General features: G+C 38.6%; 2 protein-coding genes across 5 annotated transcripts; one reads left to right on the forward strand and one right to left on the reverse strand.

Annotated features, from left to right (window-relative positions):
- The first annotated feature begins 1547 nt into the window (after positions 1-1547).
- ROCK2 (Rho associated coiled-coil containing protein kinase 2) lies at positions 1548-110000 on the forward strand. Of its 3 annotated transcripts, none has more exons than XM_032104181.1 (33): positions 1548-2179; positions 42983-43064; positions 53364-53464; positions 60598-60735; positions 63322-63582; positions 69222-69366; positions 71744-71882; positions 73570-73661; positions 74479-74638; positions 75221-75284; positions 76678-76743; positions 77038-77117; positions 77525-77573; positions 78307-78442; positions 78571-78662; positions 78907-79153; positions 79469-79575; positions 80232-80391; positions 81061-81221; positions 81618-81802; positions 82971-83040; positions 84381-84484; positions 84607-84793; positions 85115-85208; positions 85327-85421; positions 86445-86624; positions 86852-87020; positions 89978-90048; positions 91020-91108; positions 91862-91940; positions 92144-92405; positions 93038-93251; positions 96617-97941. In XM_032104181.1, exons 1-33 carry the CDS (start codon positions 2030-2032, stop codon positions 96711-96713), a joined length of 4326 nt encoding a protein of 1441 aa, XP_031960072.1. In that variant the 5' UTR covers positions 1548-2029; the 3' UTR covers positions 96714-97941. The 3 variants fall into 3 exon arrangements, with proteins under 3 accessions (XP_031960072.1, XP_031960070.1, XP_031960071.1); XM_032104179.1 differs by lacking the exon at positions 96617-97941 and adding an exon at positions 97948-110000 and having other exon boundaries at positions 1549-2179; XM_032104180.1 differs by lacking the exons at positions 76678-76743; positions 96617-97941 and adding an exon at positions 97948-110000 and having other exon boundaries at positions 2030-2179.
- Positions 108173-118353, reverse strand: SLC66A3 (solute carrier family 66 member 3). Of its 2 annotated transcripts, none has more exons than XM_032104183.1 (7): positions 117658-118353; positions 115423-115505; positions 114915-114984; positions 114235-114292; positions 112941-113061; positions 111808-111849; positions 108173-109370 (listed from the first exon to the last, which is right to left on the reverse strand). In XM_032104183.1, exons 1-7 carry the CDS (start codon positions 117798-117800, stop codon positions 109366-109368), a joined length of 522 nt encoding a protein of 173 aa, XP_031960074.1. In that variant the 5' UTR covers positions 117801-118353; the 3' UTR covers positions 108173-109365. The 2 variants fall into 2 exon arrangements, with proteins under 2 accessions (XP_031960074.1, XP_031960073.1); XM_032104182.1 differs by having other exon boundaries at positions 108173-109946; positions 117658-118352.
- Positions 118354-124863: the final 6510 nt, after the last annotated feature.

The following is a 124863-nucleotide window of genomic DNA, read 5'->3' on the forward strand; positions in this document are numbered from 1 at the left end:
TAGCCAGTGCCTCTCCCAAACAGATTTCACCAATTCCTTCAGAAAATGCACAAACTCAATGCGGTTCACTGCAAAGCGTGAGTCATAATGCCCAATTTGACTTCAAAATGTTCATGCGTGTGAGTGTTTCTGTCAGGCTTGAGGATTTTGACTCAGTGGACTGTAAAAACAGAATCCAGTTATGGGGTTTGGGTCGATATTCAGACCAGACCTTCCCTAAAATTGGGAATTGTTCAGCACCAGGGCCCTGACTCAGAATATCACTGAGAGTGATCTCGTTCAAAGCCATGCAAGTGACTCACATATTTACTTCTCTGACTCTCTCTCCTCTTCCTTTAAAGTTAAAATATTGGGCCACTTTTCTGACATCAGCTCACTGACGTCCAGCTATCAGCTGAAAGTCAACACAGTAAAACGTTAACCTTTCCTCCCTGAGGTCCCTCCACCTCCGCAAATGACATTTTCACAGTCTCTGTTGTTCTGCCCCATAACATCTGCCCAGCAGCCACATCTCAGGTCTGCTGGAATCATAGTTTGGCCAAAACTTCACATGCCATTCCATGGAGCATCCCTACCATCCAACTCCTCACCTCCATCCCTGCAGCCACAACTCGGGCATCAGTGACACCCTCCCTGCTGCAGCCTCTCTTGCCTGGGTCTGATAAACAGCACTCTGTCTCCTCAAAGTGCCCGCTGAGTGTGGCAAGGTGGCTGTACCCACCTCCAGCACAGTGTGGAGGCTCATTTTCCTCTGGGTGCATGAGGGTGGCCTGCACCCTTCCCCAGCACAGCTCCTCACTGCCTAGTTCTCCATCCTCCTTCTCATACATGTAGGATATACGCATAGGAGAGGGATGGAGTACCTCTCCTGTGATCAAAGTCTGAGAGAATCTGGGTTGTTCAGCCTGGAAAAGAGAAGGCTTTGGGGTGACCTTAGTGTGGCCTTTCAATACCTGAAGAGAATTTATAGAAAAGATGGGGCAAGACTGTTTACAAGAGCACATAGCAACAAGGGGAAATGGTTTCAAATTCAAGGAGTGTAGGCTTAGATTACATACTGGGGGAAAAATTCTTTACCATGAGGGTGGTGAGGCACTAGAATACGTTTCCCACGGAAGTTGTGGATGCCCCATCCCTGACGTGGTACGGACAGGTTGGATAGAGCTCTAAGCAATCTGACCTAGATGATCTTTAAGGTCCTTTCCAACCCAAACCATTCCACGATTCTGTGATTCACGCCGTGAGCACTGCTGCTCTATCTGAAACGCTGCTCGCCCACCTTCTCAAATATTTTTGGCTTCTTTTCCTGTGCGCTTTACGCCACGCGGGCAGGGTGAGGTCTCATGAGCCAGAACGCACACAGCCCGGCCTCTGAGGGGCTGCCCTGCCCAGGCCCGGCCCGGCCCCGCCGAGCCCAGCGCTGTAGCCGGGCACTGAGCGAGCGCCGCGCACAGCGCCGCTCGCAGCGGGGCCTTGTGGGTAGGGGAGGCGGCCCGCGCGCGGTCGGGGAGCGGGAGGCCGGGCCGGGCCGGGGGTGGGCGGAACGCGGAGAGAGCGGCGGGGCCGAGCCTGAGCGGCGAGGGAAAGCGAGGCCGGCATCGCCAGCAGGATCGCGGCTCCCGCCCCAGCAGCCGGCGAGCGCTGCAGAGAGAGCCGCACTCTGAGCCCGACCCCGCGGCAGCCGCTTCCCCTTAGCTCCCCGCCTCCACCCGCCCTCGGAGCGATGTCCCGGCGGAGCGGGCAGTGAGGCGGCGGCCGCCGAGGGACGCCCTGAGCAGGGAGAGGCGGGGGCACGGCGGGAAGCGCTCCGTCCCTCCCTTCCAGCTCTCTCTCCCCTCCCTCTCCCCGCGCCCGGGCGCAACAGCGGCCGTTTTCCCTCGCCCTTCATGCCCGGGCGGCGGCCACCGGCGGCGCTGCCCTCCGCTCCCGCCTCGCCGCCCCCGCCCTTCCCGGGCTCGCCGCCGCGCTAGGCCCGCCGGGCGGCCCCGCGCAGTGCCCTCCGCGGGCCCGGCACTAGGCGGGCCGGAGGATGAGCCAGCAGCCGGCGGGGAAGATGTCGGCGGCTCCCCTGGCGGCCGAGGCGCTGGAGCCGGCGGCGGGGATGCTCGAGGGCCGCCAGAGGAAGCTGGAGTCCATGATTCGCGACCCGCGCTCCCCGGTCAACGTGGAGAGCCTACTGGTGAGGGGCGACCGCGCCCGGGGGAAGCGCTGGGCGGGGGAACAAAGGGAGCGCTGCCCTCGCCTCAGGCGGGCGGGAGGGAACGGAAAGGAAGGAAAGGGCTCCCGCGTCCTGAAAGAGCTTTCCTGGGGGAGGACGAAGGATCCTCTCCACGCCCCCGGCCGGGCCACCGGTAGCGGGGAGGTGGCGGGAGCGGCCCTCGCCCCCAGGGCTGTGTTGAGCGAGGGGACGGGCACGGCGCTGTGAGAGGAGAGCGAACGCTCCCCGATTAGGTACATCTTACTTGGGGGAAAGTGAGAAACGTCCCTGGCAAGATCTGATCCGGGGAGAGGAAAGCGCCTTGTTTTCCCTCCCAGCATCGTTCGCACCGTTGGCTTTCGCGCCTCGTAATCACAGCGTGTCCGTCCTCAAAGTACCTGCCTTTGTGTGCGCTGCCGGGCACCCATCGCTCACCCCCTGTGGAACGTCCTCTGGTGAAGCTGAGGTTGCTGTGTGATGTGGAAATAATTCAGGAAAAGGGGACACGCCTAAGGGAGAAATGTAACTGGGGGGTCCAGTAGGGTCACGTTTATTTTTCATTGGGGCAAATTGATTCGTCTGTCTCCTGTTTCAGATTTTTTTTTTTTCCGTGTGAGTGTATGAAATACAATTTACTTTAGTGAGAAATCTATGCCCTCGGGAAGAAGTGTGAAAGGAGTTAGATTTCCCCATTTAAAACATCTGAACTCTACAAAGGCAGCAAAAGACAGTTTATTATCATTATTGTTATTACTATTTGTTATCATTGTCGTTATTTTCACTATTAGTATTACAACTGTTAGTATTTTAACTAGTATTTTAACTGAACTTTAGCGTCTTCAAATCTTGTATTTCCAGTCTGCCCCAAGATTTCCAATGTGCCCCAGTTATGAGGAGCTGAAAAAGGGGGAATAAATCCCAGTCCTTCCAAGAGCTGCTCAAGGCACTTACACTGTGTCCTTTTTTGTGCTTTCAAATGACTCAGTTCTGTTTGGCCAAAAATACAGGAACTGACTGAACAGAATGTATGTCTGTGCTGTGTGGAGAATATAGGAATTTCCTATAACATCTGAAAAATGTTCTTCCCGAGGCTGTAGTGCTGTGTTACTCTTCTCATAGATGTTCAGAGGCATAATGACAGCCACAGTCAGTGGAGGGGAGTGGGAAACAGTGCTACATATCTGACTGGATTCAGATAAGTTTTTGCCTAGGCCAAAGCAAAGAGAGCTGCCTCTGGGCTTCGCTCCCAGCATTTTCACTTTGGTATTTTGCTAGGAAAACTTTGACCTGTGGCCAAAAAAGAACAGTTAAAAATAGTACAGTCGTTCTGAAAAATGCATCAGGTTAATACTTAACCCCAGTAGACTTTTTCACACTCTGCTTTTATACTCAACGGCGTGATTCTTTTATTCTCTCACCTCCCATGCCTTGGACATAGATTGAATACACTAAAATATATTTCTGAAGAGTAATCCTAGCTACAAAATTTAGACTGGGCTGCTTAGAACTTGATTTTTTTTGTTTGTTTGTTTTATATGCTACCAGTGTAGACTGCTTCATGTAATATATTGAGAAAGCAAACCATGGGAGAGTGTTAGCTGGATTATAAATGGATTTTTTTTGCGGTAAAGGTCATCACTGTTCTCTGCACTCTGTCTGTAAGTATTGTTTAAAAAACTAGCAGCAAGTAAAATATAATGCTAATCAACCAAATTTCCTAGCTTGTGCATTCTACATATCTGTGTATGAAATAATAAACTATTTATTATTCTTATTTAGGAAATTTGCAACAGATTTCCTGTAAAAGCTTCTCTGGTATTGTTGCTTTATGCAATTTGACATTAATTTTGCATTGGTGTGCTGCTAAGTAGTCTGAGTATGAAAACATCATATTCATATTGAAAAATTTACTTGTGTACTTAACAGCTTACAATTCAGTGTAAATTATCAAAAGTGGAAATGTGTTTTCAGTTAAAAGTAGAAATACAGCAACACAAACTAAGAGTCAGGGAAAGCATCTTAAAAAGGCTAGCTGGAATGCCACTGTTTCGTCCTCCAAAAATAACATAACCAAAACTAAAAATGTGGAATGGAATTCAAAATGGAATTCATTTCCTTACAGTGTAAAAAGTCATAAACAGCTGCTATTCTGTATTTTGTGTGCATGCTTTATTTTTGGGAAGCCGTAAAAAGCAAAAAAGTAGCTGTTAATCTATAACACATGGCGTAATTTGAAAGATGTGAGAAGCTGAGGTAATAAACTGTCCTTCTCTAGATAGCAATTCCACTGTCATCAAGAGATGTTTTATTCAGTGGCTCTAAATGAAGAGACTTTCTTTGCGTACCTTCCTGACCACAGGATGGCTGACCACATCCATCTGTTAATTCAGCAGGAGAATCTATGAAGCCAAATACATTGATTGATTATGCTCCTCCCACCCCCTTTGGGGCTCAAGAAAAACTGTTAGATTTTCTAATGTGATTTTTGCTGTCTTGTGTGCCTTAACACTTGTTATGAATGCCTGTGTTGAGCATAATTATTTGTTTGATTAAAGCATATCTTCAAAAAGGACATGATGCATTCTCAATTCAGAGGCATTAAGAGATGGAGAACTTTGCATTTAGTTTGTTCTCACAGGCAGTTATGAAGGCAAAATAAAAAAATGCAAAAAACAAGCAACCAGCTGAAATATCTGGCACGGTTATTACCATCCTTTTTCTGCTAAATAAAAAAAAATCATGGAGGACTTTCTACCCATTAGCACAGGTGAGATGCGCAGCCAGCACTTGCTGGGGTTCTTCCGGTTTTGGTCTGATACCTGTCAGCAAAGACGTGCACAAAGGGAACTGGTTACTGCAACCTCTTTGAGGCATCGGCTGAGCGCTCCTTCTCTCACTGTGTCTTGTTGAAAGCCTGTTGTTAGGTTGCCTATGCTAAAATAAATAATTTTGTCATTGTCACAGCTTTCTGTGGTATACTCTTATTCTTTTTGGGCATGTAACGGTGCATTAGTGGTTATGAAAACCTGTTTTCTGTATTATATTTAGATCATGCAGATTACTTTGTAAAGCTACCATATTCTTATTATTTGTTTTTCTGCTAGTTGTGTCATCCACTAATTTAATGAAGTGACATTTTTATGCGTACTGCATGAACACATGGATGATAGCACTTAATGGTATTTGGCCTTGAGTGATCCATAAGAAACCCTTCTATAAATACGTTCCTACCAAATAGTTCCGAGTTGACAACTAAATTTAAGGAGAGCTTAATGGTACTCAAATACATTTGGGCATTTATGATTTCACTTATGACCTCTAACTACAGTTTGAACTGAGTTATTTTTGTTAGTATTTAATACACATTATCTAGGGGTGTGTTGGCAAGTGTTATCTGCTCTAGTTCTAGAGCAGATAGGTCACTGTAGGCTGTGTAAAACTAATCCAGACCTCCGCTTCCTTGCGGTGTGTAATTGTATCACTTCAGCACATGCTGAACTGAACTTTTGAGTTGTGTGGTGGTGACGAACAGCTCTGGTAAATCTTACCATCCTCCTCCCTGCAGTGCTCTGCCTGGGCTGGAGCTGCTTGAGTGCACTTGTCCAGAGAAAGGCTCTGGTGTCTGCCCTTGGACTCACTCGTTCAGTGCAAGCATCAGGATTTTAGCATAAAGCTTGAAGTTTGACATTGCACTGGAGGTGTAAAACGTTGGGTATATTCTGCCTGCTCTGCTATGGTTGTGTCAGCCTTTGAAAGAAGGAGCTCTTAAAACTGTTAATTAGGCAATGCAGCACTGAAATTGTGAGCACTGTGCTGGGCTATGCTGGAATGCAAGCATGGTGGACTGAGAAATGGACAGATAATTGGCAGGAGAGTGCTCAAGTGTCTCAGAATACACATGCCTTAGAACCTGAAAAACCCAAACCCACAAACCAAAACTGAACTAATTTGCCATTTATTTCTTTGTTAAATAAAGCTGACAGGTAAACTGTGTATTTACACTAGTTTGAACATGAATAGATGTTCATCTATGTGGATCGTTGCCATCAAGACCCTGGAATTTTACTCTTCTTGAAAAGTGGGTTGCAGATAGGCTGTGACTCTCATGTTTTCAATAGGTGCATCTGTCCATAGCGATCTCATCAATTGAGTAGATGCCAGCCTTATACCAAGAGTGCTAATTGAAGCAGATCACTAGGCTGAGCTCTGTTAATTCAGGGTCTCCAGGTCATCATGGCTGATACAATGTATCCCTTTGCAGGATTTTAGCCTTAGGAACTTTCTAAGTATTTAATATTTAATATGAAACTTGTTTCACTTTCCTGAATTTATTGCCACACATAATTTTGAATCAGCAAGAACAATCTGTTGTGTTAATTTGAGCCAGCAAGTACAGGGAAGAGATGCAAGTGTAGCAGTTAGCAAGATCTGATCTAAAATTCATTGCCCACTAAGAAAGGCCAGATGATTCTCTATTCTTGAAGAAATAATCTTTTCTTGTTTGTTACATTTCCTGTGCTGTTATTTCTCTCGTAGTTTCTAACTCTTTCTATAAATGTTCTATTTTTGAGCTGTAATTTTAGAGCATCTACTGTAGAGCTGAAAAAGATGATCTTTAAGGAAACAGAATTGTCTTTTGTTCATTGTTCCCCTTTGATGGATTTGTGGATAGCAGTATAGTTAGCTGGAAAAAGATAGTTCTATTTTTCTGAGAGTTTTACCTTTACCAGTTTTTTTAGTTCTGGTTTTTTGACAGTTTTTTTTTATATTCTGTCGTATTCCACACTAGGGTTAAAGTGTTTCACTTCTGGTTTAAGAAAGCAAAAAGAACATTTTGCTCAGCTTCACTCCTTTTACTGCCACACTAAATGCATGCAGATTTCATGTGTGTGTATTCACAATAGGAATGTTCACTCCCAGTATTTAATCTATGTTGGTCAGATTGCAGAGTGTGTCATTAGTATCCTTTAATTTTTCCATCTTTGTAACAAGAGAAACAAAATTACACCTACACTATAAAATTAGCAGAGTTTTTTTCTGCTTTATATGTGCAGGAATAAAAATTCAGGAACTGTTCACTTTTCCGAATATTACTAGTCTCAGTTTTGCTTGGAATGTGTGCAAATGCTCATCAGAACCTGTTTTTTAAAGTACGTTTTCAATTCTAACAAATGACAGAGCAGTGTCAAAGCATTTGGCTCCTTGTCTAGTAATGCAATCCATAACAAAAGCTGCCTAATTTAAAAAGAAAGAAAAGTGCTCCCTCAGTAGCCAATCTCCACAGCTATCAGTTGATGATTTCTTGCCAGTGTTTGATCTACAAAATATGACTTGAATTTTATCAGTGTTACAGAGGAGCTGATTTTGGATTTTAAAGATGAAAGTGATTGAAATTTGGTAGTAGAGTTTTACATAATGAAAGATATAAAAAAAATTGTGTATTTTTATAACCCATAAGCATGGGGAGTTTGGGGGGAAGAATGCTATATTGTGTCCAAGGATTCTTCTAAACTGTTACACTGAACAGCAGCGAATGTTTCTGGTAGCGAATTTATTTAAAATACTTTTTTCTTGGTACATCCCATTGGTTAAGAACAAGAATACTATGTTTATATTGGCAGACTCAGCTAGTAATAAACTTATTTTAATGAGCTGTTGGCAATGTAAACACAAGGTTGAATGTAGTGCTCAGTTCCCAAGGCATACCTGCCTTGTGTGAAGCTCCTGCTGCTGCAGCAGTGCAGTGACCGAACAGCCCCGCGTGTCCAGGAGAGCGCCCGTGTGCCCGGGCACGCGCCAGTTGCCTTAGTGCAGGTGAAGCGTCACGTGCATCCTTCATTGGCACCGTTGTATTCATTACCTGCTAATTTTAAGACTGTACGCTTAAACCGGTGACTGGGCCCCTAATGTGCAGAGGGGTTGGAATATTTGGAAGAATGTGATTCTGTACATTTTGTCCAGGTTTCACTAGGTTGGATAGTTTCAGTCTGTAACGGGTGCTTTATGTGGTATGGACTTAGCTTTTTCTCTGTGTTCATCTGCTACAGTTACAGCTATTGAGAGAGGGGCCTTTTTTCATCTGTGAAGTATCATGAAGTTTAATTGTTGGATGGACACAGATTTCTTCATTGTCATGTGAAACATGCCTCCTGTGCAGTCTCTGCTTCATTTGTTGTAGGGTGCAGAAGGTGATAGACATGAGAAGAAAAACAATCTGGGTGCCACATACAGTGGGATTTTGATTATGCTTGTCTTCCATTAATTTTATTTCATGTAGAATGACTTACCTAAGTCAAATCTTTTGCAAAAAGTAACCAATCACATACTTTGTGTTTTCTGTGTGCCCAGATAGAGACGAATGAGTTATGATGTTAGTGTGCAGCATTGTTACTTTAATTCCATAGTCATTTCATCATTCATTTTTGTTAGGATAGTGTTGTTCAGATGGTACAGGCAGAGAATAGAAAGAATGGTGTGCAGGAGGGTCTGAACCCTAATCTGCTGTCACTTTATGGCTTCAGACAAATCTTTCTTTATTTCCAACAATATTAAATGGAGATGATGAAGTTTTATTTTTAACACGTACTGGAGAATAATTTAATATTTAGAATGGATTTACGTGATTAAAAAAGATGATCACAAGTAAGCTATGCCAAAGTGTTTAATTCTGAATATTGAGGACTCAGGTAACCAAGTGATTGCTTTATTACCTTTTGACTTTTCTAAATCATGGGTACTGATTTTATTAGTCTGTATTTAAAGTACAGAATTACAGTATCCTACATAAAGCAAGATAAAGTTTGGGTGACTCATCCAGACACAAGAATTTTCTTGTACTTTTCTTCAGGAGGAAATGAAGAGGTCACATACAAGCATGAAAGTAGGTTTGAACAACTATGAAAGAAGAAAAGTTAAGCTTTAGCAAATACTCTAACTTTTTTTAATCTCAAAACACATAATGTTGACTGTTACTGTTGCCAAATAAATAAATAACTAGAAGAAAGAATGCTGGAATTCCACACTTTCTTCCAAATGCTATTTAAAGTTTAACTAAAATCTTGATTACTATTTAAAGGCTGTAACACTTCATTGTTCTTTGTCTGTGTCACTGCTGTTATAGGTACTTGTCCAAAGTCTGTACCTTAATTGTTGATTAAATATCAAACACTGCTATCTAAACAGCATAGATTTACTCTAGTATGGAATATATAGAGAGAAGGATCTTTGGGTGTTCCTTGGAAATTACTTTTTATTGAATGAGCTGTGAATTTGGAAATCTGCTTGTGTTTGTTGCTACTGTACAACTTGATTGACCCTCTTTATTTTTCCTTTGTTTGAAATGAAAAGTGCTGCAGTGATAAACTCACGGTAGTGTGCATGTGCATACTTTCAAAGAGATTATGCTCTAAAAACAATAGCACAGGTTTTGATTGAGGAGTGTATGAACGTTTGGCTTGTCTGTGCTATGAAAATGTTCTATTTCGTACAGAAAATAATTTTAAACTGGTTTTCCTTGTGGTTTCTGAAACTCGTTTATTCTAGTATCTGTTTTCAGTTTAGTGCTGATTATGTTAAGTGCGAGATTAGGGAAACAAACCTTGTCATTTGTTGCATGTTTAGGACATAGATTTTTGTAGGTTACTTTTAGCACCCTCTGCTATATACGGAAGACTATATTATGATAGACTTCTAGAATGTGCAGCTAAAGCCATTGGAAGCAAGCTGCAGTAAATAGATAAAAGATCTTATGGAGTTACTTAATATTGGTTCCACCCCTTCTTACACAATCATATAATTATGCTTGACTTCTGAATCATGAGTTTTTATGTGGAGTTTTAAACTTCTATGATAGAATAACCATGAAGTCTCTCAATTTAGGGATAGAATCATTCCTTCTAATAGTTCAGGAAAATGGAGGAGAGCAGGAAATAATACCGTATTGGAAGCTGTTGGTTTAGTGAGTGATGAAAACCTTTCTAATGCCAGGGGTATGCATGCACAATCTGTTTCCTTTAGTGAACATCTCAGGACTTCCTACTCCAACAGTAAAAGTTAGCCCACTTAGGCATTAAGGCATAGTTTTTATTTCTTGGCCTGTTCAATTTAATGACCTCAATTTAATGATTAAAAACCTGGATTATAAAATACCCTCCCTCTTTTTTTTTTTATATGCTTTTATATGAAAAGTGACTGAGAAGAACTACTTGAATTACTCATCTGGCAAGGAGGTACTGACAGTTTATTATTGTATTGCAGCTGCTGCTATTAATTTAAGCCTTATTCTACGTTAAATTTTTTTCTCTGTGAGCACAAAATAGTAATTCCGTTAAACTTAAGACTTGCATCCATGCTGGTATTACAGGCTCCTGAACCGAGCTATAGATCTGATAGGGAAAGCTAAAAATAGCTGCATTTTCAAAAAAAAAAAAATCCTGTTACTAAATTATGTTTTGTAAAGTCATTGTTTTTTAATCACTTTCAAGTTCATTTTTCAGTATTGGTTTAGTTACATGGAATGAGCTTCTTTTTAATTGCATTTTGAAGTTATTTTCCTTATTCCCCACTCGTCATCTTCCCAGAACTGAAGGATTTTTCTTGAATCTGCAAATGTGGCATTATTGCCAGCGAGGGTGGGAAGCAGCAGAACTCCGTTGTCAGAATTCTGCTGGTAAAACCTGAATGTAACAGCAAATGAAGCAGCATGAACCCTGTTTTGTATGCATGTAGTGTTCTGTGTCAGGAATATTTTAAGCTTAAATTAGAAGATAAATAATAAATACACCTAATATAAGCTACATCTCCTGAAAAAATACTATGTTGGCAATTCCTTTTAATCATAGACATCCAGCTAGTTCTCTGTTTTAGAAATGATTTCTGTTAGTGTTATGAAGAAAACCTCTAAATATGGATGCCATGATGAAGAATGGTTCATCTGCGTAGAAGCCTGAAACAGTAGCACCATGAGGTGTGAATCACTTCATCTATTTTAACGGTTGGCTGCCTCTGAAGAAAGGCAATTTAAGTGTCAAAATAAACTATTTCAGTGCTCTAATTTTTTTAGAAGAAATACCAGTATTTGTTCCCACATGTGCCTTGCAGTGTTTCTTAAGTGCCAGAAGTCCCCAGTGTCCCCTCTCTACCTGGGAAAACATCTTAGGCAAATTTTGATAGATATAAAATGGAAAATGTAACTTTAAAAATTTTGTAAGGTATGACATTGTTCATTATAAAAAAGCTCCTGGATTTATTTTATATGACTCTACTGCAGGACTTGACTGAATCAGAAAATCAGAGACAGCATTGAGCCCAGCTGTAGAGTTTATTTTATGTTTTCTACATTGAATGGACTGTTTTGCTTATGCCATATTGCTGAAAGTGTGTTTGGTATAGCCTGGATAACAGTAAATATGGTAATATGGTATTCATGTTTTGAAATCAAAATGTCTAAATTTATGAGGGAAGATGTGCAGTATGTCTTACAGACAGATGGGAATTAATAAAATTGCAGTATACTTGCAATCCAAATACTTTTTTATTAAATCAAAACCAAGTAAATATACACTGCAGTTATTTCTATTTATCAATGTGCTTCATCAAATGGATGCTGAATGTTACAGGGGAGAAGAATGGCTGTTTTGCCTTTTTGGAGTATGCAGGAAGCATGACTGAAGAAAATTCTTTGACATATTCTATTCCAAGGCAGAACTTTTTAGTTCCATTTTGGTTTCAAGCTTAATTTTTAGAGCATAACTATCAAAAGAGGCTGCCGTGTAATTGGACTCCTTTCTTGGCACACAGGAATTGTTCTTGGGTTTATACACAGACTAAATTTCTGAATTGTGGAACTTGTATTGTTTTTACTGCCATCATGCGTTGCTTTTTTTCTCATGTGTGAAATCTTAGCACTGTTGGGTCAGTTGTCCTCTAAAATGGAAGTGGGGGAGCAACAAATGTGCTTGAAGCTGTAATATCATAGGGTCACTGATGCTGAAAGCACATGGATCAGGAGAGAAGCATAACTTTTTTTTTTCTTTGTGTTTGAGTGCATGTAAAAAAGTAATGAAAAAGTCATTATTGTGGTAAAATATCACTGTAGTCTATAAGTTTGTATCTAATAACAGTAACTCAGACTGTGTCAGGGTTCTGCTCTGTAGCTGGTGTGGTATTGCCCTGTCTCTAGAGGGAAGTTCCTGGCCCAAGGCTGTCCAAAAGCATCGCTGTGGTCACCGCGAGGGGACTGGAGGTCTCACACAGAGGTTCAGGTGCTGCCGTTGTTTCACAGGATTCACAGGATACCCTTTGAACTCAGAATATTCTGTGAATCCTTCTGTGAATCTCTGATTGAAGTCAAAACCAGCAGAATAATCAGCAGTTTAGGCTTAATATGAATCTTGCCAGTGCTTGGGGTGAATGATGGTTTCCAAGGCCACATCTATAGCAGCAAGTGAAACAACAGCAGCACCAATTATCTCATATTGTTCCTGAGTTATTTCTGAAAATGCTGATCTTTAATGAATGTATCCCTATTCAATAACCAATTTTTTTGTATGTCTGAACTCCCTTTGACAGTGAGGTATGTGTAGCTAGTTGTATGCACATTTTCCATGTAATCAGGAATGACAAGAAACTCAAATCAGTTAGGGACACAATTTTGTCTAGAATGGCCTGAAATGCCAGGGTCATGCTCTTAACCTACTCAATGTTCAGTAAAGCTGTTAAACTGTTTTTTGTTGATACAAGGACTTTGTATCTCCAGATTTAAATTCTCCTTTAGTAGAGGGCTAGTCGTGATCTCTGCTTGCTGTTGGGTAGTGCCATGCTGTTGTGGCTGTCCTGTTTCTGGTTAGGTCATGGTTGTGTGCTCTCCACCTGTGTATATTCATGTAGGATGTGTGCAAAAATACTCTTACAAGAGACCTATGTAAATTTTTTTCTTCCCCACAACCTTTAGCCAAGTGCACAAACTTCTTCTGACCTTAATGGTCTTGATGCACCAAGTTTTTCCTTCAAATGTAAAAAATGTGATCCCTTGAGGAAGCAGCTGGCTTCCACAAGATGGCTCTTGTGGGGATTAATCTGCTCAGGTCTTAGGCAAGTATTTTCTTGCCTTTCCATATAAGAATCACCTGGTGCCAAAGCTGAAGGAAAATTTAGGAAACATTGGGTTACTGTCTGTGGGAAAACCATTTTCCACTTATAAAACCATGAGGAATTTGAAATCTATTTTCTGTTTCGCTTTGTTTTCCCAAGTAATTTAGGATATTCACCTAGCCCTGAATTTCTTGACATATTTTTATTTAACAGTTGTGGGTTTTTTAATTCTTTGTATTCCAAAGTTATATTTGCTCAAAAAAAGGAAAGTGATCAGGGTGGAATAAACACAAGCTAAATAAACTGAAAAAAGTTCTTCTATTTTAAAATTTCTTTTTTGCTACCATTTATTCTCAGCTGATATTTTTAGTATCAGTTTGTAAACAAATTCTGATAGAATTTTAATTTAGCTGTCTCAATGAAAACAGTCCTGGAGGTCGTCTGTTAAATTACAAGGTGAAAAGGCAGGATTTCATTGCCTGGATATATGAAGATAATACCACTACTGTGCACAGCTATTATCAATTTGAAAGAATATTTTTTATCTGGTTCAAGTTTTACAGTGCCCAGGAGCCTTTGCTGGTAATAACTTTACCTTGAAAAGGCTGTGAACTAGTCCTACCATTCTGAAGATACAAGATACTTCATCGTCAGATGGAGACCAAACTTCCTGAGGATGTCGGTTCCTTTGTGAAGACCTTTATCAGCCATAGACAAAGATGTTAGAATGTCCATGGGGGATGAGGGAGGCCTAAAAATGCTGTAGGATGCTGTACCTGTTTCTGAATTACTTACAGAAGTAGAAAGAAATGAGATTTTGCAGGCATGAACTTAGTAAATAGGCAAGTGCCATGCTTGGGTCAGACAACTCTGGTCTGCAATGTGGATGTAAATGCAGCAGTAATTAAGACAAGCTTAAGTATTTTCAGGTAGTCTGTAGTGCTCTGAAGGACGATACAACAGAGAGGGTAATCCTTTTATTTTGGAGAAGGTGGGCACAGTAGAGGACACGTGTTTTCAGATATATGTGCAATAATCATTATCAATGGCAGCTACTTAACTTCTCTGCCTTGGGACTAGCACACTTAGAAGAGGAATGGACATGGTCTGTTCTTTTGGTGATCTTGATAATTGGAATAAGGCTTTCTGGATTATTCTTTAATAGTCTAGATTTTGATTGGTTTTTTTATAAGGTATGTATATTTGTGTATTTAAGGGCTTCAGTCATTAAGGGTAGTACCAATCAAATTTTTATGTATTTAACAAAAATACATCTGTCTCAGAGGAATTTGTAAATGAACCAATAAAATTGTAGTGTTGGATGAAGATACCAAGCAGCTTTTAATATTAGAACAAGAAATGCTCAGAAATCTGAAGAACAGAGAAGTTTTTCAATATGAGAAACAGCCTCTGTGATCTCAGAAACTTTTTAACCCATGTCTTTCTCCCTCAGTAGTTATATTAAGCCATTTAAAAACAAATGGCTAACAGAAATAGTTTCACTATCAGTTAAAGCAGTAACTCCACCTGCTTCCCTGGGGCACCACCTTGGTGGTGACACAGTATTTGTGCTGGTGTGTTGTGAATTGCCTTGAGTACCTAACCTGGATTAAAACTAGCCTGAATCATTTTCTCCGTTAATCTTCGCAGATTTGCAGAACAATCACCAACTGTATTAAGTTTAACAAGGACGAGTGCTGGATTCTGTACCTGGGATGGGGCAATCCCAGTTGTGTGTATAGACTGGGGAATGAGAGGCTGGAGAGCAGTGCCGGTGAAAGGGACTTGGTGGTCCTGGTCGATGGCAAGTTGAACATCGGTCAGCAGTGCCCTGGCAGCCAGGAGGGCCAACCCTGTCCTGGGGGCATCAGGCACAGCATCGCCAGCTGGGGGGAGGGGATTGTCCCACTCTGCTCTGCCCTGGGGTGGCTTCACCTTGAGTGCTGGGGGCAGTTTTGGGTGCCACAATATAAGAAGGATATTAAACAATAAGTGTGTCCAAAGGAAGGCCACGAGGATGGTGAAGGGTGTTGAGGGGAGGCCATATGAGGAGCTGCTGAGGTCACTTGGTCTGTTCAACCTGGAGAACAGGAGATTGAGGGGAGACCTCATTGCAGTTACAACTTCCTCATGAGGGAAAGAGGAAGGACAGACACTGCTCTTTTCACTCTCATGGCCACTGAAAGGACTTTAGGAAACAGCATGAAACTGAGTCAGGGGAGGTTTAAGTTGGTATCAGGAAGTTTTTCATCCAGAGGGTGGTTGGACACTGGAATGGGCTCCGCAGGGAAGTGGTGGCAGCACTGGCCTGACAGCGCTCAAGAAGCATTTGAACAATGCTCTCAGGCACATGGTGGGTTTCTTAGGGTGCCCTGTGCAGGGCCCACAGTTGAACTCAGTATCTTTCTGGGTCCCTTCCAACTCAGCATATTCTCTGAGCATATGAACTATCACAATAACATAAAAAAAACTCCAAACAGCCCACAATCCTGAACCTGTCCAAAGCAAACTAAAAAACCCACAGCATATCTCCTTCCTTCAAAGAACTAGGTTCCAAGTGGATGGTGTGTTTATTGATTAAAATATGCAGCCTACTTTTTCTGAATGCAGGCCATCATCTACATGTCCTACCACAGTGTCGGTGATGAAACTTTGAAGAGAGCATGAGGCCAAGAAAACAATTTTGTGTACTGCTCTGGTAATACTGTAGCTACTTTCAGATTGCAAAGAACTTCAGTTCAGATGGAATATGCTAATATAAGCTTAGGAGAAAAGAGAATTCAGATAAAAGAATGAAATAAATTCTGCTATCACATTCGCGGGTAATATCACACTGTTTTACTAGTCTCTGTACAGAGAAAATTGTAGACACTGAAAAGGTTTTCTTTTCCAAAAAAACTAGTAAAAAATCAATTCCCATTAGTACTTGCCTGTGTTTGCATTTAGGTAACTTAAACGGGTTTTTTTGTGTTTTAGTCTATTGCTTCAATCTGTTCTTTTAGGGAAAAGCAAGATTCTGTGAGTAAACATATTTGTTTTGAGGATAAATACTGGCTCATATTTTCTTCTGGAAGTAGTGTAATCCATCAACATAAGAAATGCCAAAATGACTAATTTCAGTTGTTAGCTCCCAGTGATTAGCTAAAAGTTGTTCTTAGTGCCATGTTATTATTGCTCCATCTCCAATGTGTAGGTCCTGTTACACCAGCGCAAAGCACAGTGATACCACTGCAGCCTGCTTTGATACCTGACTGAACTAAATTATATAAATAGTAATTTGACCTTACATTTATGTAATGTTTTCTGATTTCATACTCTTACATCAGGGCAACATCATCAACTACATCAGTAGTGTTAGCATTGAGAAAAGGTTGTTAAAAGAAAAAGGGTTTAACTTCTAGGTTTTTGATGGAGAGATGGGTATATGTATAATAGATAAAATTATTCTGAAGGTTCCAAAGAAAATAAATGTTTAATTTTACAGTTGGTAAAAGAAAAAAAGTATTTTTAATGATAGGTACCATTTACAAATTAAGAAAATAGCTGATTATTGATGTATCATTTTCAGTACTGATTACAAAATCTTTCAGAATTACAGGACGGTTTGACTTGTAAGGGGCTTTTAAAATCATATAGTTCCAAGCCCCCTGCCAGGGGTGGGGATGTTGTCCACTAAACCAGATTGATCAAAGCCCATCCAAATTGACCTTTAACTTTTCTAGAGATGGGGCATTCGCAACCTCTCTGGACAACCAGTGTCTCAACACCCTCACTGGAAAGAATTTCTCCTTATGTCCATTATAAATCTACCATCTTTGAGTTTTAAAATGTTACCCATTGTCCTGTCACTACAGGCATTGCTAAAAGTTCTCTTAGTTTTTCAGTTATCTCCCTTTAAGTAAGTTTTTCAGTTATTCCCTTTAAGTATTAAAAGGTTGCACAGTAAGGTCTCCCTGAAGTCTCTTCTTCAGGCTGAACAAAACCAATTCTCAGTCTTTCCTCATGGGAGAAGTGCTCCATCCCTCTGACCATCTTGGTGCCCTTCCTCTGGACTTACTCCAACAGGTCCATGTCCTTCCTGTGCTGGGGACCCCAGAGCTGATGCAGCACTGCACGTGGGGTCTCACCAGAGCAGAGCAGAGGGGCAGAATTGCTTCCCTCACCTGCTGCCCTCACTGCTTTGGATGCAGCCCAGGACACATTTGGCCTTCTGGGCTGCAAAGGAACATGGCCGGGTCACGTCCAGCCTCTCATCCACCAGCGCCCCAAAGTTCTTCTGCTCTCAATTCCTTCATCCCCCAGCCTGTCTTGATAGTGGGGATTGCTCCAGCCCACATCCGTGACTTGGCACTTGGCCTTGTTGAACTTTATAAGGTTCACATGAAGCACCAGGCCAATAGTTTACTGCAGTAACTGGAATCAGTATTCTTGATTTTTTTGCCTGAAAATGTTAGAAAACTATGTCAAATACAATTTATGGAGAGAATAGCCACTTGTGGTGTCACCACAGTCAGTTTTACATTCGTTTCCTATTTGTAGCCCGATACTAAGCAATTCAGAGCTCTATTTTGGTAATGAAACAGATTGAGGGTGGTACAAAATAATACTTTTTCACCATTAGAGTGCAGGAACCATGACAGGATGAATTTCTGTAGATACTGGATCTCCTGGTTAGACATGCCAAAGGAAATTTTCTTTCAGAGAAGTGGGGGTCCCAGGGAATAGCCAGTTATTTTCATACAATTTCTTTTTTTTGACAACACTAATATGAAAAATCAAATACAGCTAATCAAAAATCTATATTGTTACACTTGTTCAGATGTTGTCAAAATGTGAATATATCATCTGTTCACAAAAAAAAAAAATTACAAATTTCTCTGTCATAGTGGGAAGCTTCTTCAGCTGTTTGAGTTCTTTCCCCCTTGATAAACAGATTCAATAGCCAGACATGGATTTTTAAAATTATTACTTAATAAATCATGAAAGTGAAATGGATCCTAGAGGGATGGATTCCTGAAAGTCTTTTGAATGATTCTTGGGGGCAGGGGGACTGTTTTTCAGAAATATTGTTAGACTGCAGTTTTGCAAGCCCTTACATGCATGTTTAGCTTAAAACATTTTTGTAAATACAATTAAGTGGGTAGGAGTACTTAGAGGCGCAGAATTAGACATAAGGTTGTTTCAGTCCACAGGGCCATGGATTGGGTGGTTGTTGCCAGGACTGTGTAATTTTTCCTTGTCATCTCCTTGATATGTAAGATACTTGTTGCACCCACTTCGTTCTAATCTCTCTACTCATCTTAGAGCAACATGGAGCCATTTCAGTTGAGCCTAACAAATGAAATCTGTTTCCTAATAAAAATATGCTCTGTGTAAGTGGATTCCTGACATCTGAGAGCTAATGTTGGAATGTGTGTTCTGTTAGCGTGTAGTTCTGTGAGCTTAGTCATTACTGCTTTGAAGCCAAACAGTTTACTTTATGTGAAATTTAGTAATGCATTCAGTTATTCAGTAATACATTCAACATATTTCCGTGGAATTCTGCCCCTTCTTTCTCAGGTATTTCATTGTGTTTTTGGAGTGAGTTTTGTATGCTTTATGGAGGAATAATTGGAGGAAGAGGAAAGCGCAGATGTCCCGGCTCCAGTGATGATTTTATTTTATTTTTCTCAGACTCCAGATGTTTTTTTCTGCTACTAGAATATCCAGGTGAAATTAGGAGCATAACTGGAATATTTGCACTGTGCCACTGTGATAAAAACACAGAATTAAAATTACTGATTTATCACGTCTTTAAATATGAATGGATTGAAAGAACCTTTTTATTATTTTTCTAAAAGACAACATCTGTAAAACATCAAATGTTTTCCATGGTGCTGTCAGCTTTTCTTTGAGATCAGTGATTGGAGTCTACAATATTTCTTGTTGCATATCTATATATATATATATATGTAATATATATAATATATATATGTGTGTGTACTTGGAAGACAGTATTTCTTTACATTACTGAAAGTGAGTTTTGGCCATGGATTTGTTTCATGTGCCTTACTTGAGTAGTTACAAAAGTGTGTTACTCTTCATTTCTGCTATGATTATCTAAGTGTTTATTTTCTGAGTTTTCAACCTTTTTGACAAACATGAATATGTTACACTGGAAATAATAATAAGTATTTTTCAATATTTTTAGTAAGGAAATATATATATAGTACCTGTCTTTTCTTTCCCCTGAGTGTTTCAGTAAGTTTAATCAGGTGATATTGGGTGACAGATGTTTTCTCATGTTCAGCTTATTTTGACAAGTGTTTAGTGAAATTTACATCGATTTTATACACACTTTGCTCATCTTGGTCCAAGCTGCACTACCTTTACTAGGCTAGTCTTTGAAAAGCAGTTTTGACCCAAACTGTCAAAAAATAACCAGCTGTCATCTTTTTCTCTCCTTTTTCTCCAAATGCAGATAGATCATCTTAAAAAGAATAAATATATTTCAAAATTTTGGGATAAACGGTAGTATTTCTTAACCACTAATTTTGTAAGTGATTGTGGTAACTGCTAACCTCTTTACTATTTGTACGAGAAATTTTCTGCAGCAAACTTCAAATGTTGTTGAAAGAACACACTTCAGTGTTATGAAATGCATTTAAAAAATGAGTTTGATAGAAGTGAAGAAAATTGCAGTCTGTCTCAGACCTGTGGCACTGGCTTCCCCCAGAGCTGCTCTTTGTGTTTAGAATTCGGGGAATTATATTCACTTTTCCCTAAGTTGTTATGCCAGCTTCCTCAACTGTGGTAGTTGGAGACAAATCCTAGGAAAAATGTGACACCTGACTAGGAAAGGCAGCTTGTGCTGGAAAAGATAGTGAGCTTTTCTGTGGTCCTTAGATCTGTGGAATTTCATGGCTTAATTTTGGACTAGTCTCTCAAAATCTTAGGCTTCCAAACAGAGATGTTAAAACTCACCTCTGTTTTGCAAAGCTTCTTTGCTCAAGAGGAACATAATTATACACCTCAGTCTTCAGGTGAGAGATTTCAGTGGTGTGGGGACACTGTAAGGGCCAGTCAATGAACTCTGTGTTCCTCAAGGAATGCTGAGATCGATTTGCAAAGTCTAAATCTACTCCAGGAGCCAAAGGCAAATGTTTTGAGACAGCTGCTCTGGCTGTGGAGTAACACTGCAGTGTTTGGTACAGCAGGACTAGGCTCCAGAAATCTTCATGTCCCTAAAATTGTATGGCAGCACTCCAGCAAGATTTAAGATAAGTGAATAAGTAAGGCTTATCTGCAGTATGGGATAGGAAGTCGAGGAGGAAAAACGTTCCAGATTTTTGCAGGGTGGTTTGTTGTTTTGGTTTTTTTTTAAGGGTAGGGAGGGAAGAGATTTTCAAGTTGACAGTATGGATACATGAAACTTGGGATAAACATTCTTTCAAACTACTTGATATAAATCCAAACAACACTTTTATGAGCGAGGTCATGACCATTGTCTTAAATAGAATGAGAAAGGAAAATTACTTGAAGAGGTGAAGTGATGTTACTGTTTCTCTGTAGAGGACAATAGTTTGTATTAATCTTTTCCCAAAATACATCCTTACTGATATATCTCTGTGTGTTTGCAGCTGAAGGGGACCCTTGCGCAGTATGTCATTGTGATTTTCTAAAAAATGACCTTCCACTTTTTCATTCTCTCTAAATTTATGGCTCTGTTTCCTAAGCAAAAAAAAGTACTATTTGCATGTGTGAAGAGTTTTTTTAATATAATTACATAAATATTCACTGTTTTGACATTTTGACTTTTTTTTTATGTTTGGCAGAAAGTGAAAAATGAACTTACTGGATTACTCTAAAATATGTAGGGAGTGTTTTGTTCTTGAGACATCTATCTGTCCATTTGGATGTGAACCATAACTTAGTGAAATAGAAAACATTTTCTGTGGATAAACTAATTGCTGTTGATAGTATGCTTAGCATATTTTTCTTACAGAATTATGGAAGTATTATCTAGTCTTAAAGTAGACTGATTAGTATGCCAAGAAACAGTCAGTTGTAAAGATTTGATACAGCTTCTTTTCAAGTGAAGTTATATTGGTAGACTAAAAGAAGCAAGTTATTCACAGTTTTTTGTTGTTTTGTTTGTGTTTTTCCCTCTCTCTGTTTTTCAGGTTTGAATGAAATGATATTTTCTCAGGAATAATTCCCCATGCATGGGACTGATCTGCCTTGGTTTTTATATTCTTTCCGCTGCCTTTTCACTGATAATTTTACTTCTCTGACCCTGCAGTGAGCAGGTTTAAGGAGCTAAATGGCCAAAAATGAAAACAGCAGAAGACCTGTCCAGTTTAGCTCCTTCAACTGGCTTGCTCAGGGTGAGAAAGACATCACTGCTGAGGCAAAGGAGGGGTGGGGATTTTTTGTTTAGGGGATAGGGAGACTGGTTTAGACTGTCCTGGAACTTCATCCTCAGACCTTGAATAGATCATTTCTGTATGCAAACATATGCTGCTTGACTGGTTAATCTGCAGCTCTGAAAATTACTGTGGCTTGCTGTAATTTATTTACTCATTGTTAGGTGCCTGCAGCACACACAGCTTTGGAAGCAAATGTTAGTGTTAACCTGCTTTCAAAGTTTGTTTTGAGAAGAGTTGGGTGGAGTAAGTTCTTGAGACATCCATCCTGACTGCTGTGGATATCACCGAGAGCATAGGCTTGAGCTTCCAATTTCTCTGTGGTTTTTATTCAACTGTTTCTTAATAGGGTCAACAATGTAATGACTGTCTTTTGAAGTCTGGGGCAAATGAAAAGAAACAAGCTTCAAAAGGTTCTTTTACACTTGTCCTTGATACAGCATCTGTATTAGAATGCCATATAATGATAATTATTTTATATAAAAATTATCAGTATTGGTCACTCTTAATGAAAAGTCCAAGCTATTCAGTAATTCTGTCTCGGAACCCCTCCCAAAGAGCTATTTTTGATTGCTTTTCTTCAGTGAATTGAAACAGAGCAATTACCGACATGTCCTACAATTTCAACATTTCAACACTTGTTATTTGTGGAAGTCCTTCAGGCTTTGTTAGCAAATGTAGCAAAAGATGTAGCAAATAACTACTTCATCCTGTATTCCAAGGGTCATTCACTACCACTAGGCTTTTTCTCATTTTACCTTTAAGACAATCCTGTTTAAATTATTTTAATTGACTATAGTATGTTTAGGCATGAGTTTCAGACTTATTAACTTTACTTTTTAAAACTGTCATTATGAAATACTTTTATACATTCTGTATAGTTAATGTTTGCAATACCTGGGACAATTTGTTTTGTGTAAGCCAGATATTTTGAGATGTTGAGACATGGAGATAGGCAATGTAGGAGGCATGGAGTGCATAGAGTTTATTTATAAATCTAGTAGGTGCATTATTGTTAATGTCATGGAAGGAATGTATTAATGCTCTCATTTACATAACCTTTCTAATGAAGGGCTTAATTGTCTGAAAATTATCTTGTTAAAGAGAAGAAATGACATCACAGAGCTAAAACTAAAAGATTGGGCAGATTTCTGTGTTAAACTATAAACTGCATTCCAAGAAATTACGTAAAATAAATACTATGAATGTAAAGCTCCAAATTCATATGGCCACCCAGGTGCTCTGTTGATGAAACCCCAGTCCTTTATGCAGTGGTGTGTGCCTCCTTAGGAGATAGTGCCAGGCTAGATCCTCTTCTGCTCCCCAGCCAAGTTTTTGAAGTGCTGTTAAATATTATTAATTATTAATACATAAACATTTGATAATTTACTGACAGCATTTGTCAGTACATTGGGTACTTCTGTCAAATTCCACTATGCAGTTGTGCTCACTCAAGAATTCTCTTTGAAGCATATGGAAGTTAATAGTTTATAACAGAGCTACAACTTGACTGAAATTGTGTGGTAAATGTAATACTTTCACAGAAAATGCTGAGATATTATCATTTCATGTGACAGATCTACGGAAGTTCTTTCTAAATGGTTATTGATAGTAGTTATTTGAATTTCTCTGGTTTTGTGAAGTTGTTGGAGTGCCATTGTTTAGCTGTGAAGTAGAACCGGAGTATTACTTTTTGCCATTGAGTAGACTGAAAACCAACAAACCTTCAGAGAGCAATGTAAAGAAGGCACTAAGTTCAAGGAAAAACTCCTGGTGTCCTCCCAAGGCCTGTAGGTGCATCTAGAGGAAAAATTGAACAGCTGAACTGTTGTAATCTAAAGGATTCTGAGAAGTATTATTTAAAAGCTTGACTTTGCTGGGAAAACGTCCATAATATTGAAAAGTTTGTGTTGTTTTCAATCTGAAGGTTTGAAAAGGTTTTTCACTGCATGATCTGATGAAAAAAGCAGCAAGCATTGTTGCAGATCTCTTCACATGTAAGGAAGAAAAATATATTAATTGTATGAAAAAATGACATGGCAACCTGGACTGTATAGGTAAGATGAGTTTAAAGAGCTGCAAATGTGCTGGCTGAGTAAGACACTGCAGCTCTGAAGAAGAGATATGACTGTGGTCAAACTCTCATATTGAGAGCAGTTAATGACAAATCATGGAAATAATGCAAGATCAGTTTTTAGACCATGAAATTCTCTCTGGGAATCCAGCTGATATGGAGCTATAGCAAGGAAAGAAACCCAAAGAAGAAAAAATCAGGAGATGAGAAGAACAGAGGAGCATGGCTTTGTTAAAAATCTACTTCTGACTTTGTATTACTGGCTCAGCTAAAGCACCACTTTTTAAAAAGCCTTAAAACAAGACAGTTCTGCTGACTTCTGTAGAAACAAAATGATTCTTGACTGAAGTGCTGTATTGCAGCAGAAAGTAGTAAGGAGCTTTAGCTTTCCTCCTTATTTCTGTAGCATAAAGAGTTGGTGCAGCTTGGTTTGCAAGTGGAAGTTGTGAAATCACTTACCTCCTGCCTGCTGCTACGAATGACTTACCTCTGCCTTTACAGAGGCAGGACTTCATGTTCCTCTGAGCTGCCCAAAAAATCACAGCATAAATTTCCATTGATCTTGGTTCCTCTGTCATGCTTTAAAATGTTCATTCAGTCCATTTCTGTCCAGGCAAGGACCTGGATCTTTTAGTGGAACATGACGTGTCAGTGGGAAGGTTGAGCAGCTGGAAGGCAGCTGTGTCATAGGACTTTTGGAGGGGTTGGTGAAGGTCTCTGAATGCTTCCTCCTTTTTGACTTGATGAGAAAATTTAAAAGGAGGGAGTTGGCTTACTAAGATCATGACTGGCTGGAAGAAAGTGCATAATTACAGCATGCCTTAGTTATGCAGTCAGTCAGAACGTGGGTTTTCATAGAGTGTCATGATTTACATTGTCACAGCTGCACTGCATGTTGCTTTAGTTTTTTCTATTGCGAATGTCAGTTTAGCAAAGTATGGTAGCACACGTGGAGTTTTGAGTTTGCCATACGTGTTGTTTGGATAAATTTCAAATCTTAATATTGTTAAAAATTAATGCTTTTCACAGAAACATTTACATGGTAGCTCATGCAGATGGTTCTGTGTTATGTAGCACCTTAAATTTGAGGCTGATCAGGAAATTAAATAACTTCCCATCTAATCACGTACTTACTAGAGGATAGTATTTGAGCAGCTGTTCCTAGGGGTGGGCAGGTGCTTTCTTTTTTTGCTTTTCCCTATCCTGCTTTCATTCAGCTACTTCCTGTGGTGAGTGAAAGATTTTTAAAATGAAGCAAAGTATGATGATAATTTCTTAAACATTTTTGAAGATGAAAATGTCATACTGTAAACTTTGCACATACAATCTTAATTGAGGTAACTGAGGGGGTTGGAATCAATATATAGCAAACGTGGTTGCAAGTGGCTTCAGAACTTGGGAGACTTTTGGAAATGTCAGCTCAGAATGATTTCTGATTACTTATTGCTACTTTTCCCACAGTAGATTTTTTCCTAGCACTTTTTTTAAATACAGAAAATCTAAAATTGTGCTAGTAAGAGGTTTCATATTTAAAATATTCCTGCTTGACAAAGGGAGTGAGTTAATATTTTCATTAGCATTCTTGTAAAATGAATATTACAACTGTAAATGTAAAATTGATCTCCACAACAGTACATCCTGGCAAACAACCCTGATTTCTGGTAAACTTCATTTTGGTTAAGAAGGGTAATGTTTGTACAGCTAGAATAGAATTCCATGTCTGAAATAAGGATAAGGCTGTTGCTCTGAGGGCAGCATTGGCTTTCATATGTAGCTGAAGGACAGTCTCCTAGTTTTGAGAATGTGGTATTGTCTTGGGGATGTAGTTTTTTTTTCTTCCCCTTTATATTTTTGAGACAAAGAGAGGTTGCTGTGATGTAGCAGGGAAGAGCCAGCAAATACTGGTGGGGAAGCAACTCTGAAGGCTTCTTGGTGCAGGGGGGGAATTCTGGTTCTTATTCCTGAATGTGTAAAGGGACGTAAAGCTCCTGCTCTCGACCATAGCTGTAAGTGTGGAGGACAGGACCAGAGTGGCTGTGTCCTGCCCTGGCCACCGTTACTGCTCTGCTCTCAGCAGTGCACTGTGGGCTGCATGGCCCTGGCTGCAGGGGACAGGGTGCCTAGTAGAGGGATGGTAAGGCAGCATTTTTGTTAAACTGATCCTATTTCCCAACAAAGCATGTTAGTTGCTTAGCTGAGTGTTGTGTTTGCAGAGTGGATGAGATGCGAGCTCTGATGTTGGTATAGAGTGAAAATTCATAAGCAGGAGGAGCAAGGAATTGCATCACTAATCTGGTGTGGTTGTGCACCAGAAGTCTCTGCCTAGAAATGTGTCTGTGTTTCAAGTTACAATGGGAAGTGCAAGTAACAGTTGTTGAGATCACCTACCTTTTGATTTGCAGTACAGGGGTAAGGCTGAGCTGGACTCTGGGCATGGTCTTCACTGGCTGTTCAGAAACAGCCACAGCTATAAAATACCGCTCTGTAGTCTGCATGGGGCTCAGCCACTGTTTTGGGTATCTGCGCAGGGAAGACTTCATTGGTTTGTTGTAGAATACCTTTCTCTGGGAACTCAGGGCACTTGTGATTTTGAAATCAGGGCTGTCCTCTTGGCAGAAGACTGTACTCTTAGAGTTGGGGATTTTTCTTTCACCTGTACCCATTTTTTTTGTTGTTATTGTTTGACCTGTACCCCACTCAGCCTGTGCTGTCTGAAAGACTCCCCATTTGTCTGTGCTGTCGCATTGGAGGTGCTGGCATCCCCCACTCTTGCTTTGTAAGCCTCCTGGATTGCTTTTCATAGAATCAATAAGGCTGGAAAAGACCCTTAAGATCATCAAGTCCAACCACTAACCTAACATTAAAAAAAAAATAAACTTCCATTTTCAGGTTATTTTCCCCCACGTTATTCCCATGGACATAATGTGGGGAATTCTGGAAACAATTTACAAATCATGAATCATATTCTGTGTTGATGTACATGTACTAGTGAATGACCTGAAATTCATCTATCTTGCTGGCTCAACAAGCAACTTCAAGGCACATAGTTTTTTCACTGGTTGATATTGGGAAGGACTCAGATAAGAGGTCATCAAATCTGATTAGATTTATGATGCTTTCGGGACTTTTTTTTTTACGTGTGCATGTAGGAGTACCTGCAAAAAACCTGCTTGGTCCTTTTACCAAAGAAATTTATGAACAAAGATTGTAAAAGTCTAGAACTAGTTCTAGAATTTTAATGCCAGTTCTAGAATTCTAGCACTAGTTTGTGTTAGTAGGATTTTAGAATTTTACAGGAAAAATATTTTTTGAAATAAGTGGCTTCAGTTTCTCCAATATTATCAATCAGTGGTGTAGCTAGGGACTTAAATTGCCATTTAATGAATTTGTTTTCTTTTTAAAGGAGTTTAATACCTAATTTATCATATAGTTTAGTATTAATGGAAGTTAAAGTCAATGCAGAAACATTGGTTTATAATTGGAATTAAGCCATTCAGATTGAAAAAGCCATAATAATTTTAGCTGCTCCTTTCTTCCTTTTGCCCAAGTCCAAGTGATAATATTTAGAATTCCTTTCAAAATGTGTTTGGAATGATCTTTGGCATTTCCCTCTGTAATCCTTTTCTGTCCTTTCATCTTTTTAACTGTTGACCACCTTTCTTGTTTGCGTTATGTCTGCTAAAACTCTGGTCTGTTTTTTCTGGTCATTTTACTGCTAACTTGGATTTTCAGTATCATGATTTACTGTAGAAACCTGTCTGTGGATTTTCATTCTTCCAAATCCTTTGCATGAGCAAATGTGACCTTGTTTTCATGCCAAACTTTCATCAATATTTCATGATTAAAGTTCAGGTCTTAAATACCTTCGAATTTGATGACCGCAGTACTTAGCCTAACACTTCTTTGCTGATCCTTTGTAGAAGAAGCTTTATGTTGCTGTTATTAGGCAAATACAATCATATGTACTTTTCAAACAGGTTTCCATGACAGGTTTGCTATTCAGATGTAATAAAGTCACGTGGGATCAGACAAAATAGTAGGGATTAGCTGCACGTTAATGAATTTTCAGACATAATTGTTGTTGTGGTAACTGTAATTCACTGTTTCTGAAAAGTACACATAAACATGGGTGATTTGAGCACATAATGAAGTTAGGTATATGCTTTCGAAGAACTGAAATTGTATTTTCAGATTAATGAGTCAGCATAAAGTATTACTGCTTCTAGGAGTTCTATTTTGGTATGTAACTGAAGTATTTCCACTAAGAGTGATGGCATTCTGAGTGAAGAGATGGATTAAATATAGAATTGCATAGTGTGTAGTATAGGGTGATATCAAATTTAGAAATAAGTATTAGAAGGTAAGCTGCATGGTGGGTCATTACACCTGTACGTGATGAAAATTAAAATGGGGATCTTCTTATCTCTCACCTGTGTACCTTCATCTTCCTGATTTGTGTACAGGAAGTTAGGAACCAGGAACTCTCTTGAAGAGTAAAAGACAGTGAAGGTGCATATTGACTTCAAAATGTGGTGGGTTTGGATGAGATTTTTTTCTTGAGAGCTTGGAAACTTGTATGTCCATCTGCAAATTACATTACTCACGGGTAAAAGGACAAGTGTGCATATGTAGAGCAAAACCTTTGATTTTACTTCATCCATAATGAACAGAAGAGTGAGTTTACAATAGCTCAGGAATATCATCTTTACTGTGAAAAGAAGTATATTTGCTCTAATTTCAGAATTTAAAAATAGTGCTTGTGTTAGTAGAGATAAGTCTTTTTTTGAATTGGATTTGAAAATTATGATTTCCTAGGTTGGAAAAATTGTGCAAGTAACACTAAATTCAGATACTAAGAATTGAGGTATCTGGGAAAAAAAAGACACTAGAGTTCTCTTAAAGATAAGTATATATAAAGTATGGCTATAACTTGAAATTATTTTCACTCTTAGCAGTAAAAGTCTAAGGAACTTCATTATGATTTTGAGTCTCTTCTAAAAGGACTACAGTTTCCTATGCCAATTTGATGTGATTCCTTTTCAGAAATGCAAACAAAAAGATCTTGTATACATAAGCACACCCAGTTGTTTGACTTGCACCTACAGCTGGAACACTGGGTAGAGGAATGTTCTGGGAGCTCGTTATGCAAGTGCCAGACCAAGTGTCCCACTTTATTTCAGAGTTACCATCTAGAGTATTACCACAACAAATGGCCTTTTTTAACTAGAATGAGGTTTAACCAGCTGTAAAATTGATAATCAGTCATGGTATTTCAGAAACTGCAGTGTGAGTGGTTTTTACATTGTCTGTGCAGTAATGAAAATCAAGGTACTAGAACATTGAATGTACCTGAAAGTAGTTTTTAAACTACCAAGAGAAATTTTATACACTGAATTATGTTTGTTTTGTTTTCACTGAGCAAGAGGTGAAGTTGCATCCAGGAAAGAGTACATAATGTAGTATTGCACAGCCACCCATTCCATGCTGGATTATCATGTCAAAGAGGAAGTGAAATAAGGTTGGGCAGTCAACCTTCGTTCTGTTTTATCTTCTAAGTTTTGAATTTTTTTTTCCTTCTAATATGTCTGTATGTGTATGCAGTTGTACTGCCACTCCCAAGATGTAAAAGTTACCTTAAAATAGATGCACTATGACTTTAAAATGTCACTAAATGGTAAATCGTTTTCTTGTTGTATCTTGCAAAGATTAGAAAAAGTGTTTTATTGCACAGGGCTGATGCTAAGTCCTTTCAAATGTTTTCTGCAAGCTCATAGCCTGCTTTGTAACAGTAGCACTTGATTTGGCTGTCGCAGAGCTGGCATTTGAATCCAGCCTCTGTTTTCTCACGTTTCACAGAATTATTTAGATTGGAAAGGACCTCCAAGATCATCGGAGTCCAACCTTTGACCAATCACCACCTCATGAACAAATTACTCCTCCAGCCCCAAATTTCAAGACTCCTCTTTCAGGTTGGGAGGATGACAGGCAAGATACAATGTACTGCTGATTTCAGAATGGTTTATCTTAGTCTCTGCTGTTGAAGCTGTTTTCTTTTTCTAGGTATACTTTTCAGTTTGGCACTTGATGTTCTCTTTTGTCCAGAGCATGTAATACTGAGGCTGAAAGAAACTTGTCTTATTTCCATGTAATTATTTGTTGGGATTAAAGCATCTTGTGTGAGCATGAAAAGACAGTTTTCCAAAGTAATAACATGAAAGTGGATCACTAGATAGAATTAGGAGTTTTTCTAGCCTAGCTATGCTGTTCCCAGCAATAGTCAATAGCTCAGAAGTGCTTGGGACAGAGTGCAGAAGAACAACTCTGCCTATTCAATTCCGCTCTCCCAGCCTGGGGAAGAGAGGGCAGCTCAGGGAGTCTCCAAGGTAGATGTGGTGGTTTTCAGTCTCACAGCCCTTGACAGCTTTATCTCCCTTGAATCGAATAGCCTTCAGCCCAATGTAAACTCCTTGGCAGCAGAAACATCCCGTGGCAATAAGTTCTATGATGTGAATAAAGCCTTCCTTTCTGTTTTAAGCGTCTTGCATGCTGCCTTCATTTGCCTTCCATCTTCCTATTAATGGGGATACAGCTAGCCAGGAAGTCTGAGTCACCACATATGTAGGAGGCCAGGTTCCAGTTGAATGCCTGTGATACTGTCTGATGTTGTCTCGGCTTATTTCAATTTGTGCTTATCCATCAGGCGTCTCTTATCTTAGATTTGACTGCAATACAAAACAAAACAGAGTCATGATCTTCCACAGACAGGCCCCGGTCCATGATCGATGACACTGTGATAATACAATTCACGATGAAATATTGTTTCACAAAATATCCTGTCAGCTCTTCTAACAGCAATGTCTAGCCAAATAATCTGTGGTATTTCTGGAGATGTACATGGCACCCTGTCAGTAATTGAGCTCTGGTTGAAGCTATTTTCAGAATTGAATACAAATACCCATCATAGAATAATTTAGGATGCAAGGGACCTGTGGAGGTCTTCTGGTCCAAACTGCTGATGTACTCATAATCAGCTTCAATTAGATGACATTTTAGAATTTAATTTGGAAAATGTCTAAATGTGGAGATGCCACATTTTGGCATCCTATTCCACCCGTTTGTTTGACAGTGGTGGAGAAAATGTTTCCATATAGCCAATTTCAGTTTCCCAAATGGCAACCTGTTTCTCTTGCCTCTCGTCATACTCATCTGCCGCAGGGCTTACTGCTGATCCGTGACCAGCTTTTTGTTCACTAGGACCCTTGGATCCTTTTCCTCAAAAGCACTGTGTAGCCAGCAAGTGCCAGCTTCTCCTGGTGTGTGGTGGTATTCCATCCCACATGTGGGAGTCTGTGTGTGTCACTGAACTGCATGAGGCTTCTCTCAGCCCATTTTCCCCAGCCCTTCCAGATCCCTCTGAATAGCTGCTCTGCCCTCCAGTGTATCAGCCTCTGCCCTGGTTGTGTTATCCGTGAGGTTGCTGAAGGTACACTGTGTCCTAGCTTTTGGGTCATTAGTAAAAACAAGCAGTGTTGGTCCTAGTATCGGTCCCATTACTAGTCCCTGGGGAATGCCAGTGGTCACCAGCTGCCAAGTTGGACTTGATTCTGCTGATCACAATGATTCTTTGAGTCAGATAGTCCAGCCAGGTTTTCACCCAGCCTATTATTTGCCTACGCAACTGGCCCATACAATTACTGTAGGAAACTGTGTTGAATACCTTGCTGAAGTCTAGATAAAAACACTGCTCAGTCCTTGGTCACTGAAACAGTCATCTCGTTAGAGAAGACAGGTTATGTACAATTTACTTCTGATCACTTTATTCAGTTATCTTATTCTCCATTTATTTGATAATGGTATCCAGGGGCCTGAACTTAACTGGAATTTTGGCCTGTTTTTCTGCAGGTTCTCCTTGTTGATCATGGGCAGAGCACTTGCCTTTTTCCATTTAACAGGAGACTCCCCCAGTTGCTGTGACCTCTCAGAGGAGGTAGAGAGCAGCCTGGTAATGGTTTTGACTGGCCCCTTCACGCCCCTCAGATGGATGCCAGGAGGATGCCTGGGGTGGAGCTCTGTCCCAGCCCCAGTCCCAGGGGACAACAGCAAAAAAGGCATGAAGTGCCTGTCTTCTGTCCTCAGGTCTCCCGCTCCACCAAGATAGTGTGCCCCCATTTACTTTCTTTTGCTGCTGATTTATTCATAGAAGCCTTTGTTCTTGTCCTTCATACCCTTTCAGTGCTGGGACCTGAGCCTGTCATTGTGTGTGAGGGTGCACATGTATGTGTCTATATTCTGGTTTTCTAGGGACAGAAATATTAAATACTTCCCAGTTTAAGAGAAAGATTTAATCACAGTCATTCTGTGTCATGCTCTAAGTCATGCTCTTTTATGCATGGCATAGGATGTAGGATGTCTTAGACTATCCGAAGTGACATAATATGTCTATTTTATTATGGTCTTACATGACATTTGAATATGTCACAGACACTGATAAGGTGATGTTTTTCCTGACTGAGGCAAACTGAAGTGCTGTGTACAGACACAAGTACTTATTGCTTATGTTTGTCTCTTCAAGCTGCAATAGTGTGGAGTTTTTTCTGAGGTGTCTTAATATTATGTAATGTTTATTTTTAAATATAGTTCCTTCTGATATAACTTGCAATTGGCATTAAAAGCTTCTGCAAACTGATTCATAAAGCAGAGGATATAACAACACCCACTGAGTGGAATTTATGGTTAGATAAACAGATCAGAAATCAAGAGCTGTTATTTTCCCTGGTTTGTGGTCAACTGTGATAGGAATTTTAAATTTTGTAATGAATTCACATGCTAGCAGCTTCTAAAACAAGGTTCTGCAGTTGCCTTGATGTCTTTTAAACTTTGCATTAACTGGATTTTAGTGACTAAAGAAATAGAAGTTCTTCCATGACTAAACTAATTTATTGATGAAGTAGTTGAAAAAATCCTTCAGAAGACATTTTCTGCTCTCTTCTGTGGCTCTTTGCAACACCTCCTCTTCAATGAAAGAAGGCCAAAGATCTTGTTAAAGGCTACCCACAGCTTCGGGTAGCAGTTGTTTGCAATGTGAAGGTCCTAACTAATCCTGTAGGAGAAATAGCTAATTTGTATAGATTTGTGCCCAGAACAAACTTCTTGCTCAGAGACTTGGAAAAGCAGTAGTTACAGCAGCAGTTTGCAATAGGCATTCACTTCACCAGAGTTGCTGAAGTAGGTCTTGCAAAATCTGCAGATAGCAAGTTCCTGTAAACACTTATTTTCTACTGCTTTGCTTCATACTTTTTTACAGTAAAGAAATTCCTTATTGAAGGACTGTCTTTATCTTCACAAGAACAGAAGTTTTTTGGACTCGTTGATACAAAACCTGATTTTAATGTTGCTGACCTGCCATATGCTCAGGTCAGAAGTAATTGTAGCATCGCAGAATAACTCAGCTTTGAAGATCTCCAGAGGTCATCTAGGTTCAACCCCTACTAAAAGTGGCTGCTTAATGTCTGTCCCGAGTGTGACTCTGGTCTCTTTTACACTGGACAAAAGTATTTTAGCCGGTTATGTGGCGGGACAGGGTTAGTTTTTCTCCCTATTTTGGGGGCGAGTTTTCAAACACTTTTAGTTGGGCTTGTCAGGAGAGACAAGCTCTGTTCCAGTCCTAGAGGCCAAGGCTATTGACCTCTTAAATATCTGCTTGTTACTGAAGTTGATGAGAAAACTTCAGGTTTTGATATTACCTCATCATCATGGATTTCACAAGTGATGGAACTATTACTTTAGTCAGTCCCTAGTGGAACATATATTGAGTTCCAGAGAAAACATCCAGAAAAATTCCTGTAATGCTTAAAATCTAGAATGTTCCATTAGGAGTCCTGACAGGAATTGGAACTGAAGTCTTATTTCTGTTATTTTATATGTTTAAACATTTTAAATGTTTATGTATTTTAATATATTTATATGTAGATTTTTCCATAGTGCATCCAAATTTTGTACTGCATAGTTAGATGTGATTTTGATTACTGCAGTTTTATTCATCACTTTAACTGGAAATCTGGACTCATGGAACTATGGTGGAGTACAGCACTTGAATTTCAAGAAGTATGTGGTGCAGCTGATCAGAATATGCTGCTGACATCAGATTTGAAGTTAGGCAGGAGATAACATGATCAGCAGGCCATTATTTATTTGACTAGAAGTGTTTTAAAGAGTGATTTTAAACAATTGCTGGTATTTTTAGTACAGGGAAATTTTATAATCATTTGTTCTGAATCAGTGACTACAAAAAAAAATAAGTTCTTTTATAACCTCTAATTAATCATGCTTTTAGGGGAGGAGGGTGCTAGGTTTTTGCTTGATTTTCTTTTCAAGTCATGTTATTTGCAGCTCCAGTTACTGTATTAGAGATAGTTAAAATTTTTGTTATTTACCCTAATAAACATCCTTTTTTAGTTATTAGATTGTGTACTTCCATCTTATTTTTCCATAACTGTTAAATAGATTAGTAAAAATAAATAATATAATACAACCATTTGCATTACATGAAGGAATATATAGGAAATACATTTATCCAAAAGCAAGTTTGCAGTGGTATTGAAGGGTGAGTGACTCTGATGGTGTAACATGCAATGGATAGTTGCTGACAGTAGCTTCACGGACTGAACTATCTGAGGTTACAAAAAAATAAATAGAATAATTTTCACGATGGAGAAGTAGGATTCATAGTTAATATGGAACAAGGATGACCTTGTGGTCAAAACACAATTTTAAGAATAGGCTGTACATCTCTCTCCTTCCTGAAGCACAGATGAGCCCCCTGACCTTTTATCTGTGTTCCTGATGTTACTTCTTAGTCCAGCAGCTGTAGCCTTTGGAAACCCTGTGTGGGAAAAGAGGAATGTATAAAAGGCATTTGTATGTATATGTATGTATACATATACAATGTATAAATGTTGCATTTGGATTTTCTTGAAACAGTAGGTTATTCCATTTTTTCAGGGTGGCAGAGAGACAATTCCAGGCATGGGTTTATTTTTTGTGCATTTTTAGATAGTCTTTTTGCAGTTCTAGTACTTATACTGTTCTGCTTGATTGCTTGGGCAAACTCCATCTGAGCTGGTGCATAAATGACTGTGGGAAAGTGACAGTCAAAATTACTAGCCTGTTCTTGCTCTCTTGTCAAGGAGCAAAGATTGCTAATAAAGGCCTTGGAAGTTTCCAATGAATAGGAAATGATCTCTAGTGTCATTTTAACAGGTTTGCTGTTCTCGAGCTTTGGTGCACATTAATGTTTTGAAAGCAGTGTGAATTCTAAAACCAAAAGTAGCTAAAGAACCTGCAAATGTACAGTGACTTCAGATGAAAGCAGATTATGCTGAACTAGTGAATTTTCCATGGCTACCGTGATAGTCAGCAACACATGCAAGACCAGTTTTATTTTATTAAAGCTTGAAGAGAAAATAGCAACAACGAATTTGGAGGAAAAAATGTGCATTTTTGTAATGGTTAAGTTTTGGGGTTTTTTTTTGAAGTGAGTAATGTTAAGCTGTATCTTCAGAGCTTCTGGTTTACTCCTGTTTTCAGTCCTCTTTTCTTTGGCTTAATTTACTGCCTTTGTTGTATTTCTTTCAGTAATTTGTGAAGAGATTTTAGGTAGGCTTGGAAGGAATTTTAGAGATCAGTGGTAAAGGATCCACAACTGGATCTACTGTAATAAATATTTCTCTAGCTTGTGAATCTCTTGTGAAGGTGATTTCTCAACTTCATTGAGGAGCTGTATTGTGTCAGTTTATCACTACTGCTATTTAGAACTTCTTTTCCTAATCTGCCACCTAACCTTCATGCCTAATTCAGCTAATTTTTTATGCTGTTTTAGGAAATATGAGGAATTGTCTATCATCAGCATCGCTCATAACAGCTTTTTATGTTCTGAGAGAACTTGTCCTGTCTCCTTAGGCCGACCTGTTTAAAGACTAATGTTTCTGGTCCTGACAGCCTATTTTTGCACAAATTGCTTATCATATCCCTGCTCTTGTTAACTTCCCTCCAGTTCCTTTCTGTCTTTTGCAGTCCTCTATATAGAGATTCACGAAACTGGACACAATATTCTGTCTTAGGCTGTACCAATATCAGCAAATGATCTCTGATCTTCATTTACAAAAGAGTCTTAGTTCTCTGTGAGGTCTTACACAGTGCACCTCCTGCTTGTGCATCCTAGACTGGACTTCTCGTCGGCCATAACCCCACATAATTTTCCATTATCTTCCCACTTGGTCATTATTCCAGTTTTTTATGTTCTGTGCATTTAACTTCTTTCAAAAGCACGTTAGTGAGGATTTCCCCCCTCTTTTTGTACTTGTCTTTGAGTTTCATCTGATTGGGTTTTTTTCCTTTTTTTTTTTGAGGTAATTTTGAATGCAGTAAAAAGCCTGTGCTCAAAACTCCCAAGCTTGGTAGCATTTGCTGAATTTATTTATTTTATTTTTACTTCTTAATAGGTCTGTTTCTAAGTCTGTTGCTTTATTGTGGCAATGAATATATTCTTTTTGACACACTTTTCCAAGTCCTGATGATTACCAAACTCCTAATAATTACCTTTTGGACCTTTTCTCCATGATTTCGTATACCATATTTTTTACCTTGCCAGTGCGAATGGCAAGTCTTGCATTTTATTCTTATGTTAAGATGCTTTGCTTTATTGATTACGCCCTATAATCTGCCAGAAATCTTTTACATGGCACTCTTTTATCTTTGAGAAGAATACAAAAAACCTTAAACCCTGGATCTCACATGTTAATCTTCTAGGTCTTTACAAGATGATTAATGTCTTGTTCTAACTCCCCATCCCCAAATATTCTGATCTGTAGTTTGGAAAACCCTATGCCTTTTAATGGGAGTGCTTTGATTTACCCTTTTCAGTCCTGCTGACCTCTTCTGTTCTCCTGAGTTTTCAATGTAAATTGATTAAGACAGTCTCCTTAAATACTGTGAGTGAATTTCAGTGGGTCTTGCTGTCCTCAGCACATTTCTTCATGTATATAATGACTTTCTTTAGGATTTGTTTTCATTTTTATCCCAGAAAGTATGGAAAATTTAAACCTGTGTATTCTTTGTTTTCTGTAACTCTTAATAGATTTTTTTTGATCATTCTTAATACAAAGTATCTTCCATTATTTTCTCGTCTCTTGTAAACTACAACTCATTATACCGCTTTGCCTTCCTGATCATTATGTACATGCTTTTACTGTTCCATAGTGGTGTTCCTTAACATCCTTCTTGTTGTATCTTGAACAGTTTTGTGAATATACTTTTGTAAATATTTAGGGGAAAGCTATTTTTGGGCTGTTACCATCCTATTGTTATCATTACACTTTCACACTGTGCCTTTCAAATAGCAGGGGAAAATGTATAAAACCATTAAAATACGCATGTAGGATGCAGCACATAAGAGGACATGTCTTGAGGAGTATTGCTTGTATGATGGAGAAAAACTTGCCTCTATTCAATAGTAGACAGCATTAAAACCATTTCAGTATTTGTTTACCTTCATGTACAGAAATCAGATTGTAAGTAAAGCCTGTTGTTAAGTATTTACATACTCATTTGTGGACAGTAGCTGCTTTTAGGTTTCTAAACTGTACATACTCAATACTGTTAAGAAAAAGATCTGTTAATTAATGTAAAACTGTTAAGGAACTAGAATAGCAAGACCTCCCAACAGTAAATGTTGGCTCCATTATCATGGCCCAGATTATTCCTTCACACACTAATTACTAATGTTTAAGTAAGAGAAAAGTGAATTGCAACATATCTTAGCGATCACTGAGTAGGACGAGCTTGGGAAAAGGCTGTATTTGCCTTGGATATTACCTTTCAGTTGTTTTTTGTGTTGTATGCTGTTACTGAGCTGTTTACCTTGCATCCAAACATAGCTTTCGTGGTATGGGAAGAAGTAATCGCTCAGGAAAAGACCAGAATTATTTAAGGGTCCCATTGGCGTATGGAAGAACATAGTGGAGGTTTAATCCTGGTGAAGAGTTGTTACAGCACGGAAACTGCAACACGTGTATCAAACAAGGAGGCCGTGGAAAAGAAATATATATGGACCTATTCTTGATAGCTGTTTCAGAGATGTTTATTTCTCCAGCCGCATGGCCGGGGCTCTGCCGAGGAACTGCTCAATCACAGGACCCGAGGGTCCTTGCCCGCGCAGGGGAACACAAAACAACCAATGGGAAGGAGGCTGAGCAGGGGCAGGGAAACGCGGTGCCTCCCCCCCAGGGCCCCTCTCCCAGGGCTACATGGCAGGGGGAAGGGACCCCAACAAAGAGTCATTAGATGCTCACTTCCTGTGTTCATAGATTTGGGAAGTTCTGCTTTTAAAAGCATTTAGGCCCAGTTAGAAAAGTGTAATGTGATATTACAAGACTTTTCTATCCTTACTTTTTGCTGCAGCATATTTTATTAAATTTTATTTGAGAATTTGGAAGACAGGAGTATTGTTTTGATTTTCTTGTAAGTAACGGTTTAGTGAAATTTTCATAAGATCTCATGGGTGTAGGTTGGAAGGGAACTTTCAAGGATCATCTAGTCCAACCCCTTGTCCGTGGGTAGGGACATCTTGCACTAGATCAGGCTTTTTATCTTTTCCCGTTATTGCAGGATTATGAATTGTTTTCTGAAGTAACTGAAGAACCTTTTCTGTTCAATCGTCTTACTTTTTGGCCTTGAGTTTTATTTTTTTCACACCATGAAAGTGAGGAATAAATCAAAATAGCCAAAGCTGCTTTTGACAGCCAGTGGAGTTTACATGTACATATCAATGTTAGACAGGTTCAAACAGTAACTTTAACATCAGAATCTCTTATCAGGACAGCCTGGTTTAATTTGGTGAGGGCTTCTATGGGATTCCCTGGAATTGATATTAAGCTCATTATTGAGAAGCTACTAGTATTTTTCCATCATACTGACCTTTTTGTCAGAGAAGAACATAAACATTTAGTTCCTGTATCTTGTGAACTTTTCTTGCCTGTTTTTTCCTTTGGTTCATTCAGGTTGATAAACAGTGCAAACTACTTGCAGGGAAAGCCAAGCTCCATGTTGTCCACAGAGGGTGACTCTCTCTGCTCCTCTTGTAGTAGGAGGGTATTGCAAAATTTATCAAGTTTGGTCTTTTCTCTTGGAAAACATTTTAGCATGTTTGCCATGAGGAAAAGGCTTTGATGGAGGCAGATCTGTCTTTGCCAGTGATGCATTTGTTTGGAAGCTGCTATTTTTGGCCTGCTAGCTTCTGAGTCTTTTGTAATAGCAGAAAGAGGAAGTGAACAGTGAAATCTCTTTAATAGCATATTTCCTGGTTGAAGTGACTTATCTGTGAGGCCTAGACAGAGGAGATGTCATTTCCTGGATTGCTTCTCTTCAGTCTCAACTGTCTGTTTTACTGTGTAATCTTTTGACCCAGCTTCTTAATTGTAGTGAATTTTTCTGTTAAGTGATAGAAACTAGGTCTTTCAATGAAAATGTTAAGCTTTAAGGAAACCACTTCTGACAAAATGCTAGTGTGCAAGGCAAGTCTTTTATAAACTACATGTTGATATGAACTTGAAATCTCTTACATTAAAATTTTGTTTAAAAGCTTAAAATTTTGTCTTTGAAAGAGTATCATAATGGGGTTTGTTCACAGGGATAAAAGAAATTTTATACACTTTCTGTTCCTTGTGATGATGATACTGATCACCTGTCTGACACCAGCTGTATCTGGCTGTGTTCTAGAGTTAGGACACTTTCAAAGAGCTAAAATAGTCAGTTGTGCTGTTCTCAAATTTTCTTTCATTAATAACTACTTGTGAAAATTGTTACCAGGAGTCCATGAAAAAGGGGCAGAAGAAGCTAATTAAAAATTAGCTCAAATATGCTTTTCAGTTTGTATAGCCCACAAAAAAAGCCATGGAATCAGAATGACATGGGGGGAAAAAAGTGACATCTAAAATTATAATATACAGTTCAGTTTAAATTGGAACTTATGGTTGGTTTGGACCTTATAATCCAACTTTACTAAAATTTTTGTTGGGGTGATAACTTTATTCTTTCCCCTGATGTTTTGTGTAAGATAGAAGTCAAGCACACTATATATGAGTTTCTTAGTCAACCACTAAAATAACTTCACATGAAAAGCATTAAGACATCAGGTGACCTCACCTTTCTTCCCCTCCATAATAGGAAGAACAAAAATAACACCTTTCCCCTCCATAATAGGAAGAACAAAAATAACACCTTGCTGATTTTTGTTAGCACAGACTGCTTTTACATCTCCCTTAAAATGCCTACCCAGTTGTTAGTGATCATGAGAATATTTTCTCAGTAGCAGTGAAAGAAGAATGTTGGGAGTTTGGTGGTGTGTGTAGACTGCCATCTGATTGAAATTGATACTTCATTGAGCTAGGTAAATTCTAAAAGGTGACTCAGCTGTTCCCATCAGGACATTCAGCATGGTCCTTCTCTACATGTTGCAGGGTAAGGATCCATATTTCTGCTGACACACTGTGCTGCAGAATGAGATACCCTTTTTTGAAGGTGGTGTTTGCCAAATAAAAAGTAGTATAGATTCTATTACTTTATTTTGCAGGAAGTAATCTCAAATTAGTACTTTCTGTTGTCCAGATTATTGGGCAATACCTGTGCAATTCATGTAGTGACTAATCCATAAGTATATAACAACTTTGTTACTTTGGTTTGGTTTTATAGTATCTTCTGTAAAAGTGTCATATAAATTAACAATAGGTAGTAAGTCTTCTGTCCCTCTGAAAGATGAGTAGGATGTCCTGGTGCATCATTCCTTTATCCTTAATGTCTTGCAGGAGCTGTTGTGGTCAAGGCTAAAATAATCCCTATATATACTGTTATTAAAGCAACTACTGTGCCTTCTTGACTGACTTCCCATTTATTTATTTATGCTTGTCCTATGCTGCTTTGTGTTAGGGAGTTCTAAAACTTGATGTGTAAGACCTTCATAACAGTTCAGGTTACGTAGAGTCAAGAGTAAAAGTGCAGCAGTGGAAATATTATTGGTTGTACATCACAGAATGTTAGAGGTTGGCAAGGACCTCTTGATCCCGTCTAGTCCAACACCCTGCTCATTGCAGGATCAGCCAAAGTAGGTTGCCCAGGACCATGTCCTGTTGGGTTTTGAGTATCTGCACTGGTGGAGACTCCACAACCTCTCTGGGCAATTTGTTCCAGTACTTGACCACTCTCACAGGAAAAAAAGCGTGGTGTTCAAATAGAATTTTGTGTGTTTTACCTTGTGTCCATCATCTCTTGTCCTGTCAATGAGCACTGCCTTTTCTTCAGTCCTTCCCACCAGGTACTTACAGACGGTGATGAGCTCCCCTGCCCTGAGTCTTCTCCTCTCAGGCTGCAGAGTCTCAGTTCTTTGAGCCTTTCCTCCTTTGAAAAATGCATTAGTGCATTAGTCTTACTGGCCCTTTGCTGGACTCACTCCAGTAGGTCCCTGCCTTTGGTGGTTTGGGAGCCCAGGAGTGATCACTGCACTACAAGTGTGACCTCATCAGTGCAGAGTAGAGAGGAACCTGTTGTTCACCAGGACCTTCAGGTGCTTCTTTGCAAAGCTTCTCTCCTGCTTGTCAGGCCACCGCCTATACCTGGTGCCTGGGGTTTTTCCTCTCCAGCAGCAGGACTTGGCTTTTCCCCTCCTTGAACTTTGTGAAAACTGTCTCTGTCCAGAGAAGTGCCAGTGCAGGGGTACACTGTTGGTGACTGGCTCCAACTGGACTTTGTGCCACTGATCAGTCTTCTGGGCCAAGTCTTTCAGCCAGCTTTTAATCATTTGTCTAACCTGTACTCCATCAGCATGTCTGTGACGCTTCCCAAGACACTTTCATTTGTTAGGAGGTAAAAATAAATAAATAAAATACCTTCATTTTGAAAATGGTCTTAACCATTAATTTGTTTTGTGGTGAAAAGTGACATCTCCACAGATGAGGTGGTCTTACTTTTGTATGTGCTTATTTAGGACAAAGTGGCATTCAAAATACATTTAATAATCTTAGGCCTTGCCTTTGAATCTCTCCAGATATGTTATTAAAATTACTATAATAATTTTAGTAATATTTGCAATAAATTATACCTTCCCAGATATATTAATAAAAAAATATAAAATCAGCAGGTTGTTAGCTATAGCCTCGGTTATTAAGAAGATTGAAAAGCTGTCTACTTCTGTTGGCTGCCTATTAATAAACATGATGTGGTCTCTGACTTAAATCTCTTGTCATGCCCTGTCAAGGCTCAAAAACCTGAAAAAGCAGTCTCAGGATTTTGTTCTTAGGGCAATGAATAAAGCTGCCAGTTCAGGCTGAACACTGGAGTTGCTGACAATGAATGGTGTCTCTGACTCCTCTTAGTATCTGAAACTAATTTTTAGTTTTATTTGTCCCTGTGTAACTGGAAAGGTCTCTGTGTTTGAAGAGTAATTTCTAAAGTTTTTCCAGGTTGCAGAAAGGTAGAACTAAGTTAAGTCTTGTAACAGGCATTTAAAATACTATTTTTAGTTTGGTTTTGGTGATCTCATCCCTTGCCATTTTAAGAGTCTCAATTGTTTTCTGCTGAGGCACTGATAATGGGTAGCAGAATGGCATGTAGGGTTCTGGCTTGTCTTCTGTAGAGTCACTTAGAAAAATTATTCTAGTCTTGTGAGCCTGAATTACATGGTGGATTGTCTTCTTAAGTTTAGGTCATGTCTTGCTTCCAAGGAAAATGTGTGGTTGGTTTTTGAATGTCCAGAATGAGAAGGTAGAGAGACTTTGATCAAAGCAATTATACAGATATACAAACATAAAGTCTTTGCAGGAAAGTGTAACAGAAGAAAAATGGATTGACTGAACTCAGTATCTTAAATCAATGTTTAATGAGTAAGATTACTTACTGATTAAGATTAAAACTACTACTCCAGTTTAAGTCCCAGTGCCACTAATCAGTGGTAATATAGCTGTACTGTTTATAGAACTTGGAGCCAGTCAGTGTGTGTTGGCTCCTCTGCTGGTTTATAAACATACTTGAGAGCTTGTTTGATTTGCCTACTAGGAATGTAATGCATGCTTGAATAATATATAATCAGTCTCAGTGCAGTAATTTTAGGAAAGTTGTTTATTAAGATTTGAACTCAATTAACTTTTTTTTTTTTTTTTTTTTTTTCAGGATGGCTTGAATTCTTTGGTCCTTGATCTGGATTATCCAGCACTGAGGAAGAACAAGAACATTGATAATTTTTTAAATAGATGTAAGTTGCAAGTGGCCCTTAAACTATGACATTGTTGTGATATCAATCATAAAAAGTTGAGTGGTCAGAAATGCATTGCCCATGGTTATTGTACTAATTTTTATAACTCTGAGCTTCAGAAGGCTTTGGAGGACCATTTATTACAGAGAGAAATTTCATTTTAGGGAGTTGTTATATTGTGAAAATGTTGGAAAATACCAGCTGTAGATTTTTATTTTCCTAAATACCATTGGAAGGATCCTTTTATGTTATTTTCTTACCTTACATATGTGTAGCTACATAACTTGCTAAGCATATCCTAGTTACTATTCTTCAGGAATTCATGACACTGAATGTCAACGTTGTTTATATAGTCATAGTTAATCTAAAAGAGAAGCCTTCTGTGGGTTTTTAAAACTAAATTGTTGTACCTTAAAATCTGTTGGTTCATTTTTGAACCTTTGCATAAATGTTTGTGATTCTCCTCAAATTAATTGTAGACAGGGTCTTGGAGTTTATTAAGCATATGATTCTACATCAGAGTTAGCTGTATTTTGTGGTTTTGAAGTGTTTTCTATCCATGTATATAAGCAGAATCTTTTTTCGTATAAGAATAGAAGATTATTTGTTTTAAAATGTAGTTTGGAGTGAGTAAGCCTTCCTGGAATAACTATGCTTTGTAGTGAGCTTATTTTGAGATATATGTTTTTTCAGAAAAACTTTTTCTGTTGCATATGTTGAGGTTATTGCAGATGCAGTCTTATCAGTAACTCCTTTTTAAATTCTTTACTGGTAAGAGCTGTGTGTGTCTGTCCTCTGTTTCCGTTGGACTCCTTGGAATATCCACTCACACTCCTCACTTAAATGGTGGCTAGTGTAGTAATTTGTGGTGAGTTCTTTGTTTGGAATTCAGTGCTTCTCCATGGGGTTTAGCAGAGCTGCTTAGATGGACATACAGCTTTTACAGTTGCCAGTAAAGTCTCATTTGGAGAAATCGCTTAAAATACAGTAAATAAGGAACAGCAGATTAGGATGTAGAGGCATACCTTGGGATTATTTTCAGTTTGAGTTCAAAGGAATTCAAGCAGATATTTGTGAAAGAAAGGGTCCGTAACAGACAGCATTTCAAGTATCTCTTTTACTTGCAACTGAGCATTGTATGTGTAGAGTGAGGGGAAAGCCCTACGAAAATGACATAAACAACATCTATCAGCAACTTCTATGAGCTGTTCATACTTGCTTTTACATTACTGTTTTTGCAGTAGAACAAAATTAGAAGCCTTTCTCTGATCAGAAGACCAGTGTCTTTTGACTATTAGAAATAGCAACTGTGGGAAAACAATTTAACCTCAGGAACAGGTTGGGGTTTTGTTTGCTATTTGATTGGTTGGTTTTTGTTTGTTTGCTTGTTTGTTTTCTGCAGCCCCTGAACATTCTTGCTGTCTATCTTCCCTTTTTTGAAGGCTGTTGCTTCTTCTCCTCCTTTACATTCTCTCTCATTGTTGTAGTAAATATTTTTAAGTATCTGATGTGACCTGGAGGCTACCAGCAATGTCAGAAACATGAAAACGTACTTTTGTTCACAATTTTATTACTGCCTTTTTATTGTTAAAACAACTGACAGTATACAGTTGAAATAGCTAGGTACTAGTTAAAAAATTTTTGAGATGTGTTACAAAAACATTCACAGTAGTTAATAAAGAGTTCAAGGGTGCTCTTCATCCTTACCTGTTGAACTTTAAAAAAAGCATGCAAGACCTGACTGTTTCGGCCAAGGTATTGTGTGACAGTGCATCTCTCTTAAGGATCATGCATGTAACTTCTCTCCTGTTTCTGTACTGACTGGGAGAGAACGAAAAATAGTGCTGCATATCTTCTGTGATTTACACTTTGGGAAAAAATAAATTGTGAAATGAGAATTTCGAAAACATTTGAGGCTGGTAATATTTTGATATTGCAAAGGAAAGAATCAGTCCTGCCACAGCAATTCATTTCAAAGTCCTTTCCACCACAGGTGTTGGTATGGTTTGTTATGTATCGCACAGAAGAACTGAGCAGAATTAATGCAAAGAGTGGGGAGCAGAACTAATGCAAAGAGTTTTTTCTTTTTGTTAAAACTAGTCAGGCAAAAGAAAAGCAAAGACCAGCTTCTGATTTTCATTTCACTTCACTGATACTTAGCTAGCACAAAATGAGCCACTCAGGTACCGGAAAAAAACAAGACAACAACTGCATTCTTATTGGCATTGCCATTTTATGCAGTTTAAAATTGCTGAACCCATAGCTCAGGTCTTCTTTGAAACTGTTCTGAGGGTAGCAAGTATCAGTGGAAAGAGTGTGGCATGTGCTTGCTGAAGCCTCTTGCCACCTTGGGCTTGGAAGAAAAGTTGGGAACTGTATTGAGAATTTATGGAGCTGTAAGTTGTTGCTTTCTTAGGGTGAGGAACGGGGAGTTCTTGTCTCTTGTGATTTTTCTCAGCATCTGAAGAGCTGTCGCAAATGCCTAGCTGAGAACTACTGTCAAAAGATTCTGACAGACTCTGATGAGCAGTCTATGCCGGGGGCCTGGAGCCTGCATCCCTCCTCAAGGCTTCCTGAGGCCACCACGGAGAGGTGGCAGGGGCCTCCTGTGAGTTACACTGTGCTGCACATTGAGGCAGCTGAGGCAGAGTCACTGCGATTGTTTTAATCTATATTACATGAGTCTTCAGAAATTGTGGAGAACCCTAAATAATCATCACACTTTCAGTCAGTTTAATCACTTAATTCTTCCACAATAACACTTTGAGAAAGGAATTTTTTTTCCCACCACATTCCCAGGGGTTTGCATACACCCTACTTGCAAACTACATCAAGCCATTACTATTCAAGTTAATATTTTATTAATAGCTTATTTTAATTTAACAATGAAATAGTTTGCACTTCAGCTGAGACATTAATTTAGGTTCAGCTCAACTCTCAGTTGCAAGCTGAAACTCAAATGTTTCAACTAATTTCACAAAGGCAATTTATTAATTGTCTATACTATAGCAGTTTGGTGTATTCTGTTTCTGTGACCACTTTGCAGGAGCGCCTCTTCACTTGTTTAATATGCAAGAAATTCTTTAATTGCCTGCTCTCCCTTACTATTCTGATTTCTTAACACTTTCTCTGAGGTATTGAACCAAAGTAGAGCCTGTGTTTGTTATAAGAGGCACATTAAATATCTCATATAATACAACCATTTCTTTTCAGGGATTCTGATTTAAATTGCTGTGTTTATTAGAATATTCATGGAACAGGAAAGCGTAGTGCAATATTTAATTCCCAAAACAATGAGAGGAATCTCATAGTCCTCTGAGAGCAAAAACTAATTTGCTTATTTTAGAAAAGAAGGCTGAGTTTTTCAGCATGGGCTTGGTATAACAAATCTTTCTTGGTCTTTTCCTCTTCTGTCATCTAGGCAAAGACAATAGGTTGAGTAAATTCTTCCAAGTCAATTTTTCTGCCATCTGAGATTTGCCAAGTGTTGAATCATGTCTTAGTGGCTTGTGCCTTTTTTGGTGGTCTCCCATTCAGATGCAACTTAGTCTTAAATAGTTAAAGAACACATTTAAGCAACAGTTGAAAACATTTAATAATTTTTAATCTTATCATCATGAATAAAAGGGCACAAGGAATGGATTTTGAGTAAGTCCAAACAGCAGCACAGACAGTGGTGCCATCTTGGCTCCCTAAATGGATCTATGATTTTCTGTGCATTATTCAGCATCACTCAAGAGTTGGAAACTTGTGTTGTTAAAATGATTTGCTGATATTATGTAGGTTGGCAGACTTGTAGAGTGTAGTGACAATGGGCGTACTTACAGTGGAAGGGACTTCTAGTACAGATGTGGCACCTGTGCACCAGTTTTTCTAGACTCCAGGAATAAACCCCCTGAAAAGTTCCTTTGGCCGTTTTCTTCTCCAAGCAGACACTGCTTACTTGGAAGATTTATCTGTTAAGATAATTTCTTGCAAAATTAACAGTTCTGGTTCCTTCCCTTGCATTTTGTTACGTCATTTGAAGTTGCTGAATCCTGCCCAGCCATATGGTTACCAGCAGGAATGCGTTATCCGGTGTGGTGTGAGTGCCTCCCAGGGCTGCAGCTTTGTGTGCTCTGGGCTTCCTGTCAGCAGCACTGATGAAATGTCAGGGGCTAAGAAGAATCTTAGAAATTTAGTGCACTGTAGAACTTCCACTGAGTTAAGAGCTAATTGCTCCTGGTTTTCTCTTGGCTTCTCTAAAGCAGCTCCCTGCCAGGTCTTTGCAGTCGCCTCAGCAGGTTGGGCTCCAGTTCCATTCTTAATGATATTCTGGTAAGAGTAGGGATGGAAGAGGTATCAAATAACCAACTTTCCCAAGCAGAGTGTGTAAGACAGTGTCTTAGATGTATAAACAAGTTATATGTCAGTGTCATTAACCACATTGCCTTTTGGGTACTTAGTAGATACAAAGCAATTCAGTCCTGCCATCAGGCTTATTTTGATTATGTTAGGGATGTGTTCTCTGCAAGCCACAGGGCTGCTGCTTTCTGTTTCCCTATGTTCTGCTCTTTTCCATCTGTGCAAGAGAACATACTTCTCATGTCCCCCTTTTGTTTCTCTGAGGGAGGAAGCATTACCCTGTCTGGAGCTGTGCCTTCCAGTTCCGCCTGATTCTGCAAGGTCTCCAGAAGCTTCTTCTGCACACCTTCTTCTTTGACCAGACACTATGGATGCATCCCTAATTACTTTGGTCTTTCTGTTGTGCTTTCTGTTTGGTTTTGTTCAGCTGAGGGATTGCAGCGCTTCCTGGCTGTACTTCAGTTTAACTTCTGGCTGGACTTCTGCCTAGGGCAGCAACTTTTGACTTAATGTACTCCGTAGCAGCACTCATTGACTGACTGTGTCTGATCTATGGGGGTAAAATTGCACTCCCTTGTGATTTTATTCCTCATATATACACTCCCCAGAACTGCTTGATACACATTCTTTTTTTTAAAGAAAATAGCCTGCATATGAACTTTTTTTTTACTTTAAAAGGCAGAAAAGTTTGGGGTTTTTTCCCTCCCCCCCATCCCCCTTTACTGTCCTAGACAGGTATTTTTTCCTTTCTCACAAGCATTTGCAACCTTCAGCCACATTCTTACTGCCAGCCGTCAGTGACTGATCCAAACACTGCCCTTTCAGAAAGTGAATCTTCATTTGTTTAAAGGTTATAGTGCCATTTTCAAATAAAAAATCAAAAGCTGTCTTTAAACACTCTTTGTATCTAGCATTCCTAAGAAAACTTAGTAATAAATGATGGTATTGTCATGTCTTAGGACTTTCACTCAAATGTCACAATATTTCTATAAGATTCCGTTGCATCCTGGGCTGGGGAGTCCATTAATGCCTTCCTTTAAACATAACATTTTTCTTCTGCTGGGCTTTGTGCTGTGCAAATTCATGAGATGTGTGCATACACATACCAAAATTTGCAAACTCATCTGTGTAAAATCTGAAAATTTAGACCACTACTAGAACACTACTGTTGGAAAGATCTCCTGCACCCTGAATTAGATCACATTATGTGATACATGAACTAAATCTTACAGTCCACTATGTTGCAATTATGCTGTGGCTTCAGGGTCATAAACTTGGCTTCTTGCATCCCAGATTTTTGTTTCAGATTAGTTCCATGCATTGATTATCTGTTCCATATCTGTAAGATATTATGCCAAAATAGACAATCCATCTGTGTAACTGATACCTTCACAACACTTGCATCCCTTTGTGGTATTATTATTAACTGAGATTATTAAATTTTAGTTAAAGGAGTTAGGAGGGGTGGCCTCATTGCTCTTTAAAGAGGGGGAAAATGGAAGTGCTGAGCTCTTCTTCCTGGGATTCAGTGATGGGACATATGGGAATGGTCCAAAGCTGCACCAGGGGAGGTTCAGACTAGACATCATGAAGCATTTCTTCACTGTGAGAGTGGTCAAACACTGGAACAGGCTTCCTTGAGAGATAGTCAATGGCCAGAGCCTGTCAGTGTTTAAGAGGCATTTGGACACCACCCTTAACAACTTTTAACTGGCAGTCAGGCAGTTGGAGCAATGGTCACCGTGGGTCCCTTCCAGCTGAAAGGGCTCTGTTCTGTTCTGTTCTATTCTTCTATTCTATTCTATCTTTTAGCAAAGCAAGTAGGATTTCTCCATTCTCAGCGTGGTTGTTTCATATGTTTTTGGGTTTTTCATCACTTATTTGCACTATTTAATGCTTGAAGAGTTTCGCTGGAGCTGCAGTAACTTTGTTTAGAGTTTCTACCTTCTACAGAAGTATTCCTGTGAGTTTCTGCTCAGAAATTGAGCCGTGTAAAACTACACACTACTTTTTAATGTGTTTAAATCCCTGCTGTCTCATTTCACTTATCTGAAAACATTGAAACATCTCAGAAACATTTAAAATAAACTCATGTCACTCCTATGTCTCATGAGATGTAACACTGTATTCAAACATGTACCTGAACCTTCTCTGTGACTTGAAGTTTGCTGATGTTCTTTCTCTGCTGCTGCCTGTGAATTTGTATTTATCCTCCTTGTCTAGTGCCAGGGCTTCTTATCTGCAGTTAACTTTCAAACACAGTATTCCCTTCTCAGTCTGCAAAATTAATTCACATTATTAACAAAAATAATAAACTTGGTGTGGGTGAAGCACTGTTGTTTTCCTATGCTTTTGGTCTAGGCTTTCATGATTCAGTATAGAAACAACATCACAATTCTTTCAACTCCTTTTCCTGTTGACACACTGAATTACTTTGGTCTTACTAGTACACTAAATGTAGCAAATTTGTTTACTTTTGGAGGTTTTAAATGCCTCTGTCCTTACAACTTTACTAGCAGACTATTCCCTCATTGTTAGCATTAATTTCTCCCCTTCCCTGTCACATCCAGTCTTTTCCTCAGAAGAAACTTACAGTTGCATTTTTGTGTTCCACAGATTAAGAAGGGTCTCTGGAGGCCAGCTGGTCCAATTCTCTGCTAAAAGTCAAACCAATTTTGATGTTGTATCAGATTGTTCAGTACTTGCGCAGTTGAATTTTGAGAATTTCCAAAGATGGAGGTTTTGCAGCTCCAGTTGACAGTCTGCACCTTTCCCCAATTCTTACTATTTCTTTCCTACAAAATAGGTTTTCTTGTATCTCGTCTGTTGACTCATGTTCTTTCACTTTGTACACCTTAGAAGTAAAGCCTCACTTCAACTTCTGTTGAAGCCAACCATTTATCCATCCTGAAGAATTCCTGTTCTCTCAGCTTCTCTTGAGCACCATGTGAAGCATCTTGGTGGCCTTCCATGAAGCTAAGGAATGTTTCGGTATTTTTTGTGCACTGAGGACCCCAGAGTTAGTCATAACATTTCACATATGGTTTCCCAAATGACAAATAGAGGAGGAAATCTAGTTCCCTCAACCTACTGGCTGTGCATTTACCAACACATACTTGCATGGTCAGTGCGAAGGCTGGCTCCTCATTCCTTTCTGCTTGGCTTGTTATCCACCAGGGATGTCAGGTCCTCTTTGTCATGGTGCCTTCTAGCTGGTGAGTGCATCCTGTTCTGTCATGTGGTGCTGTTCCATCCCAGCTACAGGACTCCTCACTTGCAATTGTTGAACTCTGAGTTTCCTCTCAGCTCATTACTCATCCTGTCTGGGTCACTTGTAGAAGCCACCCTGCCCTCCAGTGTATCAGCTTTGAACTTAAAACCAGTAGCTGTGACTCCAGCAACTTTTTCACTCACCTGGTAATTCCTCTGTGCAATCCATGTCAGCCTGGTTTGGCTACAAAGATACTTCGAGATGCTCAAAGTTGGAAGTCATGCTACAGTCAAGGAAATGTATTGCTTTCCCTTTGTCCACCAAGACAGACATCTCATCATTGGAGGAAATCAGGTTTGTCAAACAGTTTGTCCTTTTTAGATCCATTCTGGCTGTCCTTATCGTTCCATGTGCATCATGTACTTGGAAGTGGATTCCAGAAGGATTTTGTTTCATGATCATCTTGGGCAGTGTGGTCAGGCTGCTGTTCCACCCTGTAGCTTTCTTGTTGCCCTTTTAGAACATGGACATGACATTTGCCCTTTGCCAGTCATCACCTTCCCAAGTTACCATGACCTTTCAAAGCTGATAGAGAACAGCCTGGTAATGGTCTTGACTGGTTTCTTCAGCACACTTGGATGCATCCTGTGTTGTCTCATGACCTGGTGTATGCTTCACTAGTCTTTAACTCTTAACTTCTCTAGTGTGATACTGTGCTGCCCCACACTCTGCTGTTGGCTTCGAGGAGCTGGGAGGCCTCTGAGCAGGACTTGAGAGTGAAGTGAAGCAAAAAAAACATCAACTGCCTTGATCTTCTCCATGTCCCTGATACTAGATCAACTACCTCGCTGAGAGCAGTGGGACCATATTTGCCTCATTCTTTTATTGCCAATGTATTTATAGAAGCTCTTGTTTCCCTTCATAATCCTGGCTAGTTTCAGTCCAGCTAAGCTTGGCTTTCCTAATTTCATCTTTGTCTGGTAACCCATCTCAGCTTCCATGTTCCAAACCTTTACCTTTTGTGCTTGAGTTGAGGCAGAGGTTGCCCATTTATCCAGACTGGCTCTATGCCATTCCTGCTCAATTTCTAGCTAACTAGAACAGACTTTTCTTGCACTATGAACATGTCTTCTTTGAAGATCAACCCACTCCTCTGCCCTTCACTGCAGCTTTTCACAGGATCCTGCCGGTGAGTTTTCTAAACAAGCCATAGTCTGTTCTCCTGAAGTCCAAGGTCTGCTATTTTCCTTCTTCAGGTCTGTTTCAGCCTTAAATTCCACCATCTCACAGTTGCTTCTGCCAAGTCTGCCACAGACTTTGTCTTGCTGAGCCAGTTTCTTCTTGTTTGTGAGTAATAAATCAGAGTGCTTCCCTGATTTGGCTTGTTGCTTGTTTGGAAGAAAAGAAATGTTCCTGATGGTCAGGCATCTCCTGGATTGCTTGTAGGCTGCCAAGCTGCTCTTCGTGAATGTGTAGGAATGGTTAAGCTATTTACTAGATGTTCTTATCATTAACTCCCTTAGACCATGTCGTCTTTAATGTCATACTGGATTAACTATCTCTGATCATTTTTTTCCCCTGCATTCAGATCTGAGATCCTGTTTAATGCCTTTCTAGGGATAAAATTCCATGGTATTTGACCCTAAACAGGGATCTCACAATATACACCTCTACCCCTTTCTGAGTATAAGCATCCAGAGCTTTTCATACAATTTCATGCTCTTCCCTGGTAGTTCTTGCTCCAGCCACCTGTTTTGCTTTGTTTTGTTCTTCCTCTAAGTGTGTACAGGGGCTTGTCATGCCTAAGATTACCTCCAGTATTATGGATTCCATTCATTGGTTCCATTATCTTTTGTCCTCATAATAAGAATAGATTTTATTTAGGAATAAATTCTATTCATAAATTCTATTCATTCACCAGGAATGCATTCATAACATGCTTCATTTACAAAATTAAAGTGTCTAGGACCTCGTGTGCTTTTCAAACTTGTCAGAGATCAGATTTTCACTGTTTTCCCTTTTACAGATTCTCCTAACTACTGATAAGACACATACTGACAGGTAGAGCTTATCTGCAGAGTGCTGAACAGAGCATTGTAGACTTAATTTTAAGCAGTGTAGAACTACACATGCGCTGAACACCAAAAAAGCACTTTGAGATGGCCAGCAGTTACATACGCATATGTAAACTTGAATCAATGTTTCGTATAGAATGGATGAGTGGATGTGCAGCCAGATCTTTGCGTGATCTGCAGTTGTATGTGAAGGTTTACTGAGTTACATTCCTTGCCACTTGGCTGCTGTTGAACCCTCCAGGTGTGTAGGAGCAGGTTGCACCTTCAGTGTTTTTTGTGTACCACGTACTTCACCTCAGCATTATCAGTGGAGTGTCAGTGGATCCTGAGAGCACAGCGGGTAGCGAGGAATGATTGCAAATTCCAGATAGGCATCTCTGGCTCTCTTGAAGAGCAGAGTCTTCCCATAAGCTCATGAGTGATTATTAGAGGTGTGAAATGAGAGTCGGCAAAATGTGAAAGACATTTCAGTTGTTACAGCTAAAGGTAGAGGGTTAATGGTTTCCAAAGAATAATGAAAGAGGATATTAATAATTACTGCAGATTTCAAGAATTACCAAAAAGACTCTAAACATTTGAATAAAATTAGCTTACTTTTACTCTAAGTGAATAGCTAAAATTCTTGTGTTAATACAAGCATTATCACAACTTCTGTTTTATTTGTTTTAGATGAGAAGATTGTGGAAAAAATCCGAGCTTTACAAATGAAAGCTGAAGACTATGACGTTGTTAAGGTGATTGGAAGAGGGGCTTTTGGAGAAGTACAGCTGGTAAGAATGTAATGATTTAATGTTTAGACAGATTAACAGCATTAGCCAAAACCTTCCTCAATCTTCATGTTTTATCTTTTAAAATTCATACTTAAAAAGAACAAGTGTAATTTTCATTGTATTGTGAGATCGTTTCTGTACATAGTAAACAGTAAATCTGAGTTTAAAACATGATGGATAGGAAGGGAAGAACTCAGGAATCGGTTTGCTATCCTTTGATCAAAATAAAAAAGGCAGTTCATGGCAATTCTAAATCTTTTTGGCCAAAAATATCACTGTATAATAATATCTGAAACCTACAAAAGAGCAAGCAAACACTGCGACAAAAGATTTTTGTTTTGTTCTTATCATTGTGGTGCTTTGTATTGTATTTAAGTGATTTAACTCACAGGATTTGTAAAGATTCTTTTCTTGACATCGTCCCCTCAACATTGTATGAACTATAATATCTAAAGTATGAATGGGATTACTTTTAAAATTTCTATTGCAGAGAAATTCTGTTATTAAAAAAAGGTAATCAAACTACACAAAGTAACTTGGTGTATCACACATAGTCTAATTTTCATTTAATTTTGGTTTTTCCAGGACTTCCAAGTACTACCATGTGATAAATGGCACAAAAATGTGACCGTATGTATAAGATGGATTGATATATCAGTTTTGAAATAAGCATTGGATGTAAGTGCCAGATAGAATCTAGAATGCAAACATTAGGGACAAGTTATTATGAGCTAACAGATAACTGTGCACCAGTTACCTGATTTTCTGTGTGAGCATTTTTAGAGAAAGAGAGGTGTGAAGCAAGTCAATGGAAAGGGGAGCAAGTAATTTCCTGCAATTGAGGCTTGTTGTCTTGTTACCACAAGGTAACAAAAATTACCCTTTTGCTTCTACTTGTTGATGTGGAACACGCATTTTACTGTTCTGTGGTAATTTTGCACTAGGAAGCTGGGAAAATCATATTGTCTTGTAGTGTATAACTATTTTGGGAAATAAAAAGATGTGTTGCAGTTTTGTTGAGGAATGTGGTAAAAGCTAAGCTGTGAAGGGCTTATAGGAGGTACACAGTGTGTATAATTTATAAAATTCTTGGTATTTTCCATATTAGTGTTGGTGAAATTTGTTGGAACAATAAAAAAAACCCCTGTGACTAGCCTAATATTATTTGCATGACTCATGGGTAATTTGCAAATTTAGATATGATTATTGTGGCAGATAACAACATCTAATCAGCAATTTTTATTCATCTTTGTCATTTTTTAAGACACCTTCATCCAAGTCTGGTAACATGAGAATTAGCACCCTCTTTCCTGTTACTATCACGGTCATTTACATTTTGTTTTCATCCAGAAGAGTGAATGAAGTATGGAGTGGAGTATTTCCAAAAATCCTCATTTTCTAACAAGACTTTAAAGAATCATTATGTATCCTTATATGATTTGATGTCCCTGTTGGCAAGAAATTAAAAACAAAACCAAAAACTTCATCAGAACCTGACTTTTGTTGTGAAGGGGCTGCTGCAGGGTGTTTGTAAGAAAGCAGTCTACTCTATGTCTTTTCAATGACAGTCACATCAAATGGTTTATTTTAAAGTCTTCTGTTAGATATTTGTATCTTTCCATTAATCCACATGTAGCAGTGAATAGAGACATTCCTTGTGCACTTGCATGTGAAGTCAGTGAAAAATCAAGTTGTAAGGAGCAGAGTTCCTCGTCCATTTGTTGAGGGGGTGGGAGATGAAAAAGAGTTCTGTCCCAATAACAGAAGTCATGTGCCATTTTTAGATGTCACACTCACATACTTGCTGGAAGCATCCAGGAGGATTATATTTTTGATGTGCTTCAAAAATGAAAATACATTGTCTTCATATGTGTATTTCTTAAGAACAGAAGGGGTTTTCTAAATTATTTCATATTTTCTTTTTAACATTTCATTTCAAATAGAAGTTCCTGATTTGTTCTGGAAACTCTTTTTCTTAACTGACCATGTCATCCACAATTGAAATTTTTAAGAAGAGATGATTTTTTTGTAGTATACATATTGCATTTGGACACTTTGAGGGATCTGAAGACAAACTTCATTTTTCATTTGCCTGACCATTCAAATGTAATGACAAAATGCCTAGTAACCTGGTCATACGATGGGGTTTGGGTTTCATTGTTGTCATGGGTTTGTTGTTTTTTTTTTTTTTTTTTGAATAAGCACTTCAAAAAAAGCAAGAATTCTTGGTATTGTAAGGGAACTTCTATGTGTTCATATAGAGCTCTTCTGTACTTCATATCCATTTAAAAGAACACTTTTTCTGAAATGTAAAAATACAAGTAGAAATCATCATGTTATGCAGTCTTACAGCTGAAAAGCAGTGGGCTAGTAAATACAACTGCAGATCTGAACTAATATTAGCTGGTGATGTGGACATACATACCTCGATTTTTTGCCTCACAAGGTATGGTACAAGTTTAAACTATTGAGCTAAGCTATATCTATTTCTACTCCATTCAAAATGTTAACACCACTGTTGCAGATGATGGATTTGCAGTAATGAAAATATTTTGCAACACTTTCTGTTATCAAAATAGAAATTTGCTTCAGTGGGGATTAAATACAGAAAGAACCATAAATAACCTGTGATTAAGTACGTGAGTTAAATTAATGACTGTTGTGTTATCAGTATGTGTTGTTATGCATAGGTATTGTAGCGCAAATATTTATTATATGCTTGTAATGGTTATATTAGTATGCTCATTTCTTGGCTTGTAATCTACATTTGCAGCATAAAATAGTCAGCTATGACCTCCTTCATTTAATTTTGTTTTCCCTGAGTCTTCTGCTGCAGTATAGCATTTTCTTGTTAAAGAAGTGGTGTGAAGCAATCAGCTTTCCAGATCCTGTCAGGAAAGTGAAACTCATTCTCTACTGTTGTCTTACAGCTAGTTTTTTTTTCTAAAAAGGTTCGATTTTTCCTCTTCCTCTCTCCTCCAAAAAATTTAAAAAATAGTCCAGTAAAGAGAGATCAGATGACTCTGGTCTGAGCATCTGACTTCAGTGGAGAAACAATTTCCTTATAAATCCAGAAGTATTAAACTCTACACTTGAGCTCTGGTTTTGCTAGGTCTGTAATGATGGGAAAAGCTAAGAAAACAATTGCCAGCTGCCAGATCACTTCTTCTCTTATGCAGTGCTGTGAATAAATCTCTTGGTGTCTAGGGCAGACAGAAAAATTGAATTATGATGCTTAATATGTTACTTCTGGTTTATGCAGAAATAGTAATTTATGAAAAGCACATCCTGAGTACCTCTTGTTTGTTTTCACTTGTGGAAAAATCCTCTTGATTTGAAATTGAAACTTATCCATAGTTCCTTCTCCCAGGTTGTCTTGGTTTGAAAGACAGGTGTCTGCCAAGGAAGGCAGGAGTGTCCCTTGAAATGAAAAACAAAATGCAACCCCCTTCCCTCCGAATTATTATAATTTTGAAATTAAGGGGCTTTTAGGCAAAGATATGAGGAATAAGAATAACAGTTCTTTACTGTTATATATCTATATGTGTATAACCAGTCAAACAAACAACAATAACTATGGCAGTAACAGCAGACAGAAGCACAAACCCAGTCCCAGCCTCCCTCGGCTGTCGGGCCCTTTCCCCTCGGGTGCAGTTCCGCTCGCAGCCGGCAGGGGCGCTGGCGGCTCCCGGTGAGCAGGGCAGGTGCGATGGTTCCCCCGCGGCTGCAGGGGGCGCTCCGGAGCGAGCTCGGGGAGCACGCGGCTCTGGTGCATTGGGATCCGGGAAAGGGATGGGACAAAGGAGCTTCACAAACCCCTGGGCAGCCGATCCCGGTGTCCGGCCGGACCCTCAGGAACAGCAGGCTGGAACGGCAGGGACGAGCACAAATCCCGGGTGGCAGACGAGATGTATTGAACTGCGGAGCTGCAGCGGGAACCCCGGAGGTCTGGGCAGGCAGGGCGTGCGGGGCTACAGAGTAGCGAGGGCTCAAAGCAATGGCGGGGGCAGGGCAAGGCGGGCTTGGGAATCCCAGGGTTTCTCTGGTAGAAGGCAGGAAGCTGAAAAAAGAAAACCCAGAAACCTGCAGTGTTGACGAATTCCTTCCAGCCTCTCTCTCCGTCCAAACGCCGGGAACTAACAGCCCACAAGCCCAGGTGAAAGAGAGTACTACAGTTGGACCCCTCCCCCTGTGGCCCGGTCTTTTGTTTTTCTAAAGCACCAAGTAATTTGTCCCCCTGGCAACATGTATGGGGAAAATTCTTTAAGAGAAAAAGAAAACAAAAGGAGAACTCCTAAAACCCCAACACAGGTCTAACCACAAAGGACTGTAACGTTGCAGTGACACAGCAGACTGACCTGGTCATGTACTGGAAGACAAAACTAAAGCAGAGTTAACGTTTTCCTGTGTTTGGGTACTACAGGATGGTCTGGGTGACAAGTCTTTACTGTCTGATTTCATAGTGTAGCAAACCAGTGGTTGTCATGGCCTGCCTAAACAGATGCTGGTTTATTTTTCTTCCTTAAGTGCTTTGTTTATTAGGTTTAGTTCCCCACCCACTGCTGATGTACAGTTCTGTAGTAAAGCAGATAAGGCAGTTACGTTTTATTACCTGAAAATTTGTCAGGCCATGAGCTTTGATACCCTATCTGTAGTCATTTCTTATGGCTTTATTAAGTATTTTAGGGTACCTGTAATTACTTAAAGTCTTAGAGTTTGTTTCAAAACTCTATTCTAGGATATTAATTTTTTTTCTGAATCATAAAAGAGACAGTACCATTACCAACACTACGTACTCAATCTGATAACTTCAAATGGATGTGTTATTTTCTGTGCCTACTGATTGTCTTCCCATGTGAATGCTGTGGAAATTATGCATGCCTTTTGTGTGTACTTGTTTATTGAAAGTATTAGATTGTTGAAGCAGAGGGAAATTATTTTTTCTAAATGCATTTTCGTGAGTTAAACGAGGCCATGTTACTCAGTGTAATGGCATGAAGGGATTTTCCTACCTATTTTGAGAGTTACTCTGGTGAGCTGCAGTTTAAATTTGGCAGTTCATTTTAACAGTTGGAAGAAATTGAAACATCATGACAGTTTAATACATGAATAATCTGCTGTATGAGCCAATATCTGTATGTACAAATATAGCTCTGGGTAAAGAGCACAGTGACTAGCAGCTAAAAAGGCCGACTCCAGGGGCCATGGTGCTTATAGAAGGAGGACTGTCAGCGGTAGGTCTGCTCACCTGCAAGGTGTGCCAAATCACACTCACTCTCTGGATGTGCCAGTATATTTGTTATTGCTTTGCTTCTGGGATTTTTGTACAGAGAAAGAACCTACCTTGAAATTTTCTCAAGAAATCATTTAGCCAATAACCTATTGGCACTATTTCAAGAGGTGCACAGACTGTGATTTTGTGCCCCCCACTCCTCTTTACTTTGCCTGTCCTGTACATGAGCTTCCTTCAGGCTGTGCTGACTTCCAAGAATTTTTTTCCCCAAGTAGTGGGAGACAGTGGTTCTTTTAAATGAAGGCAGCTACTCTAACTGCACCTAGGCAAGAGTGCACAGTGACTTTAGGAATTGTAAACTACTAAATACACTGCAAAGCTTCAATGAGAACTTTCACAGAAAATGCATCTTCAATTAAACAGTAGCTTTTTGAGGTTTCTGGTCTTTGTGATTCTTCTGGTTTTGGGCAGGATTACAAAAGCTCTGCTTAGGGGAGTATAGTTTGTGGTGTACCACCAAGTCTTTGTAAATAATCCCACGTGGGATTTTTAAGTGGGAAGAAGTTAGTTTTCAAAATACTTCTTTAGGACACCTTCACTAGCTGACTAATTAACGTCCTAAAACATGCTTATAGAGTTATTAGTGCACATAGATACCATGTTTCTGTTCTGGTGTTATGTTGGAGGTTTTTTGATCTAACTGTAAAGAAGGTTGTTTGTTAGTGTTAAACTATGCAAGATACTAATAATAAAACCTTTGCACCTATATCTTGAAGGCAAAAAGCCCCAGTTTCAAGAACAGCAAGTCCTTAAATAATCCTGTTTCTGTTCATGTTCTTGCTCTTTCCAAGGTTATCCCTTCCACCTGATGCTTCTTCTATTCCTTCAGCAATATTAATTTTTGCAGCTCCTCAGGAGCAGGAGACTGATGCTCCCAGATCTGTAGACCAAACAGGTGCCTCTCTGAAGCTTTGCACTGCAGATGTCATGAAACTGCATCTACAGCTGTTCAGAAAAGCCTATTAAACATTCTTTCAAGTAACATAATTAAAATCAGATACTGTGCAAAACTAAGTAGTTAGGAGATCTGCTTTATTTACTAGATGTGAGGGGTTTTAAATGCACCAGAAAGTCATAACTTCAAGTTTCTGGTGCATTTCACAATTTTCACAAATCAATTTCACAAACTAGTCCACTGAATTTTTAATTTTAACAGGAAAAAATATGCAGAAACTTAAGGTCCTGATGACTCAGACTTCTTACAGCTGAATACTTCTCACCTTGATTTCTTTAAGAAACACTCAAGAATGTTAAAAACCTGTTCCTTTAATAGTTTTTCATAAAATAGGATGTCTCATGATTAATTAGCTGAGTAATGACTTCAGTGTGCAATTTAGGGATTTGGTTTCGTGTCTGCATTCAGATGAAGTTTTCAAAAACATTTTCATATTTTGTAATAAAAGCTTTAATTCCAGTTTTCCAACAAGATTTATTGTATTAATTTTGCACAATTTAAAGTGAATTTAAGAACTTTTTAGGAAAATAAATAGGAGCAATTGTTTTGGTGTAAAATAAAAATTGACAGAGGCTGAAGCAGACCTCTTGCCCAGTTTCTAACGTGAATTAATTCAATGGCTAGACAGTGTTCAGAATAAGAAAATAAAAGCAGAGTTAGACTTTATTTCCTGCTATGGTGGGGTTTTTTGAGCAGCTGTTAGGCTTTTCTTTTTAGGTTTGGAAGTTCTCAAATCCTTACTGTGTAGAAAACAGAGCGTATGAGGACCTGGAGGCATTGCATCCCAGAAAGCAGTTTGCACGTAGCAGAAACATACTGTGCTGGTACTCAGGTTTTTAACAAGGGGTTTTAAAAAGGTTGCTTCTCTTCTTTCTCAACCAACAGGTTCGCCATAAAATGACACAGAAGGTTTATGCAATGAAGCTACTTAGTAAATTTGAAATGATCAAGAGATCAGATTCAGCCTTTTTCTGGGAAGAAAGAGATATCATGGCCTTCGCCAACAGCCCGTGGGTGGTTCAGGTAAGGAAGATGTGTAAAAGTAAAATAATAATAATAGCAACAACAGCAATAGTAATGATGCTGATGCCATAAGTACTTCCCAGGTTTGAGGTGGTTTTGAATTTTCACTGAAACTTAAATCAAGATTTAGGTTCAGATTTTTACTTCTAAAAAATACATTTTTACAGCAATTTCACTAAGTTTTGTGTATTTGGCTATGTTAGAAAGTAGATTAATTTACATTTTAGTCACTGCAAATGCATCATAAAACAGAGCTAAGCAGAATTTTGTAATACTTACATAATTGTTTGGAATAATAGGGAAGTTATCTTTCCACTACGAAAAATTCTGTATAAGAATGTAGAAACAAATGTGACTGGTATTTCCAGTCTTTTGTCATAATACAGTCAGTTGATCACAGGCAATTGGTATGAAGAGTCCTTTAAATAGTCACTGTCTTTTCAGCTGCAGTTTGAAATACGGATGAGTGTGCAGCCCTGGTCTGCGAGACAGCAGGCTGTAGCAGTGGTTTCCTTGAAACCATCTTCTCTTAGTGGTCAGTTACAGACCAGCACTCGGAATATCCAAGTAATGGAGAGTAGACTTCTTCAGATGGTCTTGAACACCGTCACTCGTAGCTGTCTCGTGACGTGTGTCATCAAGATGCTGTAATGTGAATTATGCCTTTGGGAACAATCAGTACTGATTATTGCCATTTGTTGTAACTGGTAAATTGCACTAGTCAACAAAAGGAATAGTGAAAGCGTGTGTTTGGAGAAACTGTTAGTCCTTAATTTTGTTAAATAATTAATTTAAATGCTCTCATATATATTGCCATGCTTCTGTATATTTAATAAGACTGGCTTTAGGTGTTCCATATATTTTTCATAACAATTTACCTCAGGTAAACAAAGATTTTTATTTAGATGTTTTGCTCTTTGAGCATGTTCTTTGCTCTTGCCTATATTTAGCAGAAATACTTAAACAAATAGATAATTTTTTTATTTAGTTCTTTGTTCTAGTAACAGTAATTGTCAGGAACTATTTTTCACATGCAGTTGAAAGTAACGAGAAATGCATGACGTGGATTTTCAAAGGAAACTGTCACAAGCAGGATATAAATGTGTGTCTGTATTTGTAAATAGCAGATGAACTAAAGTGTAGTTGCAATTGTGCCTTCTATGAGTACGTGTATTAGTGTGATATATTTAGGTGATGTTGTCTAGAGGGGTAGGACACTGAGCTGGTTTGAAGAAAATGTAGGTCCTGTTCTGATCTAGAAACTGGGACAGATAACAGTGCTTCTCTGTGTCTAGTTTTCAATGTGAAAAACAAATGAAACAAGAGCCTTAGATAGTTTTAAATTTTTTTTAATGAAATCCCTTGAGGGCAGTAACAAAAGTGCTGTATAAAGACATAGTGCTGTTATTTATTATTATGTTATATTAATATCTCTATGTGTGAGGATATAGAGATTATTTTGAATCTTCACTTAGATTTTAATGACCCAATGCATTATTGTACGCTATATTGTATATATTATCCATTTGTGCAAACACAGTGCAATATATATGTATTAAAATATATATTTCTAATCTAGGTCTTCTGTCACAAGTTACACAGTTCATTTTAATCTGAATGTCAAATATCCATAATAACATACCCACCTTTCATGGTTCCTCATCCTCCACAGTCTACCTGATTCTGACTTTGTCCTTACCACGCATCCTATTTTTCAATTGCCTTTTAATTTTGTGTGTGTAATTTAAAGATGTGAATGATTTTCATTTTTAAGGTAAGGCAGTATTCCCTGAGAAATAAGGTGAGACTTTCAGAGACTTTCACACCAGTCATTGAACAGTTGATAGTAATGTTTTTTGCTGGACTGAGCTGTTTTCAGACCTGGTGATGACAGAGTGGAGTCTCTAAAACTTCAGCACTCTAGGTCTGAAATACATTTTAAAGAGACTGAACTGAACTTTCACTATCATGCCAGTAGGAAACATACTGACTGCAACTTAGACCAGACCAGTATTTTATTGTTAAATACAGTATCTTTGAATTGTGTTATAGCTGTCTTCAGGAATATTTTGTTTTTATTTCTTATTTCAATATGTGTTGATTTAGGACAAAGTCAGCAGTGCAGTGACTTTTCAAACATGTACCGAGATAAGAAATTTATAATATAGAATATTTAGAAACAGTTTAAGATGCTGCTCACTGTTCGGCTATTTTCAGATCAGAACATGATGCTCCCTTTTGCAGATTTGATACTTTGCGTTTTGACTCATTGATACTTCTTAATACCAAGAAACATGGAGATTATAGATAGACAGATAGATAGATAGATAGATGCCTATAGTATTAAAATAACGAGGAAATATTTTTCACTTTCTCAAAAATTATAATGAGGGGGTTTTGAAGTTCAGTAAATTTCAAGGTACTGTCATAATTAAGAGAAAAATGTATATTCGATGCATATTAAAAATAATCTTGAAAACATATTCTCAGGTCTAATGAAACTTCAAGATAAAGGGCTTTATTCTTTTCCCTAGGTGTCTGAAAAGTAATTGCATTTTTTTTCCTTTCCTTTTTTTAACGTTGCAGCTATTTTGTGCCTTTCAAGATGACAAATATTTGTACATGGTAATGGAATACATGCCAGGTGGAGATCTTGTAAACCTTATGAGCAATTACGATGTGCCTGAGAAATGGGCCAAGTTCTACACAGCTGAAGTTGTTCTTGCTCTTGATGCAATTCACTCCATGGGCTTGATACACAGAGATGTGAAGCCTGACAATATGCTTTTAGATAAACATGGGCATCTGAAGCTGGCAGATTTTGGCACTTGCATGAAAATGGATGAAGTAAGTATGCAACTAAATGATTTACCATCTATAAAACTGTAATTCTAAATTACATCTAAATTTAAGGTTATTGTCCTATGAAGTATAATACCCAAAGGAACACTCATCAAATTTTCTACTTGGTTATAAAGTTGTTTGTTGCTTCCTACTTTTAAATATAAGAGTATTTTAAGTAGTGTAACTTTTTCTGTTATAAACTGTTCTCTCACACGGAAGAAGGACATAAACTTACTCTTCGCTGTTTTTGAAAGCATGTGTATTTATGAATTTCTGAGGTACATTTTTTTTGCCAAATGTCTTAAAAGCTTGCAAGATAACTCTTAGTTTCAACTTTAATAACCTTGGAACAGTTCATAAGGTGACATTTTTTTGTAAATGAAATTATTTTATGGGCAAGATACATTCCGTGTGATTTATTCCTGTATCTAATTGTTCTCATAGCATCCTCTAGTGGTCATTCAAATGAGGTCAGAGTACGGCAGCAGTGGTATGTGATATATTGATCACAATCTGTTAGTTACTTGTCAAGATGCCAAGATGTCAATTTAAATGATGTAATTTTCCAGATTTTACCATGTACAGCCAAATACAGTTTTCTAATGAGACTGCATAGGAATATTTTTAACAGGATATTATCAAAAAAACTTGAAAATAAAACTACCTTTTGTAGTTCGCAGTCTTAGAATCTTGCCTAACACACAGTGTTATGCTGTAATTTACAGAATATGAAAAATCCTAACAGATTCTAAAAGAATTGTATATGAATGTGTGTTATGATTTACCTGGTCTTTGAAAGTGTTCTGTAGTAGTGTTGGCTAGAGTGATCCTTTTAAGCTTATTTGCTTTTATGCTTTGGGTTTTTTTCTGTATTGTTTAGGCAGTGCTTGATATAATTTCTGCAATCTACTTAATTTGCATTTGCATCATTAAGTTAATGTCTCTTCAGCAGTATCTAGAAGTACTGTGTCTGGTTAGGGTGGGTTTTTTTTTCACATGATGATATATTAACTTCATCATTGTCCAACTGCAGCTGTTTATTGAAGTTCAGTCTGTTTAGTTCTGTTGATGTTGTAGTTGTTACTCTAAAGGCAAAGATAATATTTACCTCAATTTTGTTGATTTACTTGCCTATATTTTGGAGGACAGCATTTACTTTAATTGAAAAGAACCAAAGTAGTACATGGTTTCTTAATTTAGTCAAAAATATTAATATTTGTTTTGAGTTTGTAGATCATAATGTCTTAAGGGAATCTGTTGTTCAGTGGAAGTGACAACAAAAAAGCATCAAAAAGCTCATAATATAAATCCTCTGTGCTGTTTTAGGGACCCCAGAAATGGTGGACCTACGCCTTTTACTTTTTTCTTCTTCACTTCTATTGTTAAAAGAATGGAATATTAAAATGTGGATGATGATACTATAAATGTGAGAAATGCATCCGAGTTTCTCGTAAAAAGTTACAGTGAGCTCCGCTTTAGACTGGGCATCATCAGCAGACCAGTGATCTCCTAGAGAAGTTAATTTTTTAAAAGATTACATTTTAAGTTCTTTGTATTTCTCAGATTCAGTGGAATGGCAAACATTTTTTCTACAGGAAGCTTTAGAAGTTGAGAGGTTCTGGATTGTCTCCAAATCTCATGCTACTTCTTAGAAAACATGAACACATCCCAGCTGTGTAAACATAATATTGGTGTTGGCAGACTGATTTGTAGAAAATATATGCTTACCCAATACATATTTATTTTTCTGGATTTGGATCTCTTTTAGCAGTTGTGAGCATTAGCATCTTCCTTATGCTGTTGAGACCCCAGGAAAATTTGTTGAGAGATTTTTCTGACCTTTGCTGTGGAATTGTGTTCAGTGTTTGCTTAAGTCAGCCAGGCCAGAACAGACACTTGCAGCAGAGTTTCTCCTTATAATTTTGTGGAAAGAGTTGCTAAGTGTTTTAGAAATCTTTTCCAGCATAAAAGGAACTGTTCTGTTTATGTAACTCAGTTGTAATAACTGGGGGTTTGCGGTGTTGTTTTTCATTGTTTGGTTGTTTTTTTTAAATTAGTTGTCTTTTTAAAAATCTACAACAAAGTGAGTATTTCTATTGTTGAATAAAGAATGGAGTTAGACTCAAAAATTTAGTAGGAATTGTGGTTCCCTTTTTTTGCTATTTAGGTATGATAAGGTAGACCAGGGCAGGGCTCACCAGGCTCTGTCTGATCCTCAGGTGTTGTGTAAGAAACTAGACAGCTGCTGGCTTTGGTAGGCGTCGTAGGGCCAGGAGCTCCCAGGTTGCCATGCATAGCACTGTCCTGTGCTAACTGAGCTTTTAGCAGAGCACAGATTCAGAGTATATCTGTTGAAAAATATATGACCAAAAGAAGGGATGTTTGCCACTTGGGATTATTGCCTCAGCCCAGGCAGTTCAGCTGAAAGAAGCAGTGTGTTCTTCTTTATGGAACCCAGCTTCTTTCTCATTGAAGCTTGTGCAGTGAAGAGGACTCTGCTGGATCCTTCCTGCCTCAGTCCCTTGTCTGCAGGACAGTGCACAAGCTGCCTGCAGCATTAACACCTGATATGTGCAATCCTCTCATGTTTCCACACAAACACCCTCCAGCTCTGGAAGGAACTTCCTGAGGGAGAGCCTGATTGTCAGCCTTGGTTCAAGACAGCAAGTCCTTCAGGTCTGATGGAGATCTTCCTGAAGATGAAACCTGAATTGCTTAGTCTTCAGCAATATAATAATGTTGAATGATGCCGGGAAACAGCAGTCTCACCACCAAGTTGTCAGGAGCAGCAAGAACATTGCTGTGTCTCCTGGACAGCCTATTTTTTTAAACTGTGCACTGTACATCTCTCACATAGCTGCAGGAGATGAGTTCCAAGGTCCACCATGATCTTTTGAGGTGATGAGAAAAGTTTCAGGTAAAACACTGGCCTGAGACTCCTGACATGATAACTGTTAGAGTAAGTGTGCTACTCGGGCATAAATAGAGGCTTGGTGTTTGAAACACAGGAGTAACACATCGCCCAGAGAATACAGCGCCATTTAAGTCTCTTCAGAATGCAGGGACTGCCAAGGTGTTATGTACTGGACAGAGGGCTTGTCCCTGTTTACTCAGCTTTGATGCCAGAGATCACAGAAGTGAGTCTGACTGTGGTATTTAAGGTGCCCAGTACTTAAAAATACGTACAGAACAACACCCAAGTCTTGGAAAGAAGAAATGTGTAAATGAGTGGAACAGAAATCTGGGAATTTTATATTGAGGTGATAATGGTCCAGCCTCCCCAGGGATATGGTAGAATCCCCATTGCTGGAGGTTTTGTGATGCACTCAGACAGGGTGCTAGATAATCTTATATAAGCTCCTTTTCCTATGACAGTTTGGGACAGATGATCTTTCAAGTTCTCTTCCAAGCCAGGCTGTTCTGTAAATGCATTTCTAGGTAAATTCCTGAGACAGAAGGTAGAGAGTGGTATGGGGAATAAGTACAACCAGCTCCACGTGCTTCAGAGAGCTGTGGTCCATTGCAACTGGTGTTAGCATGCAAGGCCTTTTTTTACTGTGGAAATATTTTTTGTTTTACTGTTCAATTCTTTGGCATCTTCTCTGAAAACTTAAGGTGTTATTACATGGAGTTCTCTAGCATCCGTAACATTGTTGAAAAGACTTTCCTTTTGCTTCATACTAGCCATCAGACTTGGGTAGGTCTGGCTGGTTTTTGGCACAGCCTTTTGTTTGTTTAAGACTTCAGAAAATATCAACCTGTGTAACATATTAAAAAGTATTCTTGCTTTGGTGTGTTAATTATAGAGGGATGGGAAATGGGGTGTTATTAAATGCTTGGGTGTCAAGGTGGTGAGGCTGTGACTGAAGCTGCAGACTTCAGAGAACTCTTTCAGAACTGTTTTGGTGACTTTGTTTTTAAAGAATCTCATTAGCCAGGGAGGGATTCAGGTGGCTTCAACCCGACTTGACTGAGCAAAAACTCAGACTTTCCCTTGTTGTAATTTTGTGTTTGGATAGGGAAGAGATAGACACATACCAGTGTTGGAGACCTCGTTAAGTTGCCTCAGTCCTACTGGATGAGCAGAATCACATAACCCTAGAGCAATTCCTCCTGTGCTCAAAGTAAAGAGAGGCTTAGGCTTCAGAGAAGACATGTAGGTTAGTGCCCACAGTGCTGTGACAAGCCGGACATTCAGACAGTGGTCCCTGCCATGTGCTAGAACAGTTTCAAATGCTGTCAGCTTTAGATTTCTGTAGTCTTTGAGCTTTAGTTTATTTTGCAGTGTTAAAGTGTGTTTGCCTGTATTTTTCTTTTCCCAGTGAATGCATTAGATCTTCTGGAAAGAGTTAACTTCATTTTCTTATCCCAGTATGAACAAGCTATGTGCTATCTCATCCAGTATAAAATGCAAAAGTTTACCTGCTCTTCATTCTGGAACTGAGCAGTTAAAATTTCTTTAGGTTTCAATTTTAGCATGGAATCATAGAAGATAATAGGCATTTGCCAGGAGTGCTTGAACTATTCCATAGGTCTCTACGGTATTTGGTCATCCCTTTAGTTTTTGCCTGCTGGTTCATGACTTTCTGGATTCTGTTTTAGTACAGAAATAAAAGTTTTTCACAGTTCATATTGTGTATGAGAAAGAATATTGTAATGTGGTGTCTAAGTTTTGCATATCAGTACAATTCCCAAAAAGGAATGTTTCTCTTATTTTCTTTAAATATATATTTTGACCTTAGTTGTTGCTACTAATATTCTGTATTAATATTCAGAATTAATACATATTGCCATTCATGCTGATGGCAAAATGCATGAAGAACCTTTGTAAGATGACTTAGATAAAATTTCAGATTGAGAAGCAGAATAAAAGATGAGTGTCTTTTTGGACTTCTCTAACTTCATCCAGGATTTCATTTCATTCATCCATCTGATCTCTCAGGAGTGAATTCAGTGAATTTGATTAAAGGAAACAAGACTTATAACTCTGAACCAGAATGCTGGCAGATCTGATTGATGCTTCTGCGCCACTTAACCCGTACATTTTTAGTTTCTCAGTGTGAAGCAGAGGATGAGGAATCATTCCATTGATACAACTGTGGTAATATGTTAATAAAAAAAAAATTTAAAAAAAAAAGCTTTGCTGTTCCTTAAAAATATCTTCTCCTTTTATTCTTCTTCCTAGCTTTAAACAAAAACCAAGCTGTGTCTATAAAAATTTACCTATAACTTGATTTATTGCCTGAATAAATTGTTATGTATCTGCTTTGTAGGGCCTAGAATTCATAACTTGTCAAAATTATTCCAAAGTTTGTCCCTGAATTCAATCAGAAAAGGAGCAGTCTGGTATGGTGCGTAGCTTCATACTGAAACCAATGGTAAAAATAAAATTGTTGAATTTTGGGAAAATGAAGTTAAGAGAAATCATTATGGAGTAGGCAGGGGTAAGCACATCACCAAGAAATGTCATTTCAATCCACATTGCTTCTTGAATAAAAAAATAGTCTTTAAAACACACTCCTCAAACCAAGTATTTTAGGCTATATTTTTTATGCTTTTCTGTCCTACTAACAGAGGAATTGGTTAAAGAGGTGCTCAGAAGCCCCTCGAACTGAGCTGTTTGTATTGTTACTGTTGCACAGACAGGAATGGTGCGCTGCGACACAGCCGTGGGGACCCCCGACTACATCTCGCCCGAAGTCCTGAAATCGCAGGGGGGTGATGGTTATTATGGACGGGAATGTGACTGGTGGTCTGTAGGGGTTTTCCTTTTTGAGATGTTAGTTGGTAAGTAGTGATTTCTTCTGCTAATGAGATTATCATTGAGTCTTTCCTGTGCCTTTAGCTGTACCTTGCTGCATGGAGGCTGCTCCTACCTCCCTAACAGCTTCTTTTGGCTGATGCTGCAGCTTAATTCCCGTTCTCTTTGCTCTCTGTCACTCTTGCGCTGTGACAGCTGTTTGCGTGCTTGCTCAGTGATTAGTTCCCTGACTCAGTTCAGCTTAAAACTAATTCTTAGAATAGTTTTAACTAGGGTCAGCTACCTCACCATGTTTGTGCCACCTCAGGCAGGACTGAGTTTGCAGGGGCACAAGAGATGAGAAAGGAATGGAAAGGGCAGGACTGTCCTTTTCTCCTTTTCCACAGCACATCAGTGTCTTCTATTAGGTCAAGATGAGGAAGTATGGCTTGATTCTTTCTTTTGTGCTTGAGTCAGGATTTTCTAGTAGAATACACTGGACTGCTATGGCATCAAACGTACAATATAATCTGTTAAGGAGATGAGTCATCTGCATCTTAAAATACAGTGAGGATCAGTATGATAGTCTGGTAGCAAAACACTCATTATGGAAGGATGGAATTGAGCATACAATTATTAAAAATCCAAATCAGCATTTTCTGGGAATATTGCAGATTTGATGTTTCTGGTATCCTGAGCCAGGAAAGACACTTGAACATATGATGCTATTACTATTTCCAACTCTTTCAGAATTACAGCATTTTGACTTTACGAATGTGTGGTTTATAGTTAATAGTCTCTCATGAACAATTTTAGCAGTAAATAAAATTATTCAGTTCTTAAAATATTGGGCATAGCTGTCTGGAATGTTTTCTCACCATTTCAGAGCCTCTTTTTTCCCCCCCTTGTATTTAGGAGGAAAATATTGCTTAATTTCTCCATATCCCACACACTGGGAGAAAGTATCTATTTTTGTCTGTGGTTATGTATCAGATTCTGGCTATGGTCTTCTAAAACTTTGCACTTCAAATAAAGCACAGAAACTGTTTTGTTATTCTGGTTTTGATAAGCTGCAGAACTAATGAAAATGGTAATTTTATTATGAAATGAAAATTTTATTGTGTGCTTAACTAAAAGGTTAAATGTTGGTCACATGATGAATCCTAACATTGGTTCAGTGACTTAAGATAGTTTTGAGGTGTGGCCAAAATCAGAGCTTCCAAGACAGAAGACCATTGAGAATAGGAAGGTTGGGAAAGAGGGAGGCAGCAGCAGTATCAGTGATCCCCACCTGCAATGCACTGGTATGGCAACCTAATGAATTTACTAAAAGTCTAGAAGTGGTGTGTACCAATTTCTTATTTTGCTATAAAATGACAGAAAGAGACAAAAGTTAGGATTGTCGTATTTATATTCTTTTGAAAGCAGAAAAGTTGTTGTCCGTTGGTCTGTTTGTACATTTTTTCATGTTTGTGGCTTTTGAAATGCTCAGTTCCTTGTTGGAAAGCTGCAGCCTGCCATGCCAGATGATTCCTGCCTGCACACAGCACACCACAACAGAGGAAAGAGCCTAGCTCATGTGATGGATTGTTCACCTTCTCTGTTAAACCTATTAGCTGGGATTAGCTGGGAGATAGGATTTCTGTAAAAGTTGCAGCTTCTTGGTTACACACCCAAACCATTTGTGTGTTGAGAATGTTGCCCATTAATTTGACTGTCAGTTGCCTTGTCGCAGCCTATTCTTTTCACTTGCCCCAGTTTTACCTTTCTTAAGTCTAGTTCCTTTGGAAATATCTTTAACTACAGCCTCAGCTGGAAACCTCTTGATGAAAAAGGTCTATGATTTTAAAAGCCACCTGCCATGTTTATATGGGCACTCAAGCTGATGTAATTTGTCAGTCAACAAGATTTATTAATATGGGTTTAACAGTGTGGTAACACACTGGGAAGGCTCCTGCTCAGAGCTGACATCCCTTAGGGAGGATGCCTCTCAAATGGTCTTTAGAGAGCTTTGGTGGATTCCTTCCAACAAATGTGCATTAGCAAGTCTTTAATGAGTTTTGGTCCATTTTAGCATTGGAGTATTTAAGGATTGATTCATATGGGTGTCAGCCATTATGTAAATTAGAAAATATATTGGGAGTCTTAAGGCAGAACAAAACATGTATATCACCATAAAAAATTCTGGTAGTGATAGGCAGGATGGGAAATGGTGTAGTTTGTAACACAGATGTTTTAGGGAAGGAATATTTGTAGTAGTATACATTATTTTGTACCCTGCATGTCCAATTTTTTTCTTTTTCTTAATAAAAGACTCTTCTAGGTAAACTGCTTGTAGGCTTTTCATTATATCTTTTGTCTTATTCAACTCACATAACTTAAACATGATGTAAAATCACAGCCAGTTTACTATTTTATTTTCAGGTGATACTCCTTTTTATGCAGACTCGCTAGTAGGAACATACAGTAAAATTATGGATCATAAGAACTCATTGCATTTCCCGGATGATGTGGAAATCTCTAAGCATGCAAAGAACCTTATCTGTGCCTTTTTAACTGATAGGTAAGTGCATATGTTGTTCTGGCACTGTTTTTTATTTTGGATGGTATTGGCTGTATTTATTTTGGATGGTATATTGTGAAAATTAATTCCTTCTACTACTTCTCCTGATCTCTGTTCAGATCTCTTCTGCCAAACCTCCCATTCTCTAGTTTTTCTTTGAGGTGTTTTTTTCCAGGTATTGTATTTTATTTCTATGAGCACTTCAGACAGCTCTTGTTAACAACACAGTTTGTGCTGGACAAATCCTTCCAATTGCAGTAACAAACGTGTAAGGCTGAAAGTAATTCGTAACCTCCAGGGCAGTGACAAAATTGTTTTGCTCAATGTCTATGTGGGTGTTACATAAAAAAACTGGAAGCAAAAACTTTTCTGAAAGTAAGCATGTTCTTACTGAATTTGTTTAAGGTTTCTTAGAGTGTTAGAAATTTTTTTTTCATTTGCTTTGTTGCATTAATTGGTAAATACAGCTAACAAACCTGCAAGGTTATTGTTATCCTGGAAGTTTCCCTTTATGGGACTAAGTCACTAACTGAAATTAAGCTGTGGAAGCTTGTTTTTGACCTGAACACTTACATTTTGTTTAGTTTCAGAAAGCAGAGAGAATCTTTGATTTCACTGATTTAAAAGACCAACAGTGTAGGTCCACAGTTAACTCTGGAATGATGATGACTTCTTATGCTTTCCTGTCATCATCTGAACTCGGCTGGAGCAGGGCATCTGGCCACTATAGAAGGAGGAACTGGGAAAACAAAATGCATTATAATGGGTTTTGCATTCAGAGAGAGATTGTTTGCTGTACTGAGCAAGACTGTGGTTGGTCAGGAAGGATGTGCTTTATTTAACAGTATTTTTCACCGTTAATAGCTGAAGGGTAGAGAGAAAGTATGATTAGAATTTAATAGTGTAAATGTGGTAAGGTGGACTTCCACTACGTGTGTCCCTCTTCCTGTTTATATTTAACACAGGGCTTGAGCAATTTATTTGAAACAGATGCTGCGTGATCGCTGCTGAAGCACTTGAAGAAGGACTAAGCATCGACCCTGTGATTTATTGCTTCTTTTCCATGCATTGTTTTTATGTCCTTTTCTTGTACGTAGTTTCAAGAGAGACTCCTCTGTTCAAACGAAAAGTTTCTTGTTGCGCTTAAGATTTACTTCGTGGCAAATATCAGCAAGAGACGTGTCAGGGTTAGTTGTGGGGCAGAGGATGGAATTCTTAGAATATTTATTTTAGTCCAGCTTTGAATAACTGTTCTGTGCAGCAAGTTAGACCTTCCTTCACTTGCGTCTTACGATCTGTCATGTGGTTTGGCTCACACGAAAGTTCTGCAGTATTATTTCCCCCAAGGGTGTTGAGTTTTTGTTTGTGTTTTTAGTTTTTTTTTTTAGTTTTTGCCTCAGTGCTCTCTTTCTTGCTTTACTCCCCACGTGGCAGACTCCAGATTCTGGATATTTTAGCAGTTACAGGGAGAGCGCATGCTAAGAATCAGTACATTTTATATACGAAACTACAGATCAGTGGTTGGTGGGTTTTAAATTTTGGTTTTGTTTGACCATTAATGTGGTTAACACAGACAATCTTTACTGAAAGTTTCATTGCTGCTTATGGACAAGTCAGAATTTAAATTTAAAAAAAAACAAGAAAAAGCTGTTTTTCCTAATGTGACTTTGGATTAATTGCTGTTTAGGGATGTGCGACTTGGGCGAAATGGGGTAGAAGAAATAAAGCATCACCCTTTCTTCAGAAGTGATCAGTGGAACTGGGACAACATTCGAGAGAGTAAGTAAATTAGGTTAAAAGTTCTATTTTATTCAGTATTTGCAACAGTAGAAATGAAAAAAAGAACTTCCAGCTGTATAAATTAAGTATTTTCTATCTATCAAGAATCTTGTTCAAATATTCGTATTTATCACTTGTATTATAAAACCTCATACGAGTAAGGGTTAGTAAATACACATTTTTCCTACTGGAATTATCTCACCTTTATCATGTTTTTAACGTAGACCTTTCCATTTTCAACAATGGAATTGGGTGTTTCAGAATTTTAACTAAAAGGAATGCATGTTAGGTTTTGTTTCTCTGGTCTTTTGTTCTTTTGAAGTGGGTTTTTTTGTTTTGTTTCATTTTTCTTTTAATCACAGGTAGTTAAGGCAGTAGTTTGACAGTGGTCTTGTCAGTTTTATTGCTTTTCATGTAAGGTATTGAAAACGTGATAGCTTTAGGTAGAAAAGGAAAGTATGTCAGTTCAGCTCTTAAGTTTGTCATAACTTCTAAAGTTATATATTTACTAAGATTTTTTAAAATGATGGTTGTATTTAAAGTTCTATTCTCAAGTGTGATTACCTGAGCAAATATGTCTTGCATAATGGATGGTCTATGCATTAGGCAACTAATACAAAAATAGATTGGTCTAGAAAAAATTGTTCACAGTAGTATTTCGAGATCTGCTGTCTGGTTAATATATATTTTACTCCAAGTTATTTAAGGACAACTTAAAATTACAGTCTTTTAACACTAGAGAGATACCAGTATATAGCAAGTATATAGCAAGACTGAATCTTGGAGTGAAATGCATCTTTTTTCCCCTTTTTTATAGCTGCTGCTCCCGTTGTTCCTGAGCTTAGCAGTGATATAGATAGCAGTAACTTTGATGACATTGAGGACGACAAGGGAGACGTGGAAACCTTTCCAATCCCCAAAGCCTTCGTGGGAAACCAGCTGCCTTTCATAGGATTTACCTACTACAGAGACAATTTGTATGCGATACTTTGAGATGCATTTTTAAAAACATACTTGCACATTTCTCTTCTATTCTTTCAGTTTTTTCACTCAAAATACATAATTTATTCCTTACATTCTATTAATTTATATCCAGTTGTGAAGATACAAAATGCAAACTTTGAGTAAAATAATTAATTACTATTTCAGTTATTTCGATAACTCTGATTAAACAGTGTATTTTTATATGCACAAAATCATACAATATCTTAAAAAATCAATTAAGGTTAAAATTCTGATAGATTCATAATTTTTTTTCTAAAATGGTTTTTATTAGTTACTTTAGAAGTTTACACAGCACAATAACTTTCTAGAATTCATTTTGAATAATTAAATAATTATATTAATTAAAAAATTACAAGCAGCTGTAGTTTTATAAACATTCTGTTAAGAAAAGATTAAAATCAGAAAGATGCACTAACACCAAAATAAAACAAGCTCCATTCTGAGAGCAGCATAGGACAAATTGAGACTTGAGAGAATTGATTAAAATGGCAAAGTTGCCAGAGTTGTTGAAAACTTGAGTAAGAGCTGGAGGGATTTGTTTTTGTTTTTGACAGGTTGCTAAGTGACTCCTCTCAGTCTTGCAGAGAAAATGAATCTGTGCAATCTAGTAAAAATGAGGTTAGTGCCTTTTTTCCTTAGTATTAATGGTATGATTAACTAATTCTGTGAAGTCTGTTAAGAAAAGACGAAGTGTAAAATAAGTTTTTAAGCAGTTTTGTCAGGGGCTTTTTGTCTTTTTAATGATCCTCAATAAAAATGATATTTTCTATTTACAGGACAGCAAAGAGGTAAGTATAGTATCTGAATTATGAAAGGAATAAAAAAATTCCTACATAATTTTATGTGGATGTGAAGTATCTTAAATGTTCACCAAATTGTTAGCAGTAAACCAGTTGTATTTTGAAGCAAATGTACTCAGTGTTAAGGTGCTACAGTATGAAGGTAAATGAATACTGATTTTTCTCAAATTCTTTTTGCAACCAGAATTTCTTTGGAAAGCCAATGTGTGAGACTCTGTTTGCTACAGACAGCATTACTCTTGGGAAGGTCCCACACTTACATTAATGATTCATGACTGATTTATTCAGAATTTGAAAAAGTAAATTGTCACCTTCAGGGATAAAGGAATGTTTAACTCATACTCCAGTTGGAGCATATGAAGCATGTTTATCCAGCTTTTGAAGATTGACAAATGAATTTAAATTTGCATTATAGGAAAGCTATGGTTTTTTCATATACTTACTTCATTATGTTGCTTAAACATCTGTATTATTCAAGTGTAGATAGTATATTGTTAACATTTCTTAAAACTTACAATTCCTTTTCAAAGTTTAAAAAATATGTAAAGGAAATGCATTATGTATTGATCAGATAAATTTAAATGCAAATGTTTATTAGAGTCCACTTCCTTCCTGTCATTGATGAATAGATGAATGGTTTTAGACTTCACCTTTTAAAGAGAAATGGTACTGCTGTTTAAAATACATATGGTCACATTCATGATGTTTGCTTTATGTTGTGATAGTAAATGCAGATGGTAAAATCTTGCATTTCACTTCTGACATCTTGTTTAGTTTGTATTTTCTCAAGCAATGAATCTCTGGTTTTGATGTCCTTTTCAGTGTCCCTGTTCTGGAAATTTTCTAATTTTAACAATTATAAAGCATTTTACAAAACCACATTTTTACATTTCGTGTTTGGGGGTAGAGGAAGAGGAGGAAGGGAGGAAAATAAATGCATTTGAAAGCCTGAAGTCATGAGATGAATAAAAAATTTATTATTTATAATTTATTTAATGAATATTTGGGTCCTGGACTCACAAATTTTTAAAAAAATATTTTAGTAAGCAAAACAAAGCATTTCCAAACCTGAAAAGTGTTCATTAGCTTCCAAGGTGTAAGATGAAGAAATTCTTCTTTATGTGAGGTCACTGAACATGTTTAGTCATATTACCTGAATGTTGTCCAATTTGGTCATGTACACCCCTTTTTTATTTTTTCATTTCATTTAGAAAATGCTATCCAAAAACATCTGCTGCAGGGGAAAGTCTCTGGCTGCAGAGCACAGCAAAGGGCCGGTAACAATGTTTTTTGCCCATATAAATTTAATGACTCACAATCTGTGGCACATAATTGTGTTCAATTCAACTCATCATGCAACAAATTTTGTTGCTATAAATCCATATACTTAAAATCATCAGAATTAATACCTTGTAAAGATGTAACCTTCTAGTGATGGTTTTAAAATAATATACTGGAAGATGGAATTAATTTTCCTCGCTTTCCCTTGTTTTGTTATTTAATTGAATTACATTTGTTTTCTGTGAAAACATTTTTATATGTGGGCCATGCTTTTTTGATATTTTACACAGTTTCAGAAAAAACTAAGCAAGCTAGAAGAACAGCTCAGTAATGAATTGCAAGCCAAAGATGAACTAGAACAGAAGTACAGGTGAGAATGTTTCAACATGTTTGGTATGTTTATAAAGAAGTTTTATTAGACCTTTTGGTTTTGAATACTTATAAAAGCCTTTTAATCCACTTCGGGGATTCCCAACCCTGCAAGCAGACCTCACTCACTGTAAGTTGCTGGCTTAGTTCTTGCTACTCCTGTGACTACTGGGGTGGTTTTATTGGGGTTTGTTGAGGTTTTTTTTGCTTTAACTCCCTATAAGAATTCACACTGTTATTTTAGTGATTTCTCCAGTCCTTGAGGTTTCATGCTATTGCTGAAAATAGACTATCTTGCATAAAGTTAATGAGACAAAAGTACCTTACATAAAATTAGTGAGACGCATCCAAATATTCTAATTTCTATATTATCAGCAGGGTTTAAAGTTACTTTTCAAATTTGTTCAGGTCTACAAGTGTTCGTTTAGAGAAGATAGCAAAAGAGCTCGATGAAGAGGTAAGGCCATAGATTTCTTACTGGAATTAGAACTTTAAACACTTGTGCATGGCTTTTTTCTTTCGATAACAGCAAATTGCTTTTGAGGAGCTGTATATTTTGTAGAAAATAACACCAGTTGATTCCTTGGTATTCGTAAGCATGGCCTTGTTGTCACTGCTAAAATATTTTCATTATGATTTCTGTACTGTAACTGCACATTTCTTTCCAGAACTTGTTTTTACCATATTCCTAAGTTGGCAGACAGCATGATACAAATATCCCATATAGATTTTAAAAATTGGAGGTGTGAGAGCAGTGTTTCCAGAGGAGGAAGGCCATGCTTTGCATTGTTTGGTATTAGTAAAAGGACCCTATTTCTTGCCCAGCTTTGCACTTTACTGCTTCTACAAATTTGGATGTGGCTGTGTACCACTTAATGTATTGCTCATGCAGGTGTATGTCAAGACCTTACCATACATGTATGTTTCTGTGCTCCCAGAGTGACTGCTTAGGCAGGTCTACCAGGTTTGTCAAATCCAGATGATCAAACAGTATTTAAATTGCAAAGCTCCTAGCCATAGACATCCTGGACTGGATTTGACCACGTGTTCTGATGCATTGTGTTTGCAGCAGGCAGATAGACTGGCTTCCTCCATTACAGACTACACTGAGTGCATGAGCTGTGTTTTACCGTGTAAGAATACCACTCGTGTGTGTGTAATTAGTGGTGTATTTTTTTAAATGTATCCAGATAACTTCAAGGAAGAATGTAGAGTCTGCAGTCAGGCAGTTAGAGAGAGAGAAGGCTCTTCTTCAGCATAAGAATACAGAATACCAGAGAAAAGCAGAACATGAAGCAGATAAGAAACGCAATTTGGAAAATGAGGGTATGTTGAACCATGCTTGAAGGTTCCATTTTGATGTGGGTTTTTAATACTTAAAATAAATGAATTATAGTTCCAGTTGAAGCGTTTTCGTGACAGTGGTTAACAATGTTGAATTGTTTTTGTTGCAGTTAATAGTTTGAAAGATCAACTTGAAGATTTAAAAAAGAGGAATCAGAACTCTCAAATATCCAATGAAAAAATCAATCAACTACAAAGACAAGTATGCCAACTTTTTCTTTTAAAATAATCACTGTTTGAAGTACTGATTTTGGTAACAGTGGAGGGATTTGAAATGTGTAATTGCATTTTAAAAGCTGTTCTTTCTCAACAGGTTTTGGTGTTCAAAAGTAATCTTAAAATATACTCCTTCATATTTCTTTAATCCATAAAACCTAGTATTCTGTAGTAGAAATAGTGGGTTTTATATTGTAATTGTTTCTGAAATATGTTTTAATCAATCTTAGTTGGATGAAGCCAATTCCTTGCTGCGGTCAGAGTCTGATACTGCAGCCAGGTTAAGGAAGAACCAGACAGAAAGCACAAAGCAAATCCAGCAGCTGGAAATTAATAATAGAGAACTACAAGATAAGAACTGCCTGCTAGAGAATGCAAAACTCAAACTGGAGAAGGAGTATCTCAATCTTCAGTCAGCTCTAGAATCAGAAAGGAGAGATCGAAGTCATGGATCAGAGATTATCAGTGATTTACAAGGTATTCCTGCAAATCTTTTGAAATTAAGATTGCTTCTTGTTTCTGGTTTGGGTGGTGTCATTTGAGTTTCAGACTGTGACTAGATAAATGTGCAGTTTTATAAAATGTTATGAAATTGTGAAGAGCATTTAAGAGAAAATGTGTGGTAACATCTATAAAACATTATTGATAACTTTTAAAATCACCCCAAAGGAGAAGTTCTTAATAGTCAGAATTAGAAGCTGTTGCATTTCAAAAATGTTATCTCTAAATAGCTAAAGTACAGTCTTGTTTTCACACACTGGCCAGCCTCACTGATGTTTTGGTAACTTTTAGGTCGAATATCTAGCCTTGAAGAAGAAGTGAAAAATGGAAAGAGTGCTTTAGCCAAACTGGAAATGGAGAAGAGACAATTGCAGGAAAAGCTCACAGATTTAGAAAAGGTAACAGCAGTGTTAAATGAACATTGGTATTACATTCTTATGAAATTTTTGAATTTGTGCTTTTATTACTTGAGACATTGAGACCAAACCTATACAAAAAGTAAACCTTATTTTCTGCTTTTTTTGGTTTTTTTTCAATTTGAGAAGTGGGGGAAAAAAGACCTAATTTCCCACAAAATCATGATACATTATATTTCTAAAGTACATAAGTACCTAATAATGTACTCTGGTGTGTAGCTTAACAGCACAGTAGCAACATTTCATTTCATGTGTGGAGTTCTTTAGACTCTCATTATTGCCAAAAATAAAAGAGCCTCTGCTAATAGGATTTTTTTAACAAATTTGTTACTGAAACAAAAGTCTTGAAAAATTTCTTCAATAAACTTAATCTTTGAGCTGCTCTTATTACATAATGTTGGTTGTTAAGGCAGTAATTCTGTAATTGTTTGTAACTGGGGATGTCACCGTACATTTTTAGAGTGCTTTGGCATTCACAAAAAAACAGTTGTAGAAATGAGTTGTCAGTTAGTTCGTTAGCCTGAACACTTTCTTCTACTCTGTGGATCCTTCCAAGAAGCATGTTGCTGTTGTTCAAAATTCTGCCACTAACCTGATATATTTAATATTTTATTTCAAGTTTATTTTTTCTTTAACAGGAAAAGAGCAACATGGAAATAGATATGACATATAAATTTAAAGTTATGCAGCAGAACCTTGAACAAGAAGAAGCTGAACATAAAGCCACAAAAGCACGATTAGCAGACAAAAACAAGATCTATGAGTCTATAGAGGAAGCAAAATCTGAAGCCATGAAAGGTATGTATTTGACATCACAGTTCGACTTAGGCGTGAATTACACGAAGTAGATAATAAAATCTTTCACTGTGCATATTCTGGTACATCTCATGACAACCGAAATACCATGAAGAGAGGGATAATCACCAAAAAATTCCAGAAGATGGCTCTTACTTTTGAATTAAATGGCTTATGTTTATTGCAGCTAATTAAAAAGCTACCTACAGATCCTGTCCATCCAATTGCAGAGCGTTCACAAAAATTTTGAGCGTGCAGGTCTTGTTAAGCAAAAATGATTCAGTAGTAATGGCTGAGTGACTTGGCATATCAGGTTTCCAAACAGCTTCAGCTTTTTGATTTTATAATATCACAGAGCACAGTAGATTTAAATGTTTTATTTTTAAAATTCCACCCTTTTTGTTCATCTCAGAGGTGTTGCAGATAAACTGGAAGTTATCTAGAAACTCAAAAGTAGGAAATAGCTCTGTCAGAAATGCTTGCAAAATCATCCTCTGTGTGTGTGTTTACTGTGAAAATTTTAATTAATCACTTTCAAGTAGTCTTTCTTTTCAGTTTTAAAAGGAGAAACATCTGGCTTATTGTTAGTACAGAGCAGACATCCTCTTCCCTTCGGCCTCCAAAATCTGCCGTTTTACACTTCACTGATGCCTTATATATTTTACTTCACAGAAATGGAGAAGAAACTTTTGGAAGAGAGAGCTTTAAAGCAGAAAGTAGAAAATCGGTTGTTGGAAGCTGAAAAGCAGCGCTCCATGTTGGACTGTGATCTCAAACAATCGCAACAGAAAATAAATGAGCTCCTTCGGCAAAAGGATATACTAAGTGAAGATGTAAGGAACATTGACAGAAGGAGTCTTAAGTCAAATCTTGTTTTCAATGTCCTAATATTTTTCCTGTTATGGTACTTAGAAATATTTGTGAATGAAAATGGCAACAAAGTTTTCCTTCTCTGTCTCTGGAACTTTAAAAAATCTACTTCCTGGAATGTGGTGCCATTTTCCTGAAATATTTCAGCATTATTCATCTTAAAAGGTTTTTCTTCTGTAGTAAGGTAAATGCTGTGAGATTGACGTGGAAAAACTAGGTAATTTAATGTGGGCTACTGCCTTTATTCAGGAAGCAGCTTTGATTTACCAAAAGATGTAAAGGAAGTCAGTTAGAGACTGTTTAAATCTTGCTTTCCCGTGTAGATCTGTAAAATTCACAGGTGCCTGTTTCTTTTTCAGGTAAAAAACTTGACATTAAAAATAGAGCAAGAAACACAAAAGCGCTGTCTCACTCAAAATGACCTCAAGATGCAAACGCAGCAGGTCAACACCTTGAAAATGTCAGAGAAGCAGTTAAAACAGGAGAATAACCACCTTCAGGAAATCAAATTAAGCCTGGAAAAACAAAACAATGAACTCCGCAAGTATGCAAGCTGCTCTATATGCTTTACTCATGTTACTGATTTTTGAAATATTTTTGGAACAAAAGTTGGGAGCAAAATTAATTTTAAAAAATTGCTGCAAAGAATATGCTGTTCTACAGTGCAAAACTTAATTGTTCTTTGAAACAATTTACAGTGACTCTAACTGAGACTTGCCCTAGCGATTCAGCAATGTATAGGTTTGTATTAAAAGATGTTTGTTATCCTAAAAATCTTAAAACACACAGCTTAAATATGAGTCTGAAGACTTTAGAGAAACACTTGATTAACTGAAGGTCTAGGTACTTTTTTTTAATGATGTAGGACCTCAGTGAAGAGGAAAGTTACTGGAATTTTTAGACTAGGAGAGCTTATCAGAGTTGGAAATTATTACTACTGCAGAGCTACAAAGCATAACCATTGGAAATATCTAGTACTACTATCTAGATCTTTAAACACATCTGTAGGACCTTCTGATAGAAGTGTCAGCAGTTCTTCAAGGTCTTAAAAGTAGTATTTGCACCTGATAGTAAGTAAGGAAATAAATAATTTTTTTTTTTTTACATAAAGTGCTTTCATGTGAATGAAAAGATGAGATTTCCACACATATCAGATGAATCTCAGTCCTAGTGCCTTTATGACTTCTAATGTTTTATCTCCCTGTGCTTTGTCTTTTCTGTCAGCAAGATGCACTTAGTCATGTAGAAGGTGGCCATAATGTGGAACACTGGCAGAAGTCTTTTCTGCTACATTTCTGTTGTTATGGAATTGACTGTTGTTTTAATAACAAATGAATTCAAGAAAATACGTGTGTCAAGGAATACAGTCATTCACAGACTGTGCTCTAGCAAACGACAGACCCAAAACAACCAGTCAGATCAGTGACATTTTACATGGAAATAAGATTCTGTTGGTGGCTGATTACTTTATCAGTGTCTCTTACGGGTTAAACTTTGTGACACTGTTGTAGTTGGTGTGTTAACAGTATTATTAGTGCAGTATTCTCAGCTGTCCAAGTGAAAAAGAGAGCTGGTACCCAGAGGAAGCTTCAGATTTAATAGCTGATGTTACTTAGGACAGGAAATCATTGGAGATCTCAAGAGTATGAATGCTTTTTTGTTTACTGTTTTAGAATATCTTCATATCTCTTAAGCATGTTCTTCCTTTCCAGGGAACGTCAAGATGCAGATGGGCAAATGAAAGAGCTTCAAGACCAGCTCGAAGCCGAACAATATTTCTCAGTATGTTTTATGCTGCTTTATTTTTATATCAATCTGTTTACTGAGTACAGTGTTGGATTTTCTTCTTCCCCCTCAGCCATCAGATGTTTCACATCTCTAACCCAAACCTACTTGTTTCTCGTGCCTCTCTTCAGTGTTGTCTGCAGCCTTGATCTTGATTACTGAGCAGTTTGAAAGAGCTCATGTTGAGAAATGTCCCAGCTTTGTGGGGAGTTCAGAGGGAGGGAGTCAAGCAGCTCATTTTTCCACAGTGTGAATAATTTTCTGCTGGTTTCAGGCCTTTTGCATTCAGCATCTCTTCCATGCTGTATGGTAGAGAAGAGTTGTATTCTCACGTAGTGTGACAAAACACGTGCACTTACGGCTCAGAAGGAAATTTTGCATTACAACCGAACTTGGTAGTGATCTGTTGGGAGTTTTTGATTCATTGTGGTAAGGTGCACCAGAATAAATAGGTATTGTACTTAAAAATCATTACTGGTATGGAGGTTAATTCTAATTAACAGTGCACAGCCAGTCGCACTGCAGGAGATGCCAAAAGGCTTGTTTCAGTATTAACAGAAAATTAAGATTTTCTTATAGATATAGGTCAGTGAGGAAAAGGCCTCGCTAAAGTTTTATAGATGAAAACATTACGCACATTAAAGGAGAGAAAGGGAGAATTGAGGTCAGTTGACTGCTGTAGATGGGCCAGAGACAATCTGTCTTGAAATCCCTGCAGTAAGTACACTTTGAGTTGTTTGTCACTTGACCTGTAGTCAGCCATTTGAGTGGACAGAACAATATAATGTTTCTTCCATTTTCTTCAGAGTTCTAGATTTGTATTAATTCGATGAAATTTTGAACTTCAAATTATTTTCTAATTGGTTTTTCCCTTATTCCTCTATTTCTTTTTGTTCTTTAACTGTCATGTTGGTTTCGTGGATTTGTATTATTAGAATCTAAACTCCACATACCTAATTACATCAGACAACGATTTAAAATAGTAGAGAAAAATAAATTAATTCTTTTCCCTGCTTCTGATACTTCTGATTTTGTACGAAATAGTGATTTATCTTGTAATTTAGAGTATCTTTAGAGTATACAAACATAAAAAATGTGTATCGTACATCTACCTATTCACAAATATACGAGTTAAAAAAGGAACAACAACAAAGTAAAATAACCAAAACACATTTGTGAATGATGATGACATTTAGATAAGTTTAGAGAAGGCATTGCACACTTACACTCCTAGTAAGCGTGATTAAGGAACTGCATACCAAGTCAACTTGTATAATTCTTGTGGACCTTCAAGAATATAGAAATCACATAATTTTCTTTCCAACTTTAAATTCTAGACTCTGTATAAGACGCAAGTTCGAGAACTTAAAGAAGAATGTGAGGAAAAGACCAAAATTTGTAAAGAAATGCAACAAAAGATACAAGAGTTACAGGATGAGAGGTAGGTTTTGCTAGTTGGACTACTAATACATAAAAGATCAGGATTGCTTTTTGTAGTCTTCTTTCCCTTGCCTTCCTAACCTACCCATTTTAAAGTTAAAAGTATATGTCAACAATTTGCAGAGATTCCTTGGCTGCTCAGCTAGAGATTACTTTGACAAAAGCAGATTCAGAACAACTTGCCCGTTCCATTGCTGAAGAACAGTACTCTGATTTGGAAAAAGAAAAGATTATGAAAGAGCTGGAGATTAAAGAGATGATGGCGAGGCATAAACAGGAACTTACTGAGAAAGATGCCACCATAGCCTCGGTGAGTTACATGATGTTTTGGTAGAGGTTGGAGAGCTTGAGCTATCCATTGCTATTTAGCAGCTTTAGAGATATACAAGTATATGTAACATTTTAGAAATATTTATTTCTTATGATTGAAATTCAAAAACCTCTTACCATGTTTCTTCCATGCATTTCTCTGACCATTCTTTCTTCTGTGCCCCTACCCCTCTTACAGCAAGTGCTCTTATCCTTATCTTGGTTCCACTCTGCAGCATTTCCTTCTGTCCTGTAATGCTTCATATGCCAAATGAGTTTTGTTATGTGGGAACATGTAACATGTCCTTTTTTTTTTTTCTAGTTGGAGGAAGCAAATAGGACACTAACTAGTGATGTGGCTAACCTTGCTAATGAGAAAGAAGAGCTAAACAATAAACTGAAGGAAGCACAAGAACGTATGTATTGTCAGAACCAAATGTGATTTAAATTGAAACCAGGTTTGTTCTTCAGTAGTACTGTATTCTTTTGTAATGAGTTTTCATAGATTTTTTTTTTTTAATTACCTTGCTGCAGAAATTACAAAGCTAAAAGAAGAAGAAGCAAATGTAGGAAATATTAAAGCACAATTCGAGAAACAGTTGTTGAATGAAAGAACATTAAAAACCCAGGTAAGCAAATAAATTTAAATGAATGTAGAGATAGTGTTCATGAATCAAATAATTTTTAATTAAAAACTTTCCATAGTAAACTGTTGATATGTACTAGTAATGCTTTATTTGTTTCTGCTCTGAAAGAAAATATATTGGTTTTTTTCTTTCTTCTACTAAGTAGACTTTCAGTGTAGTGAAACGGGATCCTTATGATTTGTAATAGAGGGACTGCTAATCCAGATGTGTTCTGTGGATACAAAAATGCTGTTAGCAAGGAATTTTCCTGCTGCTTTCTAAGCCCATGGGATACTTTTCTCTCTCACAAGGAGATTAGCAGAAGTTCTATAAACTATGAACACCTGCGACCTTGTAGAACTATGTTTATGGTACAGTAGAAAAATATTTTGACAATGGATGTTTTAGGATTTTAGCCAATCCACTCAGGGGGTGGCTGATCCTTTGTCCAATTAGACTATGAAGAAACAGTCTATGAAAGAGTTTGTAAAATAATTAAATAAGTCAATCTTGCTCCACAATTCCTGCCTGTTGGATTTCTCTCCTCCTCCCTATGGCTGCAGGATACGGTAATATTTACTGCCTTAATAGTATTTCACCAGCAAAAGTCTTCATTTCTGTCAAATGATTTGATATGTTACTGGTTTCAGTCTTGATTTATATTCCTCTATAAGTTCTAGAAAGAGGTACATTTCTGATTTTAATCCAGATTGTTTTTTAGAACAAGTGGCATTTTAATACAAAGATACATTTTAGGTCTAGGTAGTGAAAATGGAAGAGTTTATTTAAATGAGTGAAAGTGCTCACACAGCTAATGCTTGCTTCAAGTAAAATGGCATCATTGCCGTCTTTTGTATTTTGTGTAATACATTGAATTAAAACAACCTTGTGGTACTGGATGGCAGAGGTCTTAGTTTATAGTTAAAAGTGCCTACTTATAGACAGGAGAGAAGACTATTTCTTCACGGCATAATTCTTTGCATTTATTAGTGTGGTTTTTGTCACCTTTTTCTTTCCCATGGGAAGGCTGTGAATAAATTGGCTGAAATCATGAATCGGAAGGGTCCAGTCAAACGTGGAGCTGACACTGATGTACGGCGGAAGGAAAAGGAAAATAGGAAGCTGCATATGGAACTGAAGTCTGAACGAGAAAAGTTAACCCAGATGATGATCAAATACCAGAAGGAAATAAATGAAATGCAGGCAGTAAGATCCTTTTTCAAATAAAAAAATTGCAGTATTGTCTGTAAAATCATAGTCTTGATACAGACTTTAAGGTAGCGTATCCATTCTCTATTCCTGAATTTCCCCAACCAAAAGAAGTACACAGAATATATATTGAGATTGGCTACAAATTCTGCATAATTTTCTACTTATATTTTCTCCAAGTAACCAAATATTGTGATAGGAAATCTTGCCATTTATCCCTGCAGCAAATAGCTGAAGAGAGTCAGATACGGATTGAACTGCAGATGACTCTGGACAGCAAAGACAGTGACATTGAACAGCTTCGTTCCCAGCTGCAGTCACTGCACATTGGGCTGGACAACAGTAGCATAGGCAGTGGACCTGGAGAGGCTGAGGCAGATGATGGATTCCCTGGTATGTTAACTTTATTAATATTTCTGCATTAACTGGGTTTATACTAGTATTGATGATCTGATGATTCTGTGACTTTTCATCTATTTCTACTGTCTTACCAATCCTTCGATAGCTATCACTTGTCCCCCTGCTAACTAAATCTGTTGTAATACTTCACCTTACATTTATTTAAAGATTTTTTTTAAAATTCTATTGTGCTCCATTAGAACTAAGTATGTTCACTTTATTTTGGTGGTTACTTTGCAATTACTGTGGGTATGTGATGAAATGTAAAACTAATACTCTCTTCTTAGAGATTCTATTTTGACTGCTTTTCTACTTTTCCTCCTTTATGCTTTGTGTTTAGTCCATATCACTCAATCCCACATGGAATCCATGTCCTTTACCTATCAGCACTCTTCTACCTCTGTCAGTATTGCCACTAAGCCTTCCAGTTCTCGCATGCTTCTTGATTCCGATTCTGACTCAGAGGAAGAACCTTTGTCTTGTTCCCACAGCCCTACAGAAGTTGATAGCACAGGTGACATCCCTGAGAACTGTTTGGTTTTGTTCTTATTGTGTCCTTTTCTCTGTTTCAAAACTAACATTATTAATACATAATTAGAGAAACAAACCAAATCTGGCAGCTAACATGCTGCAGTGGCAGTAGACATTGCCATCAAAAACATGAGAAAGTTCGCATGAACAAGTAACTGATCTGGTTTCTCTAAATGTTTGCAAATGCTTGCTGACAGTTATAAACCCACTATTTTTAATGAAGCATTGAGTAAATGAGCCTTATGGCCTGTTTTCAAGGTAGCTTCTACACAGTATCTGCAGCTCTCTGTATGACCCTAAGGTACTGGATACCAAAAATTCAAATCTTTGTGTTTAAGTGAAACATCTAACTTCTCACATCTAAATATACATTATTTTTTGGTAGAAGTTCAGTCTCCTGAGTATTACATTTTTTGCCTTAAAAGTATATTATGAGTGATAACGCCCTGGTAAAACAGAGTTGTTTTCCTAATTCTTTATTCATATTATATGACTACACATACACCCTTTTAACACGGCTTCTGTTTAGTGTTAATGTTTGAGGTGGGTTTTTAGTTGCATTCAAATTTCTGTATTTCACTTGAGTTTCCTTTAAAGTGTGAATACCTTGCCACTGAAGGTAGAACCTCTTTTGGGATTTTGACATTACTTCATCAAACTAGAGTAAAGAATAAGGCATTTCTTCTATTTTCCTCAGTCTCTGGTTTTTGCTTTGAAGCTTCTAATAAAAGAAAAGCTATGTACATATATGTTTTTTCCTTGTTAGCTGCTGTTGTGGTATGTGCATGCATTTGCTTTGTTCTAAAGTAAAAATCATAGCTAAGCTGGGACTTCTGACATAATTACAAAAGATTTGAGGTAGGATGGTGTCTTCTGTTATTATTTCCCTCTTAGTGTTTATAAGCATATATTGTGAGAAATTTGGAATATTCTGCCCTTTTTCTGATCTGTTAGTATTGAATGGACACCAGAAGTGAAGTATAATCAGAAAGGTCTCATTTTGTCCAATTTCATGCAATAGTATTGGATTACAGAGAAAAATAGGAAAAACATAATATTTTAGGAAATAGGAGAAACATGCATATTTTTTTGCCCTACATGTGCTTCCTGGATATGGGGTAGAACATATTTTTGCATCAGCATTACGCTTGCTACACTTTCTATGAGGTGTGTAGTTGAAAGAAACAATATAAGGTGGCAAGTATGAGGCAAAACACGTTACTGAACTGCTTCATGTACTTGATATGTGTATTAAAATAGGTCATCAGCAGCACTGCTGGTAGGGCAATAAACATTGAGGACAGTGTGTATCTGTGTATCTTGGTTTAAGTCTCTCTAGACGCAAAAAGAATTCTATGAATATCTAGTAATTTTTTGTTACACTATGTTAAACATGGGCAGGAACCTGCAAATGCTCTCTGATGAGAAGGAAAATAGTTTTTGTAATTTTGGAATATGTTTCTGCTCGTTCCATGGTTTTGTGTTTGTTAATGCTTAACACTTCAGTATTTTTGACTTGGAGGTTCCTCAGCAGTAGTAGAGGTTATCTGCTAGGGTAGGAAACTCACTAGAAAAATATTATTTCAATTGAGTAGTTCCTCTTAATAAAGCATAGGGGGAAGAAATGCTTGTGTTAAGTGCAGCTATAAATATAGGGTCAAAGGGTATGTGATCCTGTGTATTACCAAGCACTGGGAAAGCGTGATCCTGTTGAGCTTCTGGTGACTACTGAAATGTGTATGTCAAGCAACAGCTGAGCTCTTAATACTCTTGATAAATCAAATCTGACAAATGTGCCACTGTAATATAAAATACTGCAAGTGTATGAAAGGGCTGTTGAACTCGGGCAAGGCGTAAGGATTAGCCAAAAATTACTTATTTTTGGATTAGAAAGCCTAGGTGATACAGGCAGAATTAGGAAAAGAAAAATTTACAGACCAAAAAGTATGAATTAGAATACTAAACTGACTTTTTCCCCAGCATATAGGGTATATAGGTTATTTGTGGTGGTAATTTGCCTTTTTATTTGGTCTCAGATCAGATGTTGTGTGGTCTGTGCTAATATCTTTAGGTGCTGTTGTAAAAGGTAAATGTCGATAGACATAAGGCTTTTAAGACTTGAAAAAGTTACTAAAGGGAATGTGTGTGCTATAATTGCAAGTTTGTTCTTCCCCTTCCTCCTCGTGCCTACTACTTTTTTTTGATTGCATTGCTGGTTATTGGCTATATTCAGGGGCACATTATTTAATGTATTCCTGAACATTTACCGTGATAAACTTCGCAAGACCCTGTATTGTTAAATAGTTCATCCTCTTATGTTTGCTCTCTTGCTTTGTTATTGATCTTCAATAACTTTTAAAATGCACAGTAGTCTCAAAAATAATGTTTTGTCTGTTCTTTAATACATACCTCTTTTTCAGAATCAAGGTTGGAAGGCTGGCTATCAATGCCCGTTAGAAATAACACCAAAAAATTTGGATGGGTTAAAAAGGTAAGAAAACCAGATTTATGATCTTGTTTCATGGATAGTCTCAATTTTAAACTTACTGTAGGTTTCCAACACTTCAGTTTTTCTTTGATACGTGTTCTCTCATTACCTAAATGGATAAAATATGTTAGCTGGTATAGCTACATCTAGAAGAGCAGCTTAAGACAATTGCAATAGTTCAAAACACCTCTTTGTTTAGCCAGAGGTGAGAACACTCATTCATGATCTTCAAATGTTTATACATGCCATAAGTATTTCTAGCAGCATTACATAGCTGGAATTAGGCAGAGTGTGGAAACAGGTGCTCTTGACAATTTCTTTATTTAGGAGATAACACTAAAAACTACTCCTCCTGCCTTGTGCAACCTTCATTTGTTTACCGCTTCTCAGTAGCCTCTTTGATGAGTCTTTGTCCAAAATGTAACATACACATTTTCATACCAGTTTCCTTACTGCTGAGTCATACAGTTAATTCTAGGCAAAATTCTGGAAGTAGGACATCTTCTAGGTAATTAGCTTCTTAATGAACACTGCTAGCTATTCTGGTAAGTATAATAGTGATCTTTTTAAGTATGATCCCTATTAGTTGTGACCTGCACACATGAAACAGGCAGAGGATGACAGTTACTCTCTCTACCAGTCCAAGTGAAAATTAAATCAGTAAAATAGAAAGGAAGAGCTTATATCCTACTTTTATCCAGACTTTCATTTTTGTTTCTTCATAGATATTTAAATACATTTAAATATCAGTTAATCTGATAACATAACTTGATTTATCAGGTAATCAGAACTTCATTTGTTATGCAATGAATTCCTTGGCATGGGCTTAGTACTACTGTTGTCCATTTAGGTACCATTTAATCGAATTGTAGAAAGATATTGCTGCAACATATGTGATAGATAATTGCTGTGATATATTTGACATCTGTGATGAGCTGGATTAAAACATATTTTATCCTTTTGTCTCCTAACAGTATGTAATTGTAAGCAGCAAGAAGATCCTGTTCTATGACAGCGAACAAGATAAAGAACAATCTAATCCCCATATGGTATTGGATATAGAGTAAGTGTTGCCATGTGCGATTCCGTCTTCCGATATGTAGGTGAACTCTGTTGGAAAGACCTGTGACCAAAGGCCTTTTGAGGTCCAGTCTGGGAGCACAACATCACATGGGACATGACTTTTTTTAATCTGAACTATAGAGCTGGACCCTTGGGTACCCCCTGTGGTGAAGAGTTGGGTTTGCTGTTGGCACTGGTGCAGGAGGAGCAGTGTGGTGCTCAGACTGATCCGGGGAGCTGCACTGAGCCCTGATGTAACCAAACGGCTCCCACTAGCTCAGCTAGACCTTCCTCGTATACACTTGGGAGCAAAGCATGTAAAGAAAATTGTAGCAGAGCAGCTATAATTTTCAATGTTTGTATATTTTCTCTTACAACATGGCCTTAGAGGTGGGTTGTATAGTTAATTTATTTTCTTAATAAATGCAGAATGTGGTTATTCAGAGGTTGGAGCATGGGGACAGGATTGTGTTAGAAAGCTGCTAGCATCCATTAAAGTCACATGATCATGACTTTTCAGTGCTTTCGCAAATATTGCTGGATGCTTGTGACTTCTTTTTATTTAGGGTTTTTGTGAGTTAATGTGCAGGGTTGAAAGATAGGACTTTACCAAGTGATTAGAAATCTGTACAAATTTGACAAATTTTTAATGCCTCTTAAGTTTTAATGTGGTGTGTTGTATCCTAACTTAATCTGTCAAATTTATCATTTTGGTAACATTAATTTTTGTCCTTATTGAAACAATTTCCTATAGCAAACTCTTCCATGTCCGACCAGTTACACAGACTGATGTGTACAGAGCGGATTCCAAGGAAATTCCTAGGATATTCCAGGTATTCATCAATAAACCAATGTTTCTGGTGTGACAGACACAGTATTTCAGACATTGTCAAAAATACTGTCTAATGAAATATTTACTAAAAAATAATTGAAAAATAGATTCTAGTGTAATTCTTCAATCTTTGTACTTAGATAATGACTCTGAATTTATATTTGCCATCTAGGAGTACTTGAGATTATTTTGTTTTCATTCTAGATCCTATATGCTAATGAAGGAGAGAGCAAAAAGGAACAGGAATTTCCTGTGGAGCCCATGGGAGAGAAGTCAAATTACATTTGTCACAAAGGACATGAGTTTATACCTACTCTTTACCACTTCCCAACCAATTGTGAAGCTTGTATGAAGCCACTGTGGCACATGTTTAAACCTCCTCCTGCTCTGGAATGTCGCCGCTGCCATATCAAATGTCACAAAGATCACATGGATAAAAAAGAAGAGATTATAGCACCTTGCAAAGGTAAATAGCAAGTATTTGAATATGCAGATAGTGCTGGAGTCACAAGGCATTCTAAGAGATCAGAGGATTCTAGTAGTGGTCTGACACCAACTAAACCATAAAGGTTGATTTGTCTTTTTTTATTAGTACATGGCCATCAGCCCCTTTCTGAGGGTGTCTCCATGAGGGTTGCTCTCTGCTGTGAGTTCATGGCACGTGGCTGTGGTATGCACATACCTTTTGTGTTGTCATCCTCATGCAGTAGAGCATGGTGATTTTAAGGTGCTCACACTGTGTGTTGTGCTCTTCGCTGTGGGAAACAACAGTGCTATGGAAGGGGTTACATATGGTGAAGGTTGCTCCTTGTGAGTCAACGTTACAGAATTTCTTGGTCTCGGTCACACCTCTTTGTGTTACCCATTTTTTTCCATGTGAATGTGTATCTTCCACAGTACTAAGTTGTTACTCTCTAAATACAAGGAGGAGGCACTGTCAGCAGCCAGGAAACCTACTGGTTCATTTTGCTTTTGACTCCTCTGCTGATTTCTCTATGCTGACTATGAGAGTATGGTAATCTGACAGCTAATTTTTGATGTGGGGCCATGTTTAGAATAGTAACAATATTCATTTTTATTTTTTAATTCTTATTACAGTGTACTATGATATTTCTACGGCAAAGAATCTACTACTGTTAGCTAATTCTACGGAAGAACAGCAAAAATGGGTGAGCCGACTGGTGAAAAAAATACCCAAGAAGCCTCCAGCACCAGACCCCTTTGCTCGATCGTCTCCCAGAACTTCCATGAAGGTACAGCCAAACCAGTCTATCAGACGACCAAGTCGACAGCTTCCTCCAAACAAACCAAGGTGACATAAGAGCTGCTATTTCATCTATTGTGTTTAATGTTTTACTACAATTTGTTTCAATTCCTTATTCAGTGTAGAAGGACTCATGCTAATGTCTCATGATTCCTAAAGGGTAGTCTTATCAGATTCTTCTGATTCAGTAAAAAAGGTCCATACAAAAATGATTAATTTACTACTGGATCATTTTTAAGGAGCAGAATCCTATACTGTGCTGTGGAAGTGGTAGCATTCTGCAGGTAGCATTGATACAACTGCACAGTGCAGAGTCTCTGGGTTTTTTCCAGTTTGCTTTTTTCATCACCTGCAGTGCTAGCTTCTATCTGCTTCTATCAGTTCCCAGTACTGGCAGCCTGTGAAAAGGTTGGTCTGACTTATTTTGTTCATTGCAGTATTGTAGTTTAGCAAAGGCTTAACATTTTTCCCCAGAGAGGTAAGCCTAGGATTGCTGTCCTTGTTTCTGTGACCAAAATAGCACCAGTATCTCAGCTGGCTGGGTGAGCTCTGGACTGGATGAGTGGCCAGAGTTAGTGGGGAATGCAGGGAAGCACACTCTTGCTGTGATGCTGCTGTTACCACAAAACATACTTATGCTATGAAGAGTAAGATCTTAAACACATGCTGGTATTTTAGTGGGTGGAAATGCATAGTGAAAGAACTTAAAATAATTTAGTTTCACTTCCTTCCTAACCTTCATACAGTCTAATTTTTCGTGATTTAATTTACATATTTAAAAGAGAATCAGACCTCATAATACAGATTTTAAATTAATAGATTTTTTTTTTTTTATTATAATCATGAAGGAAAAAAGGGGACCAATTTTTAGGGACCAATTATTGAAGAGTTTCTTTGTGCAAAACTAACCAAAATATCAGTGATAGGATTGAAGCGTGAATTGAGAAAACATTAATGACAACTTGGGGGACCAGTAGATTACTTTTCTTCTGCATAGTGTTTAAAGTCTAACTTAGTAGTGTTACTCTGTTTCTTGCTGTTAACATATAAAGTTATATTATAAATTCTAATTCTTTCTCAATAGCTATTCTTAGGTGTTCTGAAAATAATTCTCCTTCCAACACCCTTTTTTCAATCTTCACAAACTTTTGTACAAAATGCTTTTGCAGCACAGTATTTGCCATTCTATATGGGTGGAAAAAGGAGGAGGATGAATATTTTGTGTGTAAAGCATTTAATTTTTCAGTTTAAGTTTTTAAGTTAGCCTTGCAAAGGTACCTAACAGATGAAAAGTATAGTTCCATGAGGTCATGTCACCTATCACCCTACTAACGCAGGTCTGTCAAACCAGTGGAAATTTGTATGGACTTGAACACCTTTAATTAGAAACCACATACTCATAAATTACTGTAATTGTTATGGCAAATTTATATCTCAGTGTTGCTTCTGTGAGGCTTTTCTGCAAGGGCTTACCATATGGAATAATTAATTTTCCCTTATGAACTTCATTAAGAATGAAGATGTAGTTGCCAGTTCAATCTAGGGACTGAGTAGCTGGGGACAAGCAGTGGGCCCTGGCAGCCAGGCAGGCTCTCGGACTGCACCAAGAGGAGCACAGCTGGATGATTGAGGGAAGACATTATCCCCCTCTGTTTACTCCAGAGTCTGCAGCATGACACTGCCTCCATGTTTAAACTCCTGGATTCCAGTCAGACAGCAAGACATTGGGGAAGGACCAAACAGAGTCCAGCAGGATGGTCAGAGCAGATGCCTGAGGGAGCTGGGCTTGTTCAGCCCAGATGATAGACATCTCCAGGGGCTCCCAGAGCAGCCTGGCCCAGCCTATGGGGAGGGTATCCACGAGACAGAGCCAGGCTTGTCAGTGCTACGTGGTGGGAGGGTGAGAAACAAGGGGCTCCCTTGAACCAGGAGACACTCCAGCTGGGTAGAAGGAAAAGCCAATGCAGAGAGGGAAGCCAGTGAGGCTGGACGGGTTCCATCCCTGGGGGCTCTTAACACCTGACAGGACAAGACCTTGAGCATCCTGGGCTGGCATTGCAGCTGACCCTGGTTTGAGCAGGAGGTTGGGCTAGAAACCTCCTGCGTTCCCTTCCAAGCTGCGTGGTCCTAAAAATGCTGTTCCTGCTAGGAATTTCACACAATGATTGTTTCTTCAAGGTTTTCATGGCTGTTGTTCTTAGTGAGGATTTAAGAAAGGGCAGACCAGATTTTCAAACAGACCATATAATTTCTGTTCAGCCATTCAGTTGGATCGTGCGAAAAGGATAATTCCAAATTGATAAAAAGCCAACTTTAATGTATTTTACTTCCTAATAAATTGTTTAAGTGTTGTAGCCATAGTTCATGTAACAAATGAATATTGAGCCTTTTCAGGGCTATATCACATTTAAAGGTTTAAATAGTTTGAAGCCTGAAAATCCAAATTTCCCTGAAACCCATTTTGTTTAAACCATGTGATTAACTGTGTTAAACAATGTAACATGTTTATATTGATGTGTTAGGATAAGGTTTCAATGCCTGCATCTTATGCTCAGCATATAACCCTGATTAGGATGCTTTCATCTCACTGGAGAGATGACTGGGCTGGGTTTCATTTGTTGTAGCTAAAGCAGTTGAAAAGTTAGTACTTAAGATATTTGTCTAAAATTCTTCAATTACAACAGAAAGAGATGAGTGCTTCTAGACAATGATTCACCCCATCCCAAAAGAAATGCCTCAGATAAGTAAAATGACTCATTTGCTTGACAGGGTTTGCCTCTCTTGCCTTCTTTGTTCTGTAGTGACCATACAAGGAGCACAGACAGGGAGGCCTGAACAACAAGACAATATATCCTCTTTTTTGGCATTGCCTAACTTTAAATAATGAGCTACAGAATAGCTGTATAGTGTAATCACCCTGTATTTGGGATGTAGTAAAATCCTGCTGTATTTGTTTTTACATTCAGATGAAGCTATCATATTCAATGTTCTTTTCAGCACTCAAAATTACTTGATTTTATTGGAAAAATTGTTAGCTTTTCATTATTGTCTGGAAGGGGATAGCAGGAGAGCATAAAACCACATCAGTCAGCAAGAACAGCAACAAAACAGAAAGCAGATGATTTTATAAAATGTACATGTTGGTCTTTCCTACTGAAATTTTAGGGGAAAAAAAATCAATATGGCAAGTGTTCTATTTTGAATTGAATGATTTTTGAGATGAATTTGCAATGAATGCAATATTCTTAGCTTACATGAACACTAACTGAACCTTCATACTTGTGATAGGCAAAGGAACAAACACCCTACCTCAAACAGTCTTTCAGTTAAAAAGGTTTAGTGGTAGTAAAAGGAATTTTGAAGTCTTTTATAGAAGTGTGACACTCATAAAACATCAAACCCTCCTGTTGCAGATTACTTGATCTGGCATTTAAGGACTGGGATTGGTCATTTGATGATGTTGATGATATTGATGGTGATGATGATGATGACGATGTTTTTGATTTCTGAAGAAGTATAAGGGGTAAATCTACATAGAGAGGAATGGATTTGTTTGCCTTTGAATACAGCATGCTATGTTGGATTTTGTTTCTCAAAGCAGAGAAAATATGAGATCTCATTTTAATATTTTAAACAGAAAAATGAGATTCTGTTCATGATATTGAACTTTTTGGAGGAGTCATTTTCATTAAAACAAAGTTTTTGCCTTTGTCAGTGTTTTTATTTTTCTAATTTTAGATTTTTTTTCAAAATTCATGTCTGCCTGCCTGAAAAAAACCCCACAACTGCTGTTGTCAGTTGTTGCTCATCTCTAATGCTAATACTGCTAACCTCAGCAGAGAATATTTGAAGGAGAAAAGAGAGATAGTAGCAGTTGGATGTTTAGCTGAAATAGACTTGGCATTTACAAACACTTTTGATTTTTAAGCTTTTAATATAAACTGACTGGTCTATGGCTAGCAGACATGAAATCACTGGAGTTCTGCAGTTTGCTTTTCTACTTGTGTTCTGAAGTGAATTTGACTTGGCTTTCCTTTGCAGTGCTGTGCTTTCTTGGTACCTAACCACACATTTAGAACTATGTAAACAAACGGGCTTTGCAGCTTTTGTGATGGGGTTTCCTTGGCTGCTTTAGAAAGATCTGGCCGTTGCAGTGATCTGATTTGTCCCATGGCTTAATTCTGGATGTACTGCAAATAGTGTTACTTATTTTATAGACCTCAGTATCTGATCATTTCACACGTTGATGCAATCTTATGTTTACACAGAAAAGACCCTCTAAATGTTAAATGCCTAAGAATTGTTTTAAACAGCATGTGAGATGTGTCTCAGCTGTACAACAGCGGCACTGGGGCTGCTCCTCAGGTGTGTCCTTAGGGAACTGAGGAACCAGCTCCTGCAGAAGTTAAACAGCTTAGTGTCCACAGTAATGAGCATTGCGTTAATTAAATATACTGCATCTTTGTGTATTAAAAGCTTACAGATCATTAATCCTTTAGAAGCAACTATTAAACTGTGCATATTGTACTTTACCCTCATGTACTGCAAGGGGGTTTAAGTGATTTGGGATTACAATGTGTAAGGATGTGCTATACTGAAGTAATGATGCTGTTGGGTGCAGAGGAAAGGTGTTTCTCCCAAGTACGATGATGAGCCCGTCTCAAATGAAGACTTTGAAGAAGTATATTTTTGTCAAATTTACATTTGTTGCATTTACTGACCAAACTTCCTGCTTCTTTTTCAGCTAACTGCTTTCCGTGAATGCAGACACAGTCAAGGTGATAATTTTCTTCCCATTACAGCAAGACTGAAACATATCCCAAAATATATTAAAAATATATATTTTCCTGACAGATTGTGCTATATATCAGAGGTTTACATTTTTGCTGCAATATAAATTACTAATCTCTGAGGGTTTTCCTGTATTCTCCCAAGTGACTGATCAATTGAGGAATGGTTGGTAATTAGTAAAAGGATATGTTAGGTAACCTTTTAAACTCCGTTCCACAAAGGCTTTCTTGGCAAGACACGTACACTACATTTCATAAAAGGATCGAGAGGAATGAGTATTGAAATGGAAGAAACTGACTTTTCAGCTTTTGTAAAGATGCCACCAGCACGTCTGCAAGTAGAAGTGGAGGAAGATCCACCATAGTGATATAGACTGCATCTGTAAGAAGTGACCATTATACTGTGTATATATATTGTACTGTAATACTGCAAGAGGGTTTTAAAAATCTTTCCACTTTATTTTTTTATGCTTATTAATCAGATACCGTTACTTATTGCAGTTGCAACTATGCACTTGTATAAAGCCATAATGTTGAAGTTCATATCATTCATACTCGTCTATCAGAAGCTGCATGTCAGTGTTCAGCAGCTAGTATAGGTTTGAAGTATATACTAGTTTCAGCTACATCATCATGGGCAGTCCTGTTGTACCTGTCTAATTGCCTTAATTTAAATTTTTTTCAAGTTTTTTTTGCCCATTCTTTCTATTTAAGGAAAAAGAAAGTTTACCAGCTCTTAGGATGCAATTTTGCTTTGTGGCAGAAAAAATAGTGCACTATTTTTACACCTAGTAAGTATATCAGTGTCAGCCTATTTTGAATGTATATGACTGGTTTTAAGGGTGGAGAAGTGTTGGTTACAGAAACAGTGAGAGCATGGGATTTACCAGACCATTTGCTTGTACATGTAACTGCTCATTCAGCCCTTTTTACAAACCTCAATACTAGTTATTGACTTATATTAACCCTCATTAAGTGCTATGAAACTTCATTTTGCCTTGTTTTTGCATACTCTCCTAGATGTGTTTTTTTGTTTTGTTTTTTTTTTTTTTTTTAATTTCTGGAAAATAAAAGGATCTGTGACTATTTTTACATTTCACAACACAATATCTGAGGACTGTCACAAACTTTAAGAAAAGTAAAACATACTGTAGATGTATTTTAAAGTTTTAATATGGTTCTCTAGCACATAGCTGTAGGCATAGATAAATATTTCAGTAGTGTGTTTTGAGAACTGTTAGCTGGGAAGAAAGGGCCTCAGAGGCACTTAACCTGACTCTTTTTTTTAACTTGGAGTTGTACAAAAAATATAATTTATGTGGGCTCATTCATGATGTGTTCCTAATTATCCCAGAAAATGCATGTTTTATACAACTACAGTATGCGTTGTTAAACATATTGACAGTAAAAAATGTAGTCTCCTATTTGGTCTCTTTATATATATATAAATATATATATATATTTAGAATATATATATATATAAAATATTGTGTGGGAGTGCAGTAATTTAAAATATGATCTAACACTTCAATGAAGGAGGACATTTCACTTTAAATTTTTGTTTGTTTGTTTTTGTTTTTAAAAGAGTGTTGAAATGTTTGGAAGGATAGGACCATGTTTTATTTAACACTATCATGAAAAGTGGACTTGGAAACACTGAAATACTGAAAATTAATAAATATATTTACATTTTGTAACCTTTACTACAGTTCAGCTTAACAAAGCAAGAATGTATTCAGTCTCCTGTTTATGCACTCACAAAGTAAAATGTTGTTTGTGAGTTCTTAAATTCAAAACTAAAACTTCCATATAATCTCTGTTAGGTATTATAACCCAGAGCACAGCAACAGTGGTTTTTCCCTGCTTGTTTTGATTTACAGAAGTACGGTATATTTTTAGATAATGCAGATTTGCATAGAGTACAACATTAAAAATGTATACAGTAAAACTGTTTCCATTCACTGAATGCATAAATATTTTACATATATATATATATATAAAAAAATGTTACATTGTGGGAAGTTCTATCCTTTTCTGAGTTGGAGAATATTATATATATATATATTTTTAAATAAACTATTTGAGTAAGGTAAAATAGTTCCTGAACTTGAGAAGCTGGTAGTTAATTGAAATATTTAAATACAGAGATAGCTACTGCAGCAGATATGGGAAAGGCAAGGGCTGCTCCAAAGGCAGCCGAGCAAAGCTTGTGTGTGGAGGAAGTGCAGACTCCACGGGAGCTGTTTGGCAGCGCCTCCGCTGCCGGGGCTGGATCCTTTGCACTTTCTCTCCCTGGCTTGTCCTCATTTACTGTGAATCTGTGGGGCCCTGCTAAGCCTGACATTTAAGGAAATGTACTATATTACAGTATTTGCTAGCCACAGTTTATAAATTCTATGCTTGTACAAATGGTCATTAGCTGTACATGCAGCAGGCTCCACTGAGATGGTGTCATGGAGAAATACAGGCTAAGGGGGAGCACTGGGGGTCCTGTGCTCTGACCTCTACCTCAGAGCAGAGCCAACTTAGTACAGGTTCCTCAAGGCCCGTGGTCTGAGGTGCACGAACCTCACTTTGTACCCAGGACACAAAAGGCAGAGCTGCTCTTCTGTTCTTCTCCCTTATCCTGCTGTGAAATGCAAACAACTCTTTAATGCCAGTTCCTGGAGATTGTGTTGTTTCCTTATTGTCCAGTGGTGACCTTTCAACGTTTTTGAGAGGAGAGCATATTCATGAACGAATGAATATTTTTCTTGAAAGCCACTGATATTTTAACACTTTCTTTTTGTTACAGGGTTGTCCCAAGCAAACAGGACATTTTTATGGCCTGAATTACTTATCTATAGAAAATTCTCTCATTGCAACTCCTTTTGTCTCACAAGAATAAACAAGTAGCATAGCCAAGCTGCAGATTAATCTTCTGGAAAAATCAGGGGTCAAACTTGGAGCCAGAAGCTCAAGGCACTTGTAGGGAAGTTGCTCCTTAGTCCCCAGTCCAAGAGCTCACCAGCACAGGACAGGCAGACCGCATCAGAGTTACCTTGTCAGGTGTCAGAAAGACCTTTCTGCAATGAGATTTCCACTTCTGCCCTAGTTGTGTGCTGCAATTCCCTACCTCTTGTGGTTCCTGCCAAAGTGCAGCCCCTCCCAGCACTGTCAGCAATCCCAGCACCAGTCTGCTTCTAACTAGAGGAAGGCTCTGGTGGTTCATGTGCTTCTGAGCACAGCTGATGCTGTAACCAAAAACATGACATAGAATCACAGTACGATGTAGGACTTGAGAACATGCAAAAGGCTCAAGGATCTTGGCAGTGACAGGGGCCAAATTTAAAACATGACTGAAATTCCACTGCAAGTGTCTAAAGCTCCTACTGCCTCGTGAAAATACTGAACCTCCTAGATTTTGCAGGCCATCAGTGGCTCTCTGAAGGCACCAAGGCCAGGAAAGCTGGCACTGAAATTATGTGCTTTTTCTCTTTAGTTTCTTTTTAGTTTCTCATGTCAAGTGATCATTAGAAATTTGAGCATTTCTGTTTGTAATCTTACAATGTATTAGTTTCCCATCTAGTTTTGAGAGAATCATCCTTGGAGAGGATTATCTATTTTGGTCTCAAGTGCCTTTACCTGTCCTGTGCTTGTGAGGTTGTATTTGGGATGCTGCTGTGTAAAGGGGGAACTTACATGAAAGCAAACTTCTTACCTGGATTGCTCCTAAAAACCCTTAATCACCTCCTTATTCTATTCTTGAGGCAGAAGAACGTAACAGTACAAGGTCCAGTTCAGTGAACTGGAGTATTTCAGTCTCCTCCACGTTCCTGGAGAGTTTGCCTTGACATTCATGTTAAAATAATCATAAATTTATTTTTTCATGTAATCATAGAATATATCAAGTTGGAAGAGACCTATAAGGAACATCGAGTCCAACTTCCCTGCTCTGTACATAAGTACCTAAAACTAAACCATATGGCTAAAAGCATCATGCAGACACTCCATGACCTCTGACAGGCTTGGTGCCTTTTCAGTGCATTACAGTTTTTTACGAGCGATCATCTCTGCACATAGTGCACTTTAAATTGAAAACATTATGTCTTATTTTTTAAGATGATCTTCTGAATCATTTAGGGTTCTATAAAAATCCCCAGGATCATAGGGTTTGCCTGCTGCTTTGAAGCATCCCTCATGAGGGTGGGAAGGAGTCTTCTGGATCTTCATAAAAGATGTTGGTGGAGTGGTTCAGAAACTACAATTTGTGTTCTTTGTTGGAGTTGCCAAAAAAGTGGACAGGTGTATATACTCAGACATTCTCATCTGAGAAGTAGGTCTACTGACGTGAGATGTATGTGGCAGAGAACAACACTCAAAACACATCCAGCCTAGTTCCCTCAGAAACTACTGCAATGAATGGAAAAGCTGTAACTGTAAAAACATAGCTCCAAGAAGTGAGGACGTAGAGAAAACAATTTATTGGCACAGGGATGCTAATTACCAGGTCTTATTCATGCAAATTGGGGTTTGGAATCTTTGCCACTTTGTAGGCATGAAGCATTGTTCTCTAAAGGTAAGAAAGCCACATTACTACTTGATATTGCAAGGGCGAAGCCTTGGATTTGACTGCAGCTGTGTCGTGGTTTGATGCTGGTTACGTGCCAGGCACCCACAAAAAAACCATCTACTTATTTTCCTCTGCTAGCTGAGCAGAGGAGGGGGAATTGAAAACTTCATGAGTTAAGGATTATTAAAAAAACCACTTTATGAAAAATTAGGTTCAAAACTTAAATAGTATAAAGAAGATTTATTAGTAACAGAATTAAAAGTAAAAAGGGTAATGAGAACTAAAGCGAACTTTCAGACCACCTTTCTTTCCCTGTCCCTCCCTCTTTCCACCGTCCGCGCAAGGAAACAAAGCATGGGGGTTTTGGTCAGTATTTCACTTCTTAAAAATCTTTCCTCACCATGCTTAAGGAAAGGAGTTTCTTCTGCTGTGCTGTGGGATCCTTCCCATGGGATATAGTTCTCTGCAAACATTTTCTAGTGTGGTTTTAACTTCCACAAGCAGCAGTCCTGCCTGAACCTGCTGCAACGTGAGTCCCTCCCATGGGCCAAGCAGTCTTCCCACAACTGCCTAGCGTGGGCTATTTTAGTTCATGGGGTTAAGTCTTTTAAGGATGAGCTGTTCTAGCTGGGAAGCGAAGGCTCTCTAACAGCAAGGGTCATCTCTCTCTGTCCAAGTTCCTCAGCTTTTCAGTGTCCACACACTCCAGCGCGAGTAGTCTTCTTCACAGGCTGTGCATGGGTATCTGCATCCCCCCATGCACCTCATGAATTACAGGCAAACAGTTTGTTGTATTATAGTCCTCGCCATGGCTTGCAGGAGAATCTCAGCTCTGGTGCTTGGAGCACCTCCTCCCTCTCCTTTTTTTCACTGACCTTGGTGCCGCCATGTTGGTTTTCCTCATGTGTCCTCACTTTTCTTTTTTTTCTGACTTGGAAGAAAGTTGGTGTCTGTAAGTTGCAGTTGAGAGGTTGATCTCGTCGGGGCTCCACATTGGGGAATTGCTCACCATGTCTCTCGCTGCTGGCCACGTGGTCCCTGCCAGCACCACATGGCCGGCCCCGGCCGCGTGGTCCTCATGGGCACTGCATGGGTGGCTCTGGCCTCGGGAGGGCCCCGGCTGCGTGGTCCCGGCCTCGGGAGGGCTCTGGCCACATGGCCCCACTGGGATGGGCCCCAGCAGCCGCCTCACCACCCCTCAGGAGAAGGAAAAGAAATAGCTTCCCATGCTTCTTCCTTTCTTAAATATGTCATCACAGAGGCATTACTAGTCTAATTGGGCTAGTAACCTGCCCATCGTCAGAGCCTTCAGCGATTGGCTCTGTGCCGAACATAGAAGTTTCAAGCAGCTTCTCTCCTGTCCCCACAAAAAACCAGGCTGTGTTAAACCAACACAAGCTGCTTTTGCTCCAATAATCTTGTAGAAGCTGCAGGATTAAAGTGATTTTTCAAAATGAAAGTCAACGAAATGAAAGGTAACGAAATTTCAGGTAACGAGTGTATGTAGTCCTGAAACCTTAAAGAAATCTGGAAAGACACATTGTCACCCTGAAAAGAAAGGGCAGAGAGTGCAGTAATTTCATGTCCCTGCAGCCCCTACCTGGTTGTTGGAGGAGCTGCATAGAAATGCTTTCACAGCCAAAACAGGTGCATGGGATGCTTGAGTTCTACCACCCCATATTGAGGTCTAGGCCTTCAGTGTTCAGAGATGTGACTCTGCTTCTATGCATAGTCTTATATTGTCCCTGTGGGCCTTATAGGTCATCCAGTTCTTGTCATTTGTCATTACTGTTTGGGGTGGTTTTTTGCCCAGGACACTCTTGCACCACTTGGTAAGCATGGCTATACAGCGATAAGTACATCAGGCTTGTGATACCACTGCCAGTCCTCTTTTCCTTTGGATCACCAACTGCTTAGACTTGAGGCACTGAATTGCCTCAGATATGTGCTACTTTTTATTAGCAAGTGGTCTGGTAGAAACCTTTTTGGAGTTACCTGAGGTATTAAATCCCACATTATTTTTAAGACTGAAGGAGCTGGGCACCCCACCATCTGAGCCCTGTTTCATATCTGCTCACCCTGCATTGTCTTTGACCTCAGAAGTTCCATTTTCCAGTAGGCTCTTGGAGCAGGTCTTGCAGCTGGGTGCAGGTCTGGCTGCAGCTTCAGGACTTGCATCTGCTTGGTGGATCCCATGGTCTCACATGTCTGCATAATGTTTTCCAGCATATTACAACCCCTGCTTCCTGGGGGCCAGTGCGATTCGGTAGGATCTGTGTAGCCTTCAGTCCACTCTGGAGCCGTGGGAGGGAGGCTCCCCTGCATGCTCTGTATGCTGTTCTGAGCTACAGCAATGGGAGTTACATTACTGGAAGGTGGGCATTTGTGGAAACTTAAAAAAACCAACAAAGCTAAGAGAGAAAAATACCCTCGAGCTCAGAGGGTCCATGAGGACTGTAAGTTGTGCTGACAGTGCATTTCATGGAAAAAAAATTAAAATCTCACAAGATAAGTGACACTCTTGAAAGTCAGACCAGTCTGTATACAGGAATCTCTATACAATCAGCTGTTTGAAGGTGAAAGAATGTCTTCACAGTAATTAAGTGTTTAAAATATGCTTTACAGAAGCTCAATTTGTGCTTCGTTAGAGTCATGATCTACATGTCAGAGACAACACTGAGGCACAGGGTGTGTGCTCTTCCATTCATGATTTTCATATAGTATGAGTCTTGGTACTGCTGGCCAAAGCTGCTACATTGCAAAGCAGAAATCTTGTACATCCCAGAGCAGGCATATGCACAGATGACTTGCAGTTATAATAAGGTGGTAAGTAGAACTGATTTTCAGCATGGAGCCAATGTTACTACTCAGTTTGAATCAGAATCATCATTAGCTAACTTACCTTGTCACGTTTTAGGCTGGTGCAGGTTGCATCATTTACCAGGATACTTGACAGATGTGATACCACATCTGATAATGTGCAGAATTAGCTGTTTAGGCTTCTGACAATTTAAGACAGTTCTAAGATTGTTTAGGCTTCTGACAATTTAAGACAGTTCTAAGATTAAATAATGAAACAAAACAGGGTATGAACAAAATTGTGGCAATTATTTAAACTGTCCTTCAGGTATCCCCAGTTAAATTTCATCAAAACTATCATGTAAAAAGTCTCTTATTTTACCCCAGCCCAAAGATTGGATTTTTTTGCAATACAGAGGTGGTTGCCCCAAACCACTTCCAATGTAGAATGGAATAGCTGACACCTTTAACTTGAAAATGTCTGTATGTCCTTCTTGCCATTAGGCAGGAAACACCTCAGGTCATATCACCTCAGGTCTGTGAGGCTGGCAAGGTCTTGCAATTGGCTCCATCACAAGTGATAATCTGTCAGATTCTTACGGTGATGTTCACTGTGGCTCCCAGGCACCTGTTTGACCTCAACAGCTGTCATTGTTGAGAATTCTGAAGTGTCCTGGAGAACTCTGGCTCAAAATCAAGCAAATTAAATTCAGTACAAACCAAGAACTGTATAACATCCTATTTTAAGATCTTTTTTTTCAGCTTTCTCACCTTCCAAACTGAGACGTCCTTAGACCATTATTAGTGATGAAGGCAACATTTCATGTTCTGCTTCATACATAAATATGAATGTCAAATATGGAAGAATTTGGAATAGAGTGGAACAAACCAGGCTGAAGAAAATTTGAAGGGAAGTAATTACTATTTATCATCAGGGAAAATACAGGGCTGGGAAACTACCTCATTTCAGTTATCTCCACATCTGTGGAGCTTTTCATTTCTAATAGTTCCTCATGTGGACTCAGCTGTTATTCCCTTTTTTTATTTTCCCCCTATTACATATGTCACTAAATGGATAATGATTGTTTGGTGGAGGAAGAGTAATTTTACCTCATTTAAAGAACTGAATGAAGGCGTTCTATAAGATTGGGACCAGATAGTTGTGAATTACTTTGTCCAGAGTCAAACTACACTAAAATCCATCTCTGGATCTGCAGCAGTTGGGGGGTGTCGCTGCCTCCCCACCACTCCTTTGTCTCCTGTTTCAGTAGATCAGATGAGCAGAGCCAGGATCGGGAGCAGCCACATGTACAGTGTAAGGCAGCGACAGAAGCTCCTGAGCAGGCCAAGCAATAGCATCCCTTGCTGGATTGGAGCAGCACAAGGAAAGACATCTGTGTCTACTTCACACAGAATGCCCAGTGTTAGGGAGGCCCATAGAGTGGGGAGAGGATGGTTTTGCATTTGTGTTTAGTGTTCTGTTCACTGAGGACAGTCTAGAAAAAATAAACTATACATATCTTCTACTGTCCACATCCTCACTGTCAGACCTGCAGCCTGCTGTCTCTGGACTCACATCCTCATTCTTTCGATAGTAAATCTCATGGTAAATGTTTTTCTCTCAAGCTGAAGTGAGCTTGTAGCTTACCTCTTGCCAAATCCAGTCACAGTTCATCATCTCCACTGCTGGAGTATTTGGGGTTATTCAGTGGACTGTACTGGAATTCAGATCTTGTCTTTTCACCAGCAAGGAAACTCAAAGTTTCTAAAAGCCCCAACAGGACCCACACTTTGTCAGCCAGGGCAGGACAGGCTGTGTTACCTCATGAGCGTGTTGTGAACTGGTGCCATTAGACACCGAGTGTGTAATTCCACACTTGTACAGCATCTGTGAATGGAGTTGTATTACTTCCAGCCCTGTGGGTAAGAGTTGCTTACTGGCTTACACCCACTGCCATAAATCCAAGATGCCTTCTCTGCCTGCTTTTGCCCAGCTGCAGCATTATGCAGCAAACACCCTCCTTGTGTCTGCCCCCCTACTGGTGAATGACAAGTTTAACAAGATTTATCCTGCCTATGTATTTGTCTAAAGCTGTTGCCTTTAATCCAGCCACTGAGAAGATTATTCTTTACCTACTGGAAAGCACAGGGTCTGCGCTTTCGTGGGGCTTGCCTGGAACTTGAGTGTGCATCTGTTTATGAAAGTGAAAGAAGTTACTCTCTGATCGGGGAAAAAGTGTGTAAAACTATTTACTGCTGCTTTCTGATTTGTTCCATATCTCTTGCAGATTGAATGAGAACTCATGGTCCAGCTTTCCAAGTCCACAAAATTACTTTACCTTAAGCTCATGAATTACCCAGCTTTGTTTGTTTTCCTCAATCTTTTTTTCCCCCTAGGTTTCTAAGGTGATTTATTCAAAATATGTTAAGTAACCTATTAAGAACTGTTCTTAAATGCATTTTCAGTATTTTATGATAGAAAAACAATTTGAGGTGCTGATTCTCAAACCAGAAATGGAGCAGCTTCACTTTGCTACAGCATCACTCAGGAGTATGAAAGATGTCAATGACAGAACAGGTTTGGACTCCATACAAATCTTTCCCTATCAAGAAAAAGCTTTAGTTAAAAAGCAAGTGTGGCTTTTTTCATTTTAAGATGCTGAAGCTCTTTAGCATTTGGCAGGTCAATATTCAACCTATGCTTCAAGTGTTAAGGTGAAAGCTGCCCATTTATGACCTGTAATGAATATTTAATTTTCTCTCCATATATGGAAACAGAATAAAAACTCAAATGCAATGAAAATTAACTGTAAGAATGACACTATCAATCTTGAACAATAGCATTTATTAATATCACCTGGAAAATGTATCACATGCCACCTGCCACCATTTAGACCACTTGAGATACTTTACATAGCTTTAGTAAAATCAGAATGTTTACAATTAATCTTTCAACCAACATAGAAAGATTTATCCATTTTATTGGAGCAGTAAAAAATGCTCATCTTTGACTTGTTCTCAATAATGTGGGATACTTGAAATCAGTGCCCACAGACAACATCTCTTCCCAGCCCTTCCCACTAAAATTTAGAGTGCACGAAGCAGCTGTTTTCTGATGGTGAAGGCCCCACTCCAGTTGCTGCGTGTTCCCTGCCAGAAACATCTCCTTTTGCAGATCTCTTTGCTCCACAGCCGTCACACAATTTAGAATGTTTCAAAGAAAACCTGCTTCAAATGTAGTCAATGCAGTCCTCCCATAGTTTTCAAGGGTGTTGGGTTCAAGGGTGCCTTGGTTTTTAAATGCCAATCAACAGAATACTGTAAGAACTCTTTTGAAATGTATCTTTTAATTTTGGAGAATGTAATGAGAAATTAAGGCAAGCTATATGATTACTAATGTAACTTTTGGCTGTGAAGGCAGTACCTCCAAAACCAAAATCCCCTGTTAATAGTTGTCAAGAGTATCCTTTCCCCTTTTTTAGTGTAAGTACTACAAATGGATCAGAATTTCTGAAGTAAAAGTTTAAGTGAAATCTATGTTCTTCAACACACTTAGCACTGACAGGTTAAAAATTCATGAACCACAGAACAGTATCACCAAAACCTGACAGCTATGGGAGATGAGTCTGCTGAGATGCATCAAGGTGCACATGTCACTGTCAGTATGGATGGTGTCTGGGAACTCTGGGTATTGTTCCAGGAACTTTTGCTTGAACAACATTTTTAACTGTTGGTCACAGTTTCATTAATTCCCATACATTCTAGTCCCTGCTGTTCCCAAAACAGTATGTTCAGTGAATGAGAGCTCAGGTTGAAAAAGAAGAATTCATAGTTGAGTTTTTGCTCTTATCTGATAAAAAACTGGGTATACTGAAGAAAGTGACTATGGGTATCCTGTATCAGCTGTATAAATTGTACTATTTAAGTGTTGCATGTAAGTGCTACAATCCCAACTGGACTTGTGACTTAGTAAAAGACATTTAGAACCTTATTCTGGATTGGGCGTTGATTCAGATTTTCTTCATCCTAAAATACAGACAGTTAATGTTGAACTGAGTTGCTTGCAAGAAGACGACAAACATCTGTTGTGGTTTTTCAGTCTTGCAGCAGAAGGATGAGTCAGTATGTTGGTGAAAAATTGATCATGTATAATTGAAGAAAATTGCTTATATGTAACCAGAAAGTACTGAAGTGATACCAGAATATATATACATCTAATTATGAAATACCTTGTAGTAAAAAAATCCAGAGAAAATGTGGCATCAGTGAAACTTGTCTGAAATGACCAATAAAAATATGCTGCTTAAATTAAGTATCTTATCAGAATTATTTCTAAGAGAAAGTAAGCATGAATGTACTATACTGCAAGCCTGTAAGTGCTGTAAATAGCAAATAAGTATGCTAAAGAGTAAATATTAGAGAAAGCTTCCTCAATCTTTGAGGAATTCTTAAATTCTTTAAGCTTAAGTATATTTTATTTCATGGTAATGATATGTGTGCTGATGAGTGTCTTCTAATCAGTCTTTTTAGTCTTGCTGTAGTGCAGGATTGTGGCTGTGACCCAAATATTGAGAATGAGCATGATTATGAAACGGATGAGAACTAAAAGGGAAAAAAAATATTGTAAGCATAAATAAAAAAAATCAACTGCTGTTACAACACTGGTTTGTAAACTTGCTGGTATACAGACAGGCTGGTTCACATTCTGAAACTCTTTTCAGCCAATTAGTTTCAATTACCATATTCAGGAACCCACACATTCTGAGCATGAATCCAAGAGGAAAGAGCAGTTAGCACTTGATCACTTTCAGCAATTGCTCAAATTTATACACTGCAGTACCTTTAATTCTTTTGTAACCAGAATAGTACAAGCATGACTAGCCTCGTATAAATTTATATTTACACCAAAAGTTAAATTCAGAGTCACAGCTCACATGTCTTTTATAGCTGCACGTGTTGTTTATAAGGAACTACTCTCTACTGCCATCTCTTAAGTTTAGACTTTGAGAAGACAGGAAATACTTGTATCTGTTAGATTTTAGTGACAGAAAATCTGACAACTTACAAAAAAGCAGTTTTTCAGTACCTGGGTTAACTCAGCTTCTTTAAAAACCATAACAGCATAGTACCTCTGCCTGTGAGAAGGTATTTGAAGTGCAGGTATGTCTCATGTCCATTTGGTACGTGGCATGTTCACAGAAATGTACACAAAACTTTGTTTCAGAATTATGTGATATCTGACAGTTTCATAGGTGTGGATGTGTTCAGTGTTGCAACTGGAAACATTTTCCATTAGAGCAGCACAGCATCAATGTTTGCTGCTGGCCCTTCCATCTTCCAGAGTGGATGGTGCTGTATTTTAAACAGCAGCTTTACCCAGCGCCAGCTTTGCTTTCCTGGTGTTTCCTCCCTCCCCACAGGGACCTCTCCCTCCCCCTCACTGTAAATGTGCAGTTGTGGGTGACGTGGGCTCAGTACCTGATCCTGACTAAATCCCTGCCTGTGCATTTTGCCAAATTTTTAGTGACCCAGTTAACTGCACAGCCCCACGAACTCCTTACTTTGGCAAAGGAAAAGCAGCAAGCACTGGGGTGGAAATGTAGGCCTGAAATGGGACTTCCTTTTCCAGTGAAAGAGACATTTGAAATGCTTGTAAAGCTACAGCTTTACTGGGCTGCTTAAAAAGTACAAAATCCATTCAAATGATGCTTCTGATGAAATAGCAGTTTTGAACAAGAACAAGGAAGCACCAGATAAAGTACAAAGGGATTTTGTTACTGTTCTTGCATCTACCAAGTCTTGATTTTGAACTATGTATTGAAAAATCTGTGACACTTCCTAGCTCTTGCAGTTTTCTCAGGATGGTAAGAAGCTGTTAAATAAATTTGCCTTATAATTTGCTGCAAATTATATATTTTAAGTCAGGTTTTTTGAGTTTCTTATCAGCCTACCATTTCATTTTTAGCCTGCCATAAACTTTCTGAATGTTGGACCTAAAACTATTCACATATTAAGCTGAACTTTAGTTTTCTAGAAGAATTCTTTCATTTACAAAGTTGTCAATAAGAAACAGAAGTACTTATTATTTGAAAATCTCATTCAATTACTACAGATTTTTAAAGTAGCATTTTACTACATTTATTTATTAAAATAGTAAATATTTTAATGATTTATTCTGCTATTTTTAGAATTAATTTTGTAGTGCTTTTGCCTTTTGAGAAAAAAAAAAAAAACTTTTGGACCAGTTGTACCATGTGACAAGCGTAAGCAGTTTTTTGGTTTTATTTTTTTTCTTGATGTCTTTGCCTGATTTGTAATCCTGTTTAACTCCTGCCCTCACCATGCTAACCTACCACATTCATGGTTTGTTCTTCTGAGACCTTCTAGCTGTTTTACAAAACAACTAAAAACTACTGTGACAACTGTTCCCTTGGAAAGGCAGAGAATTCCACACTTCACTCACCTGCGAGATCATTCGTAGTCATTACAGTTGTAATAATCCTTGCTGTAAATTGAATGAATTCTGATTAGTGGAACACATTTGTACTTTAAAAAAAATTATGAAATACCTATTTTTCAACAGAGGATATTCTTGCATGAAAATATACACTGCACACATTCCCACTTTTAGTGCATCCACTCTTTACCACTCTGTAGCTTCAGAGATCAAGCTCTCAAACTGACCAACAATGTATTAAGGGTCTTTTTTAATGAGAAAATCACAGATACAATTAGAATTTTTATATCTATCACGCTAGATTGGATGTGGTCAGTTTACTGCTTTTCTTTCTGTTCAGCCCCTCCTTCAGTACTACACCCACAGATGAGATAGCATGACTTAACCATTGTGAATGTTACATGTGCCTTCAGGCTTTGCAAATACATGGAATTCAGCTTCCCCTCTCACCATGAACCTAAATGTTAATTATTTCACACTTGTAGCAGACTAAAAGCACTTACAAAGTTTGCTGCCATTACTCAGAAAACATACCATATTGACTTTTTTTCATGTAGAAATAGATCCAGCATCACTGTGTTTTATAGTGAGAATATTTTAAGCAAGTTTTGTGAAGATGAGAAAGGCACTTCTGACAAACAGCTGTAGAACTGTTCATGCAGACCACTGGGGAATTGCCCCAGGAACTCCACAAATGACTGTTCATAAATTCTCTGTCAATAAATCTAATTACAAGTACCCATATTTAAAGGTATTTAGCATTAAGTGTGTATTTATTTGTAGACAGCTTTTCAAAAGTAGCATTGTCTGATTGTATACCTGACATTTTAGCACCTTTTCATGCTGGATCATTAGTAACTTCATTAAATCATAGAACATGGAAATCTTTTCCTCATAAAGACAGCCTTTCATTTATTTCTACTCAGCTTCCCTTGGCCATATTCACACTTTAAGTCATTGTTTTTTATCATTGGTGTCAAAGATAAAACTTGTTTTCAAGAGACTGTGGTATCTGAGTCCCAGGAGTTGGCACTGAGGGAAACTAAGGCAAGATCTTTACCTACTATGATTGAGTAAAGACCTAAGAAAAGAGGCATTAGGAGAACTCAGTACTTCACACCAAGTTGTCTGTAGCTTACTTGCACAGGTGTATGCAGACATGCCCCAGGTCAGGGCGCTCGCTTGTCCAGAGTCTTTGGTCTGCCAGAGATGCTGCAGCTGAACAAGCTTACTGGCTGCACTGACAAATGTGCACAGATTCTGAAAAGCAGGTTAAAAAGAGAGAGAATCTCTACCTCTGCCACTGTATTATCTGAATAGGAGCAGCTTTTTCATTTAGAATTAAAAAGAATCAACACTTTTCCAGTATTTGGCGACTCAAGTGCTTCGGCTTAGTAAGAACAGTGAAGCAAAAACTGGAAGTTGCCAGAAACGAGGGACTCATTTATGAGGTACTGCCCAGCAAGAAGGTCAAAGAGCACAGTTGCTACTGTTGTTGGCAAATGCTTGATAGAGGCAAATACAACAAGAAGCAAAGAAACAAAAAAGCTTCTCAACCTGCTCCATAAAAATGTTTATAGCAGTCAGCTAAAATGAGACTGACCTAGTCTAAACAGCAAGTTGATTCAGACCATCTGTTACCATTATGTCTGGCAAACCAAACCATAATGGAATGAGAACGCTGACAAGAATGTGTGGAAAATTAGTCCAGTTGGAGGGAAAAAATAGTAACAGGAATGCACTATTCACTCTGTCACCCTTTTAAAGGGGATTTTGCAAAGGCAGCAGGTAGAGAGGACTCCAAACACGCCTTTGTGCCATGCCTGGATTTCTGCTGCAAGTAAGGATCAGCGTAAGGCTTAGAAGCTTTTTTCCCCATTTGTATCATCTTTGGCACTAGCAGATCCAGTTCATCTCAACTGCATTTTTACTCTCTCCTGCTAAGAAAAGACCATCTTTAACCTATGTAGGCACTATCAAGTTATACTTTTCTTGCAAAATTGTATGACTAAAGGAGAAAAAATAAATACTTCACAATCCCTGTTTCAAATGCTTTGACTCATGCTTTATTCTCTTCCTCTTGTGTTAAAGGTTTATTGGTTGGGATTATGACATTAGGACTAAAGTGGTAATAGAATTTCAACATTTTAAGTATTTGCTAGTTTTAATTAAGACACCACCAAGTAACAACTTGTCTCAGAACATACCTTTCCCCCCTCCCCCCCCAGTCTCTCTTTCCAGTGTTGTTCTCCAGCTACTCACAGAAGAACCACCTGTATCTGAGAACTGGTTGGTTATTCTGAAAGCTAACCTAAATGATGAATTCTTCCAAGGACATGTATATGTATATGAGAGAGTCCACTAATAAGGACTTCCAGAAAAAAAAAAAATTTTGTATGAAGATCTAATTTCAAATAATCATGCAGCACTTACCATGGCCAGGTCTATTATCCACTTCTGCAGTGTTAGCATGTACCAGCCCACCCAAAATCTTATATTACGTTAAGTTTCATAGCACTGAAAATTATAGGATACAAAGTTCTCAAAACTGCCTGAGGAGTAAGATTTTTTTAAACATCTGGAAAAAATCTTATTGGAACTTTTTAACAGACTATGCAATCCAGATAAAACATATTAAGAACTCGTTGAAACATTAAGTGTTCTATTTTGCACACTGTCTTTGGTCAAATAGTGTCTGGAGTTTCTCAAAACCTGCTCCAAAGCAAAGACTTGAGATTTAAACCCAAGTCCTATTAAAAAAAACACCAAACACTGCTATCTTCATTGTAGTAAGTACAACCTGCATGGGTAGGAATCAAAGAAAAAAAATCTGTCGTTTCTACTCTGCATCCCTGTAGAAAAGATGTAAAATTAGGAATTGAGTTTACTCTTTATCAGTTGGGAGCCTTCTAAAGCAGAGCAACATATAAAGCTTACTTCCTGTAGAGATTTTACTGTGATCCCAGAAATCAGCACATGAATGTGGAATACATGTTGAGGGGTGCCTGAGAATGATTTTCAGTAGTCGCACACAAGAAATGATGACATAGCTGCTATGCAAAGAACTACCAAACAAGCCACATAAACCAAACCTCCCAGATTTCAAAGGATACACAACTGCATAGAACAAAGCTCGTTTTGCTTTTCCACTGAAATGCATAATGCAGAAAAGGAGAATGACATCTGCAATAAACAAAAGATGGCTCATCACATAAGGGACTGAAGGGACCCAAACACAATCCTAGACAGTTCCACTGGGCACGAGGTCAGTGGAAACTCCTTTACAGCTTTTGTCTCTCAAATGTGACTGATGACCAAAATGCAAGCTCCAAAACGAAGCTTTTCTCAGAGTCTGGAGTGTTTAATATGTTTCTCTCCCATGTCGAGGCACCGGATAAAGGATGAGTTTACACTGCAATTCTGTGTAATAATTAGGTCCTTCTCCTCTACCTGACTATCTCTTTTAATGAAATTTATAAGAATTCAGTTTTATGTGAGATGTTCATTCCCTCTTCCCCCCAACTCCAGCGTCACTGCAGTGGAGCACTGTACCTACATGCAGAGCCTTGGAGTGCTGAATGAGCCCCATTTCGTTTCCAAAACAGGGCTTGCAAAAATTACCTTGTGCAATGATGATGGGATACTCCAGGTACGTCTCCAGGGGGTAACCATAATAGATCTGGTACCTCAGAAACACAAGGAAGCTGAACAGAGAGATACAAAACAATGTGACTGCACAGAGGGACACAAAAACGCCTTCACAACTTTTATACTGTTTTGGTGGTGCCGAAAGGCTCCATGTAAGTGTAGCCCTTGCTGTCAAACTGATCAAACAACTGATCAAACACAGAGCAAGCCTGATCATTCTGTATTCTACTTCTGTTACCCTCAGATAGAAGAGAGCTGCCCACACTTCTTGTCGAGGTCTGTATGTCACAGTCTGTAAGGCATAATTTTATTAATTATAACTGATGCGAAAGAAATAAAGGCTTCCAGACCTAGGAGATACCTTCTCTCTGCAAGAGCCTTGGCACCTCTAGGATAACTCTGATTTCTTTATTTATGTCTGTAGTTCAATTTATACATTAAGCAAGTTTTACAGGGGTAGAAAATGTCTTCCAAGCTGTCTAGACTATACTGCTATGAGATTGCCCCGTGTAGCTCTACTGGTCAGACTGAGGGTCTGTTTCCAAGTACACCAAACAATGGCAATTTTCCTTCCTGACATTCCACAATATAGTACCTAAAAGGAACTGAACTTTTATTATGTTTTCTGTACTTCCAACCCCCCTGCAAGTCCATGGGGGTAGATAGAAAATTCAAAGCTGTATAGAAAACAGAAAAGACTCTTAGGGCAGTTTTACGTAAGAAAAAAATTATGGTTTCTGGTGTAGAAAAATGGCAAAAGGAACTGCCTGCCTTGTAAGAAACTGGCTTTTAAAGTATTCAGAATTTAAATATCTGAACTTCCTAGAAGTGCTATTTGATATAGAGTCAAATTAGACTCCTGGCCATCAGCACCATGTTTCTGTGTCACTCCTCTCCTGGTCATCCATGTTGATTTCACAGAACCAGCCCAGCTTGTACTGTTAGTCACACTGCTCACACTGCTCCCTGCAACTGGATTCAAAGTCTTTAAAGGTAGAAGGATAAATAGTCTACTAAATATACAAACAGTCACAATAAATGTTTCAAAGTAGATCAGAACCTGCAGTGGTGTGGGCACCGTGGTTCTCACACAGGTGCTGAGGAGACATTTCCAGTTTCTCCAATGCTCATCTCGAACATTACTTACAAAGCCTTTTTAATGCATACCAATGCACACGAATGATAAAGTGCTGCCACCGCTTTTTGTCTGGGGCTGTGGGCTCAGTTTTCTCTGCTGGAACTCCAATTTGCTTAATTTACTCTGAGGTGTGTTAAGGGTAAACAGCAACAACAGGGGTTCAGTGCTGTAGGGAGAGGCGGGCGGGGAGCGGCCGCAGCGGAGGCTGAGGGGATTCTGCACAGGTCCACTGGAGAGGTGTCTGTACACCTGAGCTGCGGCCCTGCCAGGACACACGGCACAGGCACCTTCAGAAACACCACGCCGGTTCCGTGAGGGGATTTTTCTGAATAAAACCCCCTTTCCTAGCTTGGTGCAGGGAGCTGGCAGCCATCCGGCTGGATGTTCTGCCCACCTCCATCCCTCACTTCGGACAACGCAGGGCTCTTCAAGGTATTTTCTCTCACTTGTACCCACGCCTGACCGTGCACACACGGAGTTTATTTATTTCTCGTTTCAAACAATCCTCTTTAAGCAAGATTTAATAAGCCTAGCCCATTTAAGCTTATTACAGGCTCACAAGTCCTTGGAGTTTGACACGGCTTGTAATTTTCTTAAGGAATTATTTAAGTCTTACTGATTCGGGCGAGGGAAGCCTGTCTGACGAGTACAACTACCTGCACACCAGGGCACACGAGCCACGGAATGACCTAAACACGCGGCTTACACCCTCTGCAGCTGCTATATCCACCGACATGGGTGGCCCGGGATTGTTTCGGGCAAGTTAAAAAAGCCGAGTTTCCCTTTAAACAGCAACGCGGAATTACTGAAACAGGAAGTTCCTGCCCGAAAGGCTCTGTGGGTTCAGCTGGCGGGGCTGGTCCTGAGCTCCAGGGTGGGCGATGTGACACCGAGGGAGCGGGGTCTGCTCGCCGCCCTTCAGCTTACCCTGACGCCTGACCTGAGCCGCGGACGAAGGAATTAATCCCTGGCTGCCGCAGCGGCCCCAGAGTCCCGCACCCCCGGCCGAGGGGACCCGCGGCTACAGCGGCCGGTCCCGCCGCAGTCCCCGTGTGCCCCCGCCACCTTACCCGGCCAGCTCCAGGAGAAGGCTGCCCACGCTGAGTCCCCACGCCGAGCCCGCCTGCAACACCGCCACCAGCTGCGGCAGCTTGATCACGGCACAGACGGCCCAGGTTGTCAAGTTCACCAGGTCCAGCAGCCCCGGCGCCATCCCGCTGCGGCGGCCCGGGACGGGAAACCCACGGAGCGGCGGGCGGGGTGTGGAGGAGCCCGCCCGGAACGGTGGCGCCGGCGCCGGGGCGGCCCTCACGGAGCGCTCGGGGCACCCGCACTGCCCGGGGCACGGGGAGGGGAGGGCCGGGCCCGGCGGGGCATCCGCGGCCCCGTCGGGAGGGGAAGTGCCACGGTCACCCCTGGCCCGTGGGACCGAATTCCGCGGTGACCGGGGGGACACTCGGGCCGGCTCCGGGCCGCTGGTTGAGGCCTCTCCGCATGTGACTCCCTCGGTGACCGGTCCGAGAAACGCTCTGCTCCGGGTTCAGAGTGTTGGTCCTGGAATGATTCTGTTAGCCTAAACATCCCCAGAGCAGGGATGATGTGATGCTCTGCCGGCCATGGGCCGTGTTCACCCCGGAGCAGTGCAGGTCAGCTCCGGCTTTGGAGCTGCAGGCTGGAGCTCAGTTTTCTCCCCCAAAGTGGAGTCCCGAGTGCTCCAGCGCCCCTCGTTTTCAGGCCACTCTCTCTGGATGGCTGTGGAACGAATTCCTGCAGCAGGGATCGCACGGGTCTGACAGCAGCACTTTATTTTTACAGGAAAAATGTGCAGCAAAATTAAAAGTTGCTAAATGCTGGGTTTGTCAGATGATAGCGAAGTTGGCTGAAATAAACTTTCTAACACAATTTGAAGTCTTAGAAAGCAGGCATTCTTTATTTGTGCAGGACACAGTGGATCTTTATTTATTCTGTGTGTGGAGCGAGACTTTACAACAGGGTTTTTATTCATTAAAACTATACATATTCATTAAAACGTGTTTCTTATTTAATATATAAATCTCATTTTTCTAGAACTAATTTGCATGCATCCACCTCTTACTGGAAGTTTATGGTGCTGGAGGTTTATTAAGAGGGGTCTCTGGTGGTTGTGTTCACGGAATGCTTCGATATTAAAAGTGACTTTTCCTTGAGCTTTTCTTTGTGTATGCACTGTTGTTTCTTGTTATATGATTTCCTAAAAAATCACTGTAGGCCTCCTTATCCATTGGTTCCAGTTACATTTATCATCCTGTGTGCATACCTTTACATTCTTTTATCTTTTTTTTGCTAGTTAGTCTTTCAGCAATTTCAGGGGAGCTGAAAATTTTTATTCTTTAGGTTATTTATCACAGGTTATTGGAGATGGAGCAGCTTCTCCAGAGCATACACCTACCCACCATACACAGTTATACACAAAAATAGTAAAGCTTTTGTACTTCTCAGCTTGTCAGAACTAAATAAAGGTTATCCAAGGAGTACACATTTGTACTGATTACACATGGACAGAATCTTGACTCTTTTGTGCCTACATATGGCCAGGACTGCTCAGACTATCAAATCCACACCATTAATTCAGAGTTTTACCTAGAACATAATTGCTTTAACATGAGAGGTCATTCGCAGGCATAGCATTTCTTCTTTTTCATTTTAATTTTAACAACAGTTGTATTTCACTATGACCAATAGTTCTTAAAATGGCTTAAAGCAGGTATATTACATTAATTCCACAAACCCTTAGTGGTATTTTAAAACAGCATTACTAATTCTTAATTTGTAAATCGTGTTGGCCTTTGTGTAATTCAGTCATAAAATGAAGCAGGTATGTAGAAATACATAAAATCCCCAAACTCAGAAGTAAATAGCCCCCCAATACAAAATTCTAATGTAGAAACTTTGTTTCTGTTAATACAATTCAAAATAATCAAGATTTTCGAAGACCATAAGCTAAAAGAAACAAAGAAAAATTGAGTTCACTTTAAATAATAACTGTTCCAAGATTTTCTTGATAAACTGAGTTCTTGACATTGTGGGAGCATTATGTACTTGAAAATGAGTTGAAAAAATATACAAGATGAAGTTACCTCGTTTAAAGTTAGGTCTGAGGTGTAGATGTGTCTGTCATTTCAGATAATCTGAGAATAATAGAGAAATACCTAAGGTCGAAGTTGCATATCTGCACTACTGTGTGGATGCTGATCCAAAAAACCTATAAAATTGTCAGCATTGTGTACTGCCTTCTACCTTTCTAGAGTAATCAAGAAGCTGAGCTGACTTCAAACTATTGAGCATGTCTGTGACCCCATTTTATTCAACTGATTTTATATTTGACATTAAGTATTTAGCTTTAGTCAGCATTTTACCTTTTTAAAGAATACATCTTGCTTTGCATTGCAAGCAGTCAGATAAACAGAATGATTCACCATCCTTCCCCTGCCCTGTCTGCGTAATGGTCCCGCGCTGCATCTGTTCACTGCCCACGTGAGCCGCAGCTTAGGGAAGGAACAGACGTCAGTACTGGGCAGCCTTGTCCAAGGTTATGACAAAAAAATTTAATCTGTGAGCAATATAAGAAATTCTTCCTAGTCTAAATGTTTAGAGTATTTAGTTCTACGTCAAATTTCAGATTTGGTAAGTTGCAGCAGAATGCAGAACCACTTCAAATTACAGTTAGGGAATGAATTCGTAGCATTCGAGTCTCCAGTGCAGATTGACAGTTCTGCAGCAGATGGGCAGTGGTTTAGCACTGGTGCACCTCAAACGGGAATGCATATGTTGATTTCTATTGAAAATAACACAGAGAAGGAAAATAATCTTCCTGTAGTAACCAAGGACAAAAAGCCAAACCAGATTTTTTCCCCATAATGATGCTGGCTTATCACAGTTGAGTTTTTGAACAGAATAATGCCTTAAATTTTGTGGGTTTGCAAGAAATGCAGAGAGTGCTCTTTTGCTGGTTATTTCCACAGCCTGCCATGCCAACAGGGAATAGTTAATTTTATAGAAAATTTTTGGTTTAAGCTCTAGGTTAAAATAAAGGAGATTCCACAGCTGAGGAACCTGCGTGGATGGGGACAATCCCTGGGAGATGTGTGGAGGAAGGCTGCGGGTGGACAGAGTTGGCCAAGGACAACAGGTTGCAGGAGGCTCGGTTGTTTGCCCAGGGAGTGTGAACACGGTGTGTCAACACATAGAGCCTGGGAAAGAAACCAGAGGAATTGGACATACCAGCACAGTTGCAGCACTGTGACCTCTTTGGGATCACAGGGACAGTATGGCACAGCACATTATGAGTGGGAGGATTCAAGCTTTTTTGGAAAAGCAGACAGGGAAATGAGTGGAAGTTGTGTTCTACACAAAAGTTTCTCTTTGCCTGGAGCTTTCCCATGCTTGTTGGAATAAGCACTGAGCCAGCTGAGAGCTGAGGGGTCAAAACTGGTGGGGAGACTGGCATGGGGAACACTTGGAAGCACCTGCTGTAAATTGTCTGATGAGGAAGAGGAAGCAGATGAAGCTTTAAAAAACAAGAAGGAACTCAAAATTGTAGGCACAGGCTGCTTTGGAATACAAAATTGCTCTGCTATCCGGAGGAGCACCCAGTGGGGTAAAAGCAGCCCAACCAATTTTTGTGGGGCATCAAGAACATTCTTTTTTGATGCAGATGCTGGATTTGTTACTCAAAAACAAAGAAGGGAGGTAGAAAAAATAGGCAATGTGCAGGTAAAGGGCAGCCTTGGCATCAGTGTCTCCAGGACCTTGGAATTAAGACCCCAAGAGAAGTAAGGAAGACAAATAGTGGAATAAAGATTCTGGGCTTCAGAAGAACAGAATTTGTCTAGTTCAGGAATTGGTTTGTCAGGACGTCTCAGGAACGTGCCATGGGGGCAATGGAGGCTACGAGTGTGCGTTGAAACTCAAAGAGAACATGCTCACAGAACAAAAACTGTCTCGTCTGGTGAGTTGGAACTCAAGCAGGCGGAGGAACCCCTTGGCTGATCCAGCAGTGCTTCTCTGAACTCAAACACCAAAAAGGGACGGCTGGGAAGATGGAAACAGGTATGAGCTACTGAGGCATGAGGGAATGGAGTTGAACACTGAACACTGGAACAGTGGCCCAGAGAGGCTCTGGCATCTCTATGGAGATTTTCACAACTGAGCAGGACAAGGTCCTGAGCAACCTGGCGTAATGTCAGCGTTGGCCTTGCTTTGAGCAGGGGCTTGGTCTAGAGGCCTCCAGAGGTCCCTTTGGGCCACTTGGCTGTGATTTCATGTACTTTAGTCCTTAGGCAAGCTGCGTATTTGAGGCCCCATTCTGCCACTAGAGACATCAAGATAAAGACAAGGTAAAAATGATCAAGACTTTAAAACAAAATTAAAGAAGGATGGCTATGATTTTAGGTGCTCTTTGCATTTGGTTGTCTTTGCTGAACACCTGTAGTGCCCAAGGACTGTGAGCTTTACTGATGAGTAGTAGACTGATGCAAAGTTGTCACAAAAACTCACCATGAGGAGGAGGTTATCTCTATACTGAGGCTCCTTGGTGGCATAGTGACACTGCTTTAACTCTTATTTGAAGATCCTTCTCTTACTAAAGAAGTCCAACGGATCCCTGTGTGCTTCGTGTTTGAGTTTACGTTGTACAAATGTGCACGACATGAGTATAAAAGAAACGGTGGAGGTTGCATGTAGTTTGTTGGTTCACTCTGCAGTATGTTGTATATATTTGTGGCAACTGAAAACATGACCTTATTTATATGAGGTTTATTTGATGTTAGGCTGAACAGAAGCATAACAAATTGAATGAAAGTACTGTAAGCAAAAAACACCCCAAACCCTCTTGACTCAGTGTTTTGTCTGTGAAATGTTTTTTTGAGTTAACAGAAGGCCTTAAGGGCATTCTGGGTAATGGCATATTATCTAAAATAATATTGCTATCTAAAAAGTAGTACTGAAAGAGCCTAGAATGCCAAACACAGATTTTTAAAACCTAACCCAAAAGCCTAACAAAGCTGAGGATCTGTGAGGAGCATAAGAGAAGGAAAATATACTAACTAGTATCCCTTTTAGAAAATCTACGTCAAGCTTTTAGCTCAGAGAGGAGGTTGAGCTGCAGCTTTTGGATCTGGAACTGGTGTTGTTCTAGATCCATACTTACATCTGACTTACCCAAATAAGAGGCTCCAGCAAGAGTTGAGAGTGCAAGTACATGAGGGCAGCAGCCCTTGCTAAGGTCATGGTGTGTGATGCCTCCTGCACTCTTGCTAAATGTCTTAAGAGTCTCCCAGAGTGTGCAAATGGATCTGCCAGCACTGAGGAGCAACCACAGTTACAATCATGCTTATTCCAGCACAGAAGATGGTCATCTCACCAGGTCTGAAGCATGACTGGGTTCAGGTTTCACTCTGGCTTTTAGAGGGTTTTTTATGTATTCCAGTGGCAACACAGTGCTAGCAATGTGCCAGCATTCTGTTAAGTTTCGTGGTAGAGAGCTGATGTAAACACTGTATTTTCAGTCCATTTGGCTTTAAAGAAACATAATGGTGTAACAGCTAAGTAGGCATTATGATAGCTGCAGGTGGTTCTAGGCTACATCTGTGGTTTGTTCCTCTTTCTCAGCAACACCTGCAGCTGACATAAGAGTTACTGCATGAATAAATTTGTTAATTCACAGATCATATAAAATATGTTGAGTGATGATGTTTGGTTATTAGTAACTGGGCAAAGCGAACCCACAGTTTAAAGTGAACCCAAATGACATTATTTTTATATTTATTGTGCCAGTATATTTGCACATTACTTCTTAATGCCAGCTGAGACTTTCCTCTGGTCATACTCTGGGTTAAGAGACATTTAATAGAAATTTGCAGTGGTTTTGCTCCATCAGCCTGGCATAAAGGCCTTGTGCTGACGTGAAGCTGTAACCCCAGATACTTGGAAATTCCATTTCTAAGGGCTGGCACTTTTGTAGATACGTAAGTTAATATGGCTTCTCAGAGAAGCTCTGGAAAGGTCACAAGCTGAAGTCAATCTGTGGGATCTATGCCCTGTGACAGAAGAGGGCTGTGGACAGGGCTGTGCCAGCACCTCTTCAGCATTCAGCAGAATTCCTGAGTCACTTGGAAACCCATCTGTGTTTCAAGGAATTTATTGATGCAAACATGAAGTTTTTTGAAGAAGGAAAATATACCTGACATGGATTCAGAGTAGCAAGTAGAGTTTTTAAGAGAGGCATCCTGCTTTAGGAAAGATTTAGTGGTTTCTATCTGTGCAGCATTTAGGAAATGGAACTTGAGGCCCTGACAGATTATTTTTGGTTTCTAAAACCAACAAACCAAAATATACCCCACTTCAGAAAACTGTTGTCTGATTTAAGAGGAACTTTAGTTCAGAAATTTCTTTCTTTGTAGGAGCTGAGCAACACGAATGGGGAAAATTCCTTTAACAGAAAAAAAACCCCAAGAGAGCTCCTAAAACCCCAACAGATATGCACATAATACATACAAACAGATGATGCCCTGACTGGCAGTATTGCCCATCTAATGTTCATACATAATCATCCTCGCCGTTCCCAGTTCTAGGAATCTTACTGTTCATGTTTAGTAATTTTCACAGCATAATGAGACCTCTTTGCAGGAAAACCTGTTTAGTTATTTTGTTTACTTTAGAGTAATCTAAAGGTCAAAAAACAGTTTTAAATAGAGTTTCTAAGAAACACAACTGGATTTACAGTCATCACTGATCTTATTAAACAAAACTTTATACTTAAGGTACCATGTGGGAAGTATATACAAAGACTGTTCTAAATGCACAAGGAACACAGATTTATATGAACTTATGTCTTTAAAAAAATATGTATTTCACACTTTTTAAATTTAAATGGAACTAAAAATGAGAACACACAAAATCTGGATGCACTGGAAACACCTGTTCACCAAGGTACAATTAACATTAACTGTACTCGAAAATATTGAAGAGAAGGCAATATATATAACTAAAGGAAGAATTCAATCAATATAGCCACCCACTTGTGCTCTTTAACTGAAAGAAATACAGAAAATGAATTCTCTAAGCATGTATAATCCCTTGTTTGAAATCTGGCAACAAAAGGGGAAAAAGCTTATAAAACTGAAGCCTAAGTGATACACCATAAGAATGCTTTACAAGTAACTTACCACACAGTTTAATATTTACACAATCTCTTTGATAAATGGAATTTCCACTGATTATTTACTGATTTCACTACT

This window comes from Corvus moneduloides, chromosome 3 (assembly GCF_009650955.1).
Source record: "Corvus moneduloides isolate bCorMon1 chromosome 3, bCorMon1.pri, whole genome shotgun sequence".
NCBI lineage: Eukaryota > Metazoa > Chordata > Aves > Passeriformes > Corvidae > Corvus > Corvus moneduloides.

What these genes read in the sequence shown, in the direction of transcription:
- ROCK2 (XM_032104181.1), top strand. Translation starts at nt 2,030, where the DNA reads ATGAGCCAGCAGCCGGCGGGGAAGATGTCGGCGGCTCCCCTGGCGGCC. An exon ending in CCTTTTTGAGATGTTAGTTG is followed by an intron (nt 69,367 to 71,743) that starts GTAAGTAGTGAT and finishes TTTTATTTTCAG; the next exon opens with GTGATACTCCTTTTTATGCA. An exon ending in ACCTACTACAGAGACAATTT is followed by an intron (nt 74,639 to 75,220) that starts GTATGCGATACT and finishes TGTTTTTGACAG; the next exon opens with GTTGCTAAGTGACTCCTCTC.
- SLC66A3 (XM_032104182.1), bottom strand. Translation starts at nt 117,800, where the DNA reads ATGGCGCCGGGGCTGCTGGACCTGGTGAACTTGACAACCTGGGCCGTC. An exon ending in GCTTTGTTCTATGCAGTTGT is followed by an intron (nt 114,293 to 114,914) that starts GTATCCTTTGAA and finishes ACGTAATATAAG; the next exon opens with ATTTTGGGTGGGCTGGTACA. An exon ending in GGATAATAGACCTGGCCATG is followed by an intron (nt 113,062 to 114,234) that starts GTAAGTGCTGCA and finishes CCTGCTTTTCAG; the next exon opens with AATCTGTGCACATTTGTCAG.